Here is a 144,179-nt window from a genome sequence, read left to right on the forward strand (position 1 = left end):
GACGTGGAAGTGGGGGTCCGTACGTCCATCGTAGGGGGGAATGGACGGTAACTTGAAGTTCCCCACGCATGGTTGCGCGAGGATTTGCGCGGCGAAGGGAAAGTATGATTCCTCGATCCCTCCGTACGGCCTTTGCCTCCCTGACTCCCTCATTTCGATGATTTGATTCTGGAGGCTTTGAATCATCGTGACCATGTCGAGCCCGTTAGCGGGGCCGACCGTCGGGGCCACGGGAGTCACCGGTTGGCGTTCGTTGGACGCTTGGTCCACGACATTGGCCTGCGGCCGGCCGAGAGTTGCGGCGGGGAGCGCGTCCCTTCGAGAGTTTAGCCTTTGGCGGAGATCCTCCCCTCGGGAGTTTCTCTGCGCCGTCAAGCGCTCTCTAAGGTCCGCACTCGGCGCGGGGCGAGGTGAGGTCGCCCTTGGTCGGGCCGTCCGGCGGGCGCTTCGGCTGTCGGCCTCATTGTCTACCAGAGTCGCTCTCTCCTCGGCGAGGGGCCGTGTCCGGCCACCTCTTGAAACCGAGGGGGCGAGTCCCCGGGAATGTGACCGCGCTTGCTGCCGCGCTGGGTGCGACGGCCCGACCAAAGCGTCGTTGGGCCTCTCGGGCCGCGAAGGGGCGAGGCTAGGCGTTGCCTCGTTGGTCCTCGACTCCCCCACATATTCGGAGTCGGAGTAGTCTCTGGCGGACCTATCTTCAACGTCATAGCCGAGGAGGTCGACTATGAGCGAACCATCGACGCCGGGGCGGTCAAGGAGCTCCGCAAGCCGCCGGGCCGTGTCCTCTCGGAGCACGGCCTCGGGGTCAATCATCGGGTCTTGGGGCTGGCTCTCGCTATCGCGAGGTTGCCCTTCAAGACGATGTGCGAGGCGTCGAAGACCATACCTCGAGCTCGTCGCTCGGGTACCCGCGGAGGTAGTGGGAATGTGACTCATCTCTCGAGAGTCGTGAGAACAAAGGGAGAAAACTGGTAGAGGGAATGCGTCGTCAAGGTCGAGAGATCCCCTCCTTCTAGCGCCAAAATGTTGTCGCAGTTTTTCGGACAACGATTTAGGAGTCGTAGATGGTTAGACCCAAGGCCGGACCAAGTGGTCTCGTCTCGACTCGAGCGTGTCGGGCTTGGTATCCCAAGCCGTCCCTTAGCTGTAGATGATCTCTATCTCGTCCAAGCACCTGAAACGTGAACAGAAAGGTGTGAACTACAAAGGGGAAAGAGAGGGGTTGCCTCTGTTTACCTCTCCGACGCTCAACATTAGTAGGATTGAGGTGGTTTGTAGAGGGTTTAGTGTTTAGAGGTCGAGACTTGAGAGAAACGAGCGAGGTACGAGTTCGACAGCGTTTCAGTACTCAAATTCGGATTACCTGGGTCGAGGGAGAGACCCTCATATTTATAGGCGGCCAAGAGGTGTTTGAGGAACCCCTTGGCCGAGGGCCGGCCTTGGAGGGCCGGCCTTGGAGCGCCGGCCGTGGAGGGCCGGCCTTGGAGCGCCGGCCGAGGAGCGCCGGCCGAGGAGGGCCGGCCTTGGAGCGCCGGCCGTGGAGGGCCGGCCTTGGAGCGCCGGCCGTGGAGGGCCGGCCTTGGAGCGCCGGCCGTGGAGGGCCGGCCTTGGAGCGCCGGCCGAGGAGGGCCGGCCTTGGAGCGCCGGCCGAGGAGGGCCGGTCTTGGAGCGCCGGCCGAGGAGGGCCGGTCTTGGAGCGCTGGCCGAGGAGGGCCGGCCTTGGAGCGCCGGCCGTGGGGGGCCGGCCTTGGAGCGCCGGTCCTGGAGGGCCGGCCTTGGAGAGCCGGCCGTGGAGAGCCGGCCACGGCGAGTGCCGGCCCCGGACGAGTGCCGGGCTCAGGACGGCCGCCAGCGTGGCCGTCGTCGATCTACCGGACCGAGACGGACCGGTAACAGCAAGACCATGGAAGTATACGTGGACGACATGCTCGTTAAAAGCCTGTTGGCTACCAACCACGTAGACGACCTGAGGGAGATGTTCTTAATCCTCCGCCAGTACAAAATGAAGCTCAACCCCAACAAATGTGTGTTCGGGGTCGAGTCCGGGAAGTTCCTGGGCTACATAGTTAGCCGTCGAGGTATCGAAGCGAACCCCGAAAAAATCAAGGCACTCCTTGACATGAAGTCCCCGCGACGTGTCAAGGAAGTCCAAAGTCTGACCGGTCGGATTGCCGCCCTAGCGTGTTTTGTGGCCAGAGCAACCGACAAGTGTCAACCGTTCTTCAAAGCAATTAAGAAGACGGACGGCTTTGAATGGACGGACGAGTGCGAAAAGGCCTTCCAAGAAATGAAGGCCTACTTCAGGAAACCCCCGTTCCTCTCCAAGCCAAAAGAAGGCGAGACGCTTTACATCTACCTCGCCGTCTCCGAACGAGCTGTGAGCGCTGTGCTGATCCGTGAAGAAGATAGGGCTCAATGGCCCATCTTCTACATAAGCAAAGCCCTACTCGACGCCAAAATGCGTTATACAGAGATAGAGAAGATCTCTCTTGCTCTCCTCGTAGCCGCCAAAAAGCTACGCCCATACTTCCAGGCTCACCCAATCGTTGTCCGGACCGGACACCCAATCGGTAAGGCTCTTCAAAAGGGAACATCGACTCGCATGGCGATCTGGTCCCAAGAATTGAGCGAGTATGGGATTGAGTTTCATCCGCGGCCGGCAATAAACGCTCAAGCCTTAGCTGATTTCGTGGCAGAATTCTCCTACACTCCCGACATGGGAAGAGCAGAAGACGGCTCGACCGACGACTTGTCGGCTCGAAAGAGAAAGGTCGACCCTACGGGTCCCATCTGGGAACTACACGTAGACGGAGCATCTAATGCCCAAGGAGCAGGCGCCGGCGTGATTCTGACAAACCCCGACCGGGAAAAGTTACGCTACGCCCTCCACTACGGATTCCAGGCTTCCAACAATGAGGCCGAGTACGAAGCCCTCAGCGTAGGACTAGAGCTCGCTCAAAAGCTCAACGTACAAAATTTACGAATACACTGTGACTCGCAGTTAATCGTAAATCAGGTTAAAGGCGACTACGTTGCCAAAGAACCTAACATGATCGCCTACTTGGCAAAGGCAAGTGCCAAGCTAGAGGCCTTCTCCTGGTTCGAGATCGTCCAGATCCCACGAGAAGAGAACTCCGAGGCCGACGCCTTAGCTCGCCTCGGATCCGGTATCACCGAAGACGGGTTGGGAACCATCCTAATCGAGTCTCTCTCGCGACCATCCGTCTCACGTGACGAGGTAGGAACGATTGAGAGCGCCGCTCATCCAACTTGGATGACACCGCTTACGGACTTCTTGCGAAGATGGGTACTTCCCGAAGACCGCAAAGAAGCCGAAATACGTGTTGAGAGGCGAAGCCTTATACAGGCGCGGGTATTCAACCCCGCTGCTCCGATGTCTCAACAGCGTCGAGTCGACCAAGGTCCTCCACGAGATCCATGAAGGACTCTGCGGAAACCACGCCGCTGGAAGGTCCCTCGTGCTCAAAGCGCTTCGACAAGGCTATTTCTGGCCAACAATGAAAAAAGACGCCTACGACTGGGCGAGAAAGTGCGACAAGTGTCAACGTTTCTCCAACGTTCCACGACAGCCGCCATCTCCACTAAGTAGCGTTGTTGTTCCGCGCTCCTTCGCAAAATGGGGCGTAGATATTATCGGCAAGCTTCCTAAATCTCCGAGACAATACGAATACGCCATCGTCGCTATCGACTACTTCACCAAGTTGGTCGAAGCCGAGCCTCTGGCCAGGATCACCGAGGCCAACACTACGAACTTCATCTGGAAGTCCATAATATGCCGCCACGGCATCCCCGCATCAATCGTGACCGATAACGGCGCGCAGTTTGACAACGCGAGGGTTAGAGAGATCTGCGCCCAACTAGGGATAAGCAAGACATTCTCATCCCCGCGACATCCACAAGCTAATGGCCAAGTGGAAGCCGTCAACAAGACGATTAAGAGCAACCTCAAGAAAAAGCTCGAAGCCAAAAAAGGCGCCTGGGCTGAAGAACTGCCTTTCATCCTATGGGCCTATCGAACGACCGTTCGAAACGCCACCGGAGAGACCCCCTTCTCCCTAGCTTTTGGGGTTGAAGCGGTGGTCCCCGTGGAATTAGAAGTCCCCACCTATCGGGTTGACACTTTCGACGAAAAAGAAAATGAGGAAGCAATGCGCCTCGAACTGGATCTAATCGACGAGAAAAGAGCCGAAGCTCTCACCAGACTCGCTACACAAAAATGAAAGGTCGAGAGATACTACAACGCCAAAGTCAAAAGACGGATCTTCGCCGTCAGCAGCCTCGTACTTAGACGCGTGTTCCAGAACACCCAAGTGCAAGGCGCCGGAGTCCTAGGCCCAAATTCGGAAGGACCGTATAGAGTCCGACCAGTCATACAAGACGGGACCTACTACATCGAGCACACGGACGGAACTCCAATCCGGCACCCGTGGAACGCCGAACACTTGAGGCAGTACCACCAGTGATCAAGTCCCCCCCATTATTGCTCTGATTTCCCTTATTCAATAAAGGCCTATGAGCCATTGTTCAAGGATGTTCCCCGTTAGCATAAATCAATAAAAAATAAAGTTTGCAGTCTTTCTTACCCACTTTATTATAAAAAAAAAATAAAATTTAGTCATCACGGCACGCCCTGTAAACTAAAAACTTGGGGGGCTGATGGGTCTGCGACAAACACTCAAGAATTCACGTCCAAAAAAAAAAAGAAAAAAAAAAGAAAAGGTCCTTAAGTCGAGCGCGCTCCTTGAGTCCAGATTCGCTCCTCAAGTCGAGTTCGCTCCTTCGGTCGAGCTCAAGATCGCTCCTCAAGTCGAGTTCGCTCCTTGAGTCGAGCTCAAGTTCGCCCTTCGAGGCGAGCTCGCTCCTCTAGTCGAGCTCACCCCTCGAAGCTCCAGTTCGCTCCTTGAGTCGAGCTCGCTCCTCAAATCGAGCTCGTTCCTCAAGTCGAGCTCGCCCCTCAAGTCGAGATCGCTCCTTGAGTCGAGCTCAAGTTCGCCCTTCGAGACAAGCTCGCTCCTCCAGTCGAGCTCGCTCCTCGAGCTCAAGTCGAGCTCGCCCCTCAAGTCGAGTTCGCTCCTTGAGTCGAGCTCGCTCCTCAAGTCGAGTTCAGTCCTTGAGTCGAGCTCAAGTTCGCCCTTCGACACGAGCTCGCTCCTCCAGTCGAGCTCGCTCCTCGAGCTCAAGTCGAGCTCGCCCCTCAAGTCGAGTTCGCCCCTTGAGTCGAGCTCGCTCCTCAAGTCGAGTTCGCTCCTTGGTCGAGCTCAAGTTCGCCCTTCGAGACGAGCTCGCTCCTCCAGTCGAGCTCGCTCCTCTAGCTCAGATTCGCTCCTCAAGTCGAGTTCGCTCCTCGAGTCGAGCTCATGCTCGCCCTTCAAGACGAGCTCGCTCCTCCAGTCGAGCTCGCTCCTCGAGCTCAGATTCGCTCCACAAGTCGAGTTCGCTCCTTTAGTCGAGCTCAAATTCGCCCTTCGAGACGAGCTCGCTCCTCGAGCTCAAGTCGAGATCGCCCCTCAAGTCGAGTTCGCTCCTTGAGTCGAGCTCGCTCCTCTAGTCGAGTTCGCTCCTTGAGTCGAGCTCAAGTTCGCCCGTCGATACGAGCTCGCTCCTCCAGTCGAGCTCGCTCCTCGAGCTCAAGTCGAGCTCTCCCCTCAAGTCTAGTTCGTTCCTTGAGTCGAGCTCAAGTTCGTCCTTCGAGACGAGCTCGATCCTCCAGTCGAGCTCGCCCCTCGAAGCTCCAGTTCACTCCTTGGGTCGAGCTCGCTCCTCAAATCGAGCTCGCCCCTCAAGTCATGCTTGCCCCTCAAGTCGAGCTCGCCCCTCAAGACGAGTTCGCTCCTTGAGTTTAGATTCGCTCCTCAAGTCGAGTTCGCTCCTTGAGTCGAGCTCAAGTTCGCCCTTCGAGACGAGCTCGCTCCTCTAGTCGAGCTCGCTCCTCGAGCTCAGATTCGCTCCTCAGGTCGAGTTCGCTCCTTGAGTCGAGCGGAAGTTCGCCCTTCGAGATGAGCTCGCTCCTCCAGTCGAGCTCGCTCCTCGAGCTCAAGTTCGCTCCTCAAGTCGAGTTCGTTCCTTGAGTCGAGCTCAAGTTCGTCCTTCAGACGAGCTCGCTCCTCTAGTCGAGCTCGGCCCTCGAAGCTCCAGTTCGCTCCTTGGGTCGAGCTCGCTCCTCAAATCGAGCTTGCCCCTCAAGTCGGGCTCGCCCCTCAAGTCGAGCTCGCCCCTCAAGCCGAGTTCGCTCCTTGAGTTTAGATTCGCTCCTCAAGGCGAGTTCGCTCCTTGAGTCGAACTCAAGTTCATCCTTAGAGACGAGCTCGCTCCTCCAGTCGAGCTCGCCCCTCGAAGCTCCAGTTCGCTCCTTGGGTCGAGCTCGCTCCTCAAATCGAGCTCGCCCCTCAAGTCGGGCTCGTCCCTCAAGTCGAGCTCGCCCCTCAAGACGAGTTCGCTGCTTGAGTTTAGATTCGCTCCTCAAGTCGAGTTCGCTCCTTGAGTCGAGCTCAAGTTCGCCCTTCGAGACGAGATCGCTCCTCCAGTCGAGCTCGCCCCTCGAAACTCCGGCTCTCCCCTCGAATCGAGCTCACCCTTCGAGTCAAGCCCTGAGTCTACGAGTCGATTGATACTCCTCGTGCCGACTCTTAAAAAAAAAAGACGCCTGCCTAACCCGGCGCAACCGCGTTCGCTCCTCAAGTCGAGTTCGCTCCTCAAGTCGAGTTCGCTCGTTGAGTCGAGCTCAAGTTCGCCCTACGAGACGAGCTCGCTCCTCCAGTCGAGCTCGCCCCTCGAAGCTCCAGTTCGTCCTTCGAGACGAGCTCGCTCCTCCAGTCGAGCTCGCCCCTCGAAGCTCCAGTTCGCTCCTTGAGTCGAGCTCGCTCCTCGAATCGAGCTCGCCCCTCAAGTCGAGCTCGCCCCTCAAGTCGAGCTCGCCCCTCAAGACGAGTTCGCTCCTTGAGTCTAGATTCGCTCCTCAAGTCGAGTTCGCTCCTTGAGTCGAGCTCAAGTTCGCCCTTTGAGACGAGCTCGCTCCTCCAGTCGAGCTCGCCCCTCGAAACTCCGGCTCTCCCCTCGAATCGAGCTCGCCCTTCGAGTCAAGCCCTGAGTCTACGAGTCGATTGATTCTCCTCATGCCGACTCTTAATAAAAAAAGACGCCTGCCTAACCCGGCGCAACCGCGTTCGCTCACCCCAGGGTGAGCGGGCCCAAAAGACGTCGGCCTAACCCGACGCATAAGGCCTAAGTCCCCCACGGGGGCACAAACTTAGGAAGCTCGGACCCCGACGGCCCTTCGTGCATACGGGTTCGAGTAAAACGTCGGCCTTCCCGGCGTGCCGTAAGACGCGTAAAGGCGCAGGTGAAAGACGTCTTCCGAGACGCATGTAAGTCGCGTAAAGGCGCTGCCTCAAACCCGAAAAGGCCAAATTTGAGCCAAACTAAGGTTCGCTAGCCATAGGGCACGAACACCAAAAGACGCCGGCCTAACCCGGCGCATGTGGTTTGAGTAAAAGACGCCGGCCTAACCCGGCGCAACCGCGTTCGCTCGCTCCATGGTGAGCGAGCCCAAAAAGACGTCGGCCCTACCCGATGCAACCGCGTTCGCTCACTCCAGGGTGAGCGAGCCCAAAAAGACGTCGCCCCAACCCGATGCACCCGCGTTCGCTCACTCCAGGGTGAGCGGGCCCAAAAAAGACGCCGGCCTAATCCGGCGCACCTATGTTCCGACGCTCAAGGGCGCGAACACCTAAAAAGACGCCGGCCTAACCCGGCGCGCCTATGTTTCGACGCTCCAGGGCACGAACACTAAAAGACGTCGGCCTAAACCCGACGCAAAGCGCGTTCGCTTGCCTCAGGGTACGAACACCAAAAGACGCCGGCCTAACCCGACGCATGTGGTGTGAGTAAAAGACGCCGGCCTAACCCGGCGCACCTACGTTCCGACGCTCAAGGGCGCGGATGACAAAAAGACGCCGGCCTAACCCGGCGCACCTACGTTCCGACGCTCAAGGGCGCGAACGATAAAAAGACGCTGGCCTAACCCGGTGCACCTACGTTCCGACGCTCAAGGGCGCGAACGATAAAAAGACGCCGGCCTAACCCAGCGCACCTACGTTCCGACGCTCAAGGGCGCGATAAAAAGACGCCGTCCTAACCCGGCGCACCTACGTTCCGACGCTCAAGGGTGCGAACGCTAAAAATACGCCGGCCTAACCCGGTGCACCTACGTTCGCTTGCTTCAGGGCACGAACTCAAAGACGCCGGCCTATCCCGGCAAGCTCGGTCGCTCAACAGCACGAGCTCAAAGACGCCGGCCTAGCCCGGCGCAACACATGAAAGTTCGCTTGCTCCAGAGCGCGAACTCAAGAGACGCCGGTCCAGCCCGGCGTGACTTACACGTCCAGTCGCCAAAGGCACGGACGCAGAACCCCCGGGAACTACCCGGTATGACCTCTTCGACCGCCGGAAGGCACGAAGCGAAGTCACTGGGCCACGGCCACATTAGGCACGTTGAATTGTCGGCCTAACCCGACGGGCCGATACCACCGTTCAAACACGGGTCGGCCAACCGCCTAGCTGGGCACAAACGCCCCCTCACGTCGAACGTCTAAACGACGACGAGTCGTAACGACGAAATGAGTGGAGGACGAACCCTAGTTAAGGACGCAAAACCTGCCAAAACTATTGGTAAGGATACAAGCCCTTCGGGCCACGTTAGCCCACGAAGAAGGCGCATACGAGTGAAAAATTGAGATAAGCATTCAACACAAAAGCGACAAAAAAAAATATATCTCATAAATAAAAGAAGCGACACGGCTCAAACAGTACCCTCATTTAGAAGGGGAAACAAGGTGTCGAAGAAGTCAAAAGTGACCCCCCGGGCCTCGTTCTCGGCCGCGGTCGCATCTCGACATTCCACCGCTCCGGCACGACGGGCCTCCTCGGTCCCTATGTCGTAGTCATCCTGGAAGTCGGACGCTCTTCGCTTCGCTTCAGCGAGCTGGGACGAGAGGCGAGCCTTTTCTTCCACCAGAGAGTCGCGCTCGCGCTCCGCCCTAACGTGCGCCGCTTCGCTCGAAGTAAGCTGGCGGTGCGACGTCTCCAAAGACATCGGATCGAGCATCCAGTTGCCTCCGAAGGTCGGTAACCTCAGTGCGAAAAATCTCCGCTGATCGGGTCGCCACCTCGCGAGCTCGCCGTTCTTCGGTGAGCTCTCCCGCCATCTTGGCCGCCGACATCTGGGCTCCATCGCACTGATCTTGGGCGATCTGGAGTTCCACCTTTGTCTCGTGAAGTCGATCCCAAAGCGTCTCGAGTTCCGCCTCCGAGCGAGAACCGCGAGCGACTTGGGCAAGCCTAGACCTCAAACGCCCTTAAAAAATTAAAGTTCACAACTCGTGATTCACGAGCCATGAACTTGGGGGGCTAATGTTACCGGTCGTTTTCGGAACACCGGAAATTCAAAAACAATTGGATGACGGTCGGGCTTTGCAGGCCGGAAGCCCAACAGGCCCCGGCCCACCAGGCCCGAACGCCCCGATGCGCCCACGGCCCTACACAGCCGGTGCGCGCGCACCTGCGCCCCCGGCCCGGAGGCCCCCGGCCCAATGGGCCTCAGCGCGCCCTATCGCGCCTAGCTCGCGCGCACTCTGCGCCCCGGCCTCCCGGCCCGCACGCACGCTCCCGCGCACCTCGGCCTCCCGGCCTGCGCGCGCCTTGGCACCGCGGCCGAGCGCCCCTGATGCCTCAGACGGGTGTTCCCGCCACCTCGAGCGAACACCTTCGCCAGCTCGGCCACCACGAGCGAACACCTTCGCCAGCTCAGCCACCTCGGTCGAGCGCCTTCGCCAGCTCGGCCACCTCGGTCGAGCGCCTTCGCCAGCTCGGCCACCTCGGTCGAGCGCCTTCGCCAGCTCGGCCACCGCGGTCGAGCGCCTTTGCCACCTCGGCCGAGCGCTCTTGCCACCTCGGCCGGGCACACCCGCTGCCGGGCACGCCGCGCCCGGTCAAGTCCCGCACCTGGTACGCCCCGCGCCCGTCCAGGCGACATGTCCCACGCACCCTGCGCCCTCTTAGGTGTGTGGCCTCGCGCGCCTCGCTCCTGGCCACCCAGTGGGCCTCAAGGGGCCGGCCCAAGGCCTCCCCTCAAACACTATAAATACCCCCCCCCCCTTGGGGAAGGAAAAAGGACCCCGTTTCTTGAACACAACTAACATCCTGGTTGATGCCAAGAACACTTCTTTTCTCTCGAGAATTCTCTCTTGCCCTCTTGTGACATTTCCAAGAGCGCGCACTCCTCCTCCTCCCTCGGCTCAGAAAGTCAAGGACCCCCCTCCACGAGAGGGAGCGCGCTCCTCTTGTGCGACCCGAGCCTAGGCATACATACTGCCCTCCTGCTTCTTGGCCCTTGAGCTAGAACTCCGAGCTATGAGCACGCGACCCCTCTAAAGCCTTCTGTAGAAGCTACGAGCCGAGTCCTGCCCTAAAGCCTTGGATTCACAAAGCCTCCGAGCCCAAGATAGCCTCCCCACACAAATTGAACTACGTTCTGACCTGATCCCTACTAAAGGGTACGTAGGCAGCCAACCTTTGGCACGGTCAAACCCCCCAAAACACACCTCAGGGTTTGGAGGGTGCAGCTCGCTCTACGAGCTCCCGTTTTTGGCCCAAGCGCGATAACTTGGTCCGGCCTTGGATCGAACCGCCCGAGGTATTCAATCGTTGTTCATTTTCGTGCGACAACAGCGGTTCTCGGTTGGAACTCGACCCCGTACTCGCCCAACTCTTGGGACCATATCGCCATTCGAGAGGAGGTCCCTTTTTGAAGGGCCTTCTCGATGGGATGTCCCGTGCGGACCACAATGGGGTGCGCTTGGAAGTAGGGTCGGAGCTTTCTCGCGCTCATGATAAGGGCGAGGGACAATATCTCGATCTCCGGGTATCGGGTCTCGGCGTCGAGGAGCGCCTTGCTAACATAATAGATGTTATCGGCCCGACCCCAATCGTGGCAAATCAAAGGCAAAACAGCGATCAGACTTGCCCCAGCCATTGATCGGCCCATGGGCCGGCTCGACCAAGGGCCGGCCCAATAGCCTCGGCCCAAGACCGAGCTCGACCTCAGCCTCATGAGCTCGACCTCCGCCTCACGAGCTCGACCTCGGCCTCACGAGCTCGACCTTGGCCTCATGAGCTCGACCTCGGCCTCACCAGCTCGACCTCAGCCTCACGAGCTTGACCTCGGCCTCACGAGCTCGACCTCGGCCCTATGCTATCCTCGGCCGAGCCTATGCTATCCTCGGCCAAGGGCCGAGCCTATGTTATCCTCGGCCAAGGGGCCCACAAATGACGCCATACTATTCTATCCTCTGCCGAGCCTATGTTATCCTCTGCCGAGCCCATGTTATCCTCGGCCAAGGGGCCCACCAATGACGCCATCCTATGCTATCCTCGGCCGAGCCTATGCTATCCTCGTACAAGGGCCGAGCCCATGTTATCCTCGGCCAAGGGGCCCACCAACGGCCCCTTGGTCGCCTATAAATACAGGCACCTCTCACCTTCTCCAGGTAATCCATTCTTGAGTATTGAAACACTGCGAAACTCACCTCTCGCTCGTTTCTCTCAAGTCTCGGCCCTTAAACACCTAAACCCTCTATTCTCCACCTCAATCTCACTAATGTTGAGCGTCGGAGAGGTAAACAGAGGTACCCCCTCTGTTTTCCCTTCTTAGCTCACGGTTCTCTTATCCTTTCCAGGTGCCCCGGCGAGCTCAGACACTATCGACAGCCAAGGGAAGATCTGGGCTACCAGGTCCGACACGCTCGAGCCCAGGCGCGGCCACTTGGTCCGGCCTTAGGTCTAACCGCATGTGGCTCCTAAATCGTTGTCCGAAAAATGAGCGACAACATTTTGGCCTTAGGTCTAACCGCATGTGGCTCCACCGACCTTAGCACGCTCTCCCTTCCATCCCGCACTCTCACTACTCTTACGACTCTCGAGAGATGAGTCACATTCCAGCGACCTCCGCTGGCACTCGAGCGACAAGCTCAAGGTACGGTCTCCGGAGCCTCGCTCACCATCTTGAAGGGCAACCTCGTGATAACGAGAGCCAGCCCCAAGACCCGACGAATGACCCCGAGGCCACGCTCCGAGAGGACACGGCTCGGCGGCTCGCAAAGCTTCTAGACCGTCCCGGCGTCGACGGCTCGCTCATTGCCGATCTCCTCGGCTACGATGTCGAGGATCGATCCGCCGACTATGTGGGGGAGTCAAGGACCGACGAGGCGACTCCTACCCTCACCCATTCGCGGTCCGAGAGGCCTAGTGGTGCTTTGGACGGTCCGTCGCGTCCGGCGCGACGACAGGCACGGTCACATTCCCAGGGACTCACCCCTTCCGTTTCAAGAGGCGGCCGGACACGGCAACTCACCGAGGAGAGACCGACTCTAGGCAATGATGGGGCCAATAGCCGACCAAGGGCGAACTCGCCCCCCCACGCGCCGAGCGTGGACCTTAGAGAGCGCTTGACGGCACAGAGAAACTCCCGAGGGGAGGATCTCCGCCAAAGGCTCAACTCTCGGAGGGACGCGCTCCCCGCCGTAACTCTCGGCCAACCTCAGGCCAATATCGTGGACCAAGCGTCCAACGAGCGCCAGCCGGCGACTCCCGTGGCCCCGGCGGTCAGCCCTGCTAACGGGCTTGACATGGTCACGATGATTCAGAGCCTCCAAAACCAAATCATCGAGATGATGGAGTCGGGGAGGCAGAGGCCGTATGGAGGGATCGAGGAAACATACTCTCCCTTCGTCGCGCAAATCCTCGCGCAACCTTGCGTGGGGAACTTCAAATTTCCGTCCATCCCTCCCTATGATGGGCGGACTGACCTGAACTTCCACATCCAACACTACGAGACGTGGATGACAATGCAAGGGCAGCCGGACGCGACCCTGTGCCAAGCCTTCAGCCTAACCCTCACATGGTCGGGCTTTGAGTGGTTCCGGAGCTTGAGACCCGGGAGCATCCCGTCCTTCCGGGCTTTGCAAGAGGTTTTCCTTGCTCGCTTCGCCACGCTCGTGGCACAAAAAAAGCCGAAGACCCACCTCCTCTCCATTTGGCAAAGGAGACACGAGACGTTGAGGCAATACCTCGCTCGCTTCACCGAGGAGTCTCACAAAGTCGAGGGGTTCGACGATAAGGACGCCATCACGGCGATCACCGAGGGAGTTCGCACGAGCGACTTCCTCAAGTCCATTGTTGGGAAAGTCCCGCAGAGCATGGCGGAGCTGATGACGAGAGCCCGCACGTATATGGGAATAGAGGATTATCTCGATGGCCGGAAGTCAGGGGGGCAAGGTAGTCGACGCCGCGACGACCAAGATAGAGATTGTCCCGACCCTCGAAAGAGGAGGAACAGGGGAGGCCAGGCCCCTAACGGCCGCTCCCTCCCCGGGCCGAGACCGTCACACGTCGATAGCTTCCGAAAGTTCTCGACGTTCACCCCCTTGAACACCCCACCGGAGCGGATCCTAGCTCTGCACCGCGACAAGCTAGGGAGCCCCACTCCTCTCACAAAGGATCCTGCAAAGAGGGATCGAAACAAGTTCTGCGAATACCACCAAGATCACGGGCATCTGACGTCCGAATGCTATCAACGCAAGCGTCAGATCGAGGCCTTGATTCAAGACGGGAAACTGAAAGAGTACGTCCTTAGAACGATCGGGATGGCCGCGGCGCACGGTGAGCGCCCACGGCAGGAAAGGAAGGGTCCGGCAACAGTGACCGTCACAGACCGAGCAGCAATCGAAGAACCGGAGAGCTCACAACTGCACATCGTGGGCTCAATCATGGGCGGCCCAGAGTATGGGGACTCGTCCACGCAAAGGAAGAAGTACGCGCGTGAAGTTTCCCAAGGGAAAATAGCGCACTACATCAACCATACGTACGAGGCTCCTCCTCCGGCCCCGTTCGAGTCCATGTTCTTCACTGGCCAAGAGGCGGCGCGAGTCCTCCACCCACACAACGACGCGATAGTTGTCTCGGCCCCGGTCGCTAACAACCTCGTCCGGAGAATCCTAATCGACAATGGGAGCTCCGCCGATATAATCTTCAAGACGGCGCTGGACAGGATGAAGCTATCTGGGATGAGACCGACCCCGATCTCGACTCCGCTCTTCAGCTTCTCCGGGGAGAGGGTCATGACGGAGGGAACCATCGACCTGCCGGTGACCTTCGGGACACCGGGGGGGTCGAGGTCACCCACATCGTATCGTTCTTGGTCGTGGACCAACCCTCCATCTACAACATCATAATCGGCCGCCCGACTCTCAATCGATTGAAGGCCATTACGTCCACTTACCACTTGATGATGAAGTTCCCGACTGACAAGGGGATAGCCATGATGTTGGGAGACCAATCGATGGCAAGGATGTGCTACATCCAAGGCGTGGACGGGAGAGAAAAGGGGAAGATGGTGAGCACCGTCTTCCAGCTCGGGGACAAGTTCCCGTGCGAAATAGAGGAAGGAGGAATCTTCGGAGAACTGGACCAGAGGGACGATGTCGAGCGTCGAAAGGTGGAGACACCGGATGACCTTGTTCCCGTCGTGCTGGATGACGCCAAACCCGACCAGGTAGTCAAGGTAGGCGCCCACCTTCCGAAGTCCGAAACCAGCTCGCCACCTTCCTCCGCGAGCACAAGGACGTCTTCGCGTGGACACACGCCGACATGCCGGGGATCGACCCCGAGATAATGGTTCACCGTCTCAACGATGACAAGAGAGTAGCCGAACGCGTTCAACCGCGGCGGACGTTCAGCGGAGAGAGATACCAAGCCATCGGTGTAGAGGTCGACAAACTTCTCGCCGCCGACTTCATCAAGGAGGCGGAACACCCCAAGTGCGTGTCCAACGTGGTGATGGTCAAGAAGCCAAACGAGAAATGGCGGATCTGTATCGACTATAAAGATCTCAACAAGGCCTGCCCGAAAGATAGCTTCCCCATCCCGAGGATCGAGCAGCTTGTGGACGCTACGGCGGGCCACGAGTTGTTGAGCTTCAGGGACGCCTACTCAGGCTACAACCAGATCCGCATGCACGAGCCGGACCAGATCAAGACCACCTTTGTTACGAACCGCGGACTCTACTGTTACAAGGTCATGCCCTTTGGCCTAAAAAACGCGGGAGCGACGTATCAAAGGTTGGTAAACCGAATGTTCGCCAATTAAATTGGCAAAACCATGGAAGTCTACGTGGACAATATGCTCGTCAAAAGCCTCAAGACCCACGACCACGTTCGAGACCTGAGAGAGATATTTGCGATCCTGCGACGCTACAAGATGAAGCTCAACCCCAACAAGTGCGCTTTTGGGGTCGAGTCCGGAAAATTCCTGGGCTACATGGTTAGCCGCCTCGCGATCGAGGCTAACCCTGAGAAGATTAGGGTGATCTTAGAAATGAGGTCGCCGCAGAAAGTGAAAGAAATTCAGAGTCTGACAGGAAGGATCGCCGCCCTGACGCGATTCGTGTTCAAGGCCACCGACAAGTGCCAACCGTTTTTCAAGGCACTGAAGAAGACCGACGGGTTCGTGTGGACGGAGAAGTGCGAGGAAGCATTCCGCGAAATGAAAGCCTATTTCGCCTCCCCCCCGTTCCTTGCAAAGCCAAAGAATGGCGAAACCTTATACATCTACCTCGCGGTTTCCGACAAGGCCATGAGCACGGTTCTCATACGCGAAGAAGACAAGGTGCAATGGCCGGTCTATTATGTTAGCAAGGCGCTCCTCGACGCCGAGACCCGATACCCGGAAATCGAGAGATTGTCCCTCGCCCTTGTCATGAGCGCGAGAAAGCTCCGACCCTACTTCCAAGCGCACCCCATTGTGGTCCGCACGGGACATCCCATCGAGAAGGCCCTTCAAAAAGGGACCTCCTCTCGAATGGCGATATGGTCCCAAGAGTTGGGCGAGTACGGGGTCGAGTTCCAACCGAGAACCGCCATCAAGGGCCAGGCCCTCGCCGACTTCATCGCCGAATTCACAAGCGCGCCCCCGACCGACGAGGGCGACGAGAGTAGTAAGAACACGAAAGACAAGGAGGACGACCACAGCGAGTCGTCAAAGAAGAGGCTCAACAGCCCGATAGGGCCGGTCTGGGACTTACACGTAGATGACGCGTCAAACGCCCGGGGGGCTGGCGCCGGCGTTGTGCTCAGAAATCCCGATACGGAAAAGCTGAGATATGCCCTGCGGTTCGAGTTCAAGGCTTCCAACAACGAGGCGGAGTAAGAGGCTCTGATCGTTGGCTTGGAGCTGGCGAACAAGCTAGGCGTCCGAAACCTGCGCATCCACTGCGACTCGCAGTTGATCGTGAACCAGGTTAAGGGCGACTACGCCGCTAAAGAGCCGAACATGATCGCATACTTGTCCAAGACCCAAAAGAACCTAGAGGCCCTGTCATGGTTCTAGATCGTCCAAGACCCAAAAGAACATGCGCATCCACTCAAGTTCGCTCTTCGAGTCGAGCTCCCTCCTCCAGTCGAGCTCGCTCCTCGAGCGCAGTTCGCTCCTCAAGTCGAGTTCGCTCCTTGAGTGGAGCTCAAGTTCGCTCCTCAAGTCGAGTTCGCTCCTGGAGTCGAGCTCAAGTTCGCTCCTCAAGTCGAGTTCGCTCCTTGAATCGAGCTCAAGTTCGCTCTTCGAGTCGAGCTCGCTCCTCCAGTCGAGCTCGCTCCTCGAGCCCAGTTCGCTCCTCAAGTCGAGATCGCTCCTTGAGTCGAGCTCAAGTTGGCTCTTCGAGTCGAGCTCGATCCTCCAGCCGAGCTCGCTCCTCGAGCTCAAGTTCGCTCTTCGGGACAAGCTCGCTCCTCCAGTCGAGCTCGCTCCTCGAGCCCAGTTCGCTCCTTAAGTCGAGTTCGCTCCTTGAGTCGAGCTCAAGTTCGCTCTTCGAGTCGAGCTCGCTCCTCCAGTCGAGCTCGCTCCTCGAGCTCAAGTTCGCTCCTCAAGTCGAGTTCACTCCTTGAGTCGAGCTAAAGTTCACTCTTCGAGTTGAGCTCGCTCCTCCAGTCGATCTCGGTCCTCGAGCCCAGCTCACTCCTCAAGTCGAGTTCGCTCCTTGGGTCGAGCTCAAGTTCGCTCTTCGAGTCGAGCTCCCTCTTCCAGTCGAGCTCGCTCCTCGAGAGCAGTTCGCTCCTCAAGTCGAGCTCGCTCCTTGAGTCGAGCTCAAGTTCGCTCCTCAAGTCGAGTTCGCTCCTTGAGTCGAGCTCAAGTTCACTCTTCGAGTCGAGCTCGCTCCTCCAGTCGAGCTCGCTACTCGAGCGTAGTTCGCTCCTCAAGTCGAGTTCGCTCCTTGAGTCGAGCTCAAGTTGGCTCCTCAAGTCGAGTTCGCTCCTTGAATCGAGCTCAAGTTCGCTCTTCGAGTCAAGCTCGCTCCTCTAGTCGAGCTCAAGTTTGCTCTTCGAGTCGAGCTCGCTCCTCCAGTCGAGCTCGCTCCTCGAGCCCAGTTCGCTCCTCAAGTCGAGTTCGCTCCTTGAGTCGAGCTCAAGTTGGCTCTTCGAGTCTAGCTCGCTCTGCCAGTCGAGCTCGCTCCTCGAGCTCAAGTTCGCTCTTCGAGACGAGCTCGCTCCTCCAGTCGAGCTCGCTCCTCGAGCTCAAGTTCGCTCCTCAAGTCGAATTCGCTCCATGAGTCGAGCTCAAGTTCGCTCTTCGAGTCGAGCTCGCTCCTCCAGTCGAGCTCGCTCCTCGAGCCCAGTTCGCTCCTTAAGTCGAGTTCGCTCCTTGAGTCGAGCTCAAGTTCGCTCTTCGAGTCGAGCTCGCTCCTTGAGTCGAGCTCAAGTTCGCTCTTCGAGTCGAGCTCGCTCCTCGAGCCCAGTTCACTCCTCAAGTCGAGTTTGCTCCTTGAGTCGAGCTCAAGTTCGCTCTTCGAGTCGAGATCGCTCCTCCAGTCGAGCTCGCTCCTCGAGCTCAAGTTCGCTCCTCAAGTCATGCTCGCTCCTCAAGCTCGAGCTCAAGTTCGCTCCTTGAGTCGAGCTCAAATTCACTCTTCGAGTCGAGCTCGCTCCTCAAGTCGAGCTTGCCCCTCGACTCGAGCTAGCTCCTCAAGACGAGCTCGCTCCTTGAGCCCAGTTCGCCTATCGAGTCAAGCTCGCTCCTCGGGACGGGCTCCGAGTCCGCAAAGTCGGCTGGCACTCCTCGCGCCAAACCTACGCATCTCCAGGAGTCGAGCTCGCTCCTCGAATCGAGCTCGCTCCTCCATTCGAGCTCGCCCCTCAAATCGAGCTCGCTTCTTGAGTCTAGCTCTCTCCTCGAATCGAGCTCGCCCTTCGAGTCGAGCCCCGAGTCTACGAGTCGATTGATACTCCTCATGCCGACTCTTCAAAAAAACAAAAGACGCCGGCCTAACCCTGCGCAACCGCGTTCGCTCACCCCAGGGTGAGCGGGCCCAAAAGACGTCGACCTAACCCGACGCACCCGCGTTCGCTCACTCCAGGGTGAACGGGCCCAAAAGACGTCGGCCTAACCCGACGCACAAGGCCTAAGTCCCCCACGGGGGCACAAACTTAGGAAGCTCGGACCCCGACGGCCCTTCTGTTGGAATCGATCTAGGGTTTAAGAAAAAGTTTAACGCTTCGTTAAGCGGCGGAATTTTAAAAATTTTCTTTTTAAGTAAAACTAGTTTTTACTAACCTAGACAAGAGCATGTACATGTAAATAAAAACTAATATGAGCTATTAAAGTTACTAACCTTTCTTGAAGCTTGAACCTTGTAGAAGCTTTTGGAAAGTTGCAACGCTCGTCTCCCCTCGCAGCACGTCTCTCTTTCTTTCCTCGGCACCTCGAGCAACCACGAAAGTTTCTATCACTAAATCACTCGAAAAGAAGGAATCAGTGAGTGGGCACTTTTAAACACTACGACTTGGGAACGAGTCTCGAAGTCGCAGAGCTAAACACTAGGTCGAGTGAGGACCTAGGTGCCAAGACAAGAAATAATCGAAAATAAACTAGAGAGAGAGAGAGAGGATTTTCGGCCACCACAAGGTCTAGAGAGAGAAGCTCTCAATCTCTAACTTATGTGGAATGAATAAAATGAGGGGAATGAGGGTCCTATTTATAGGAGAAGGGTTGGCCTTGGAAAGAAGTAGTTTCCTCTTATTTTCCAAGCCTTTATGAGCAACCCTTTATTTCCCATTCCTATCCAAGTAACACGGCCACATAAGCCTTCATGACACCTTGGATTTGTTTCCTCTTTTATTTTTCTTCTCCCTTGACTTGTCTTGGTCGAAATTCCCATTGCCTTGAATAGGAAATTTGTTTCCTCTTTTTCTTTTGGCAAGTATCTTCATACATTAATGCACAAAAGGAACTCTCTTTCTCTTTGGGTAGTGGGCGCCTATTATGCTTTAGAAAGGCCTTCTAGAAGCTTTTCCATTTGTTCATGACAACATGAAAAAGGCCCATTAAGAATTTTCAATAAAATTCTTATAAAATGAAATTAATTCACAAGGCCCAATAATCAAGTTATGGCCGAGTGATATTAAGTCATCAAATGAACTTGTCAAAAAATTTATTGACATTCATTTCATCCTTTGTCTCAAAAGACAAAAATACCCTTTTAACTATTTTCGTTCTTGTTTTGACTTAGCTTCCAGTTTAACTATTCCTATCGATGTGATTCGTGACAGTGACCTCATGGACCCAAATGAACAAAGCTTGAGCTAAACACTTGGACTCAAAAGTTCACAAACCTTTTCCAAGTTTAGCTTAATGCCAACTGACTCCACTAAAGAGCTGACACTGAAAATCTCTCGGTTCAAATGAATTTATTTTCTACTCAAGAATTCGACCTAATTATGATGAGCGGATCCACTGAATATTATCTATGCTACCCTTCATGAATGTCATCAGCTAGTCGGGATTTACTAAATTATCATTTTACCCTTCTAGCTGTTATTTCCTCAACTCCTTTGTCGCTTGTGAATAAGTTAGAAACAATGTATTGACGAGGAGCTAACAAGTCACATTGTTTCATCCAAAAGAGTCAGGACTCAATTTGGACACTGGCCAGTTCATTTATTCACACTCCAAGGAACAAAGCATGAGGTGACATACATTGCATTTCAGCAATCTTGTACATGAATTCCATATCTATGAGAACTTCACAAAGTTACTCATGACATACTCACAACTTAGTATTTCACCAATAGGCCCTGTTCGGAATGACATAGTGAGTCCGAACTCTGACTTTTTCAAATGAGAATACTAAGGTGTGAAATGGCATGTCTCATTTCAGGATTAAGGTAAGCATGATGCAATTCATACATAGTGACTTCGAGACATAAGAGGTTAAATGGTTTGTTCTTATATTGTCTCTAGAAGTGCACTGGTCAATTCAGTACCTTCGGAAGATACCTAGAAGAACTATAGAGTCCCCAACTCTCAATGCCTCATAACCAGACATCATAGATTCTTCTAACAATCATACTGAGGTCAATAGTCCTTTGACCCTAAGATTGCGAATATATCGTTTTAAGCAAACTACGAAGAGTTTGTTCATGCAAATCTACATTTGTCTCTTCGTAAGTTGTTAGGTTTGTTTATGGACAAAAAGACCAGGGTTTTATCATAAAGCTTCAGACAAGGAAGATTGACTGAACGTTTCAACTTTTTATTAATGAATAAGCAATTACAAGCAAGAGTCTTCGTAAGACTATATGACATCAAATGTACATAAATAGACACTACTACTCTTCTTGTGGGCACCATTGACAACACCTTCGTGCATACGGGTTCGAGTAAAACGTCGGCCTTCCCGGCGTGCCGTAAGACGCGTAAAGGGGCAGGTGAAAGACGTCTTCCGAGACGCATGTAAGTCGCGTAAAGGCGCTACCTCAAACCCGAAAAAAGGCCAAATTTGAGCCAAACTAAGGTTCGCTAGCCTCAGGGCACGAACACCAAAAGACGCCGGCCTAACCCGGCGCATGTGGTTTGAGTAAAAGACGCCGGCCTAACCCGGCGCAACCGCGTTCGCTCACCAAAGGGTGAGTGAGCCCAAAAGACGTCGGCCTAACCCGGCGCAACCGCGTTCGCTCACCCCAGGGTGAGTGAGCCCAAAAGACGTCGGCCTAACCCGACGCACCCGCGTTCGCTCACTCCAGGGTGAGCGAGCCCAAAAGACGTCGGCCTAACCCGGCGCACCCGCGTTCGCTTACTCCAGGGTGAGCGGGCCCAAAAAAAAAAAACAAAGACGCCGGCCTAACCCAGCGCACCTATGTTCCAACGCTCAAGGGCGCGAACACCTAAAAAGACGCTGGCCTAACTCGGCGCACCTATGTTCCGACGCTCAAGGGCGCGAACACCTAAAAAGACGCAGGTCTAACCCGGCGCACCTATGTTCCGACGCTCCAGGGCGCGAACACTAAAAAGACGTCGGCCTAAACCCGACGTGAAGCGCGTTCGCTTGCTTCAGGGCACGAACCCAAAGACGCCGGCCTAACCCGGCGAGCTCGGTCGCTCAAACAGCGCGAGCTCAAAGACGCCGGCCTAACCCGGCGAGCTCGGTTGCTAAACAGCACGAGCTCAAAGACGCCGGCCTAACCCGGCGAGCTCGGTCGCTCAGCAGCGCGAGCTCAAAGACGCTGGCCTCAACCGGCGAGCTCGGTCGCTTAAAAGCACGGGCTCCAAAAGACGCCGGCCTAACCCGGCGCAACTTACACGTCCAGTCGCCAATGGTACGGCTGCAAAGTCCCCGGGGACTACTCGGTACGACCTCTTCGATCGCCGAAAGGCGCGAAGCGAAGTCACTGGGCCACGATAAGCCCATAAAGAAGGCACATGCGAGTAAAAAAGTGCTCGAAAAATGAGATATGCGTTCAACATGAAAGCAACAAAAATGTCTCATAAATAAAAAGAGCCACGACTCTGATAAACACGTGTTGAACAAAAAGTGCATGAAAAATAAATAAAATCCTAGAAATAGGAAGAAAAAGAAAAGCGCTAAGCATGCGCGCTGTAAAAGAAAGCCAGTAGGCTCAAGGAGCACCCTCGCACCCTCGTCCAACAAAGGGAACAAGGTGTCGAAGAAGTCAAAAGTGACCCCCCGAGCCTCGTTCTCGGCCGCGGTCGCGTCTCGACATTCCACTGCTCTGGCACGACGGGCTTCCTCGATCCCTATGTCGTAGTCATCCTGCAAGTCGGACGCTCTCCGCTCCGCTTCAGCAATCCGGGACGAGAGTCGAGCGTTTTCCTCCGCCAGAGAGTCGCGCTCGCGCTCCGCCCTAACTCGCGTCGCCTCGCTCGAAGTAAGCTGGCGGTGCGACGTCTCCAAGGCGTCGGATCGAGAGTCCAGCTGCCTCCGAAGGTCGGTAACCTCAGTGCGAAAAATCTCTGCTGATCGGGTCGCCACCTCGCAAGCTCGCCGCTCTTCGGTGAGCTCGCCCGCCATCTTGGCCACTGACAGTTGGGCTCCGTCGCGCTGGCCTTGTGCGATCTGGAGTTCCACCCTGGCCTCACGGAGCTGGTCTCGAAGCGTCTCGGTCTCCGCCCCCGGGTGCGAACCTCGCTCGACCTGAGCCAACCTAGCCTTCGTCCGGGCGAGCTCCTCCTGGGATGCCCCTAAGCGCCGGATGAAGTCATGGAAAATCCTGTCGCTTCGCACGGCCCCTGCATACGCCTGCGACGACAAAGAAGCAAAGGTTAAAACAAAAAACCTACGCTTACAATAAAAGCAGAAGTACTGACCCTCTGAGCGTCGGTAACACCCGGCTGGAAGAAGGCGATGTCGCCCTTCGACATCACGTCCTTCTCTTTTCTAAAGTTCACGACTTACGTCCCGTAAGCCGTAAACTTGGGGAGCTAATGTTACCGGTCGTTTTCGGGACACCGGAAATTCAAAAACAATTCAAGGCCGGCCAGGCTTTGCCGGCCGGAAGCCCAACGGGCCCCGGCCCACTAGGCCCGAGCGCCCCGACGCACACACGGCCCGGCACGGCCGGTGCGCGCGCACCTGCGCCCCTGGCCCAATGGGCCTCAGCGCGCCTTATCGCGCCTGGCTCGCGCGCACTCTGCGCCCCGGCCTCCCGGCCCGCGCACGCACTCCTGCTCCCCGACCTCCCAGCCCGCGCGCGCGCTCCCGCGCACCCCAGCCTCCCGGCCTGCGCGCACCTCGGCACCCCGGCCGAGCGCCCCTGCTGCCTCAGCCGGGTGTCCCTGCCACCTCGGCCCCCTCGGTCGAGCGCCTTCGCACGCTCGGCCACCTCGGTCGAGCGCCTTCGCCAGCTCGGCCACCTCGGCCGAGCGTCTTTGTCAGCTCGGCCACCTCGGTCGAGCGCCTTCTCCAGCTCGGCCACCTCGGCCGAGCATCTTCGTCAGCTCGGCCACCCCGGTCGAGCGTCTTTGCCACTTCGGCCACCTCGGCCGAGCGTCTTTGCCACCTCGGCCGAGAGTTCTTGCCACCTCGGACGAGCGTTCTTGCCACCACGGACGGGCACGCCTGCTGCCGGGCACGCCGCGCCCGGCCAAGTCCCACGCCTAGCACGCCCCGCGCCCGTCCAGGCGACATGTCCCACGCGCCCTGCGCGCTCTTAGGCGTGAGGCCTCGCGCGCCTCGCTCCCGGCCACCCGGTGGGCCTCAGTGGGCGGCCCAAGGCCTCCACTCAAACACTATAAATACCCCCCCTAGGGGAGAAAAAGGACGACGCTGATTCAGCCTAGGGAAATCGATACATTTCGAGAACAATACTTCCCTTCTCTGAAGAACTCTCTCGTGCTCTTGTAACATTCCAAGAATGCGCACTCCTCCTCCCTCGGCTCAGAAAGTCAAGGACCCCCCTCCACGAGAGGGAGCGCGCTCCTCTTCTGCGACCCGAGCCTCTGCAGTACATACTGCCCTCCTGCTTCTTGGCCCTTGAGCTAGAACTCCGAGCTACGAGCACGCGACCCCTCTAAAGCCTTCACTAGAAGCTACGAGCCGGGTCCTACTCTAAAGCCTTGGATTCACAAAGCCTCCGAGCCCAAGATAGCCTCCCCACACAAATTGAACTACGTTCTGACCTGATCCCTACTAAAGGGTACGTAGGCAGCCAACCTTTGGCACGGTCACACCCCCCAAAACACACCTCAGGGTTTGGAGGGTGCAGCTCGGTCTACGAGCTCCCGTTTTTGGCCCGGGCGCGATCACTTGGTCCGGCCTTGGATCGAACCGCCCGAGGTATTTAATCGTTGTTCATTTTCGTGCGACAACATTAAAAACTTTTAGAACTGATTCTAATGTGTTTTAAAAACATCCCAAACTCATAGAAAATCAACATGATTTTTAATTTAAAGGCAAGAGCAATAAATTAAAAAAATATCTAAGATAACAATTCTAACTTGTCACAAAATTAGTAAACTTTCGAAAACGATTTTCAAGCTCATAATTTTAAATACACGTACATGCTAATCTTTGACCATAGCTCTGATACCATTTGTTGGAATCGATCTAGGGTTTAAGAAAAAAATTAACGCTCCGGTAAGCGGCGGAATTTTAAAAATTTTCTTTTACAAGTAAAAACAGTTTTTACTAACCTAGACAAAGAGCAAGTACACGTAATTAAAAACTATTATGAGCTAAGAAGTTTACTAACCTTTCTTGAAGCTTGATCTTTGAGAAGCTCTTAGAAAGTTGCAACGCTCGTCTCCCCTCGCAGCACGTCTCTCTTTCTTTCCTCGGCACCTCGAGCAACCACGAAAGTTTCTATCACTAAATCACTCGAAATAAAATGAATCAGTGAGTGGACACTTTTAAACACTACGACTTAAGAATGAGTCTTGAAGTCGCAGAGCTAAACTCTAGGTCAAATGAGGACCTAGGTGCCAAAACAAAAATCGAAAATAAACTAGAGAGAGAGAGGGAGGGGCGGCAACCACAAGTTCTAGAGAGAGAGGCTCTTAATCTCTAACTTATGTGGAATGAGAAAAATGAGAGGAATGAGGCTCCTATTTATAGGAGAGGTCTTACCTTCAATAAGGTAGTTTCCTCTTCTATAGAATATCACATATTCATGAGCCAATTTCCTCTTTTCCTCTATGACATACTCGGCCAAGGTAGGCTTCATTAAGCCTTGGATTTGTTTCCTTTTTTGTTCCTTGCTTTGCTTCTTTCTCAACTTGGGCGCCTACCTCATTTCCCTTAGAGGAAATTTGTTTCCTCTTTTTCTTTTGGCAAGTATCTTCATACATTTATGCACAAAATATTCTCTCTATCTCTTGGGTATGTTGGGCGCCTATCTCATTCAAGGAAGGCCTTCTAGAAGCTTTTCCACTTGTTCATGACAACATGAAAAAGGCCCATTAAGAATTTTCAATAAAATTCTTATGAAATGAAATTAATCCACAAGGCCCAATGATCAAGTCATGGCCGAGTGACATTAAGTCATCAAATGAACTTGTCAAAAAATTATTGACATTCACTTCATCCTTTTTCTCAAAAGACAAAAATACCCTTTTGACTATTTTCGTTCTTGTTTTGACTTAGCTTCCAGTTTAACTATTCCTATTCGATGTGATTCGTGACAGTGACCTCATGGATCCAAATGAACAAAGCTTGAGCTAAATACTTGGACTCAAAAGTTCACAAACCTTTTCCAAGTTTAGCTTAATGTCAACTGACTCCACTAAAGAGTTGACACTGAAAATCTCTCGGTGCAAATGAATTTATTTTCTGCTCAAGAATTCAACCTAATTATGATGAGCGGATCCACTGAATATTATCTATGTTTACCCTTCATGAATGTCATCAGCTAGACGGGATTTACTAAATTACCATTTTACCCTTCTAGCTGTTATTTCCTCAACTCCTTTGTCGCTTGTGAATAAGTTAGAAACAATGTATTGACAAGGAGCTAACAAGTCACATTGTTTCATCCAAAAGAGTCAGGACTCAATTTGGACACGAGAACTTCACAAAGTTACTCATGACATTCTCACAACTTAGTACTTCACCAATAGGCCCTGTTCGGAATCACATAGTGAGTCCGAACTCTGACTTTCTCAAATGAGAATACTAAGGATTGAAATGACATGTCTCATTTCAGGATTAAGGTAAGCACGATGCAATTCATACGTAGTGACTTCGAGACATAAGAGGTTAAATGGTTTGTTCTTATCTTGTCTCTAGAAGTGCACTGGTCAATTCAGTACCTTCGGAAGATACCTAGAAGAACTATAGAGTCTCCAACTCTCAATGCCTCATAACTAGACATCATAGATTCTCCTAACAATCATACTGAGGTCAATAGTCCTTTGACCCTTAGATTGCGAATATATCGTTTTAAGCAAACTACGAAGAGTTTGTTCATGCAAATCTACATTTGTCTCTTCGTAAGTTGTTTAGTTTGTTTATGGACTAAAGACTAAGGTTTTATCATAAAGCTTCAAACAAGAAAGATTGAATGAACGTTTCAACTTTTTTATTAAATGAATAGGCAATTACAAGCAAGAGTCTTCATGAGACTTTATTACATCAAACGTACAAAATAAAGACTACAACTCTTCTTGTGGGAACCATTGACAACAGGTACGCGCACCGGAGACGTCGCCAGAGGGGACCCCGACGTCGTCGGGGACGCGCACGGCCGGGGGGAAGGTGCACCCGCCGAGGTTAGTCTGCGCGAAGGTGGGCCGACCCCCGTCGGCCTTGTCTGTGCTGGAGGCGTTGCCGTGAGAGGCCCAAGCCGCGCTGGTGGAGCGCCTGCCCTGGAAGGAGTCGCGTCGGCCGAGCCAGGCGCAGGGAGAGTCGCGCCGGTCCTGGGTGGCGATGTCGGGACTGTCTGGAAAACGGGCGGCGGCGAGGGAGGCCCGGGTACTCTGGGCCCGGCCTCCCCCGAGGAGGGATGCGCCGGTGGAGGTCGATCGGAGGCGGATGGCGTCGATGGAGGGCTGTCGGAGGCGAGCGGCGTCGTTAAAATGTTGTCGCCGTTTTTTGGACAACGATTTAGGAGCCACAGGCGGTTAGACCCAAGGCCGAACCAAGTGGCCTCGCCTGGACTCGAGCGTGTCGGACCTGGTAGCCCAGAACTTCCCTTGGCTGTCGATGGTGTCTGAGCTCGCTGGGGCACCTGGAAAGGATAAGAGAACCGTGAGCTAAGAAGGGAAAACAGAGGGGGTGCCTCTGTTTACCTCTCCGACGCTCAACATTAGTGGGATTGAGGTGGAGAATAGAGGGTTTAGGTGTTTAAGGGCCGAGACTTGAGAGAAACGAGCGAGATGTGAGTTTCGCAGCGTTTTAGTACTCAAGAATGGATTACCTGGAGAAGGTGAGAGGCCCCTGTATTTATAGGCGACCAAGGGGCCATTGGTGGGCCCCTTGGCCGAGGATAACATGGACTCGGCCCTTGGCCGAGGATAGCATAGGCTCGGCCGAGGATAGCATAGGATGGCATCATTGGTGGGCCCCTTTGCCGAGCATAACATAGGCTCGGTAGAGGATAGCATAGGATGGCGTCATTGGTGGGCCCCTTGGCCGAGGATAACATAGGCTCGGCAGAGGATAGCATAGGATGGCGTCATTGGTGGGCCCCTTGGCCGAGGATAACATAGGCTCGGCCCTTGGTCGAGGATAGCATAGGGCCGAGGATAGGCTCGTGAGGCCAAGGTCGAGCTCGGTCTTGGGCCGAGGGTATTGGGCCGGCCCTTGGCCGAGCCGGCCCACGGGCCGATCAATGGCTGGGGCAAGTAATATCGCTGTTTTGCCTTTGATTTGCCGCGATTGGGGTCGGGCCGATAACATTAGCCCCCCGAGTTTATCGTCGAGTGAAGCTCGTGCGGTAAACTCAAGATTCCCGTCATCGTCGGCCCACCGAAGCGCCCCATCGCGAAAAGGTTCGACTCGTGCCTCTTTTACTATTTATTTTTCCTTTCTCTGGTCTCTTTTCGTTTTTGCCTCGCTACACGTGCCAATGGTCCCCACCAACCACCTGTCGGGCGTGGGTCCATTGATGATGACCTCTTCCCTCTGCTCGGGAATCAAGATGTAAACCTAGACGACCTTTGGGCGCAATTCTCATCCCATGTGGATACCCAAAACACAGCGCCCCCATCACCGCCTTCGGGCAACAGGTCAATTGAGATGGCTGGAGGCGATCTTCGCTCGGTCGATGCGTGGCTGGCCAACGTGGAGGAGGGTATGCGCACCGGAGACGTTGCCAGAGGGGACCCCGACGTCGTCGGGGATGCGCGCTGCCTGGGGGAAGGTGCGCGTACCGAGGTGAGTCCGCGTGAAGGTGGGCCGACCCCCGTCAGCCTTGTCTGTGCTGGAGGCATTGCTGGGAGAGGCCCAAGCTACGCTGGTGGAGCGCCCGCCCTGGAAGGAGTCGCGTCGGCCGAGCCGGGCGCAGGGAGAGTCGCGCCGGTCCTGGGTGGCGATGTCGGGACTGTGTGGCAAGTGGGCGGCGGCGAGGTAGGCCCGGGTACTCTGGGCCCGGCCTCCCCCGAGGAGGGATGCGCCGGTGGAGGTCGATCGGAGGTGGAGGGCGTCGTTGGCTGCAGCGCCGGTGCCAGAGACGAGGAGCGCCGGCCGGACAGCGCCGGCCAGGGGCCGGCGGCCGAGGCGCTGGTTGCCCTAGCCCTAGGGGTCGGTGTCATCCCATCTGGCGAGCCGGGCCATGCCGCCGGGCCAGGCACAAGCGCCAATGGGCCGGGCGAGAGCCCAAGGAGCCTGGGTGATCTGGGCGCGCGAGGGGACTCTCTGGCCAGGCCGGGCGCCGAAGGTGGGCCCGCTGCCGGGCCGGACAAGGGGGAGACAGGGCCGGCTGGCTCGGGCGGTCGCCGTGAGGGGTCTGCAATCCGTGGTGACCTGGACTGCTCGGGCGTTGATGTCCCAAGCTCTCTCTCGATCGCCAGTTTCACCAGTTTCACCAGTTGCCTGACGATCGCCCGACTCGCCCTGCGAAGGGACATGCAGCCATTCACGAGGCGAGTCTTCACGGGGGGCTACGGTTACCCTTTCAACCGGTGATCCAAGAGCTATTGATTCGGTTGGGGGTGCATGCGTCACAGATGTCTCCATCCTTCTATCGGGCGGTCGCCGCGTGCCATATGATGCTCTACCGAGCAAAGAAACGGGCAGTTACCGCAGACGATATCCAGGATCTCGTGGTCGTTCGCGGGGTCCCGGGGAAACCGGGCTTCTACTGCCCGTGCCCTCAGAAAAGCATCTCCATCGTTACCAAGGTTACCTCGAAGCATCGGTACCCTTGGGTGTGGGTTTCCAAGTCGGCCTTCGGGTCCGCGCCCTTAACATTTGGGCCCGCGGTCGACTTTCCCTCCGTCGGGGACGTAGAAGATTCCGAACTTGCATCCGTGATCAAAGCGATCCCGGATTCGAGGCGGCAGGGGTCACTGTTCGAGTCCCCGGACCTAATGGCGAGGACCTGGTGGTTCGTGCCTTGTGACAACGTCCCTCCGTGTCTTGGTCTCGGCTTGGAGGTTACGGAGGACCCTATATTAGAGGCGGGGGGTTCGTCCGCTCATCCCCCCGACGCGGGGGGTACTATCCGTTCACACGCTCTCGCGCTATCGCGCTTCTCGTTGTATTACGCTTATCGTGTGTGTTCTAACTTACTATCGTCTCTCTCTCTTTCAGATATCATGCCTAGACGACATCGGCCGCGCACGCACGTGCCGAAAGTGGCACCTATCGCTGAAGCTGCGACCGCGGCTTGCCCTCGAGCTGAGGTTCGCCACCGAGGGTCGCCACTGCGGGCGGGGAACGAGGCGATCTCTTCTAACAAGCGATCGTCGTCGTCGACTTCCTTCGGGCCACCCTCTGGCCACAAGCGTGCCCACACATCGACGGTGCCGGATAGCATGGATTCGATGCTCCTGGCGGAGGCGGCGGAGCTGAGGGATCAGTGCTCCCGAGGGATTCTTGGGACCTCTCTGCGGGACTTCAAAGGTTTGCTGACGACAAGAGATTTGGATCATTTCCAAAACGGGATCGGCGATGCCCGAAAGGTACGATCCGCCTGCTTATATCATGCGTAACCATTATGCTTATTCCGATTATACGTATATCACTCGTCTCTGCAGATGCTCGCACGTCAGGAGCGAAGCAGTCGCATTCTCTGGGACCTGCTGCGGCGCATGCAGATTATGGAGAAGGACAAGGAGAGCACGGCGGCCGCCCACGCTGACGCTCTAGCAGGAGCCCGCACTGTTGGGAATATTGCCCACTTGAAGATAATGATTACTAAATTCGATAATAAGATTACTTTATTAGCATTATATGATTAGTGGGTTGAGTTCTAAACAATTAGAATCAATAACAACTATCTTCCATAGCCTCCGTATCTAACTGAGTCACGTGCTGGGCACCTGAGTTCGGGCGGTGTGCTAAAACATGGTCGATGACTGATATACGCCTGGAAAACTATATCTAAAGTCATACATGTGGAACACATGGGTGAAGGCTGATCACTATGTGGGAGCATTCTACACTTGTGGTAAGTGTACGACCTGGACATGTCTTGGTGTAGATGTGTCGTTTAAGGACCGTTACGACACACTAACCGAGGTCACTATGATGGTCACAGTGAGACTTGATCTAAATCCTGAAGTGATCATGGACACTGGGTTATGTTACTGAGCTCTTTGACTCATTCGCTAAAAGGCTATTCATGCTAATCACAGCTTATGTCTTGGGAGTTTTCTCAGAGCATAATTCGAGTGGGAAGTGATTTACAGATACGGAATCCAGCCTTCCTGAAGAAGGTTAATGTTCACTCACCTAAGGGTTGATTCCAGAACAGATAGATTGCTAGCACTTTCGAAGTAAGTAACGTTCGAAAGAATCTTTCGCTGGGGAAGCAACAATGCTTAGGGCTGATATGTATCAAGAGAAGTATAACGGATAAATTGACTTCTCTTGACACGGGTTGAACCTGGAGGATCTTGATAACAAACTGACTATATCATTGGACACTCGTCACGATTAGTAAATATAATTCTAGTATAAAGGAGAGTTCAGTCTTGGCTTACAAGGTGGAGTATTTGACCAAGATTAGACGAATCGATGGACAAAAGAGAAAGGACTATTTCGTCTTTTTCATCGGATTTGTTAAGCTCCTATTACTAGGTCCATAGTCCCCGATTCGGCTTTCATAAAGGCGGATAAGAACTTTCTTATAATAATGTTTATCATTATTAATCTCACTTGCTGTAATTGTGATTGACAGCATTAATTCTGGAAAACGGGTATTCGCAGAATTAAATAAATATTTATGGTAGAATTGTTTATTTATTGTTTGATCAAGTAAATAAACAATTATTAATTATTTGTTTATTGTTGGACCAAGTAAATAAATAATTAATTGGGTTTTAAGCAATTGGGCCTTGCACAAAAATATGAAAGTCGGATTTAGGGTTTTGGCACTAGGGTTTGCGCAAATCCCCTTGGCCGTGTGCCTAAAAACCGATTTTTATAATATTGGTATTTACCAATATTTTCTCTTTAGTTGTTTAAATAAAGGAGAGATAATAATATAAGATATTTTCCTATATTTTCTCCTTATTTAAAGGAGAGTATTTAGGAGAATATTTAGGAGAATATTTAGGAGAAAATTTAGGAGAATAATATATTCTCCTTTATTATCTCACTAAATAAATTATTCTCTATTTAAATATCCCATAGATATTGATCTGATGGATGAGAGAAAAAGTAGGATTCACTTGTTGAGATCCAAGGGCCTAGATTAAATCCATTAGTGTGAACACAATAAAAAGGAAATAAAATATTCTGGAAGATTCCATGAATATCTCCTTTTTACTACTATAAATAGGGGTTCATGAGAAGGCAAAAATTAAGGATTTTGACCTAGAAATTTCGTGGCCCTCCCCCTTGGCCGCGCGAAATTCTTTTCCTCTTCCCCTCGGAAATTCGTTTCCATTCTTAGTAAAATAAGAGAGAGATCTCGAAACACCTAGTTTCGTGATCTAGTGAGATAAAGACTGTGCCCACTCATCTTTCTTATTCGTCTCGGAGATTACGTTTCGGAAGACTAAGGTGTCATCCTCGAGTCCTTCATCAAGACGAAGACGGATTCTGAAAGCTTTCAGTTCGTGAGCCAAAAACTGTAAGTATTCGTTTTTCGCTCTATATCGGTTGCTTGACTTATATGCTCTCGTGAATTAAATTAATTAAACATAACTAGATCTTGTTAATTATAACCATAATTTAATTAGCTTATGATCAACGTAATTAATTATTTTTTCCGCATTTATATGGTTATATGGTGGAATCATCTCAAAAGAGGCGCATCGGAGCGATCGTTCGTGTCCGATGCGCGCTCGATCCACCAACAAGTGGTATCAGAACTAGTTGTTATGATTAATTAATCGATTCGTTCTTGTAATTAATTTAAATATGGTTTGAATGAAATTATATGTGGATGTGAATTTCATGCAATTCAATATATGATATGTGAATTGTGATTCGTGGTTTGATCGTAGAATATTTGATTCTCGCTTTTCTAGATTTTTTGTAAACCCGAAATTCAAAGGGTATAGGTTTTATGTAATTATTATTATTATTGTTGTAATCCGATGGTGCGACGTTCTTGATCATGACGATCGGCGAGAGATGGATACAAAACGAAGAAGCATGACGGACGAAGAAAGCCTCCACGACTACGCCACAAGAAAACTTGTCACAAAATTTTGTGACAAGTTTCGGCCGTCCTCTTCGTGCCGGGCCGCGCCCTCGTGGCGGCGGCGGTCCGGTGCAGCCTCAAGTCTATTCTTGACCTAGGTCAAGATTAGAGGATTCGTCCGGGCCTCAGCCCGGAAACCCTAGTGGGCCCACGGGCCCACTCATTAAAAAAAAAAAAATTTACCGAAAAAAAAAATTAAGTTTTTTAAATGTTTTATTTAAATAATTGTATGGCCTGAGCCCTAATGATTTTTTATTTAAAACATTACAAAATAAATTATTATGATATCGATTTATTTTAAATGGGACATTGGAATGTGCCCTTACTTAATTAATTTTTTCGATAAAAAATTAGAAAAATTAAATAATTTGATATTGATTTATTTTTCTAAGGGACATAAGAATGGGCCCAATTGAATCCATGGGCCAATATGATTGGGCTCATCTTGATTTACTTTATAGAATCAAATAGGAAACGATCAATCCGAATCAAACCATTCTTGCATGCTCTTGCTTGTTTATTTAATTACTATGCCATGCTTGTATGCTATAACTTAGATCATGTATCGTATGTTAATGGTTGTCATGGGCTTTCATTCATTAAAATTGTCTAATTGGATTAGGATAGTTAATTAATGAATGAGTTGAACGGATCGGAGAGCTCTGTCACCAAGCCGATAAGAGGCTAAGCTGAGAGGTACTTAAGAAGACCTAGTGTCTCACCTTCTCTACTGGGAGTTTTTCCGTGATGGAATACTTTTAGGATAATCAAGACTAGATGTCACGAATTCCTAATCACTAAGCTATATCGAAACATATGTTTTTAAGGGTAGCTTAGAAACACTCGAGTTTTTAATATGACTTAGTTAACTCGAGTGGATCACCTAGATTAAAGTTAATGCTAGGAAAATTAAAATACTGAAAGTATATTGAGTCGTAGGTCTCCAACATTGACACAACACCGTGAGGATGAAAGATCCCCTCGTGACCGGCGGTTTTCTAAACATGGTGGTCAGTTCCATTCGGAAGGGCTTTTCTGATTCCAATACCAAGGTTGTGTCTCTGACGATAGGTGGGAGGGTTGATCTCTGCGTGTACTAGTTACGCTAGTGCGTATGAGCTAGATTTCTTTCACTGAAATGTTGGGTTGACTCATGCATGAACCGACCGGTGGTTGCTCATGTGGCCAAAGATTCCTATAAAATTGGTAGTTAGTGAGCATAGTTATGAAGGTGCATGCACTATGATTGCTCACTAATCTGAGATGGTTCTCATTTTCACTAGGTGCACTCCGTTACGTCACCAGAGTGAAACGGACTGTGGCTATTAGTCGAATTACCTTGGAATATAAAAACTGGGTTCTTTTGTTTAGTATTTTATCCCGTGCATGTTTGCATTATAGTTTTTAGTTCCTAAATTATATTGATAGTTGTTTCTTTTCATATTGCCAATAAATGTGCTTTTTTGTTTTTAGTAATCATATCGAACCCTATTATGGCCCTGTTGTCGAAAGACGTCCTGACTGGAGGTAACTTCCCTAAGTGGAAGTCGAATCTCAACATTGTGCTTGTGAGTGAAAGCATTCGCTTTATCCTCACTGAAGACAGACCTCCTCTTCCTGCTCATGGTGCCTCCAAGAACTTGAGGGAGGACTATGACAAGTGGACTACTGCCAATAACAAGGCGGTGGCCTACATGCTCGCAAGCATATCTGATGCGTTGCAAACTAAGATGGAAGGGAAGGAGACCGCTGTGGAGATCCTTGACTCGTTGCAACAAATGTTTGGGATGCAAAGTGAGCAAGCCCGCATTGAGCTCACCCGTAAGTGCACTAGCACTAGGATGACTGCGGGAACTCCGGTGAGGGATCATGTCATGAAGATGACTAACTACTTCACCGAAGCTGAACTCCATGGGGCACAGATGGATGAGGTTACTCAGGTGGGAATAATCCTGAATTCCCTTTCGAGTGACTTTATACAGTTTACGTCCAACTACATCATGAACAAGTTGACGTATGGACTGTCTCAGCTGTTGAATGAACTACAGACTTTCGAGTCTATCACTCGACATGGGAAGAACAAAGGGTCAGCTCTCTATGCTGACAAGAGTTCTACGCCTAAAACCAAGAAGATGTTGACTTCTGGTGCTGAGTCATCTAAGGCACGTCCGAATACTTCAAAGGGGAGAGGTCCCGCTAAGAAGGAAAGGAAGAACTTCAAGAGAAGTGGAAAAGGAAAAGAAAAGAAGCGAGAAAGCATTGGTAAATGCAACCACTGCAACACTGAAGGCCATTGGAAGAGGCATTGTCCTTTGTACTTGGCTGAGCTTGAGAAAAACAAGAAGAATGCTGGTATTGTACCTTAAATTCATGATTAAAGATATCCTAAAAATGTTTTGAGGAGGAGGAGCTCGATCCACCAACACGCACCGCTCGAGAATTTCAAGCACTCGAGGAGGAGCTGAAGCGAGCTCGCGAGGAGTCGGCGACCGAGAAATTGCTTCGCACGGCCGGGCAGGCGTCTTGGGAGAAGGCGGAGCAGGCGGCCGACACCTTCTTTGGGGAGCCGAAGAAGCTCCAGGCGGCGCTCTCGAGCCGGGACAAGGAGCTGAACATCGTCCACGCTCGGCTGTCAGTGAGTGAGATCTCCCGGGTCAAGGCCGAGAGGGAGAGGGATACTTTGCGGGCGGAGGTGCAGATCCTTGCCGAGGAGAAAGACGACGCCGTGCAGTCCAAGATGGAGTTGGAGGATGACTGGGACCTCGCGCTGGAGGCGGCCCCGTTATGAGGCAGCCAAACGGGTCCGAGATGCGACCGTGAAGGAGAACGTGTCTCGTGGGACCACGTTTTCCTTCTTCGACGTCATGTTTCCTCCTCTGGACGACGAGCAGCCTGAGGATGACCTGTGCCCCCAAGCCCCCGCGGATGCCGCCCAGTCGATGAACCGTCAACTCGACGGAGAAGCCCTCGGCGGGTTTGGCGCCCCCTGCCCCGAGGAAGACAAAGAGCAGATCGACTTCGGCTCGGAGTAGCCGAGTTTTGTTCGGTTTTCCGCGCACTTGTTTAGTGCTTGCGTCATGCTTTCTTCCGGAATTTTGTTATGTCTTTCTTCCGTTAGAAGTTTGCCGTACTCTCATACTTTTCTTTTTGGATTGCTCGTACAACATTGTTTGCCTTAGTTAAAGCTTTTTCGTCTGTTATGCGTCTTATTTTCTCGACTTGCTATGCTTAGCGTAATCGATTCGCGCGTTGTGATTGGGGCGTGTCTCACGAGCACAGCTTGCCTTACCTAGCGTAACCGGTTTGCACGGCTTACTGCCGCACTTGGCGGCGAAGCTTCCCGCGGACGCTGGCTAGACCAGATTCGCCCGGCGGGTGCGACCTTCGGCCATCCATTCGTGACTCGTCGCCTGTCGGCGTGTGCGAGCTGGGTGGCCGTCGCGCTCGTCTTCCAGCGAGTACGCTTCCTATCGGCGTGCGTATCGGGACGAGCTTGCAGTTCCCAGTGAGCGTGGTACTTGTCGGTACACGCGTCACGTTTTGGGTTTTGACTGCCGAGATCGACGGTCCGGTGCGCGGACGCGATCTACCGACGCCCTGTTGCCTATCGGTGTGCGGGGCGTGGAATTGTGCGAGAGCGCCGCGCGGGGGTTGGAGGTCCGGTGCGCGGATCCGACTTGTTAATCTTTAGCTACCTTTCGGCGCGTAAAATGTGTCATTGTGCGAGCTCGACTAGACGAGGTGACGAGCACGACTAGACGACGTGACGAGTTCGACTAGGCGAAGTTACAAGTTCGACTAGACGAAGTGACCAGCTCGAAGTGACGAGCTCGACTAGACGAAGTGACGAGCTCGACTAGGCGAAGTGTCGAACTCGACTAGGCGAAGTGACGAGCTCGACTAGGCGAAGTGACGAGCTCGACTAGGCGAAGTGACGGGCTCGACTAGGCGAAGTGACGAGCTCGACTAGGCGAAGTGACGGGCTCGACTAGGCGAAGTGACGAGCTCGACTAGGCGAAGTGACGGGCTCGACTAGGCGAAGTGACGAGCTCGACTAGGCGAAGTGACTGGCTGGACTAGGCGAAGTGACGGGCTCGACTAGGCGAAGTGACGGGCTCGACTAGGCGAAGTGACGAGCTCGACTAGGCGAAGTGACGAGCTCGACTAGGCGAAGTGACGAGCTCGACTAGGCGAAGTGACGAGCTCGACTTAGGCGAAGTGACGAGCTCGACTGGACGAGGTCAAAGTCCCAACAATCCGTTAGCCCCCCGAGTTTCTCAGGTACTCGCAGAGAAGACGAGAAATTGTTACAATATAAGGTAAAGGTTTCGAAGCGAAATGTAATTCGATTACATTGTTTAAATAGTTAAAAAATTACATTCCCAGGCCGTTTGGCCATACTTGAGATTTTTAAAAATGTCATTGCAAAAATCGAAAATGCAATGACATAACAAAACATAGAGTCAGTGAGAACGGGTATCTATTGGTAGTACCGCCGAAGGTGTTCCGCGTTCCAAGGGTGCGTGAATATGAGTCCTTCCAGGTTCTCGAGCTCGTACGTGCCGTTGTGGATGGCTCGGCGCACGCGGTACGGACCTTCCCAAGTGGGGCCCAAGAATCCCGCCACTTGCACTTTGGTGTTTTGGAACACCCTCCTGAGGACGAGGCTTCCGTCGGCGAACTGTCGCAGCTTGACCTTGGAGTTGTAGTATTTTTCGACCTTCCTCTTTTGTGCAGCAAGGCGGCAGAGCGCGTCCGCCCTCCTCTCATCTATGAGGTCCAGCTCGAGCCTAATCGCGTTGTTGTTGGCGGCTTCCTCATATTCCTCGATGCGCAGGGTCGGCAGCTTGGTCTCGACGGGCACCACGGCCTCGACGCCGAACGCGAGAGCGAAAGGGGTTTCACCGGTCGCGTTTCGCGCTGTGGTTCGGTATGCCCATAGGACCATGGGGAGCTCGTCGGCCCAAGCCCCCTTTTTCTCCTCCAGCTTCTTTTTCAGATTCTCCTTGATCGTTTTGTTGACCGCCTCTACCTGACCGTTGGCTTGAGGATGGCGGGGGGAAGAGAAAGTCTTGCTAATGCCCAACTGCTTTCCATTATCGGTCACAATCGATGCGGGGATCCCGAAGCGGCAGACAATGTTCTTCCAGATGAAGTTCGTCGTGTTTGTCTCGGTGATCTTTGCCAGCGGTTCGGCCTCTACCCACTTCGTGAAATAGTCAATTACCACGATCGCATGCTTGTATTGCCTCGGAGCCATAGGTAGCTCGCCGATGAGATCGATTCCCCACTTTGCGAAGGGTCGCGGCACGATGATCGGGCATAGCGGGGCAGGCGCTTGGCGCGGGATGTGAGTGAACCTTTGGCATTTGTCGCATTTATTGGCCCACTCGTGGGAGTCCTTTTTCAAGGTTGGCCAAAAATATCCGAGTCTCAGTAGCTTTAATGCCAAAGATTGCCCGGCGGCATGGTTTCTGCACACCCCTTCGTGCACCTCGCGGAGCGCTTTCTTCGCTTCGACCTCGGTCAGGCAGCGGAGGAGGGGCATAGAGTAGCCTCTCTTGAACAAGTTGTCCTCCCTCATCGTGTACTTCGGCGCCAAGCTTCTCAGCTTCTTGGCCTCTTCTTTGTCTTCGGGGACGACTCCTCGCTTAAGGAATTCCACGAGCGGTGTCATATATGAGGCAGGCGGAGTCTCGTCAACTACCCCTATGTCGCCTCTCGAGATGTAGGGTCGGGTCAACACCTCGATCGGGACGCTGCCTTCGCCTTCCTCCTCTATCCCGGACGCGAGGCGAGCTAGGGCGTCAGCGTCGATGTTCGCTTCTCGGGGAACTTGGACGATCTCGAACCATGACAGGGCCTCTAGGTTCTTTTGGGTTTTGGATAAGTACGCGACCATGTTCGGCTCTTTAGCGGCGTAGTCGCCCTTAACCTGGTTCACGATCAATTGCGAGTCGCAGTGGATGCGCAGGTTTCGGACGCCTAGCTTGTTCGCTAGCTCCAAGCCAACGATCAGAGCCTCGTACTCCGCCTCGTTGTTGGAAGCCTTGAACTCGAACCGTAGGGCATATCTCAGCTTTTCCCTATCGGGATTTGTGAGCACAACGCCGGCGCCAGCCCCCCGGGCGTTTGACGCGCCATCTACGTGTAAGTCCCAGACCGGCCCTATCGGGCTGTTGGTCCTCTTCTTTGACGACTCGCTGTGGTCGTCCTCCTTGTCTTTCGTGCTCTTACTACTCTCGTTGTCCTCGTCGGTCGGGGGCGCGCTTGTGAATTCGGCGATGAAGTCGGCGAGGGCCTGGCCCTTGATGGCGGTTGTTATCGGTCGTTTTCGGAACACCGTAAATTCAAAAACAATTCGATGACGGCCGGGCTTTGCCGGCCGGAAGCCCAACAAGCCCCGGCCCACCAGGCCCAAACGCCCCGATGCGCCCACGGCCCTACACAGCCGGTGCGCGCGCACCTGCGCCCCCGGCCCAATGGGCCTCAGCGCGCCCTATCGCGCCTGGCTCGCGCGCACTCTGCGCCCTGGCCTCCCGGCCGCGCGCACGCTCCCGCGCACCTCGGCCTCTTGGCCTGCGCGCGCCTTGGCACCGCGGCCGAGCGCCCCTGATGCCTCAGATGGGTGTTCCCGCCACCTCGAGCGAACACCTTCGCCAGCTCGGCCACCTCGAGCGAACACCTTCGCCAGCTCGGTCACCTCAGTCGAGCGCCTTCGCCAACTCGGCCACCTCGGTCGAGCGCCTTCGCCAGCTCGGCCACCTCGGTCGAGCGCCTTCGCCAGCTCGGCCACCTCGGTCGAACGCCTTCGCCAGCTCGGCCACCTCGGTCGAGCGCCTTCGCCAGCTCGGCCACCGCGGTCGAGCGCCTTTGCGACCTCGGCCGAGCGCTCTTGCCACCTCGGCCTGGCACACCCGCTGCCGGGCACGCCGCGCCCGGTCAAGTCCCGCGCCTGGTACGCCCCGCGCCCTTCCAGGCGACATGTCCCACGCGCCCTGCGCCCTCTTAGGTGTGTGGCCTCGCGCGCCTCGCTCCCGGCCACCCAGTGGTCCTCAAGGGGCTGGCTCAAGGCCTCCCCTCAAACACTATAAATACCCCCCCTCTTGGGGAAGGAAAAAGGACCCCGTTTCTTGAACACAACTAACATCCTGGTTGATGCCAAGAACACTTCTCTTCTCTCGAGAATTCTCTCTTGCCTTCTTGTGACATTTCCAAGAGCGCGCACTCCTCCTCCTCCCTCGGCTCAGAAAGTCAAGGACCTCCCTCCACGAGAGGGAGCGCGCTCCTCTTCTGCGACCCGAGCCTCGGCATACATACTGCCCTCCTGCTTCTTGGCCCTTGAGCTAGAACTCCGAGCTACGAGCACGCGACCCCTCTAAAGCCTTCGCTAGAAGCTACGAGCAGGGTCCTGCCCTACAGCCTTGGATTCACAAAGCCTCCGAGCCCAAGATAGCCTCCCCACACAAATTGAACTACGTTCTGACCTGATCCCTACTAAAGGGTACGTAGGCAACCAACCTTTGGCACGGTCGAAACCCCCCAAAACACATCTCAGGGTTTGGAGGGTGCAGCTCGGTCTACGAGCTCCCGTTTTTGGCCCGGGCGCGATCACTTGGTCCGGCCTTGGATCGAACCGCCCGAGGTATTCAATCGTTGTTCATTTTCGTGCGACAACAGCGGTTCTCAGTTGGAACTCGACCCCGTACTCGACCCCATATCGCCCAACTCTTGGAAGTAGGGTCGGAGCTTTTCTCGCGCTCATGATAAGGGCGAGGGACAATCTCTCGATCTCCGGGTATCGGGTCTCGGCGTCAAGGAGCGCCTTGCTAACATAATAGATGTTATCGGCCCGACCCCAATCGTGGCAAATCAAAGGCAAAACAGCGATCAGACTTGCCCCAGCCATTGATCGGCCCATGGGCCGGCTCGAATAAGGGCCGACCCAATAGCCTCGGCCCAAGACCGAGCTCGACCTCAGCCTCATGAGCTCGGCCTCGGCCTCACGAGCTCGACCTCGGCCTCACGAGCTCGACCTCGGCCTCACAAGCCTATCCTCGGCCCTATGCTATCCTCGGGCGAGCCTATGCTATCCTCGGCCAAGGGCCGAGCCTATGTTATCCTCGGCCAAGGGGCCGACCAATGACGCCATCCTATGCTATCCTCTACCGAGCCTATGTTATCGTCCGCCGAGCCCATGTTATCCTCGGCTGGAGGAACGAGCTCGACTGGAGGAGCGAGCTCGACTCGAAGAGCGAACTTGAGCTCGACTCAAGGAGCGAACCCGACTTGAGGAGCGAACTCGACTTGAGGAGCGAACTTGAGCTCGACTCAAGGAGCGAACTCGCCTTGAGGAGCGAACTTGAGCTCGAGGAGCGAGCTCGGCTGGAGGAGCGAACTGTGCTCGAGGAATGAGCTCGACTGGAGGAGCGAGCTCGACTCGAAGAGCGAACTTGAGCTCGACTCAAGGAGCGAACTCGACTTGAGGAGCGAACTTGAGCTCGACTCAAGGAGCGAGCTCGACTAGGGGAGCGAGCTCGACTCGAAGAGCGGACTTGAACTCGACTCAAGGAGCGAACTTGAGATCGACTCAAGGAGCGAACTCGACTTGAGGAGCGAACTGCGCTCGAGGAGCGAGCTCGGCTGGAGGAGCGAGTTCGACTCGAAGAACGAACTTGAGCTCGACCCAAGGAGCGAACTCGACTTGAGGAGCGAACTTGAGCTCGAGGAGCGAGCTCGACTGGAGGAGCGAGCTCGACTGGAAGAGCGAACTTGAACTCGACTCAAGGAGCGAACTCGACTTAAGGAGCGAACTTGAGCTCAAGGAGCGAGCTCGACCGGAGGAGCGAGTTCGATTCGAAGAGCGAACTCGAGCTCGACTCAAGGAGCGAACTGGAGCTCGACTCAAGGAGCGAACTCGACTTGAGGAGCGAACTTGAGCTCGAGGAGCGAGCTCGACTGGAGGAGCGACCTCGACTCGAAGAGCGAACTCGACTTAAGGAGCGAACTTGGCTCGAGGAGCGAGCTCGACTCGATGCCGGCCTCGTTGAGCTTGCTCTGGTAAGCGACCAAACTCGCCGAGTTAGGTCGACCTAAGCCTCATCCCGGAAGTGGGGAGCTTAAGGTTTTTACCTTTTTTTTTTTTTTTTTTTGGCCGTGAATTCTTGTACGTCGCAGGACCCCTTAGCCCCCCAAGTTTTTAGTTTACAGGCCGTGCCATGATGACTAAAAACTTTTTTTTTTAAGTGGGTAAAAGAGACCGCAAACTTTATTTTTTATTGATTTTTGCTAACAGGTAACATCCTTGAACAGTGGCACATAGGCCTTTATTGAATAAGGGAAAACAGAGCAATAATGGGGGGGGGACTTGATCACTGGTGGTACTGCCTCAAGTGTTCGGCGTTCCACGGGTGCCGGATTGGAGTTCCGTCCGTGTGCTCGATGTAGTAGGTCCCGTCGTGTATGACTTGTCGGACTCTATACGGTCCTTCCCAATTTGGGCCTAGGACTCCGGCGCCTTGCACTTGGGTGTTCTGGAACACGCGTCTGAGTACAAGGCTGCCAACGGCAAAAATCCGCCTTTTGACTTTGGCGTTGTAGTATCTCTTGACCTTTCGTTTTTGTGCGGCGAGTCTGGTGAGATCCTCGGATCTTTTTTCTTCGATTAGATCCAGTTCGAGGCGCATGGCTTCCTCATTTTCTTTTTCGTCGAAAGTGTCAACCCGATAGGTGGGGACTTCTACTTCCACGGGGACCACCGCTTCGACCCCAAAAGCTAGGGAGAAGGGGGTCTCTCTGGTGGCGTTTCGAATGGTCGTTCGATAGGCCCATAGGATGAAAGGCAGTTCTTCAGCCCAGGCGCCTTTTTTGGCTTCGAGCTTTTTCTTGAGGTTGCTCTTAATCGTCTTGTTGACGGCTTCCACTTGACCATTAGCCTGTTGATGTCGTGGGGATGAGAATGTCTTGCTTATCCCTAGTTGGGCGCAGATCTCTCTAACCCTCGCGTTGTCGAACTGCGCGCCGTTATCGGTCACGATTGACGCGGGGATGTCGTGGCGACATATTATGGACTTCCAGATGAAGTTCGTAGTGTTGGCCTCGGTGATCCTGGCCAGAGGCTCGGCTTCGACCCACTTGGTGAAGTAGTCGATAGCGACGATGGCGTATTCGTATTGTCTCGGAGCTTTGGGAAGCTTACCGATAATATCTACGCCCCATTTTGCGAAGGGGCGTGGAACAACGATGCTACTTAGGGGAGATGGCGGCTGTCGTGGAACGTTGGAGAAACGTTGACACTTGTCGCACGTTCTCGCCCAGTCGTAGGCGTCTTTTTTCATCGTTGGCCAGAAATAGCCTTGTCGAAGCGCTTTGAGCGCGAGGGACCTTCTAGCGGCGTGGTTTCCGCAGAGGACTTCGTGTATCTCGCGGAGGACCTGGGTCGACTCGACGCTGTTGAGACATCGGAGCAGCGGGGTTGAATACCCGCGCTTGTATAAGGCTTCGCCTCTCAACACGTGCTTGGATGCGAGGGCTTTTAGCCTTTCGGCTTCTTTGCGGTCTTCGGGAAGTACCCCTCTTCGCAAGAAGTCTGTAAGCGGGGTCATCCAAGCGCCGCTTTCAATCGTTCCCACCTCGTCACGTGAGCTAAGGCGTCAGCTTCGGAGTTCTCTTCTCGTGGGATCTGGACGATCTCGAACCAGGAGAAGGCATCTAGCTTGGCATTTGCCTTTGCCAAGTAGGCGATCATGTTAGGTTCTTTGGCAACGTAGTCGCCTTTAACCTGATTTACGATTAACTGCGAGTCACAGTGTATTCGTAAATTCCGGACGTCGAGCTTCTGAGCGAGCTCTAGCCCTACGATGAGGGCTTCGTATTCGGCCTCATTGTTGGAGGCCTGGAATCCGTAGTGGAGGGAGTAGCGTAACTTTTCCCAGTCGGGGTTTGTCAGAATCATGCCGGCGCCTGCTCCTTGGGCATTAGATGCTCCGTCTACGTGTAGTTCCCAGATGGGACCCGTAGGGTCGACCTTTCTCATTCGAGCCGACAAGTTGTCGGTCGAGCTGCCTTCTGCTCTTCCCATGTCGGGAGTGTAGGAGAATTCTGCCACGAAATCAGCTAAGGCTTGAACCTTTATTGTCGGCCGTGGATGAAACTCAATCCCGTACTCACTAAATTCTTGGGACCAGATCGCCATGCGAGTCGATGTTCCCTTTTGAAGAGCGTTACCGATTGGGTGTCCGGTCCGGACAACGATTGGGTGAGCCTGGAAGTATGGGCGTAGCTTTTTGGCGGCTACGAGGAGAGCAAGAGAGAGCTTCTCTATCTCTGTGTAACGCGTTTCGGCGTCAAGTAGGGCTTTGCTTATGTAGAAGATGGGCCATTGAGCCCTACCTTCTTCACGGATCAGCACAGCGCTCATAGCTCGTTTGGAGACGGCAAGGTAGATGTAAAGCGTCTCGCCTTCTTTTGGCTTGAAGAGGAACAGAGGTTTCTCGAAGTAGGCCTTCATTTCTTGGAAGGCGTTTTCACACTCGTCCGTCCATTCAAAGCCGTCCGTCTTCTTAATCGCTTTGAAGAACGGTTGACACTTGTCGGTTGCTTTGGCCACAAAACGCGCTAGGGCGGCAATCCGACCGGTCAGACTTTGGACTTCCTTGACACGTCGCGGGGACTTCATGTCAAGGAGTGCCTTGATTTTCTCGGGGTTTGCTTCGATACCTCGACGGCTAACTATGTAGCCTAGGAACTTCCCGGACTCGACCCCGAACACACATTTGTTGGGGTTGAGCTTCCTTTTGTACCGGCAGAGGATTAAGAACATCTCCCTCAGGTTGTCTACGTGGTTGGTAGCCAACAGGCTTTTAACGAGCATGTCGTCCACGTATACTTCCATGGTCTTGCCGATTAGGTCGGCAAAGATCCGGTTTACCAATCGTTGGTAACTAGCTCCTGCATTCTTAAGGCCGAAACGCATGACCTTGTAGCAGTAGAGGCCGCGATCAGTGACAAAGGTTGTCTTGATCTGATCGGGCTCGTGCATTCGTATATGGTTATAGCCCGAGAAGGCGTCCATGAAACTTAGGAGTTCATGTCCTGCCGTGGCGTCGACCAGTTGTTCGATGCGTGGGAGTGGAAAGCAATCTTTCGGGCATGCTTTGTTAAGATCTTTGTAATATATGCAAATGCGCCACTTCCCGTTGGGCTTTTTGACCATGACACACTGGCCACCCACTTTGGGTACTTGGCTTCTCGGATGAAACCAGCGGAGAGAAGTTTTTCGACTTCCTCGTTTATTGCTAGGTAACGTTCGGGGTTGAACGCACGTCTAGCTTGTACCTTTTCAGCGATGGTTTTATCGTCATTCAATCGGTGCACAATCACATCGGGGTCTATGCCGGGCATGTCTGCATGTGTCCATGCAATGACATCCTTAAACTCCCGAAGGAAGGACGCGAGTTGAGTTTTGATGGCGAGAGGTAGTTGTGCACCGATCTTTACTACCTGGTCAGGTTTAGCTTCATCGAGAACGATCGAAGTGAGAACATCGGGGGTGTCAACTTTCAACCTCTCGGTATCGTCGCGGGGGTCTAATTCCAAGAGTTGTCGTGCATCTTTTTTATCACACGGGTAGTCGTCTCACAGTTGGTAGATCGTGTTAACCCTTTTTTCAGCGGGCTTGCCGTCCACGCCTTGGACGTAGCATATCCTCGCCTGGGTCTGATCACCGGCCATGACGCCAATTCCTTCTTCGGTGGGGAATTTCACTAGTAGGTGTTAAGTGGACGTGATAGCCCTTAGTCTGTTCAACGTGGGTCGCCCAATGATAACATTGTAGGGCGACTCCTGGTCGACCACGAGAAAGGGGACCATGTGAACGACTTCGATGCCTCCGGCAGTTCCGAAGGTGACTGGTAAATCGATGATTCCTTCAGTCATGAAATTTTCTCCTGTGAACCCAAACGGGGGTGTCTGAGTTGGGACAGGGCGGAGCCCCCCGAGCTTCATGCGCTCGAGGGTGGTCTTAAAGATTATATCGGCCGCGCTGCCGTTATCAATAAGAACTCTTTTTACCAAGTTGTTGGCTACCTGGGCCTTAAGGACTATAGCGTCATTGTGCGGGTGCACAACTCGCTTGGCCTCTTCATTGGTGAATTGTATCGTCTCGTAAGGTACGGACGGAGGCTCCTCGTAGGTGAGGTTAACCTGCCCGGCAAGGCCTTCATGGGAGGCAGCTCTGAGGAGCTTTTTCCGTTGCCGGGCCGAGTCCCCGTCTTGCAAGCCACCTAGTATGGTGGTGACGATGTGGAGTTGCGCATCAGCCGTAGCTGTGACCGCCGTGCGGTCGGTGTTTGGGTTGGTCCCTCCACCTTTTTCAGGCTGTGGCCTGTTGTCGGTGGGGGCTGCCGCTCCTACCAAGCGAAGGACAAACTCTTTGAGTTCTGCCTTCTGGATTAACGTCTCAATTTGTTTCCTAAGATGGAAGCACTGAGCGGTCATGTGACCGTAATCCCGGTGGAACTCGCAATAGCGGGACCGGTCGCGAGACGCGGGGTTGCCTCTTATTGGAGCCGGAGCGACGAACTTGTCACGTGCCACAGCGTAGATTTGCTCTACCGGGGCGTTCAAGGGAGTGTAACCCGAGTAGTCTCTAAAATTGCTCGCAAGACGCGGCTTTTGAGACGTAGGGGGTCGGCTATTGGAAGCTTGACCCCCTTTGTTTATCCTCTTACGGGGATTGCCAGGCTCGTTGCCGGACTCGTCTCGACGGCGGGAGCTTTGGTTGCTGCCCCTGCGGCCGTCGAGGTAATCTTCTACCCCCATAAAGGTTTTGGCTCGGTTCATTAGCTCGGCCATCGTAGAAGGGACTCTGCCGACGACGGACTTTAGGTAGTCTCCAGTGCGCAAGCCCTCGATGATGGCTGTAATCGCGTCACTGTCGTCAAAGCGGTCGACCTTGTTCGATTCTGTGGTGAATCGAGCGAGATACTGTCTCAAGGACTCGTTATTCTCTTACCTGATTGACCATAAGTACATCTTGGTCTTCTTTTGGACCATGGATGTAGCAAATCGTGCCAGGAACATGTCCTTCAGGTCTTTGAACGATTGGACGCTCCCTGGTCTTAGATTCTTAAACCACTCGAAATCGGGTCCGGTGAGGGTAAGACTAAAAACTTGGCATAGAGCCCCAGGTGAGACGCCCTGCATCGTCATCCAAGTCTCGTAATGTTGGATGTAATACGTGGGATCAGATTTCCCATTGTATGGAGGGAGATTCGGGAGTTTGAAGTTTCCCGTGCACACCTCAGTAAGGATTTGGGCGGTGAAGGGAGAGGAATGTTCTTCCACGACCCCGTATGCATCATCGGCCAAGCCGCCTTCACGCAGGTCACGCACCTCGTTACGGAGATTGTGAATCATGGTGACGACGTCGAGGCCAGTGTTGGGGGTCGCTCCTTGTTCAGGAGGAGTCACCTGTCGCCTTTCGTTCGACCCTTGAGCCGTGCGAGGGTCCCCATTGATTGGGGCCGTAGGGTTGTGACCCTTACGAGCGCTCAACCTCTCTCTGAGGTCTTCGCCACGGTTGTTCCGTTGAGCGGTAAGTCGATCTCTAAGATCCGGCCTGGCGGTATGGGGGTGTGAGCTTCGACCGAGTCGGTCATGGGCTGAACGTTGGGAGGTCTCTTCTTGAGAGGAGACCGGTATTGCTTTCGTTTTCGACGGACCGGCTTCGATCTCAACAGGGAGTTCCCCGTCATTGGTGAGAGAAGTCTCGACGTCCGCCGAAATTTCCAAGCCTTCATAGTCGGGGTCATAATCATGTCCCTCGTCCACGAGGTCCTCAGATTCCCCATTGGGGGAGCCGTGTGCAAGAGCCTTGTCCGCCAGTTGGCGGTGGTACCTTGCATTGGCTATCTTCAGCTGGCGGATTTTCTCCTCCATCTCAAGGATGCGGTCGTCCCGACTGTCCTGAAGAGGATGGGGAGAGGGAGTGGGGCTCTCGTTGTTGAGAGACTCCTCATCGCCCTGCGCTAGGGAGCGCAAGAGGTATTTCTTCACCGCGGTTGCGTTTTCGGGGTTCTTCACGCCCTCAGAACGAACGGGTGGTTGACCACTCATGTCTTTCTCGAGTCGAGAAGAAAGGGGTCGAACTGTAGAAGGGATTTCGGGCTGTGTAAGTCGGGAAGTCCCCTCCTTCTGGCGCCAAAATGTTGTCGCACGAAAATGAACAACGATTAAATACCTCGGGCGGTTCGATCCAAGGCCGGACCAAGTGATCGCGCCCGGGCCAAAAACGGGAGCTCGTAGACCGAGCTGCACCCTCCAAACCCTGAGGTGTGTTTTGGGGGGTGTGACCGTGCCAAAGGTTGGCTGCCTACGTACCCTTTAGTAGGGATCAGGTCAGAACGTAGTTCAATTTGTGTGGGGAGGCTATCTTGGTCTCGGAGGCTTTGTGAATCCAAGGCTTTAGAGTAGGACCCGGCTCGTAGCTTCTACTGAAGACTTTAGAGGGGTCGCGTGCTCGTAGCTCGGAGTTCTAGCTCAAGGGCCAAGAAGTAGGAAGGCAGTATGCACTGCAGAGGCTCGGGTCGCAGAAGAGGAGCGCGCTCCCTCTCGTGGATGGGGGTCCTTGACTTTCTGAGCCGAGGGAGGAGGAGTGCGCGCTCTTGGAATGTCACAAGAGCACGAGAGGATTCTTCAGAGAAGGGAAGTATTATTCTCGAAATGTATCGATTTCCCTAGGCTGAATCAGCGTGTTGTGGCGTGTTGTTGTGTGTTGTTTTTCTCCCCTAGGGGGGGGGGTATTTATAGTGTTTGAGAGGAGGCCTTGGGCCGGCCCCTTGAGGCCCACCGGGTGGCCGGGAGCGAGGCGCGCGCGGCCTCACGCCTAAGAGGGCGCAGGGCGCGTGGGACAAGTCGCCTGGACGGGCGCGGGGCGTGCCAGGCGCGGGACTTGGCCAGGCGCGGCGTACCCGGCAGCGGGCGTGCCCGACCGAGGTGGCAAGAACGCTCGGCCTAGGTGGCAAGAACGCTCTGTTGTCAATGGTGCCCACAAGAAGAGTTGTAGTCTTTATTTTGAACATTTGATGTAATAAACTCTCATGAAGACTCTTTCTTGTAATTGCCTATTCATTCATTAATAAAGTTGAAACGTTCATTCAAACTTCCTTGTCTGAAGCTTTATGATAAAACCATAGTCTTTTAGTCCATAACCAAACTAAACAACTTACGAAGAGACAAATGTAGATTTGCATGAACAAACTCTTCGTAGTTTGCTTAAAACGATATATTCGCAATCTTAGGGTCAAAGGACTATTGACCTCAGTATGATTGTTAGAAGAATCTATGATGTCTGGTTATGAGGCATTGAGAGTTAGGAACTCTATAGTTCTTCTAGGTATCTTCCGAAGGTACTGAATTGACCAGTGCACTTCTAGAGACAAGATAAGAACAAACCATTTAACCTCTTATGTCTCGAAGTCACTATGTATGAATTGCATCATGCTTACCTTAATCCTGAAATGAGACATGCCATTTCACACCTTAGTATTCTCATTTGAGAAAGTCAAAGTTCGGACTCACTATGTGATTCCGAACAAGGCCTATTGGTGAAGTACTAAGTTGTGAGTCTGTCATGAGTAACTTTGTGAAGTTCTCATAGAAATGGAATTCATGTACAAGATTGCTGAAATGCAATGTATGTCACCTCATGCTTTGTTCCTTGGAGTGTGAATAAATGAACTGGCCAGTGTCCAAATTGAGTCCTGACTCTTTTGGATGAAACAATGTGACTTGTTAGCTCCTCGTCAATACATTGTTTCTAACTTATTCACAAGCGACAAAGGAGTTGAGGAAATAACAGCTAGAAGGGTAAAATGGTAATTTAGTAAATCCCGACTAGCTGATGACATTCATGAAGCGTAAACATAGATAATATTCAGTGGATCCGCTCATCATAATTAGGTCGAATTCTTGAGTAGAAAATAAATTCATTTGAACCGAGAGATTTTCAGTGTCAGCTCTTTAGTGGAGTCAGTTGGCATTAAGCTAAACTTGGAAAAGGTTTGTGAACTTTTGAGTCCAAGTGTTTAGCTAAAGCTTTGTTCATTTGGGTCCATGAGGTCACTGTCACGAATCACATCGATAGGAATAGTTAAACTGGAAGCTAAGCCAAAACAAGAACGAAAATAGTTAAAAGGGTATTTTTGTCTTTTGAGACAAAGGATGAAATGAATGTCAATAAATTTTTTTGACAAGGTCATTTTGTGACATGTTTCACTCGGCCATGACTTGATCATTGGGCCTTGTGAATTAATTTCATTTCATAAGAATTTTATTGAAAATTCTTATTGGGCCTTTTTCATGTTGTCATGAACAAATGGAAAAGCTTCTAGAAGTCTTTTCTAGAAGGCCTTGGGCGCCCAACATACCCAACCAAGAGAGAATATTTTGTGCATAAATGTATCAAGATACTTGCCAAAAGAAAAAGAGGAAACAAATTTGCATGAGGATGCTTTAGGGTAATCGGCCAAGTGAGAGACAAGGCAAGGCCTTGAACAAAATTGGAAACAAATCAAGGCTTCTAGAAGCCTTGTTTGGCCGAGTTTCTCAAGTGGGAAAGAGGCAATATTTGCTCATGAATATGTGATATTCTATAGAAGAGGAAACTACCTTGTTGAAGGTAAAGCCTCTCCTATAAATAGGAGCCTCATTTCCTCACAATTCATTCATCCAAGTTTAAGAGATTTGAGAGACTCTCTCTCTAGAACTTTGGCCGAAAATCCTCTCTCTCTCTCTCTCTAGTCTATTTTCGATTTTTCTTGTCTTGGCACCTAGGTCCTCACTCGACCTAGTCTTTAGCTCTGCGACTTTGAGACTCGTTCTCAAGTCGTAGTGTTTAAAAGTGCCCACTCACTGATTCCTTCTTTTCGAGTGATTTAGTGATAGAAACTTTCGTGGTTGCTCGAGGTGCCGAGGAAAGAAAGAGAGACGTGCTGCGAGGGGAGACGAGCGTTGCAACTTTCCAAAAGCTTCTACAAGGTTCAAGCTTCAAGAAAGGTTAGTAACTTTAATAGCTCATATTAGTTTTTATTTACATGTACATGCTCTTGTCTAGGTTAGTAAAAACTAGTTTTACTTAAAAAGAAAATTTTTAAAATTCCGCCGCTTAACGAAGCGTTAAACTTTTTCTTAAACCCTAGATCGATTCCAACAAATGGTATCAGAGCTATGGTCAAAGGAATGCATGTGCATGTATTTAAATTATGAGCTTGAATATCGTTTTCGAAAGTTTACTAATTTTGTGACAAGTTAGAATTGTAATCTTAGATTTTTTTTTAATTTATTGCTCATGCCTTTAAATTAAAAACCATGTTGATTTTCTATGAGTTTGGGATGATGTTAAAACACATTAGAATCAGTTCTAAAAGTTTTTAATTTTTTATATTGAAAAACGTGTTTTAAAGGTTTGAGATTTTTCGAGTAAATTTTGTGACTAGTTTTATTTTCTTGCTAGTTTCGTTTATTTACTTGAATCGTTTTATGCATGTTGTTATTTCTTTTATTCTATGTTATTACCCTGCTAATAAAACACAAATAAAAGCTTTAAACAACTTCATAAAACGTTCCGTTACACTCGATTCTTTTTCGCATCTAAAAGGACAAAGCTTTAATTTATTTCTTTTTCTTCGAGCTGGAATGTAAACCCGCATTAAAAGCGGCATAACTCTCTGGTCAGAAATCGAAATTTAATGATTCGTGAATCAAATTAAAGCTCTGTCTGTCCTCTGTCCAATGCCACCGGTTTCGGCTCAAAAGGACATCGGAGCCGCCAGTTATGGCGATTTTACTCCGAGGTGCGCGGCTGTCTGAAACTCCAGTTTTTTAGAAATCCGGATTTTCAAACCCCACTACCATGAGTTATAGAACTCTAATGAGAAAACTTTCTTGAGCAAAAATGTTTTTCATATTATCATAAACATGATGTGTAAGATTAAAATGTTTTGATTTTTGAAAGTTTAATTGAAATTGAATTTTTACAAAACTAGTTTGAATTTTGAAAAACCGTTTTCACTTTCAAACTTGAAAATATTTTGTCATCCAACTCAAATAAGATTTCAAAATGTTTTCAAAACTATATCTATATCACATATGTTCAAAATCTATATGCTCTTGAAATTTTGAGTGGGAGGTCTCTTTGTAGACAAAACCGAAAAATAAAAAGATGTGTAATCTCAAACTTTCAAGTGTTCGAGTGAGTTGAAGTTCACACTTCCCTCACGCACTTTCTCGAAATAGAAAATAGGAAAAGATCGAGTATGTCCCTTGTGCCTTTATGCACTAATACTGCTCTGAACATGTCGATCTAGGATTCTCTTCTAGTTGTCCGCTCTGTCGCTCTCTAACTAGGAAATTTGTTTCCGAACTTATAAGAGTCGATGAACCAACTCCAAAAACTAAGTGGGAGGGTTATATTCGTTGTTTGTAACCCGCGATCCCCAACACTAGTGAAAGATGCAATAACGTGGGACTAAGAGCCGCTCTTGCGACCCTCACTTAAATGTGAGTACTCCAAGGCGTTATTGCTTCGATCATTGCTCAATGAGCTACGTCCGAGAGTGATGCAATGATGGCAAGGCCTCCCCTTGGGGGATTGTTTTTCAAAGCTGATCTTTTGGACCAAGTGGTTGGTTGCACACTTAGGCTCAATCCCTAGTATCCTTCCTTAAGGCTCTGCGAAAGGATGTGAGTGATCAAACCAATTTACAAGGTGGCTAGTCAAAATAGATGTATTGACATCTTGGCTTAGCATTAATGATGTGTCATTTACTTATAAATGGAGATTTTTTGCGGCCTTCTCTTGAGGGAGTAAATTATCGTTTGGTTTATAACACCTTTGGGTTTTACAAAAGTCTTAATGAAACTTAAATCCTAAACCAAAGACTAATCATAAACTTGTTTCAACTTTTATAGGCAATATGTCTCTCAACCCTCTCTCTACAATTCTTTCCTGGAATAAACTCGAAGGCGACAATTACGTCGACTGGAAACGTAACCTCGACATAGTCCTTACTGTCGACAAGCACAAATGGGTTCTCACCACCCCCTGTCCTCAAACGAATGAAGATTCGACGCAAGAGGAGAAAGACGTCTTGGCGGCCTGGCTTCGATCCGATGAGATTGCGAGGTGCTATATTTTGGCATCGATGAACAATGTGTTGCAACAACAACATCGTGATTATGAAACTGCCACCGATATGCTCTACAATCTCCATGAGATGTTTGGAGGGCAAGGACGTCAAGCTAGGCAACAAGCGGTCCGACAATTCATGAACTGTCGTATGAAGGCTGGAACTCCCGTTAGAGATCATATGATGCTGATCATTAGCTATCTAAACGAAATGGAGATTCTTGGATCTGAGATTGATGGGGAGACTAAAATAGATATGATCTTGGAAACTCTCCCCGAAACCTTTGATACCTTCAAGTTGAACTATTCCATGAACAAGCTGGAGTACACTGTTACCGAGCTCATGAAGGAACTTCAAACCGCTGAGGCACTCACTAAGAAAAAGAGGGCTCAAGGAGAAGTACATGCTACTGCCTCCACCTCTGGATCTAAGAAGAGACCTCGCAATGCCGAGAAGAAGAACCAACCTAAGGTTCAAACGAAGAAGAAGGCGCCAAAGGCTCCAAAGGTGGACAAGTCTAAAGACAAGTGCCACCACTGCAATGAGCCTGGTCACTGGCGTAGGAACTGTCCCGCCTACCTCAAAACCAAAGCTAAAGGTATTGTACTTGTTACTGAAGCCTGTTTAGTAGCTGATAATGTATCATCGTGGATTATTGACTCCGCTGCTACTAACCATATTTGCTGCTCCTTGACTGGTTTTAGGAAAAGCAAAAGCTTAGAGGATGGCGACTTCTGCTTCAAGTGGGGTGATGAGAGCGTGGTGTCTGCGAAGGCTGTGGGATCCGTGACGCTATCTTTTGAAGATTGAACTTTAAATTTGAATAATGTTTATTATGTTCCTTCCTTTGGGAAAAACCTAGTATCTGTTGCTCAACTTTTCGAGCAAGATTATTATTTAAAGTTTATAAAGAATGGAATTCGTATTTCTTTTTCTAATTCTTTCGTCACTGATGCATGTATGAAGAATGGTCTTTTTTACATCTATCCCACTCAACCTTCTCTTTTAGACACCGAAATAGATAACGATCTAATTAGGGAGCCAAAGAGGATCAAACTTTCTGAATCCTCCGATCTAACAAAATCAACATACCTCTGGCACTTAAGACTTGGTCATATCAGTCTAGATAGGATTAAGAGACTTGTGAGGGATGGTCCACTCCAAGCCTCTGCAATAGGTTCACTACCTACTTGTGAATCCTGCATAGAAGGAAAAATGACTAAGCGACCTTTCTCCGATAAGGGTCGAAGAGCCACTGAGTTGCTGGAACTAATACATTCTGATGTATGTGGTCCGCTCAACCAACAGGCATGTGGAGGATACGAATACTTCGTTACCTTCACTGATGACTACTCAAGATATGGGTTTGTCTATTTGCTTCAACACAAATCCGAGACCTTTAACGTATTTAAGGTCTTTAGGGCTTTAGTGGAAAAGCAAACTGGCAAAGTGATCAAAACCCTTCGATCTGATCGAGGTGGTGAGTATATGTCTGGAGAGTTCGATGACTTTCTTAAAGAAGAAGGTATCGCTTCTCAGCTTACCGCGCCTGGCACACCTCAACAAAACGGAGTGTTAGAGAGAAGAAACCGAACTCTTATGGAGATGGTTAGATCAATGATGAGTTACTCATCACTCCCGCTTTCCTTTTGGGGATATGCCCTCGAAACAGCCGCCTACATTCTGAACCAAGTTCCGTCCAAAACGGTTCCTGGTACTCCTTATGAACGATGGACTGGACATAAAGTGAATCTTGGCCGCATCCGAATTTGGGGTTGCCCTGCACACGTGCTGAGGCAAAAGACTAGCAAGTTGGCTAGTAGGTCAGAATTGTGCCTGTTTGTAGGATATCCGAAGGAAACCAAAGGTTTTACTTTCTATAGTCCCGAGGACGATAAGACTTTCGTTAGCACGAATGCTCGTTTCCTTGAGGAGGACTTTATGAAGGATGCGAAACCTAGAAGCAAAATTGTGCTTGAAGAAAAGTTGGGTGAGGAAGCTTCTACCTCATCTGTAAGAACTGTTTTTACCCCAACTAAAACACAACCTAACTCATCAGAATCTCGTCAAGTAGTACTTAGACGTAGTGGGAGGGCTACTCAAAAGCCTGACAGGTACATGTCTTATGGAGACTCTCTTGTAGCCGTCTCCGACATGGATGACCCTGTTTCCTATAGCCAAGCGATGGCTTGTTCTGAATCAAACCTTTGGCTTGACGCCATGAAAGTTGAAATGCACTCAATGTATGTCAACAAAGTCTGGAAACTTGTAGACCTTCCTGAAGGGATTAAACCCGTAGGGTGTAAGTGGATATACAAGAAGAAAAGGGGTCCTGATGGGAACGTCGAGACGTTCAAAGCACGACTTGTGGCAAAGGGTTATACCCAACAAGAAGGGATTGACTATGAAGAAACCTTCTCGCCAGTCGCGATGCTTAAATCCATCCGCATACTCCTATCCATAGCTTCAGCTCTCGACTATGACATCTGGCAAATGGATGTCAAGACAGCCTTTCTGAATGGCAATCTTGACGAGCGCATTTACATGGCTCAACCAGACGGTTTCGTGGACAAAGGTCAAGAGACCAAGGTTTGTGAGTTGCTTAAATCCATTTATGGACTAAAGCAAGCATCTAGGTCATGGAATATTAGATTCGATGAAACTGTAAAGAGCTTCGGCTTTGAACAGTCAATAGATGAGCCTTGTGTTTACAAGTTAATACACGAAGGCAAAGTTGTGTTTCTGGTACTATATGTCGATGATACACTACTCATTGGTAATGACGTGGGTAAGTTATCTGAGGTTAAGGTCTGGCTAGCAAAGCAATTCGATATGAAGGATCTAGGAGAAGCCGCGTACATTCTGGGGATCCAAATCTTTCGAGATAGGAAAAACCGGACCCTGTCGCTCTCTCAAGCATCTTATATTGATAAGGTGATGGATCGCTTCTCGATGCAAGACTGCAAGAGGGGTCAAACACCCTTTAGGCATGGAGTTTCACTCTCTAAGGACCAGTCTCCCAAGACTGCACAAGAGATTGAAGACATGAGGAAAATTCCTTACGCCTCTGCCGTAGGAAGCCTTATGTATGCTATGCTTTGCACTAGACCTGACATCTGTTTCGCCGTTGGCGTAGTTAGCCGTTTCCAATCCAACCCTGGACCCGAGCACTGGATTGCTGTTAAGCATGTTCTTAAGTATCTTCGAAGAACTAGGAACTTGATGCTTACATACTCAGGTACTGACCTGACTATGACGGGATATACCGACTCCGATTTTCAAGCGGATAAGGATTCCAGGAAATCCACTTCGGGATCTGTGTTCATCCTTAATGGTGGAGCTGTTGTGTGGAGAAGTATTAAGCAATCTTGCATTGCTGACTCCACAATGGAAGCAGAATATGTGGCTGCTTGTGAAGCATCCAAAGAGGCTGTATGGCTTAAAAAGTTCCTTAAGTATTTGGAAGTTGTTCCAAACGTCGACGAGCCCATGACCCTTTATTGTGATAATAGTGGGGCTGTCGCTAACTCAAAGGAACCTAGAAGCCATAAGCGCTCTAAGCATATTGAGAGGAAATACCATTTGATTCGAGAGATCGTGCAGCGCGGAGACGTGGAAGTGAAGAAGATCTCAACGGTGGACAACCTCGCAGATCCATTCACCAAGGCCCTAGCGAACAAGGTCTTCGACCAACATCGTGAGGGATTAGGCATGAAGGACTACACACACCTTCTTTGAGTCAAGTGGGAGTTTGTTGTCAATGGTGCCCACAAGAAGAGTTGTAGTCTTTATTTTGAACATTTGATGTAATAAAGTCTCATGAAGACTCTTGCTTGTAATTGCCTGTTCATTCATTAATAAAGTTGAAACGTTCATTCAAACTTCCTTGTCTGAAGCTTTATGACACAACCATAGTCTTTTAGTCCATAAACAAACTAAACAACTTACGAAGAGACAAATGTAGATTTGCATGAACAAACTCTTCGTAGTTTGCTTAAAACGATATATTCGCAATCTTAGGGTCAAAGGACTATTGACCTCAGTATGATTGTTAGACGAATCTATGATGTCTGGTTATGAGGCATTGAGAGTTAGGAACTCTATAGTTCTTCTAGGTATCTTCCGAAGGTACTGAATTGACCAGTGCACTTCTAGAGACAAGATAAGAACAAACCATTTAACCTCTTATGTCTCGAAGTCACTATGTATGAATTGCATCATGCTTACCTTAATCCTGAAAGGAGACATGCCATTTCACACCTTAGTATTCTCATTTGAGAAAGTCAAAGTTCGGACTCACTATGTGATTCCGAACAAGGCCTATTGGTGAAGTACTAAGTTGTGAGTCTGTCATGAGTAACTTTGTGAAGTTCTCATAGATATGGAATTCATGTACAAGATTGCTGAAATGCAATGTATGTCACCTCATGCTTTGTTCCTTGGAGTGTGAATAAATGAACTGGCCAGTGTCCAAATTGAGTCCTGACTCTTTTGGATGAAACAATGTGACTTGTTAGCTCCTCGTCAATACATTGTTTCTAACTTATTCACAAGCGACAAAGGAGTTGAGGAAATAACAGCTAGAAGTGTAAAATGGTAATTTAGTAAATCCCGACTAGCTGATGACATTCATGAAGGGTAAACATAGATAATATTCAGTGGATCCGCTCATCATAATTAGGTCGAATTCTTGAGTAGAAAATAAATTCATTTGAACCGAGAGATTTTCAGTGTCAGCTCTTTAGTGGAGTCAGTTGGCATTAAGCTAAACTTGGAAAAGGTTTGTGAACTTTTGAGTCCAAGTGTTTAGCTAAAGCTTTGTTCATTTGGGTCCATGAGGTCACTGTCACGAATCACATCGATAGGAATAGTTAAACTGGAAGCTAAGCCAAAACAAGAACGAAAATAGTTAAAAGGGTATTTTTGTCTTTTGAGACAAAGGATGAAATGAATGTCAATAAATTTTTTTGACAAGGTCATTTTGTGACATGTTTCACTCGGCCATGAGTTGATCATTGGGCCTTGTGAATTAATTTCATTTCATAAGAATTTTATTGAAAATTCTTATTGGGCCTTTTTCATGTTGTCATGAACAAATGGAAAAGCTTCTAGAAGTCTTTTCTAGAAGGCCTTGGGCGCCCAACATACCCAATTAAGAGAGAATATTTTGTGCATAAATGTATCAAGATTCTTGCCAAAAGAAAAAGAGGAAACAAATTTGCATGAGGATGCTTTAGGGTAATCGGCCAAGTGAGAGACAAGGCAAGGCCTTGAACAAAATTGGAAACAAATCAAGGCTTCTAGAAGCCTTGTTTGGCCGAGTTTCTCAAGTGGGAAAGAGGCAATATTTGCTCATGAATATGTGATATTCTATAGAAGAGGAAACTACCTTGTTGAAGGTAAAGCCTCTCCTATAAATAGGAGCCTCATTTCCTCACAATTCATTCATCCAAGTTTAAGAGATTTGAGAGACTCTCTCTCTAGAACTTTGGCCGAAAATCCTCTCTCTCTCTCTCTAGTCTATTTTCGATTTTTCTTGTCTTGGCACCTAGGTCCTCACTCGACCTAGTCTTTAGCTCTGCGACTTTGAGACTCGTTCTCAAGTCGTAGTGTTTAAAAGTGCCCACTCACTGATTCCTTCTTTTCGAGTGATTTAGTGATAGAAACTTTCGTGGTTGCTCGAGGTGCCGAGGAAAGAAAGAGAGACGTGCTGCGAGGGGAGACGAGCGTTGCAACTTTCCAAAAGCTTCTACAAGGTTCAAGCTTCAAGAAAGGTTAGTAACTTTAATAGCTCATATTAGTTTTTATTTACATGTACATGCTCTTGTCTAGGTTAGTAAAAACTAGTTTTACTTAAAAAGAAAATTTTTAAAATTCCGCCGCTTAACGAAGCGTTAAACTTTTTCTTAAACCCTAGATCGATTCCAACACGCTCGGCCGAGGTGGCAAAGACTCTCGGCCGAGGTGGCCGAAGTGGCAAAGATGCTCGGCCGTGGTGGCCGAGCTGGCGAAGATGGTCGGCCGAGGTGGCCGAGCTGACGAAGACGGTCGGCCAAAGTGGCCGAGCTGGCGAAGGCGCTCGACCGAGGTGGCCGAGGTGGCAGGGACACCCGGCTGAGGCAGTAGGGGCGCTCGGCCGGGGTGCCGAGGTGCGCGCAGGCCTGGAGGACGGGGTGCGCGGGAGCGCGCGCGCGGGCCGGGAGGCCGGGGCGCGGAGTGCGCGTGAGCCAGTCGCGATAGGGCGCGCTGAGGCCCATTGGGCCGGGGGCCTCAGGGCCGGGGGTGTAGGTGCGCGCGCACCGGCCGTGCCGAGCCGTGGGAGCGTCGGGGCGTTCGGGCCTGGTGGGCCGGGGCCCGTTGGGCTTTCAGCCGGCAAAGCCCGGCCGGCATTGAATTGTTTTTGAATTTCCGGTGTTCCGAAAACGACTGGTAACAGACGAAAAAGCTTTAACTAAGGCAAACAATGTTGTACGAGCAATCCAAAAAGAAAAGTATGAGAGTACGACAAACTTCTAACGGAAGAAAGACATAACAAAATGCCGGAAGAAAGCATGACGCATGCGCTAAACAAGTGCGCGGAAAACCGAAGAAAACTCAGCTACTCCGAGCCGAAGTCGATCTGCTCTTCGTCTTCCTCGGGGCAGAGGGCGCCAAACCCGCCGAGGGCTTCTCCGTCGAGTTGACGGTTCGTCGACTGGGCGGCTTCCGCGGGGGCTTGGGGGCGCAGGTCGTCCTCAGGCGGCTCGTCGTCCAGAGGAGGAAACATGACGTCGAAGAAGGAAAACGTGGTCCCACGAGCCACGTTCTCCTTCACGGTCGCACCTCGGACCCGTTTGGCTGCCTCATAACGGGCCGCCTCCAACGCGAGGTCCCAGTCATCCTCCAAGTCCGTCTTGGACTGCACAGCATCGTCTTTCTCCTCGGCAAGGATCTGCACCTCCGCCCGCAAAGTATCCCTCTCCCTCTCGGCCTTGACCCGGGAGATCTCACTCACTTACAGCCGAACGTGGACGATATTCAGCCCCTCGTCCCGACTCGAGAGCGCCGCCTGGAGCTTCTTCGTCTCCCCTAAGAAGGTGTCGGCCGCCTACTCCGCCTTCTCCTGAGACGCCTACCCGGCCGCGCGAAGCAATTTCTCGGTCGCCGACTCTTCGCGAGCTCGCTTCAGCTCCTCCTCGAGTGCTTGAAATTCTCGAGTGGTGCGGGCTCCCGCTAGAGCGTCAGCGTGGGCGGCCGCCGTGCTCTCCTTGTCCTTCTCCATAATCTGCATGCGCCGCAACAGGTCCCGGAGAATGTGACCGCTTCGCTCTTGACGTGCGAGCATCTGCAGAGACGAGTGATATACGTATAATCGAAATAAGCATAATGGTTACGCACGAGATAAGCAGGCAGATCGTACCTTTCGGGCATCGCCGATCCCGTTTTGGAAATGCTCTAGATCACTTGTCGTCAGCAAACCTTTGAAGTCCCGCAGAGAGGTCCCAAGAATCCCTCGGGAGCACTGATCCCTCAGCTCCGCCGCTTCCGCCAGGAGCATCGAATCCATGCTATCAGGCACCGTCGATGTGTGGGCGCGCTTGTGGCCAGAGGGTGGCCCGAAGGAAGTCGACGACGATGATCGCTTCTTAGAAGAGATCGCCTCGTTCCCCGCCCGCGGTGGCGACCCTCGGTGGCGAACCTCAGCTCGAGGGCAAGCCGCGGTCGTAGCTTCAGCGATAGGTGCCACTTTCGGCACGTGTGTGCGCGGCCGATGTCGTCTGGGCATGGTATCTGAAAGAGAGAGAGACAACAGTAAGTTAGAACACACACGATAAGCGTAATACAACGAAAAGCGTGATAACGCGAGAGCGTGTGAACGGCTCGTACCCCCCGCGTCGGGGGGAGGGTCGGACGAACGCCCCGCCTCTGATACAGGGTCCTCCGTAACCTCCACGCCAAGACCAAGGCACGGAGGGGCGTTGTCACAAGGCACGAACCACCCGGTCCTCGCCATTAGGTCCGGGGACTCGAACACTGACCCCTGCCGCCTCGAATCCGGGATCGCTTTGATCACGGATACAAGTTCGGAATCTTCTACGTCCCCGACGGAGGGAAAGTCGACCGCGGGCCCAAACGTTAAGGTTACGGACCCGAAGGCCGACTCGGAAACCCACATCCAAGGGTACCAATGCTTCGAGGTGACCTTGGTAACGATGGAGATGCGTTTCCGAGGGCGCACGCAGTAGAAGCCCGGTTTCCCCGGGACCCCGCGAACGACCAAGAGATCCTGGATATCGTCTGCGGTGACTGCCCGTTTCTTTGCTCGGTAGAGCATCATATGGCACGCGGCGACCGCCCGGTAGAAGGACGGAGACATCTGCAATGCATGCACCCCCAAACGAGTCAATAGCTCTTGGATCACCGGTAGAAAGGGTAACCGTAGCCCCCCGCGAAGACTCGCCTCGTGAATGGCCGCGTGTCCCTTTGGAGGGCGAGTCGGGCGATCGTCGGGCAACGGCCTCAGGATCGACACCGAATCTGGGATGCTGTAACGCTTCCTTAAACTCGTGAAACTAACGATCGAGAGCGAGCTTGGGACATCAACACCCGAGCAGTCCAGGTCACCACAGATTGCAGACCCCTCACTGCGGCCGCCCGAGCCAGCCGGCCCTGTCTTCCCCTTGTCCGGCCCGGCAGCGGGCCCACCGTCGGCGCCCGGCCTGGCCAGAGAGTCCCCTCGCGCACCCAGATCACCAAGGCTCTTTGGGCTCTCGCCCGGCCCATTGGCGCTTGCGGCTGGCCCGGCGGCATCACCCGGCTCACCAGATGGGACGCCACCGACCCCTAGGGCTAGGGCAACCAGCGCCTCGGCCGCCGCCCCCTGGCCGACGCTGTCCGGCCGGCGCTCCTCATCTCTGGCGCCGGCGCTGCCGCCAACGACGCCGCCCGCCTCCGGCGGCCCTTCATCGACGCCCCCCGCCTCCGATCGACCTCCACCGACGCATCCCTCCTCGCTGCCGCCCGCTTGCCGGACAGTCCCAACATCGCCACCCAGGACCGGTGCGACTCTCCCTGCGCCCGGCTCGGCCGACGCGACTCCTTCCAGGGCGGGCGCTCCACCAGCGCGGCTTGGGCCTCTCCCGGCAACGCCTCCACCACAGACAAGGCCGACGGGGGTCGGCCCACCTTGGCGCAGACTCACCTCGGCGGGCGCACCTTCCCCCAGGCCGTGCGCGTCCCCGACGACGTCGGGGTCGCCTCTGGCAATGTCTCCGGTGCGCATACCCTCCTCCAAGTCGGCCAGCCACGCATCGACTGAGCGAAGATCGCCTGCAGCCATCTCAACCGACCTGTTGCCTGAAGGCGGTGATGGGGGCGCTGCGTTTTGGGTATCCACATGCGATGAGAATTGCGCCCAAAGGTCGTCTAGGTTTACATCTTGATTCCCGAGCAGAGGGAAGAGGTCATCTTCAATGGACCCACGCCCCGACAGGTAGGTTGTGGGGACCATTGGCACGTGTAGCGAGGCAAAAACGAAAAGAAACTAGAGAAAGGAAAAATAAATAGTAAAAGAGGCTATAGTCGAACCTTTTCGCGATGGGTCGCTTCGGTGGCCGACGATGACGGGAATCTTGAGTTTACCGCACAAGCTTCACTCGACGATAAACTCGGGGGGCTAATGTTATCGGCCCGACCCCAATCGTGGCGAATCAAAGGCAAAACAACGATCAGACTTGCCCCAGCCATTGATCGGCCCATGGGCCGGCTCGGCCAAGGGCCGGCCCAATATCCTCGGCCCAAGACCGAGCTCGACCTCGGCCTCACGAGCTCGACCTCGGCCTCATGAGCTCGACCTCGGCTTCACGAGCTCGACCTCGGCGTCACGAGCTCGACCTCAGCCTCACGAGCTCGACCTCGGCCTCACAAGCCTATCCTCGGCTCTATGCTATCCTCGGCCGAGCCTATGCTATCCTCTGCCGAGCCTATGTTATCCTCTGCCGAGACCATGTTATCCTCGGCCAAGGGGCCCACCAATGACGCCATCCTATGCTATCCTGGGTCGAGCCTATGCTATCCTCGGCCAAGGGCCGAGCCCATGTTATCCTCGGCCAAGGGGCCCACCAACGCCCCCTTGGTCGCCTATAAATACAGGCGCCTCTCACCTTCTCCAGGTAATCCATTCTTGAGTATTGAAACGCTGCGAAACTCACCTCTCGCTCGTTTCTCCCAAGTCTCGGCCCTTAAACACCTAAACCCTCTATTGTCCACCTCAATCCCACTAATGTTGAGCGTCGGAGAGGTAAACAGAGGCACCCCATCTTTTTTCCCTTCTTAGCTCACGGTTCTCTTATCCTTTCCAGGTGCCCCGGCGAGCTCAGACACTATCGACAGCCAAGGGAAAATCTGGGCTACCAGGTCCGACACGCTCGAGCCCAGGCGAGGCCACTTGGTCCGGCCTTGGGTCTAACCGCATGTGGCTCCTAAATCGTTGTCCGAAAAACGAGCCACAACAATAGACCGGCCATTGCACCGTGTCTTCTTCGCGTATGAGAACCGCACTCACGGCTCTGTCGGAAACTGCGAGGTAGATGTACAAGGTTTCGCCATTCTTTGGCTTTGCAAGGAATGGGGGGGAGGCGAAATAGCCTTTAATTTCGCGGAAGGCTTCCTTGCACTTCTCCGTCCACACGAACCCGTCGGTCTTCTTCAGTGGCTTGAAAAACGGTTGGCACTTGTTAGTGGCCTTGGACACGAACCGCGTCAGGGCGGCGATCGTTCCTGTCAGACTCTGAACTTCTTTCACTTTCTGCGGCGACCTCATCTCTAAGATCGCCCTAATTTTCGGTTGATATCTGCGTGTACTAGTTACGCTAGTGCGTATGAGCTAGATTTCTTTCACTGAAATGTTGGGTTGACTCATGCATGAACCAACCGGTGGTTGCTCATGTGGCCAAAGATTCCTATAAAATTGATGCCTCGATCCCGCGGTGGCTAACCATGTAGCCCAAGAACTTTCCGGACTCGACCCCAAAAGCGCACTTGTTGGGGTTGAGCTTCATCTTGTAGCATCGCAGGATCGCAAACATCTCTCTCAGGTCTCGAACGTGGTCGTAGGTCTTGAGGCTTTTGACGAGCATATCGTCCACGTAGACTTCCATGGTTTTGCCAATTTGATTGGCGAACATTCGGTTTACCAACCTTTGATACGTCGCTCCCGCGTTTTTGAGGCCAAAGGGCATGACCTTGTAATAGTAGAGTCCGCGGTTCGTAACAAAGGTGGTCTTGATCTGGTCCGGCTCGTGCATGCGGATCTGGTTGTAGCCTGTTTACAAGTTAATACACGAAGGCAAAGTTGTGTTTCTGGTACTATATGTCGATGATATACTACTCATTCGTAATGACGTAGGTAAGTTATCTGAGGTTAAGGTCTGGCTAGCAAAGCAATTCGATATGAAGGATCTAGGAGAAGCCGCGTACATTCTGGGAATCCAAATCTTTCGAGATAGGAAAAACCTGACCCTGTCGCTCTCTCAAGCATCTTATATTGATAAGGTGATGGATCACTTCTCGATGCAAGACTCCAAGAAGGGTCAAACACCCTTTAGGCATGGAGTTTCACTCTCTAAGGACCAGTTTCATAAGACTGCACTAGAGATTGAAGACATGAGGAAGATTCCTTACGCCTCTGCCGTAGGAAGCCTCATGTATGCTATGCTTTGCACTAGACCTGATATATGTTTCGCCGTTGGCGTAATTAGCCGTTTCCAATCCAACCCTGGACCCGAGCACTGGATTGCTGTTAAGCATGTTCTTAAGTATCTTCGAAAAACTAGGAACTTGATGCTTACATACTCAGGTACTGACCTGACTATGACGGGATATACCGACTCTGATTTTCAAGCGGATAAGGATTCCAGGAAATCCACTTCGGGATCTGTGTTCATCCTTAATGGTGTAGCTGTTGTGTGGAGAAGTATTAAGCAATCTTGCATTGCTGACTCCACAATGGAAGCATAATATCTGGCTGCTTGTGAAGCATCCAAAGAGGCTGTATGGCTTAGAAAATTCCTTAAGTATTTGGAAGTTGTTCCAAACGTCGACGAGCCCATGACCCTTTATTGTGATAATAGTGGGGCTGTCGCTAACTCAAAGGAACCTAGAAGTCATAAGCGCTCTAAGCATATTGAGAGGAAATACCATTTGATTCGAGAGATCGTGCAGCGCGGCGACATGAAAGTGAAAAAGATCTCAATGGTGGACAACCTCGCAGATCCATTCACCAAGGCCCTAGCGAACAAGCTCTTCGACCAACATCGTGAGGGATTAGGCATGAAGGACTACACTCATCTTCTTTAAGTCAAGTGGGAGTTTGTTGTCAATGGTGCCCACAAGAAGAGTAGTAGTGCCTATTTATGTACATTTGATGTCATATAGTCTTACGAAGACTCTTGCTTGTAACTGCCTATTTATTAATAAAAGTTGAAGCGTTCATTCAATCTTCCTTGTCTGAAGCTTTATGATAAAACCTTAGTCTTTTAGTCCTTAAACAAACTAAACAACTTACGAAGAGACAAATGTAGATTTGCATGAACAAACTCTTCGTAGTTTGCTTAAAACGATATATTCGCAATCTTAGGGTCAAAGGACTATTGACCTCAGTATGATTGTTAGAAGAATCTATGATGTCTGGTTATGAGGCATTGAGAGTTCGAGACTCTATAGTTCTTCTAGGTATCTTCCGAAGGTACTGAATTGACCAGTGCACTTCTAGAGACAAGATAAGAACAAACCATTCAACCTCTTATGTCTCGAAGTCAATATGTATGAATTGCATCGTGCTTACCTTAATCCTAAAATGAGACATGTCATTTCACACCTTAGTATTCTCATTTGAGAAAGTCAGAGTTCGGATTCACTATGTGATTCCGAACAAAGCCTATTGGTGAAGTACTAAGTTGTGAGTATGTCATGAGTAACTTTGTGAAGTTCTCATAGATATGGAATTCATGTACAAGATTGCTGAAATGCAATGTATATCACCTCATGCTTTGTTCCTTGGAGTGTGAATAAATGAACTGGCCAGTGTCCAAATGGAGTCCTGACTCTTTTTGGATAAAACAATGTGACTTGTTAGGTCCTCGTCAATACATTGTTTCTAACTTATTCACAAGCGACAAAGGAGTTGAGGAAATAACAGCTAGAAGGGTAAAATGGTAATTTTGTAAATCCCGACTGGCTGATGATATTCATGAAGGGTAAACAATGATAACATTCTGTGGATCCGCTCATTATAATTAGTTGGAATTCTTGAGTAGAAAATAAATTCATTTGAACCGAGAGATTTTCAGTGTCAACTCTTTAGTGGAGTCAGTTGACATTAAGCTAAACTTGGAAAAGGTTTGTGAACTTTTGAGTCCAAGTGTTTAGCTCAAGCTTTGTTCATTTGGATCCATGAGGTCACTGTCACGAATCACATCGATTAGGAATAGTTAAACTGGAACCTAAGTCAAAACAAGAACGAAAATAGTCAAAAGGGTATTTTTGTCTTTTGAGTAAAAGGATGAAATGAATGTCAATAAATTTTTTGACGAGTTCATTTGATGACTTAATGTCACTCGGCCATGACTTGATTATTGGGCCTTGTGAACTAATTTCATTTCATAAGAATTTTATTGAAAATTCTTAATGGGCATTTCTCATGTTGTCATGAACAAATGAAGAAGCTTCTTCTAGAGACCATTTGGGCGCCCAACATACCCATAGGAAGAGAGAATATTTTGTGCATACATGTATCAAGATACTTGCCAAAAGAAAAAGAGGAAACAAATTTCCTATACTTGTATAGGGAATTTCGGCCAAGGCAACCAAGAGAGAACAAAAGAGGAAACTAATCCCTTGGGGATTTGCTTGAGGTGGGCGCCTATCTTGGATAGGAATGGGCAATAAAAGATTGCTCATTAAGGCTTGGAAAATAAGAGGAAACTACTTCTTTCCAAGGCCAACCCTTCTCCTATAAATAGGACCCTCATTCCTCTCATTCTATTATTCCACACAAGTTAGAGATTGAGAGACTCTTTCTCTAGACATTGTGGCCGCCCCTCTCCTCTCTCTCTCTAGTCAATTTCGTTTTATTGTTTTGGAACCTAGGTCCTCATTTGACCTAGAGTTTAGCTCTGCGACTTCAAGACTCGTTCTTAAGTCGTAGTGTTTAAAAGTGCCCACTCACTGATTTCTTTTATTTCGAGTGATTTAGTGATAGAAACTTTCGTGGTTGCTCGAGGTGCCGAGGAAAGAAAGAGAGACGTGCTGCGAGGGGAGACGAGCGTTGCAAACTTTCCAAAAGCTTCTCAAAGTTCAAGCTTCAAGAAAGGTTAGTAAACTTCTTAGCTCATAATAGTTTTTATTTATATGTACTTGCTCTTTGTCTAGGTTAGTAAAAAACTGTTTTTACTTGAAAAGAAAATTTTTAAAATTCCGCCGATTTGCGAAGCGTTAAACTTTTTCTTAAACCCTAGATCAATTCCAACAATACCATGCCCAGACGACATCGGCCGCACACGCACGTGCCGAAAGTGGCACCTATCGCTGAAGCTGCGACCGCGGCTTGCCCCCGAGCTGAGGTTCGCCACCGCGGGCGGGGAACGAGGCGATCTCTTCTAACAAGCGATCGTCGTCGTCGACTTCCTTCGGGCCACCCTCTGGCCACAAGCGTGCCCACACATTGACGGTGCCGGATAGCATGGATTCGATGCTCTTGGCGGAGGCGGCGGAGCTGAGGGATCAGTGCTCCCGAGGGATTCTTGGGACCTCTCTGCGGGACTTCAAAGGTTTGGTGACGACAAGCGATCTGGAGCATTTCCAAAACGGGATCGGCGATGCCCGAAAGGTACGATCCGCCTGCATATCTCATGCATAACCATTATGCTTATTCCGATTATACGTATGTCACTCGTCTCTGCAGATGCTCGCACGTCAAGAGTGAAGCGGTCCCATTCTCCGGGACCTGCTGCGGCGCATGCAGATTATGGAGAAGGACAAGGAGAGCACAGCGGCCACCCACGCTGACGCTCTAGTGGGAGCCCGTACCGCTCGAGAATTTCAAGCACTCGAGGAGGAGCTGAAGCGCGCTCGCGAAGAGTCGGCGACCGAGAAATTGCTTCGCACGGCCGGGCAGGCGTCTCGGGAGAAGGCGGAGCAGGCGGCCGACACCTTCTTAGGGGAGACGAAGAAGCTCCAGGCGGTGCTCTAGAGCCGGGACGAGGAGCTGAACATCGTCCATGCTCGGCTGTCAGTGAGTGAGATCTCCCGGGTCAAGGCCGAGAGGGAGAAGGATACTTTGCGGGCGGAGGTGCAGATCCTTGCCGAGGAGAAAGACGACGCCGTGCAGTCCAAGACGGACTTGGAGGATGACTAGGACCTCGCGCTGGAGGCGGCCCATTATGAGGCAGCCAAACGGGTCCGAGATGCGACCGTGAAGGAGCACGTGCCTCGTGGGACCACGTTTTCCCTCTTCGACGTCATGTTTCCTCCTCTGGACGACGAGCCGCCTGAGGACGACCTGCGCCCCCAAGCCCCCGCGGAAGCCGCCCAGTCGACGAACCGTCAACTCGACGGAGAAACCCTCGGCGGGTTTGGCGCCCCCTGCCCCGAGGAAGACGAAGAGCAGATCGACTTCGGCTCGGAGTAGCCGAGTTTTCTTCGGTTTTCCACGCACTTGTTTAGCGCTTGCGTCATGCTTTCTTCCGGAATTTTGTTATGTCTTTCTTCCGTTAGAAGTTTGCCGTACTCTCATACTTTTCTTTTTGGATTGCTCGTACAACATTGTTTGCCTTAGTTAAAGCTTTTTCGTCTGTTATGCGTCTTATTTTCTCGACTTGCTATGCTTAGCGTAATCGATTCGCGCGTTGTGATTAGGGCGTGTCTCACGAGCCCGACTTGCCTTACCTAGCGTAACCGGTTTGCACGGCTTACTGCCGCACTTGGCGGCGAAGCTTCCCGTGGACGCTGGCTAGACCAGATTCGCCCGGCGGGTGCGACCTTCGGCCATCCATTCGTGACTCGTCGCCTGTCGACGTGTGCGAGCTGGGTGGCCGTCGCGCTCGTCTTCAGGCGAGTACGCTACCTATCGGCGTGTGTATCGGGACGAGCTCTCAGTTCCCAGTGAGCGTGGTACTTGTCGGTACACGCGTCACGTTTTGGGTTTTGACTGCCAAGATCGACGGTCCGGTGCGCGGACGCGATCTACCGACGCCCCGTTGCCTATCGGTGTGCGGGGCGTGGAATTGTGCGAGAGCGCCGCGCGGGGGTTGGAGGTCCGGTGCGCGAATCCGACTTGTTAATCTTTAGCTACCTTTCGGCGCGTAAAATGTGTCATTGTGCGCGCTCGACCAGACGAGGTGACGAGCACGACTAGACGACGTGACGATTTCGACTAGGCGAAGTTACAAGTTTGACTAGACGAAGTGACCAGCTCGAAGTGACGAGCTCGACTAGGCGAAGTGACGAGTTCGACTAGGCGAAGTGACGAACTCGACTAGGCGAAGTGACGAGTTCGACTAGGCGAAGTGACGAACTCGACTAGGCGAAGTGACGAGCTCGACTAGGCGAAGTGACGGGCTCGACTAGGCGAAGTGACGAGCTCGACTAGGCGAAGTGACGGGCTCGTCTAGGCGAAGTGACGAGCTCGACTAGGCGAAGTGACGAGCTCGACTAGGCGAAGTGACGAGCTCGACTAGGCGAAGTGACGGGCTCCACTAGGCGAAGTGACGAGCTCGACTAGGCGAAGTGACGGGCTCGACTAGGCGAAGTGACGGGCTCGACTAGGCGAAGTGACGAGCTCGACTAGGCGAAGTGACGGGCTCGACTAGGCGAAGTGACGAGCTCGACTAGGCGAAGTGACGAGCTCGACTTAGGCGAAGTGACGAGCTCGACTAGATGAGGTCAAAGTCCCAACAATCCGTTAGCCCCCCGAGTTTCTCGGGTACTCGCAGAGAAGACGAGAAATTGTTACAAAATAAGGTAAAGGTTTCGAAGCGAAATGTAATTCGATTACATTGTTGAAATAGTTAAAAAGTTACATTCTTAGGCCGTTTCGCCATACTTGAGATTTTTAAAAATGTCATTGCAAAAATCGAAAATGCAATGACATAACAAAACATAGAGTCAGCGGGAACGGGCATCTATTGGTAGTACCGCCGAAGGTTTTCCGCGTTCCAAGGGTGCGTGAATATGAGTCCTTCCAGGTTCTCGAGCTCGTACGTGCCGTTGTGGATGGCTCGGCGCACGCGGTACGGACCTTCCCAAGTGGGGCCCAAGACTCCCGCCCCTTGCACTTTGGTGTTTTGGAACACCCTCCTGAGGACGAAGCTTCCGTCGGCGAACTGTCGCAGCTTGACCTTGGAGTTCTAGTATTTTTCGACCTTCCTCTTTTGTGCAGCAAGGCGGGTGAGCGCGTCCGCCCTCCTCTCATCTATGAGGTCCAGCTCGAGCCTGATCGCGTTGTTGTTGATGGCTTCCTCGTATTCCTCGATGCGCAGGGTCGGCAGCTTGGTCTCGACGGGCACCACGGCCTCGACGCCGAACGCGAGAGCGAAAGGGTTTTCGCCGGTCGCGTTTCGCGCGGTGGTTCGGTATGCCCATAGGACCATGGGGAGCTCGTCGGCCCAAGCCCCCTTTTTCTCCTCCAGCTTCTTTTTCAGATTCTCCTTGATCATTTTGTTGACCGCCTCTACCTGACCGTTGGCTTGAGGATGGTGGGGGGAAGAGAAAGTCTTGCTAATGCCCAACTGCTCGCATACTTCTCGGAGGCGCGCGTTGTCAAATTGCTTTCCGTTATCGGTCACAATCGACGCGGGGATCCCGAAGCGGCTGACAATGTTCTTCCAGATGAAGTTCGTCGTGTTTGTCTCTGTGATCTTTGCCAGCGGTTCGGCCTCTACCCACTTCGTTAAATAGTCGATTGCCATGATCGCATGCTTGTATTGCCTCGGAGCCATAGGTAGCTCGCCGATGAGATCGATTCCCCACTTTGCGAAGGGTCGCGGCACGATGACCGGGCATAGCGGGGCAGGCGCTTGGCGCGGGATGTGAGCGAACCTTTGGCATTTGTCACATTTCTTGGCCCACTCGTGGGAGTCCTTTTTCAAGGTTGGCCAAAAATATCCGAGTCTCAGTAGCTTTAATGCCAAAGATTGCCTGGCGGCGTGGTTTCCGCACACCCCTTCGTGCACCTCGCGGAGCGCTTTCTTCGCTTCGACCTCGGTCAGGCAGCGGAGGAGGGGCATAGAGTAGCCTCTCTTGAACAAGTTGTCCTCCCTCATCGTGTACTTCGGCGCCAAGCTTCTCAGCTTCTTGGCCTCTTCTTTGTCTTCGGGGACGACTCCTCGCTTAAGGAATTCCACGAGCGGTGTCATCCATGAGGGAGGCGGAGTCTCATCAACTACCCCTACGTCGCCTCTCGAGATGTAGGGTCGGGTCAACACCTCGATCGGGATGCTGCCTTCGCCCTCCTGGTCTATCCCGGACGCGAGACGAGCTAGGGCGTAAGCGTCGATGTTCGCTTCTCGGGGAACTTGGACGATCTCGAACCATGACAGGGCCTCTAGGTTCTTTTGGGTTTTGGATAAGTACGCGACCATGTTCGGCTCTTTAGCGGCGTAGTCGCCCTTAACTTGGTTCACGATCAATTGCGAGTCGCAGTGGATGCGCAGGTTTCGAACGCCTAGCCTGTTCGCCAGCTCCAAGCCAACGATCAGAGCCTCGTACTCCGCCTCGTTGTTGGAAGCCTTAAACTCGAACCGCAGGGCATATCTCAGCTTTTCCCTATCGGGATTTGTGAGCACAACGCCGACGCCAGCCCCCCGGGCGTTTGACGCGCCATCTACGTGTAAGTCCCAGACCGGCCCTATCGGGCTGTTGGTCCTCTTCTTTGACGACTCACTGTGGTCGTCCTCCTTGTCTTTCGTGCTCTTACTACTCTCGTCGTCCTCTTCGGTCGGGGGCGCGCTTGTGAATTCGGCGATGAAGTCGGCGAGGGCCTGGCCCTTGATGGTGGTTCTTGGTTGGAACTCGACCCCGTACTCGCCCAACTCTTCGGACCATATCGCCATTCGAGAGGAGGTCCCTTTTTGAAGGGCGTTCTCGATTTGATGTCCCGTGCGGACCACAATGGGGTGCGCTTGGAAGTAGGGTCGGAGCTTTCTCGCGCTCATGACAAGGGCGAGGGACAATCTCTCGATTTCCGGGTTTCGGGTCTCGGCGTCGAGGAGCGCCTTGCTAACATAATAGACCGGCCATTGCACCTTGTCTTCTTCACGTATGAGAACCGCGCTCACGGCTCTGTCGGAAACCGCGAGGTAGATGTACAAGGTTTCGCCATTCTTTGGCTTTGCAAGGAACGCGGGGGGAGGCGAAATAGGCTTTCATTTTGCGGAAGGCTTCCTCGCACTTCTCCGTCCACACAAACCCTTCGGTCTTCTTCAGTGCCTTGAAAAACGGTTGGCACTTATCGGTGGCCTTGGACACGAACCGCGTCAGGGCAGCGATCCTTCCTGTCAGACTCTGAACTTCTTTCACTTTCTGCGGTGACCTCATCTCTAAGATCGCTCTAATTTTCTCAGGGTTAGCCTCGATCCCGCGGCGGCTAACCATGTAGCCCAAGAACTGTCCGGCCTCGACCCCAAAAGCGCACTTGTAGCGTCGCAGGATCGCAAAAATCTCTCTCAGGTCTCGAACGTGGTCGTGGGTCTTGAGGGTTTTGACGAGCATATCGTCCACGTAGACTTCCATGGTTTTGCCAATTTGATTTGCGAACATTCGGTTTACCAACCTTTGGTACGTCGCTCCCGCATTTTTGAGGCCAAAGGGCATGACTTTGTAACAATAGAGTCCGCGGTTCGTAACAAAGGTGGTCTTGATCTGGTCCGGCTCGTGCATGCGGATCTGGTTGTAGCCTGAGTAGGCGTCCATGAAGCTCAACAACTCGTGGCCCGCCGTAGCATCCACAAGCTGCTCGATCCTCGGGAGGGGGAAGCTATCTTTCGGGCAGGCCTTGTTGAGATCTTTATAGTCGATACAGATCCGCCATTTCTCGTTTGGCTTCTTGACCATCACCACATTGGACACCCACTTGGGTGTTCCGCCTCCCTGATGAAGTCGGCGGCGAGAAGTTTTCCCTTTTCTTTCCCATCCACGCCTTGGATGTAGCACATCCTTGCCATCGATTGGTCTCCCAACATCATGGCTATCCCCTTGTCAGTCGGGAACTTCATCATCAGGTGGTAAGTGGACGTAATGGCCTTCAACCGATTGAGGGTCGGGCGGCCAATTATGACGTTGTAGGCGGAGGGTTGGTCCACGACCAAGAACGATACGATGTGGGTGACCTCGAGCCCCCCCGCTGTCCCGAAGGTCACCGGGAGGTCGATGGTCCCCTCCGTCATGACCCTCTCCCCGGAGAAGCCGAAGAGCGGAGTCGAGATCAAGGTCGGTCTCATCCCAGATAGTTTCATCCTGTCCAGCGTCGCCTTGAAGATTATATCGGCGGAGCTCCCATTGTCGATTAGGATTCTCCAGACGAGGTTGTTGGCGACCGGGGCTGAGACGACTATCGCGTCGTTGTGTGGGTGGAGGACTCGCGCCGCCTCTTGGCCAGTGAAGAACATGGACTCGAACGAGGCCGGAGGAGGAGCCTCGTACGTATGGTTGATGTAGTGCGCTATTTTCCCTTGGGAAACTTCACGCGCGTACTTCTTCCTTTGCGTGGACGAGTCCCCAAACTCCGGGCCGCCCATGATTGAGCCCACGATGTGCAGTTGTGAGCTCTCCGGTTCTTCGATTGCTGCCCTTGCATTATCATCCATGTCTCGTAGTGCTGGATGTGGAAGTTTGGGTCAGTCCGCCCATCATAGGGAGGGATGGATGGTAATTTGAAGATCCCCACGCAAGGTTGCGCGAGGATTTGCGCGACGAAGGAAGAGTATGATTCCTCGATCCCTCCATACGGCCTCTGCCTCCCTGACTCCCTCATCTCGATGATTTGGTTTTAGAGGCTCTGAATCATCGTGACCATGTCCAGCCCGTTAGCAGGGCTGACCGCCGGGGACACGGGAGTCGCCGGCTGGCGCTCGTTGGATGCTTGGTCCATGATATTGGCCTGAGGTTGGCCGAGGGTTGCAGCGGGGAGGGCGTCCCTCCGAGAGTTGAGCCTTTGGCGGAGATCCTCCCATCGGGAGTTTCTCTGCGCCGTCAAGCGCTCTCTAAGGTCCACGCTCGGCGCGTGGTGGGGCGAGTTCGCCCTCGGTCGGGCCACGCGGCGAGCGCTCCGGCTATCGGCCCCATCATTGCCTAGAGTCGCTCTCTCCTCGGTGAGGGGCCGTGTCCGGCCGCCTCTTGAAACTGAAGGGGCGAGTCCCTGGGAATGTGACCGTGCCTGTCGTCGCGCCAGACGCGACGGAACGGCCCAAGCACCACTGGGCCTCTCGGACCGCGAATGGGCGAGGCTAGGAGTCGCCTCGTCGGTCCTTGACTCCCCCACATAGTCGGGGTCGAAGTTGTTATGGGTGGATCGATCCTCGACATCGTAGCCGAGGAGATCGGCAATGAGCGAGCCGTCGACGCCGGGACGGTCTAGAAGCTCTACGAGCCGCAGAGTCGTGTCCTCTCGGAGCGCGGCCTCGGGGTCGTTCGTCGGGTCTTGGGGCTGGCTCTCGTTATCACTAGGTTCCCCTTCAAGACGGTGAGCGACGCTCCGGAGACCGTACCTTAAGCTTGTCGCTCGAGTGCCGGCGGAGGTCGCTGGAATGTGACTCATCTCTCGAGATTCGTAAGAGTAGTGAGAGTGTGGAATGGAAGGGAGAGCGTGCTAAGGTCGGTGGTCCCCTCCTTCTAGCGCCAAAATGTTGTCGCCGTTTTTCGGACAACGATTTAGGAGCCACAAGCGGTTAGACCCAAGGCCGAACCAAGTGGCCTCGCCTGGACTCGAGCGTGTCGGACCTGGTAGCCCAGAACTTCCCTTGGCTGTCGATGGTGTCTGAGCTCGCCAGGGCACCTTGAAAGGATAAGAGAACCGTGAGCTAAGAAGGGAAAACAAAGGGGGTGCCTCTGTTTACCTCTCCGATGCTCAACATTAGTGGGATTGAGGTGGAGAATAGAGGGTTTAGGTGTTTAAGGGCCGAGACTTGAGAGAAACGAGCGAGAGGTGAGTTTCGCAGCATTTTAGTACTCAAGAATGGATTACCTTGAGAAGGTGAGAGGCGCCTGTATTTATAGGCGACCAAGGGGCCATTGGTGGGCCTCTTGGCCGAGGATAACATGGGCTCGGCCCTTGGCCGAGGATAGCATAGGATGGCGTCATTGGTGGGCCCCTTGGCCGAGGATAACATAGGCTCGGCAGAGGATAGCATAGGATGGCGTCATTGGTGGGCCCCTTGGCCAAGGATAACATAGGCTCGGTAGAGGATAAAATAGGATGGCGTCATTGGTGGGCCCCTTGGCCAAGGATAACATAGGCTCGGCCCTTATCCAAGAATAGCATAGGCTCGGCCGAGGATAGCATAGGGCCGAGGATAGGCTCGTGAGGCCGAGGTCGAGCTCGTGAGGCCGAGGTCGAGCTCGTGAGGCCGTGGTCGAGCTCGCGAGGCTGAGGTCAAGTTCATGAGGCCGAGGTCGAGCTCATGACGCCGAGGTCGAGCTCGGTCTTGGGCCGAGGCTATTGGGCCGGCCCTTGGCCGAGCCGGCCCACGGGCCGATCAATGGCTGGGGCAAGTAAGATCGCTGTTTTGCCTTTGATTTTCCGCGATTGGGGTCGGGCCGATAACAACAAGTCTAAGAGTCAAAGAGCTAAAACACTAGGTCAAATGTGGACCTAGGTGCCAAAACAAAAACGAAAAGAACTTAGAGAGAGAGATGGAGAGGGGCTGCCAAGTTCTAGAGAGAGAGGCTCTCAATCTGTAAAACTTTGGAATGAATAAAATGAGAGGAATGATGCCTCTATTTATAGGAGAGGAATTACCTTCAACAAGGTAGTTTTCTCTTCTATAGAATATCACATATTCATGTGCAAAATATTCCCCATATTCCCTCTTAGTAACACGGCAAAGCTAAGTTTCTAGAAGCCTTGGATTTGTTTCCTCTTTTGTTTTGCTTCTCCCTTGGCTTGTGTATGCCGCCCACCTCACTTTTCTTCTAGACGAAATTTGATTCCTCTTTTTCTTTTGAAAAATATCTTCATACATCAATGCACGAAATTTGTCTCTCTTTTGCTATGTTGGACGTGCAGCCCTTCTAGAAGGTGTTTCTAGATTTTTCTTCATTTGTTCATGACAACATAAGAAAGGCCCATTAACAATTTTCAAGTAAAATTCCATGAAATGAAATTAATCCTCAAGGCCCAAAATCATATTATGGCCAAGTGTTTATATGTCATCATATGACAATGTCAAAAAAAATTTATTGACATCCATTTCATCCTATGTTCAAAAAGACAAAAATACCATTTAGACAATTTTTGTAAAACTTGTCTCGTTTTTGTTTTGACCTAGCTTCTAGTTTAACTAATCCTACTCGATATGATTTGTGACAGTGACCTCATGGATCCAAATGAACAAAGCTTGAGCTAGAATACTTGGACTAAAAAGTTCACAAACCTTTTCCAAGTTTAGCTTAATGTCAACTTACTCCACTAAAGAGTTGACACTGAGAAGCTCTCGGTTCAAATGAATTTATTTTCTACTCAAGAATTCAACTTAATTGTGATGAGTGGATCCACTAAATATTATCTATGTTTACCCTTCTTGAATATCATCAGCTAGTCGGGATTTACAAAATTACCATTTTACCCCTTTAGCCATTATTTCCTCAACTCATTTGTCGCTTGTGAATAAGTCACATTGTTGAATCCAAAAGAGTCATGACTCAATTTCGAAACTGGCCAATTCATTTATTGACATTCCAAGGAACAAAGCATGAGGTGATATACATTGCATTTTAGCAATCTTGTACATGAATTCCATATCTATGAGATCTTCACAAAGTTACTCATGACATCTTCATATAGCCTCCTTGGATGCTTTACAAGCAACCACATATTCTGCTTCCATTCAGGAGTCAGCAATGCAAGATTCCTTAATACTCCTCCACACAATAGCTCCACCATTAAGGATGAACACAGATCCCGAAGTAGATTTCCTAGAAACCTTATCCGCTTGAAAATCGGAGTAAGTATATGTAAGCATCAAGTTCCTAGTTCTTCGAAGATACTTAAGAATATGCTTAACAGCAATCCAGTGCTTGGGTCCAGGGTTGGATTTAAAACTGCTAACTACGCCAACTGCGAAGCAGATATCGGGTCTAGTGCAAAGCATAGCATACACGAGACTTCCTATGGCTGAGCCGTAAGGAATTTTTCTCATGTCTTCAATCTCTTGTGCAGTCTTGGGAGACTGGTCTTTAGAGAGTGAGACTCCATGCCTAAAGAGTGTTTAGCCCTTCTTGGAGTCTTGCATTGAGAAGCGATCCATCACCTTATCAATATAAGATACTTGAGAGAACGCAGAGTCTGGTTCTTCCGATCTTGAAAGATTTGGATCCTCAGAATGTATGCGGCTTCTCCTAGATCCTTCATATCGAATTTCTTTGCCAGCCAGACCTTAACCTCAGATAACTTACCCACATCATTACCTATGAGTAATATATCACCGACATATAGTACCAGAAACACAACTTTGCCTTCGTGTGTTAACTTGTAAACACATGGCTCATCTATTAACTGCTCAAAGCCGAAGCTCTACACAGTTTCATCGAATCTAAAATTCCATGACCTAGATGCTTGCTTTAATCCGTAAATGGACTTAAGCAACTCACAAAACTTGGTCTCTTGACATTTTTCCACGAAACCGTCTAGTTGAGCCATATAAATGCGCTCGTCAAGATTACCATTCAGGAAGGCAGTCTTGACATCCATTTGCCAGATCTCATAATCGAGAGCTGCAGCTTTGGATAGAAGTATGCGGATGGATTTAAGCATCGTGACATGGGAGAAGGTTCCTTCATAGTCAATCCTATCTTGTTGGATATATCCCTTAGCCAGAAGTCGTACTTTGAACGTCTCGACATTCCCATCCGGACCCCTTTTCTTCTTGTATATCCACTTACACACTACGGGTTTAATCCCTTCAGGAAGGTCTACAAGTTTCCAGATTTTGTTGATATACATAGCGTGCATTTCAACTTTCATGGCGTCAAGCCAAAGGTTTGATTCAGAACAAGGCATCGCTTCGCTATAGTAAACAGGATCATCCTTGTCAGAGACGGCTACGAGAGTGTCTCCATAAGACATGTAACTGTCAGGCTTTTGAGTAGCCCTCCCACTACGTCGAAGTACTACTTGACGAGATTCTGATGTGTTAGGTTGTGTTTCAATTGGGGTAAGAACAGTTCTTACGAATGAGGTAGAAACTTCCTCACCCAATTTTTCTTCAAGCACAATTTTGTTTCTAGGTTTTACATCTTTCGTAAAGTCCTCCTCAAGGAAACGAGCATTCGTGCTAACGAAAGTCTTTTCGTCCTCGGGACTATAGAATGTGAAACCTTTGGTTTCCTTTGGATATCCAATCAACAGACACAATTCTTACCTACTAGCCAACTTGTTAGTCTTTTGCATCAGCACATGTGCAGGGCAACCTTAAATTTTGATGCGGCCAAGATTTACTTTACGGCCAGTCCATCGTTCATAAGGAGTACTAGGAACTGTTTTAGATGAAACATGGTTAAGAATGTAAGCGGCTGTTTCGAGGGCATATCCCAAAAGGAAAGAGGGAGTGATGAGTAACTCATCATTGATCTAACCATCTCCATTAGAGTTCGGTTCCTTCTCTCTGACAATCCATTTTGTTGAGGTGTTCCAGGTGCGGTAAGTTGAGAAGCGATACCTTCTTCTTTAATAAAGTCATCGAACTCTCCAGATATATACTCACCACCTCGATCGGATCGAAAGGTTTTGATCTGTTTGCCAGTTTGCTTTTCCACTAAAGCCCTAAAACGTTAAAGGTCTTGGATTTTTGTTTGAGGAAATAGACAGAACCATATCTTGAGTAATCATCAGTGAAAGTAACGAAGTATTCGTATCTTCCCTGTGCCTGTGTACTGAGCGGACCACATACATCAGAATGTTCAAGCTCTAGCAACTCAGTGGCTCTTCGACCCTTATCGTAGAAAGGTAGCTTAGTTATTTTTCCTTCTATGCAAGATTCACAAGTAGGTAATGAACCTATTGCAGAGGCTTGGAGTGGACCGTCCCTCACAAGTCTCTTGATCCTGTCTAGAATGATATGACCAAGTTTTAAGTGCCAGAGATATGTTGAGTTTGTTAGATAGGAAGGATCAGAAAGTTTGATGCTTTTTGGCTCGCTAACTAGATCTATATCTAATTTAGTGTCTAAAAGAGAAGGTTGAGTGGGATAGAAGTAGAAAAGAGCATTCTTCATACATGCATCAGTGACAAAAGAATTATCAGGAAATGAAATACGAATTCCATTCTTAATGAACTTTAAACAATAATCTTGCTCAAGAAGAAGAGCAACAGATATTAAGTTCTTCCCAAAGGAAGGAACGAAATAAAAATTATTCAAGTTTAAAGTGCGATCTTCGAAAGACAGGATCACAGATCCCACAACCTTCGCAGACACCAAGCAACCATTACCCCATTTTAAAGAGAAGTCGCCATTCTCTAAGCTTCTGGTTTTCTTGAAACCAGTCAAGGAACAACAAATATGGTTAGTAGCAGCGTAGTCAAGAATCCACGTTGATACATTATCAGCTACTAAGCATGCCTCGGTAATTAGTACAATACTATGTTCCTTTGCTTTGAGATAGGCATGACAGTTCTTCTTCTCGGCCTTGTGAGGTCTCTGCTTAGATGCAGAGGTGGAGGCTTTGTGCTCAGCAGCATGTTCCTCTCCTTGATTCCTCTTTCTCTTAGTGATACATTTAGCAGTGTCAAACTCCCTCATAAGCTCGGTAACAGTGTACTCTAGCTTGTTCATGGAACAGTTCAGCTTGTAGGTATCGAAAGATTCGGGGAGAGTTTCCAAGATCATATCTATTTTGGTGTTATCGTTAATCTTAGATCCTACGATTTCCATCTCATTCAGGTAACTAATGATCAACATCATATGGTCCCTGATAGGAGTCCCAGCCTTCATGCGACAGTTCATAAACTTTCTGACTGCTAATTGTCTGGCCTGGCGCATTTGCCATCCAATGTCGGAGATTGTAGAGCATGTCGGCGGCCGTCTCTATCTCATCGGAACAGAGCCAGGCCGCCAAGGCATCTTTGTCCTCTTGAGTCGAATCATTATTCGTCTGAGGAGGACACGGGGTGGTGAGTACCCATTTTGCTTGTTAACGGCAAGGATGATATTGAGGTTACATAGTTTCCGGTTTCGAGTTTGTTTTGAGGAAAATATGGTTGATAGATGGTTGGGAGACATCGCTTGCTGAAGTTGAAACAAGTTTATGATTAGTCTTTTGGTTTAGGATTTAAGTTTGTTTATGTTTTTAGGATGAACTGGACAGGAAAAATCCAAAGGTGTTATAAACGAAATGACAATCTACTCCCTCAAGAGAAGGCCGCAAAAAGTCTCCTTTTATAAGTAAATGACACATCATTAGTGCTTAGCCAAGATGTCAATACACCAATTTTGACTAGCCACCTTTTAAATTGGTTTGATCACTCACATCCTTTCGCAGAGCCTCAAGAGAGGATTACTAGGGATTGAGTCTAAGTGTGCAACCAACCACTTAGTCCAAAAGGTCAACTTTGAGAAACAATCCCGCAAGAGGAGGCCTTGCCTTCATCGTCTCACTCTCAGACGTAGCTCATTGAGCAATGATCGAAGCAAAACGATATAGAGTACACTCATTGAAGAGAAGGCCACAAGAGTGACTCATATTCAAATGTTTAATTCCTCCTTTCATTAGTGTTGGGGATCTTGGATTACAAACAACAAGTATAACCCTCCCACTTAGTTTTTAGAGTTGACACATCGTCTCTTATAAGTTCGGAAAAAAATTTCCTAGTTATAGAGCGATAGAGTAGACTTCTAGAAAGGAATCCTAGATCTTCATGTTCAAGGAAGAGCAGTGTTAGTGCATAAAGGCACAAGGTACATACTCTGACATTTTCCTATTTTCTATTCGGGAAAGTGCATGAGGGAAGTGTGAACTTCAACTCACTCGAACAGTTGAAAGTTTGAGATTACATATCTTTTATTTTTCGGCTCGTCTACGAGGAGACCTTCCACTTAAATTTTCAAGAGCATATAGATTTTGAACATATATGATATAGATATAGTTTTGTAAACATTTTGAAAACTTCTTTGATTTGGATGACAAAATATTTTTAAGTTTGAAAGCGAAAACGGTTTTTCAAAATTCAAACTAGTTTTGTAAAAATTCAATTTCAATTAAACTTTCAAAAATCAAAAAATTTTAATCTTTCACATTATGTTTATTATCTTATAAAAAAAAATTTTGCTCAAAGATATTTTCTGATTAGAGTTCTATAACTCATGGAGTGGGGTCCTAAATTCGGAATTCAATAATTCTAAAAACTGGACAATTGGAACAGCTGTGCACCTTAGAGTAAAATCTCCATAATTGGCCGTTCAATGTCCTTTTGACCTAAAATAAATTACATTGGAAAGAGGACAAATAGACCTTTAATTTGATTCAAGAATCATTAAATTTTGAATTCGGAGCAGAGAGTTATGCTACTTTTACTGCGGATTATTCTCTAGCTCGATGAAAACTGAAATAATTAAAGTTTGGACTTTGAGTGCAAAAAAGAATCGAGTGTCACGAAACATTTTAGAGAGTTGTTAAAGCTTTTATATGTGTTTTATTAACATGGTAATAACATGGTATAAAAGTAAATAACAACAAACATAAAACAAAACAAGTAAATAAACAAAACTAGCAAGACAATATAACTAGTCTCAAAAAGCATGAGCAATAAATTAAAAAAAATCTAAGAAAACAATTCTAACTTGTCACGAAATTAGTAAACTTTCGAAAACGATTTTCAAGCTCATAGTTTTAATTACATGTACATGCATTTCTTTGACCATAGCTCTGATACTACTTATTGGAATTGATCTAGGGTTAACAAAGGATTTAACGCTTCGAGCAAGCGGCGAAATTTAAAAATTTTCTTTTAAATAAGTAAAACGATTTTACTAACCTAGAGAAAGAGCAAGTACATGTTCATTTAAAAATATTAAAAGCATTACGCATTTAGTAACCTTTGTGATGCTTGAACGTTGAGAAGCCTTAGGAACGTTGATGGATCTATTTATAGTAGAGGAATTACCTTGAAGAATGTACTTTCCTCTTCTATAGAATATCACATATTCATGAGCAAATATTGCCCTTTTTCCCTTAGAGTCACACAGCCAAGAGAGTCTTCATGACTCCTTGGATTTGTTTCGTCTTTTATTTTGCTCTCTCCTTGCTTGGTTGGCCGAATTCCCTTCTTTCCTCATAGAGGAAATCTGTTTCCTCTTTTTCTTTTGGCAAGTATCTTCATACATAAATGCAAAAAATAATCCCCTTTTCTTTGCTATGTTTGACGGCCATATAGGGCTTCTAGAAGGTGTTTCTAGATTTTTCTTCACTTGTTCATGACAACATAAGAAAAGCCCATTAAGAATTTTCAAGTAAAATTCCATGAAATGAAATTAATCCTCAATGCCAAAATTCCTTAGACTTGGCCGAGTGATATTTGTCATCAGATGACAATGTCAAAAAAATTTATTGACATCCATTTCATCCTACGTCCAAAAAGACAAAATTACCCTTTAGACAATTTTCGTAAAACTTTTCTCATTTTTGTTTTGACTTAGCTTCTAGTTTAACTAATCCTACTCGATATGATTTGTGACAGTGACCTCATGGATCCAAATGCACAAAGCTTTAGCTAACATACTTGGACCCAAAAGTTCACAAACCTTTTCCAAGTTTAGCTTAATATCAACTGACTCCACTAAAGAGTTGACACTGAGAATATCTCGGTTCAAATGAATTTATTTTCTACTCAAGAATTCAACTTAATTGTGATGAGTGGATCCACTGAATATTATCTATGTTTACCCTTCATTAATATCATCAGCTAGGCGGGATTTAAAAAATTACCATTTTACCCTTCTAGATGTTATTTCCTCAACTCCTTTGTCGCTTGTGAATAAGTTAGAAACAATGTATTGACGAGGAGCTAACACGTCACATTGATTCATCGAAAAGAGTCATGACTCAATTTAGACACTAGCCACTTCATTTATTTACATTCTAAGGAACAAAGCATGAGGTGATATACATTGCATTTCAACAATCTTGTACATGAATTCCATATCTATGAGATCTTCAGAAAGTTACTCATGAAATCTTCACAACTTAGTACTTCACCAATAGGTCATGTTCAGAATTACATAGTGAATCCGACCTCTGGCTTTCTCAAATGAGAATACGTAAGCTATTAAATGACATGTCTCATTTCAGGATTGAGGTAAGCATGATGCAATTCATACGTAGTGACCTCGAAACATAAGAGGTTAAATGGTTTGTTCTTATTCTGTCTCTATAAGTGCACTGGTCAATTCAGTAACTTCAGAAGATACCTAGAAGAGCAATAGAGTCTCCAGCTCTCAATGTCCCATAACAAGACATCATAAATTCTCATAACAATCGTACTGAGAGCAATAGTCCTTTGATCCTTAGAGTACGAATATATTGTTTTAAGCAAACCATGAAGAGTTTGTTCATGCGAATCTATATTTGTCTCTTCATATGTTATTGGGTTTTTTAAGGACTAAAGACTATAGATTATCATAAAGCTTCAAACAGACAAGGAATAATGAATGAACGTTTCAACTATATTAATGATTCATAAGTTACAAACAAGAGTCTTCGTGAGACTATATTACATCAAATGTACATAAGTAAAGACTACAACTCTTTTTGTGGACACCATTGACAACATTATCAATATAAGTACCTTGAGATAGAGCTAGTAGTTTGTTTTTCCTATTACGAATGATTTGGATTCCAAGAACAATAGCCGCATTTACAAAATCTTTCGTTTGGAATTGCTTTTCCAGCCATGCTTTTATGTCAGACATGATCTTAATATCACTTCCTATAAGGAGGATATCGTCTACATAAAGCACTTAGAAACCCACTACCTTTCTCTTCGAGTACTTGTAAACACAAGGCACATAAAGGTTTTGTTCGAAACCATAGGTCTTGATAACCTCATCAAACTTTTGGTTCGAGGATCTGACGATTACTTAAGTCCATAAATGGACTTCAATAACTTGCAAACCTTGTGCTTTTGAACCTTTTGTATGAATCCGTCTTGTTAAACCATATAGATTTCTTCCTCCAGATAGCCATTCAAGAATGCCGTGTTTATGTCCATTTGCCAGATCTAATAATCACAATGAGCGGCAATGGCCAGAAGAACTCTGATGGATTTAAACATGGCCACATGAGAGAAGGTTTCGTCGAAGTCGATTCCTTCTATTTGGGTGAAACCCTTAGCCACAAGTCTAGCCTTATAGGTTTCGACTTGTCCAACAACTCCTTTCTCTCTCTTATAGATCCACTTGCACCCAATCGGTCTAATTTGTTTGGGTGCATCTACAAGAGTCTAGACTGAGTTTGAGTGCATAGACTCTATCTCTTGATTAATGGCTTCTAGCCATTTATCTTTGGTCAATTCGACCATTGCATCATTAAATGACAAGAGGTCATCGTCGCTCGTATCCAATGCAACGATGTTTGCTTCAAAGCCAAGATATCGTTCAGGCTCTCTAGAGACCCTCCCACTACGACGAGGTAATGTAGCACTTGGACTAGAATTTGTGTTTTCTTCTTCGTCTCCCATTCTCACATCAGTTGTAGGTTGAGAAGGTTCCCTTTGGACGTTATTATTTGGGGTTGGTCTAATCGTTTTCTCGAGTACTATTGTACTACGAGGTTTATGTGATTCAACATAATTATCTTCAAGAAAAGTAGCATGAGTAGAAAAGAATGTTTTCTTATCTATGGGATCATAGAATATACCTCCTCTTGTCTCTTCTTGATATCCAATAAAGAAAAATAAGTTTGTTTTCGGTTCCAGTTTACTCGCCTTCTTTTTCAAGACGTGAGTGAGACAACTCCATATATGGAAGTGACACAAGCTAGGACTAGCTCCGTTCCATAATTCCAAATGGGTTTGGGATATCAATTTAGAAAGAACATGGTTCAAGGCTAATACAGCAGTTTTCGAAGCATAACCCTAGCTGATAATTGTGACACAATCCCATGTTCAAGCAAATAATCGGTGAACATAAAATCCAAGAACTCGTCTCCCCGATCAGATCGAAAAGGTCTTAATAGTTTTACCCAAATGGTTTTCAACACAAGCAAAAAGTTCTTTGAACTTGCTAAACGATTCAGATTTTCGGTGCATTAGGTAAATGAAACCATATATAGAATAATTGTTAGTGAAAGTGACGAAGTATTTATAACCACATCTCGCATCTTCACTCATTGGTCCACAGACGTCAGAGTGAACTAGTTGCAGAGGCTCGGTGACTCTTAGTCCTTTGCTAGAGAAAGATCTCTTGGTCATCTTTCCTTCGATACAGGATTCACAAATAGGTATCGCTCCCACTTTAAGATGTTTCAACGGCCTAAGCCTTGAAAGCCTCTCTAGCCTGTTTATATTAATGTGACCAAGTCTTAAGTGCCATAAATATATTTCATCATCATTGGATACCTTTAATTTTTTATTAGATGTGGGTTTAGCTACTTTAAACATCTCAACATTAAAAGCAAATTTATTTTCAGGGGATATCATACATAAACCATTGTATAAATGAGCATCACATATAATTATGCAATCATAAGAAATACTAAAAGCATTTTCATTCATTGATAAAGAATTTTTATGTTTTAGTAACTTTGAAACTGAAACGAGGTTTCTACAAAAACTAGGAATAAAATAAACTTAATCAAGTATCAAATATTTATTTCCAAATCGTTGTCGAACTACTCCTAAAGCTTTAACCGTGACAGACTCTTTGTTCCCCACTCGAAGTTGTAGTTCGTCTCTCCTTAGTTCCTCCCACGAGTTAAACAAGACTCAGGGTACAAGTCTACTACTTCGTCATCATCATCAGAGATGTAGATGACCGAAGCCTCTCCCACTGCGAGAGCAGTCTCCAATGGTAAGTCTTCTAGTGAAGGTTGATGGGGTGGTGATGCCACACTCGAGTGCACCTGATCGTAACCATACTCTAACAAACCATTAGGCCAAGCAAGAAGTTTGCTTTGAAACTTTGAAATCTTATAATTCGGGCCGTAGCCACAAAAGTAAGTGAAAAAGTCGGCGTATTCCTCGGCGAGCGAATTCTTAATGATTATGACCCTAGTTGCCTCATCAATCTTTGTGCCTTTATAGGCAGCTGCATTCATCCAATCAGCCATGTCTCTCATATAGAGAACGACACATTTTCCAGACTTCATTTTGTTATCCATTATAAATTTCAAGAGATCATAATTCAAAGCCATGCTGAAATTAATAAAATACAAGTACATAAATAATTATTCGAAAACAAAAACATTCATCAATATAGTTTAGGAAATAAAAACATGATGTAATAAGCAAGGGGAAAAATATTAATATCTAAAAAGACCCAGTTTTTATGTTCCCTGGTAATTCACCAATAGTCACAGTCCGTTTCACTAAGGTGACATAATGGAGTGCACCTAGTGAAAATGAGAACCATCTCGGATTAGTAAAGCAATCGTGGTTCATGTGCATTCATAACTATGCTTACTAACTACCAGTTTTATAGGAATCTTGGCCATATGAGACAACCTCCGATCATTTCATACTTGAATCGACGTAATATTTCAGCAGACAAAGCTTAGCATGTGCGTACTATGGAAGCCTAGGTCAGGCACAAGATCCACTTCTCCACCTATCGTCAGAAACACAACCTTGGTATTGGAATACGCTTACACCTTCCGAAGGGAATGGACCACCATGTCTAAAGACCGCCGGTCACGAGGCGAGCAAGACAACCCTCCTGGTGTTGTGTTAATATTGGAGGCCTTATAGACTCAATTTAATTTAGTATTTTAATTTTCCTAGCATTAACATTAATCTAGGCGATCCACTTGAGTTAACTAAATCGTATTAAAAAATCGAGTGTTACTAAGCTAACCTTAAAAACATAAGTTTCGATATAGCTTAGTTATTAGGAATTACGTGACATTCTAATCTTGATAATCCTAATAGTATTCCTTCACGGAAAAGCTTCCAGTTGGAAGAAAGACTTTGTCTTTTATAAACCCCCCAGCTTAGCCTCTTATCGGCTTGGTGACAAAGCTTTCCGATTCGTTCCACTCATTCATTAATTAACTATCATAATCCAATTAGATAAATTCAAATTAATAAATGAAAGCCCATGATAACCCACCACACAAGTTCCAAGTTATATCATGCATGACAAAGCAATTAAATAACCAAGCATAACAAGCAAGCATGGTATGATTCGGTTTGATCGTGTCTGTTGTCGCTGTTTTTCGGACAACGATTTAGGAGTCAAAGGCGGTTAGACCCAAGGCCGGACCAAGTGGTCTCGCCTTCACTCGAGCGTGTCGGACTTGGTATCCCAAGTCGTCCCTTAGCCGTTGCTGGTGTCAATCTCGTCCAAGCACCTGAAAAAGTAAGAAGATAGGTGTGAACTACAAAGGGGAAACAGAAGGGGTGCCTCTGTTTACCTCTCCGACACTCAACATTAGTAGGATTGAGGTGGAATATAGAGGGTTTGAGTGTTTAAAGGCCAAAGATGAGTGAAACGAGTGAGTTATGAATTCGTCAGCGTTTCGGGACTCAAAAAAGGATTACCTGGGTCAAGGGAGGGACCTTTGTATTTATAGGCGGCCAAGAGGTGGTTTGATGACCCCTTGGCCGAGTGAGCATGCTTGAGTCGGCCATTGACCCCCTCAATGGTTGGGTCGGCCAATGGCCGAGTGAACATGGTGGTGAGGTTCACTCGGCCATTGGCCGAGTGAAAAGCTTGGGCCGGATGAGGTTCACTCGTCCATTGGCCGAGTGAACTGCTGGAAGGTTCACTCGGCCAATGGCCGAGTGAACTGCATGGTCGGCTGAGAGGTTCACTCGGCCATTGGCCGAGCGAACTACTGGAAGGTTCACTCGGCCAATGGCCGAGTGAACTGCATGGCCGGCTGAAAGGTTCACTCGGCCATTGGCCGAGTGAACTGCTGGAAGGTTCACTCAGCCATTGGCCGAGTCAACTGCGGGAGGGTTCACTCGGCCACTGGCCGAGTGAACAGCCTGGCCGGCTGAGGATTTCACTCGGCCATTGGCCGAGTGAAGGAGTTGGACCTTCGGCCGGCCATTGGCCGGCTGACCCTTGGGTCGGCCATGGCTGGCTGAACCTGACCCTTGGGCCGGCCATTGGCCGGCTGAGCCTTGGGCCGGCCATGGGTTGGCTGGGCCATGGGCCGGCCATGGCCGGCCGAGCCTTGGGCCGGCCATGGGTTGGTTGGGCCGGTCAGTGGCCGAGGCAAGGTTTCGCCGTCCGAGGCCTCACGCCGGTCGTGCGGGTCAAAGTGGCACCTTTGTCCTCGTCGGTCCGAGACGGGCCGATAACATTAGCCCCCCGAGTTTTCGGTCGAGCGTAGGTCAAGTGGAAACTCAATGCTTACGCCGGCGTGCGGACGCGGGACGAACGCTCTCGGGTTTGCGAGCGTGCCGCAAAAAGGGCTTTCAATGCATCGCGAGGGAAACCTCTGCGCGTCGCGATGGACGGCCTCTGTGCGTCGCGAAGGACGGATTTTGTGCGGCACGAGGGACGGCCTTTGTGCTTCGCGAGGGACGGCTTTTGTGCGTCACGAGGGATGGCCTTTGTGCGTCGCGAGGGACGGCCTTCGTGCGTCGCGAGGGACGGCCTTTGTTCGTCGCGAGGGACGGCCTTTGTGCGTCGCGAGGGACGGCCTTTGTGCGTCGCGAGGGACGGCTTTTGTGCATCGCGAGGGACGGCCTTTGTGCGTCACGGGGGATGGCTTTTGTGCGTCGCGAGGGACGGCCTTTGTGCGTCGCGAGGGACGGCCTTTGTGCGTCGCGAGGGACGGCCTTTGTGCGTCGCGAGGGACGGCTTTTGTGCGTCGCGAGGGACGGCCTTTGTGCGTCAAGGGGGATGCCTTTTGTGCGTCACAAGGGACGGCCTTTGTGCGTCGCGAGGGGCGGCCTTTGTGCATCGCGAGGGACGGCCTTTGTGCGTCGCGAGGGACGGCCTTTGTGCGTTGCGAGGGACGGCTTTTGTGCGTCGCGAGGGATGGCCTTTGTGTGTCACGGGGGACGGCTTTTGTGCGTCGCGAGGGATGGCTTTCGTGCGTCGCGAGGGACGCCTTTTGTTCCGTATTGATCGTGCGTGGCTTATCTTCTCGACCTACCAATGAAGGCGTGATCGATTTGCACGGCTTTACTATGCGTGGCTTATTTTCTCGACCTACCTATGAAGGTGTGATCGATTAGCGCGACTTTATTGTGCGTGGCTCATTTTCTCGACCTACCAATGAAGGCGTGATCGATTAGCACGACTTTATTGTGCGTGGCTTATTTTCTCGACCTACCAACGAAGGCGTGATCGATTTGCACGGCTTTACTATGTGTGGCTTATTTTCTCGACCTACCAATGAAGGTGTGATCGATTAGCACGACTTTATTGTGCGTGGCTTATTTTCTCGACCTACCAACGAAGGCGTGATCGATCACGACTTTATTGTGCGTGGCTTATTTTCTCGACCTACCAACGAAGGCGTGATCGATTTGCACGGCTTGGGCCTCGGGGGGCCTCGGTGTCACGTTTGCATGACCGGGTTTTCCGTGGACGCTAGCTAGACAAGGTACGTCCGGCGGGCGCAAGCCTTTGAAACCCATTTGTGACTCGCTGCCTTTCGGCTCACGAGCTGGGCGGCGAGCGTGGTGCCACATTTGCGTTGCGAGGTTTCCCGTGGACGCTGGCTAGACCAGATACGTCCGGCGGACGCAAGCCTTTGAAACCCATTTGAAACTCACTGCCTTTCGGCTCACGAGCTGGGCGGCGAGCGCGGTGCCACATTTGCGTGGCGAGGTTTCCCGTGGACGCTGGCTAGACCAGATACGTCCGGCGGACGCAAGCCTTTGGAACCCATTTGAAACTCGCTGCCTTTCGGCTCACGAGCTGGGCGGCAAGCGCGGAGCCACATTTGCGTGGCGAGGTTTCCCGTGGACGCTGGCTAGACCAGATACGTCCGACGGACGCAAGCCTTTGAAACCCATTTGAAACTCGCTGCCTTTCGGCTCACGAGCTGGGCGGCGAGCGCGGACTCGGGACTCAACTCGAGGACTCATGTAGAGCCTGCACGACGAGTATCATTCGACTAGTGGACTCGGGACTCAACTCGAGGGCTCAACTCATCTCGAGGAGACATGTAGAGTCGGCACGAGGAGTATCAGTCGACTCGTGGACTCGGGACTCAACTCGAGGACTCATGTAGAGCCTACACGAGGAGTTACGTGAAGAGTCGGCACGAGGAGTATCAGTCGACCCGTGGACGGGAACTCGACTCGAGGAATGAACTCACCTCGAGGAGATATGTATAGTCGGCATGAGGAGTATCAGCCGACTCGTGGACTCGGGACTCAACTCGAGGACTCATGTAGAGCCTGCACGAGGAGTTACGTGAAGAGTCGGCACGAGGAGTATTAGTCGACTCGCGGACTCGAAAATCAACTCGAGGACTCATGTAGAGCTTGCACGAGGAGTTACGTGAAGAGTCGGCACGAGGAGTATCAGTCTCCTGGACTTGAACTCGACTCGAGGAATGAACTCATCTCGAGGAGACACGTAGAGTCGGCACGAGGAGTATCAGTCGACTCGTGGACTCGGGACTCAACTCGAGGACTCATGTATAGCCTGCACGAGGAGTTACGTGAAGAGTCGGCACGAGGAGTATTAGTCGACTGGCGGACTCGAAACTCAACTCGAGGACTCATGTAGAGCCTGCACGAGGAGTTACGTGAAGAGTCGGCACGAGGAGTATCAGTCGACTCGTGGACTCGAACTCGACTCGAGGAATGAACTCATCTCAAGGAGACACGTAGAGTCGGCACGAGGAGTATCAGTCGACTCGTGGACTCGGGACTCAACTCGAGGACTCATGTAGAGCATGCACGAGGAGTATCAGTCGACTCGTGGACTCGAACTCGACTCCAGGAATGAACTCATCTCGAGGAGACATGTAGAGTCGGCACGAGGAGTATCAGTCGACTTGTGGACTCGGGACTCAACTCGAGGACTCATGTAGAGCCTGCACGAGGAGTATCAGTCGACTCGTGGACTCGAACTCGACTCCAGGAATGAACTCATCTCGAGGAGACATGTAGAGTCGGCACGAGGAGTATCAGTCGACTTGTGGACTCGGGACTCAACTCGAGGACTCATGTAGAGCCTGCACGAGGAGTTACGTGAAGAGTCGACACGAGGAGTATCAGTCGACTCGTGGACTCGAACTCGACTCGAGGAATGAACTCTTCTCGACGAGACACGTAGAGTCGGCACGAGGAGTATCAGTCGACTCGTGGACTCGGGACTCAGCTCGAGGACTCATGTAGAGCCTGCACGAGGAGTTAGGTGAAGAGTCGGCACGAGGAGTATTAGTCGACTCGCGGACTCGAAACTCAACTCGAGGACTCATGTAGAACCTGCACGAGGAGTTACGTGAAGAGTCGGCACAAGGAGTATCAGTCGACTCGTGGACTCGAACTCGACTCGAGGAATAAACTCATCTCGAGGAGACACGTAGAGTCGGAACGAGGAGTATCAGTCGACTCGTGGACTCGGGACTCAACTCGAGGACTCATGTAGAGCATGCACGAGGAGTATCAGTCGACTCGTGGACTCGAACTCGACTCCAGGAATGAACTCATCTCGAGGAGACATGTAGAGTCGGCACGAGGAGTATCAGTCGACTTGTGGACTCGGGACTCAACTCGAGGACTCATGTATAGCCTGCACGAGGAGTTACGTGAAGAGTCGGCACGAGGAGTATTAGTCGACTGGCAGACTCGAAACTCAACTCGAGGACTCATGTAGAGCCTGCACGAGGAGTTACGTGAAGAGTCGGCACGAGGAGTATCAGTCGACTCGTGGACTCGAACTCGACTCGAGGAATGAACTCATCTCAAGGAGACACGTAGAGTCGGCACGAGGAGTATCAGTCGAATCGTGGACTCGGGACTCAACTCGAGGACTCATGTAGAGCATGCACGAGGAGTATCATTCGACTAGTGGACTCGGGACTCAACTCGAGGGCTCAACTCATCTCGAGGAGACATGTAGAGTCGGCACGAGGAGTATCAGTCGACTCGTGGACTCGGGACTCAACTCGAGGACTCATGTAGAGCCTGCACGAGGAGTTATGTGAAGAGTCGGCACGAGGAGTATCAGTCGACCCGTGGACTCGAACTCGACTCGAGGAATGAACTCATCTCAAGGAGACACGTAGAGTCGGCACGAGGAGTATCAGTCGACTCGTGGACTCGGGACTCAACTCGAGGACTCATGTAGAGCATGCACGAGGAGTATCAGTCGACTCGTGGACTCGAACTCGACTCCAGGAATGAACTCATCTCGAGGAGACATGTAGAGTCGGCACGAGGAGTATCAGTCGACTTGTGGACTCGGGACTCAACTCGAGGACTCATGTAGAGCCTGCACGAGGAGTATCAGTCGACTCGTGGACTCGAACTCGACTCCAGGAATGAACTCATCTCGAGGAGACATGTAGAGTCGGCACGAGGAGTATCAGTCGACTTGTGGACTCGGGACTCAACTCGAGGACTCATGTAGAGCCTGCACGAGGAGTTACGTGAAGAGTCGACACGAGGAGTATCAGTCGACTCGTGGACTCGAACTCGACTCGAGGAATGAACTCTTCTCGACGAGACACGTAGAGTCGGCACGAGGAGTATCAGTCGACTCGTGGACTCGGGACTCAGCTCGAGGACTCATGTAGAGCCTGCACGAGGAGTTAGGTGAAGAGTCGGCACGAGGAGTATTAGTCGACTCGCGGACTCGAAACTCAACTCGAGGACTCATGTAGAACCTGCACGAGGAGTTACGTGAAGAGTCGGCACAAGGAGTATCAGTCGACTCGTGGACTCGAACTCGACTCGAGGAATAAACTCATCTCGAGGAGACACGTAGAGTCGGAACGAGGAGTATCAGTCGACTCGTGGACTCGGGACTCAACTCGAGGACTCATGTAGAGCATGCACGAGGAGTATCAGTCGACTCGTGGACTCGAACTCGACTCCAGGAATGAACTCATCTCGAGGAGACATGTAGAGTCGGCACGAGGAGTATCAGTCGACTTGTGGACTCGGGACTCAACTCGAGGACTCATGTATAGCCTGCACGAGGAGTTACGTGAAGAGTCGGCACGAGGAGTATTAGTCGACTGGCAGACTCGAAACTCAACTCGAGGACTCATGTAGAGCCTGCACGAGGAGTTACGTGAAGAGTCGGCACGAGGAGTATCAGTCGACTCGTGGACTCGAACTCGACTCGAGGAATGAACTCATCTCAAGGAGACACGTAGAGTCGGCACGAGGAGTATCAGTCGAATCGTGGACTCGGGACTCAACTCGAGGACTCATGTAGAGCATGCACGAGGAGTATCATTCGACTAGTGGACTCGGGACTCAACTCGAGGGCTCAACTCATCTCGAGGAGACATGTAGAGTCGGCACGAGGAGTATCAGTCGACTCGTGGACTCGGGACTCAACTCGAGGACTCATGTAGAGCCTGCACGAGGAGTTATGTGAAGAGTCGGCACGAGGAGTATCAGTCGACCCGTGGACGGGAACTCGACTCGAGGAATGAACTCATCTCGAGGAGATATGTATAGTCGGCATGAGGAGTATCAGCCGACTCGTGGACTCGGGACTCAACTCGAGGACTCATGTAGAGCCTGCACGAGGAGTTACGTGAAGAGTCGGCACGAGGAGTATTAGTCGACTCGCGGACTCGAAAATCAACTCGAGGACTCATGTAGAGCTTGCACGAGGAGTTACGTGAAGAGTCGGCACGAGGAGTATCAGTCGACTCCTGGACTTGAACTCGACTCGAGGAATGAACTCATCTCGAGGAGACACGTAGAGTCGGCACGAGGAGTATCAGTCGACTCGTGGACTCGGGACTCAACTCGAGGACTCATGTATAGCCTGCACGAGGAGTTACGTGAAGAGTCGGCACGAGGAGTATTAGTCGACTGGCGGACTCGAAACTCAACTCGAGGACTCATGTAGAGCCTGCACGAGGAGTTACGTGAAGAGTCGGCACGAGGAGTATCAGTCGACTCGTGGACTCGAACTCGACTCGAGGAATGAATTCATCTCAAGGAGACACGTAGAGTCGGCCCGAGGAGTATCAGTCGACTCGTGGACTCGGGACTCAACTCGAGGACTCATGTAGAGCATGCACGAGGAGTATCAGTCGACTCGTGGACTCGAACTCGACTCCAGGAATGAACTCATCTCGAGGAGACATGTAGAGTCGGCACGAGGAGTATCAGTCGACTTGTGGACTCGGGACTCAACTCGAGGACTCATGTAGAGCCTGCACGAGGAGTATCAGTCGACTCGTGGACTCGAACTCGACTCCAGGAATGAACTCATCTCGAGGAGACATGTAGAGTCGGCACGAGGAGTATCAGTCGACTTGTGGACTCGGGACTCAACTCGAGGACTCATGTAGAGCCTGCACGAGGAGTTACGTGAAGAGTCGACACGAGGAGTATCAGTCGACTCGTGGACTCGAACTCGACTCGAGGAATGAACTCTTCTCGACGAGACACGTAGAGTCGGCACGAGGAGTATCAGTCGACTCGTGGACTCGGGACTCAGCTCGAGGACTCATGTAGAGCCTGCACGAGGAGTTAGGTGAAGAGTCGGCACGAGGAGTATTAGTCGACTCGCGGACTCGAAACTCAACTCGAGGACTCATGTAGAGCCTGCACGAGGAGTTACGTGAAGAGTCGACACAAGGAGTATCAGTCGACTCGTGGACTCGAACTCGACTCGAGGAATAAACTCATCTCGAGGAGACACGTAGAGTCGGAACGAGGAGTATCAGTCGACTCGTGGACTCGGGACTCAACTCGAGGACTCATGTAGAGCATGCACGAGGAGTATCAGTCGACTCGTGGACTCGAACTCGACTCCAGGAATGAACTCATCTCGAGGAGACATGTAGAGTCGGCACGAGGAGTATCAGTCGACTTGTGGACTCGGGACTCAACTCGAGGACTCATGTAGAGCCTGCACGAGGAGTTACGTGAAGAGTCGGCACGAGGAGTATCAGTCGACTCGTGGACTCGGGACTCAACTCGAGGACTCATGTAGAGCCTGCAGGAGGAGTTACGTGAAGAGTCGGCACGAGGAGTATCAGTCGACTCGTGGACTCGGGACTCAACTCGAGGACTCATGTAGAGCATGCACGAGGAGTATCATACGACTAGTGGACTCGGGACTCAACTCGAGGGCTCAACTCATCTCGAGGAGACATGAAGAGTCGGCACGAGGAGTATCAGTCGACTCGTGGACTCGGGACTCAACTCGAGGACTCATGTAGAGCCTGCACGAGGAGTTACGTGAAGAGTCGGCACGAGGAGTATCAGTCGACCCGTGGACGGGAACTCGACTCGAGGAATGAACTCATCTCGAGGAGATATGTATAGACGGCATGAGGAGTATCAGCCGACTCGTGGACTCGGGACTCAACTCGAGGACTCATGTAGAGCCTGCACGAGGAGTTACGTGAAGAGTCGGCACGAGGAGTATTAGTCGACTCGCGGACTCGAAAATCAACTCGAGGACTCATGTAGAGCTTGCACGAGGAGTTACGTGAAGAGTCGGCACGAGGAGTATCAGTCGACTCCTGGACTTGAACTCGACTCGAGGAATGAACTCATCTCGAGGAGACACGTAGAGTCGGCACGAGGAGTATCAGTCGACTCGTGGACTCGGGACTCAACTCGAGGACTCATGTATAGCCTGCACGAGGAGTTACGTGAAGAGTCGGCACGAGGAGTATTAGTCGATTGGCGGACTCGAAACTCAACTCGAGGACTCATGTAGAGCCTGCACGAGGAGTTACGTGAAGAGTCGGCACGAGGAGTATCAGTCGACTCGTGGACTCGAACTCGACTCGAGGAATGAACTCATCTCAAGGAGACACGTAGAGTCAGCACGAGGAGTATCAGTCGACTCGTGGACTCGGGACTCAACTCGAGGACTCATGTAGAGCATGCACGAGGAGTATCAGTCGACTCGTGGACTCGAACTCGACTCCAGGAATGAACTCATCTCGAGGAGACATGTAGAGTCGGCACGAGGAGTATCAGTCGACTTGTGGACTCGGGACTCAACTCGAGGACTCATGTAGAGCCTGCACGAGGAGTATCAGTCGATTCGTGGACTCGAACTCGACTCCAGGAATGAACTCATCTCGAGGAGACATGTAGAGTCGGCACGAGGAGTATCAGTCGACTTGTGGACTCGGGACTCAACTCGAGGACTCATGTAGAGCCTGCACGAGGAGTTACGTGAAGAGTCGACACGAGGAGTATCAGTCGACTCGTGGACTCGAACTCGACTCGAGGAATGAACTCTTCTCGACGAGACACGTAGAGTCGGCACGAGGAGTATCAGTCGACTCGTGGACTCGGGACACAGCTCGAGGACTCATGTATAGCCTGCACGAGGAGTTAGGTGAAGAGTCGGCACGAGGAGTATTAGTCGACTCGCGGACTCGAAACTCAACTCGAGGACTCATGTAGAGCCTGCACGAGGAGTTACGTGAAGAGTCGGCACAAGGAGTATCAGTCGACTCGTGGACTCGAACTCGACTCGAGGAATAAACTCATCTCGAGGAGACACGTAGAGTCGGAACGAGGAGTATCAGTCGACTCGTGGACTCGGGACTCAACTCGAGGACTCATGTAGAGCATGCACGAGGAGTATCAGTCGACTCGTGGACTCGAACTCGACTCCAGGAATGAACTCATCTCGAGGAGACATGTAGAGTCGGCAAGAGGAGTATCAGTCGACTTGTGGACTCGGGACTCAACTCGAGGACTCATGTAGAGCCTGCACGAGGAGTTACGTGAAGAGTCGGCACGAGGAGTATCAGTCGACTCGTGGACTCGGGACTCAACTCGAGGACTCATGTAGAGCCTGCAGGAGGAGTTACGTGAAGAGTCGGCACGAGGAGTATCAGTCGACTCGTGGAATCGGGACTCAACTCGAGGACTCATGTAGAGCCTGCACGAGGAGTTACGTGAAGATTGTCTCTCTTTGGGACCTCCAGCCTGACCATCGGCCCCTTGGGACTTCTTTTTTTTATATTTTTATTATTATATATATATTTTTTTATTTTTGAGTTGTTTTTGATTGAGCATTGATCCCCACTAGCCTTCCGAGTTTCTTGCGTTTGTGAGACGAAGGCCAAGAAACTCTCGTGTTGGAGGTATACAACAGTGTGTGTAGAATAATTCTTTATTATAATAAAGGGGGTCGTTACAGGTAGTCATGGCACTTGTCCTTTTTTGAAAAAAGAAAATTACATTTTTGAAATAAAAGCGATCACGAAGTCGATCGAGCTCGGGCGTGAGTTTGAGGGTGGAAGCTGCGACAATCATGGCTTGCTAGCAGATGCGACGAATTCCTTGAAGTCCCCATTTCGAATTAGGGAATCAATTCGTTTCCTAAGCTGGTAGCATTCTGTTGTCGCGTGCCCATGGTCATGGTGATATTTGCATTGTTTGCTCATGTCCCTCGTCGTGGGGTCCGTCTTTAACAGGGCCGGCGAGCCTTGCTTCTCCCTGTGTAAGCTCAGGATCCGGTCGGGCGTCGCGTTGAGTGGGACGAAGGATTGCTTCGGGGCCGGAGAAGGATGGTCATTAGGGACTCGACCGTTTCTAGGCCTCTTCCTTCGCGAGCCGAGACCGGTGGCCGGTGCCATGAGTGTGGCGGCGCGTTTCTTGTTGGATGCGCGGTCGGCAACGTTTGGTGGTTGATGTCCAAGACGACTTCTCTCTCGATCCCGCGTTGGGCGTTGAGTTTTTCTCTCAAGTCGCTCCCATGAGATTCCCCTCGGGAATTGAGGCAATCCCTCAAGTCTCTGGTGGTCGTCCCTATCACTTTAAGCGAGGGGACATCATTCAAGTGACATCCTTGACAGACGCCACGGCCATTGACGTCGTCACCTCCCCGGGGGTTTTGGACGCGGATGGTGAGCTTGGAGCGTCCCTTTCGAGACCTAGAGGTCGAGCGTTCCCGAGTATTACACGACACTTGACGCCTTGGCGTGGTCGCCCGAGGGTGTCCCCTCGAGGGCACGTGCGTGTGCGTCCCCTTTCGTGAAAAGAGTGATGGAGGTCGGTCTCGTTGGTTCCCGACTCCGCCACGTAATCGGAGGTTGCCCTTTCAGACGGTGCGCCGAGCTTTGGAGGTCGTGCCTCGAGCTAGGCGCTCGGGCGCCCACGGAGGTGGCGGGGACATGACTCATCTCTCGAGAGTCGTAGAAGTAGCGAAAATGTGGAATGGAAGGGAGAGCGCGCTAAGGTCGGAGGTTCGACCCCTCCTTCTAGCGCCAAAATGTTGTCGGTGTTTTTCGGACAACGATTTAGGAGTCAAAGGCGGTTAGACCCAAGGCCGGACCAAGTGGTCTCGCCTTGACTCGAGCGTGTCGGACTTGGTATCCCAAGTCGTCCCTTAGCCGTTGGTGGTGTCAATCTCGTCCAAGCACCTGAAAAAGTAAGAAGATAGGTGTGAACTACAAAGGGGAAACAGAGGGGGTTCCTCTGTTTACCTCTCCGACGATCAACATTAGTAGGATTGAGGTGGAATATAGAGGGTTTGAGTGTTTAGAGGCCAAAGATGAGTGAAACGAGTGAGTTATGAATTCGACAGCGTTTCGAGACTCAAAAATAGATTACCTGGGTCAAGGGAGGGACCCTTGTATTTATAGGCGGCCAAGAGGTGGTTTGAAGACCCCTTGGCCGAGTGAGCATGCTTGAGTCGGCCATTGACCCCCTCAATGGTTGGGTCGGCCAATGGCCGAGTGAACATGGTGGTGAGGTTCACTCGGCCATTGGCCGAGTGAAAAGCTTGGGCCGGCTGAGGTTCACTCGTCCATTGGCCGAGTGAACTGCTGGAAGGTTCACTCGGCCAATGGCCGAGTGAACTGCATGGTCGACTGAAAAGTTCACTCGGCCATTGGCCGAGCGAACTTCTGGAAGGTTCACTCGGCCAATGGCCGAGTGAATTGCATGGCCGGCTGAAAGGTTCACTCGGCCATTGGCCGAGTGAACTGCTGGAAGGTTCACTCCGCCATTGGCCGAGTGAACTGCTGGAGGGTTCACTCGGCCATTGGCCGAGTGAACAGCCTGGCCGGCTGAGGATTTCACTCGGCCATTGGCCGAGTGAAGGAGTTGGACCTTCGGCCGGCCATTGGCCGGCTGACCCTTGGGTTGGCCATGGCCGGCTGAACCTGACCCTTGGGCCGGCCATTGGCCGGCTGAGCCTTGGGCCGGCCATGGGTTGGCTGGGCCTCGGGCCGGCCATGGCCGGCCGAGCCTTGGGCCGGCCATGGGTTGGTTGGGCTGGCCAGTGGCCGAGGCAAGGTTTCGCCGTTTGAGAAATCACGCCGGTCGTGCGGGTCAAAGTGGCACCTTTGTCCTCGTCGGTCCGAGACGGGCCGATAACAGTGTCCTATTTGATTCTTAATAAATAAAACGAGATGAACCCAATCACATTGGCCCATGTATAGAATATGGGGCCATATCTATGTCCCATTGAAAAATAAATCAATATGAAATTATTTATTTTTAATGTTTTTAAATAAATAATAAAGCCCAACACATTTAATTAATTAGTTTTAAAATATTTTGTTTTCTTTTTTTTATTAATAAGTGGACCAGTGGGCACACTTGGCATCCGAGCCCAAGCCCGGACTATCCTCGAGCCCACCCGCCACGGTGGGACTTGACCCGAGTGTTGGAATCGATCTAGGGTTTAAGAAAATAATTAAGGCTTTGGTAAGCGGCGGAATTTTAAAAATTTTCTTTTACAAGTAAAAACGGTTTTTTACTTACCTAGACAAAAGAGCAAGTACATGTAATTAAAAACTAATATGAGCTAAGAAGTTTACTAACCTTTCTTGAAGCTTGATCTTTGAGAAGCTCTTAGAAAGTTGCAACGCTCGTCTCCCCTCGCAGCACGTCTCTCTTCCTTTCCTCGGCACCTCGAGCAACCACGAAAGTTTCTATCACTAAATCACTCGAAATAAAGGAATTAGTGAGTGGGCACTTTTAAACACTACGACTTAAGAACAAGTCTTGAAGTCGCAGAGCTAAACACTAGGTCGAATGAGGACCTAGGTGCCAAAACAAAAAATCAAAAATAAACTAGAGAGAGAGAGAGAGAGGAGTCGGCCACAAGTTCTAGAGAGAGAGGCTCTCAATCTCTAACTTATGTGGAATGAGAAAACAATGAGAATGAGGGCCCTATTTATAGGAGATGGGTTAGCCTTAGAAAATAGGAGTTTCCTCTTTTTCCAAGCATTCATGAGCAATCTCTTATTGCCCATTCTCTACATATGCGCCCAACACATTCATTCCCTTACGGGATTTGTTTCCTAATTTGTTTCCTCTTCTTTGCTTGTCCTTGCCGCCCATATCCTTTCCTCTTAGAGGAAATTTGTTTCCTCTTTTTCTTTTGGCAAGTATCCTGATACATTTATGCACAAAATATTCTCTCTTCCTATGGGTATAATGGGCGCCTACTTTTCATCTAGAAGGAGCTTCTAGAAGCTTCTTCATTTGTTCATGACAACATGAGAAAGGCACATTAAGAATTTTCAATAAAATTCTTATGAAATGAAATTAATCCACAAGGCCCAATGATCAAGTCATGGCCGAGTGATGCATGTCATCAAATGACCTTGTCAAAAAATTTATTGACATTCATTTCATCATATGTCTCAAAAGACAAAAATACCCTTTTGACAATTTTCGTTCTTGTTTTGACTTAGCTTCAGTTTAACTATTCCTATCGATGTGATTCGTGACAGTGACCTCATGGACCCAAATGAACAAAGCTTGAGCTAAACACTTGGACTCAAAAGTTCACAAACCTTTTCCAAGTTTAACTTAATGCCAACTGACTCCACTAAAGAGCTGACACTGAAAATCTCTCGGTTCAAATGAATTTATTTTCTACTCAAGAATTCGACCTAATTATGATGAGCGGATCCACTGAATATTATCTATGTTTACCCTTCATGAATGTCATCAGCTAGTCGGGATTTACTAAATTACCATTTTACCCTTCTATCTGTTATTTCCTCAACTCCTTTGTCGCTTGTGAATAAGTTAGAAACAATGTATTGACGAGGACCTAACAAGTCACATTGTTTCATCCAAAAGAGTCAGGACTCAATTTGGACACTGGCCAGTTCATTTATTCACACTCCAAGGAACAAAGCATGAGGTGACATGCATTGCATTTCAGCAATCTTGTACATGAATTCCATATCTATGAGAACTTCACAAAGTTACTCATGACATACTCACAGCTTAGTACTTCACCAATAGGCCCTGTTCGGAATCACATAGTGAGTCCGAACTCTGACTTTCTCAAATGAGAATACTAAGGTGTGAAATGACATGTCTCATTTCAGGATTAAGGTAAGCATGATGCAATTCATACATACTGACTTCGAGACATAAGAGGTTAAATGGTTCGTTCTTATCTTGTCTCTAGAAGTGCACTGGTCAATTCAGTACCTTCGGAAGATACCTAGAAGAACTATAGAGTCTCCAACTCTCAATGCCTCATAACCAGACATCATAGATTCTTCTAACAATCGTACTGAGGTCAATAGTCCTTTGACCCTAAGATTGCGAATATATCGTTTTAAGCAAACTACGAAGAGTTTGTTCATGCAAATCTACATTTGTCTCTTCGTAAGTTGTTAAGTTTGTTTATGGACTAAAAGACTAAGGTTTTATCATAAAGCTTCAAACAAAGAAAGAATGAATGAACGTTTCAACTTTATTAATGAATGAATAGGCAATTACAAGAAAGAGTCTTTATGAGACTTTATTACATCAAATGTACAAAATAAAGATTACAACTCTTCTTGTGGGCACCATTGACAACACCGAGTGGCATTGACCGTGTGTCAGGAGGGCAGCACGGTCCATGAGGCGCGGCAATAGGGGAGAGGCGGACATAAATTCCGCCTCTTTTGGTCATTGTCCCGGCCACCATGGTGGGGTGATTCTTTGGCCGTGGAGGCCTTCCTTCGAACATTCACTTATACTCGTTGTGGGTCCGTCTCTCGCCAATCATTTTGATCAAGAACGTCGCTCTTCGGATTACAACAACAATAATAAAATATTTACCAAAAAACCCATATCCTTTGAATTTCGGGTTTACAAAAATCTAGAAAAGAGAGAATCAAATATTCTACGATCAACCTCGAATCACAATTCATATAATCATATATTGAATTTCATAAAAAACATAATCAAAATATTGTTTCATTCAAACCATTTAAATTAATCATATGAACGAATCAATTAATAACGTCAATCAACTAGCTCTGATACCACTTGTTGGTGATTATAACACCTTGATAACCATATTAGTTGCGGAATTAATCAATTACACTAACAAAAGCAATTAATATTATGGTTATCTAACAAGATCTAGATTTACTTATTAATTATTCATGAATCCGATGTCAAGTAACCAATAAGAGGAAGGTTTAAAGATTCAGAGAGACTCACATGATTTCGATCAGCTACAAAATCTTAAAGCTTTCACTCCTCCGTCTTCACTCTTATAAAGACCATCTTCAAACTTTAGCTCATCGACAATCTAGACTCGACACTGATGATACCGTAGTCTTCCGAAACATAATCTCCGAGGCGAATTAGAAAGATGAGTGGGCAGAATCTTTATCTCATTACGATCTAGAACAAGGTGTGTAGATTGCACCGTGTTTATGGGATTGGAATCACGGAGTTCCAATAGGGGAGAGAGAGGTCAGCCAAGAGAGAGGGAGAGAGCTCTTGGTCGAATTTTTCTAATGCAAATCACTTGTTTTTTGCCTTCTTATGAACCCCTATTTATAGTAGTGGAAATGATATATTTTTGGTAGTTTCCAAAATATATTATTTCCTTTTATTGTGTTCACACTAGTGAATCAAAGCTTAGCCCTTGGATCATATCTCATGAATCATACTTTCTCTCTTAGCCATCAGATCAATATCTATGAGATTTTATATTCTGTTTAAATAGTGCGTAGTCGTAGTTTTTTGGACAACCATTTAGGAGCCCCAAACGGTTCAACCCAAGGCCGGATGAAGTGGTCGCGTTCGGGCGTCTTTGAACTCAATATCCCGAGTTCTACCTAGCTATGAATGGTGTTTGCCTCGTTCGTCATTGATCCTGCTGTTAACGCACGAAAATGAACAACGATTTAAGACTTCGGGTTGTTCAATCCAAGGCCAAACCAAGTGATCGTGCCCAACCCAAAGTGTGAATTTGAAGACCGACTTGTACCCTCAAAACCTGGAGGTTTGTTTTGGGGGGTGTGACTGTGCTAAATGTTGGCTGCCTACGTACCCGTAGTCCGAGATCAGGTCAGAACCGAGTACAATGTGGGGGTTGTAACTATCTTGGACTCGGAGGTTGAGAACTTAAGACTTTAGAGAAGGACCGGGCTCGTAGCTTCTATTGAAGAATTTAGAGTGGTCACTTGACTGGTAGCTCAGAGTTCTAACTCAAGGGTCAAGAAGCGAGGGCACAGCTTGTGCCTTGTGAATACACGGGTCTCAGAATTGGAACGCGCTCCCTGCTGTCAAGGAGGGTTCTCGGAATTCTGAGCCAAGCTTGGAGAGCGGGAGAGAACTCTTGGAATGTCACAAGACAGCGGTGAGGGTAGAGAAAATTGTCTCGAAAAAGAGATTTTTCCCTAGTCCCCATAGTATGAAGAGGGGGATGGTATTTATAGAGGTTGGAGGAAGCTATGGGTCGGCCTCTATGGGGGCCCTTTGGACGGCCAGGGCGTGGGGCGCACATGGGAATGAGGTGCGGACGGGCGTGGGGCGCGCACGGGCATGAGGCCCGGCCTGGCGCGGGGCGCGTGTACGGGCAGGGGGCCTGGCCGGGCGTAGGGCGGGCATTCGGGCCGGCACCTCGGCAGGCGTACGCCAGCAGACGTGGAGGGAGGCCCGGCCGGCGCTTGGCATGAGTGAGCAAGAGGCCGGGGGAGCAGGGCGCGCGGCCGAGGGAGCACGGCGCGGAGGCGAGGGAGAAGGGCGCGCGCGAGCGAGGGAGCAGAGCGCGTCCGACCGGGGGAGCAAGACGGACGCTGGCGAGGGAGCAGGACATGCGCGGGCCAGAGGGCCGGGGGCACAGGGGCGCGCACGGGCCGGAGGGCCAGGGGCGCGTGAGGGCAGAAGGCACAGGGGACGTAAGGGCGCGCGCGGGCCGAGGCCGGGGCCCGGTGGGCGATCCGGCCGGCGAAGCCTGGCCTACCCAAAATGTTTTTATTGTCGGTCATTTTCAGAAAATCCGGAATGCCGAGAAGACGCGCCGCTCAAAGGGCCCTTGGTCAGGCCGGACGTTCTGAAGAGTGGCAAGCCTTCCGTCACAAGTCGCCGGCAAGCCCTCGCGCCGAGACTCTCAATCCTTCGAGTTGAGCTTTGCTCCTCGAGTCGAGTCGTTCTCCTCAAGTTGAGCTTCGCTCCTTGAGTCGAGTCGTTCTCCTCGAGTCGAGCCTCGTTCCTCGAACTGAACCTCATTACATTATCTTCGAGTCGGGCTTTGAGTCACGCTCCTCGACTCAAATCTCGCTCGTCGAATAGATACTTTCGTATTTCGCGTGACAAGCGCAACATCCGAAGCCCAATGGGGCCCAACGGGCCCAATAGAACAAAGGCCGCGAAGGCCCACAAAAATTCAGCCAAGCGCGCCCTGCCCGCCGCGTGCAGTGTGGCGTATCCCGCATTTCGCGCGCCGCGCGTTGTGCGTCGCGCACACACTTCGCGCCTCCTCTTGACGGTGCGCGCGCCCTAGTCCCACATGGATGAGAAAGGAGCCTCCTAAGGCCCTCGACAACTACAAATACCCCCTCTCATTGAGGGGGAAGCAACCGAATTGATTCCAATCGATACGTTCGAATTCTCTCTCTTCTCTTCTTCTTTTTATGCTATCTCTGGCCTGAAGCGCTCTCTACAAGTCTCTCTCGTTCTCAGAGGTTCCGAAGCACTCTCAGGGACTCCCGGACGTCGCTCCCTCTGACTGAACGCCGAGATTAGTGCCAAGGCACGCTCCTAGGGTTTTCTACCGAGAATCCCCTATGCGTCTAACACACTAGACGCGCCCGTGATTTCTGAAGTCCTGAGATGCCGCCAAGGACTCCTCCCCGCTCCGTTTCCTACGTTTAGAACGCCATCTCCCCAGGCTCTGCGCCTCATCCTGCATTTCATACGCCGTGAACTAAGTTCTGACCTGATCCCACACACGGGTACATAGGCAGCCTATACACAAAAGGCACGGTCACTCCTCCTCCTTACCCCTTCTCTCCTCTGAGAGGTGGGTTGATAAGAGAAAACCTAGCTCGAGACTTTCGAGTTCACACTTTTGGCCAAGGTGCGATCACTTGGTCAAGCCTTAAATCGAACCACCCGAGGTAGTTAATCGTTGTTCATTTTCATGCGACAACATTTTGGCGCTAGAAGGAGGGGACTTCCGGACATGTTCAGCCCGAAATCCCTTATATCCATCTTCTTCTTTTTCTTCGAGACTAGACTTTCTCGGACTCGAGAAAAGATGAGTAGTCAGCCACCCGTACGTTCTGAGGGCATTAACATTCCCGATAACGTCACTGGGACCAAAAAATATTTCTTGCGTTACCAAGAAGAGTCGCTCCATGAAGAGAGATCAACCCGCTTGCCATCTCCATCTCCAGATAGCAAGGACGACCGTATCATGGAGTTGGAGGAGAATATCCACAAACTGAAGGTGAAGAATGCAAGGTAAAACAGCCGACTGGCTGCAAAGCGACCTATGCATAATGCGGTGATCCCCAATGGGGATCCCGAGAACCTCAACAAGGAAAGTCGCGACCACGACCCTCATTTCAAGGGAACTTGCAATTCAGAGGATATTAAGACTTCACTCACGAAGGACGGGGGACTCCCTGTCGTGTTTGAAGCCGGTCCTTCGAATTCCTTGCCCAAGACAGGGGACGTACTTGCGGGCCTCCCAAGAGGGGAACTCCCGACGTTTGGCCCTTGACCAACTTGGTCAAAGGGATTATGTTGCGGAAAGTCAGGGCACACGAAGAGCGCGCCATCGTAGACGAAGCATGCGCCTTCGTACGACAAGCCCTAATCTCATGGACCATCTCACTGCTCAACGCAACGGATGTGGCAATGATCTGAGAGACCGACTGAGCTCCCGACCCAACATCTCGCTAGCAGCCCCAACTAACGGGAACCACCGCACGAGTCAAGGGTCTAACGAAAGGCCGTAGGTGACTCCTCCCGAGCAGGGAGTTACTCTGACAACCGGTCTCGATGTGGTCACTACGATCCTCAATCTTCGAAATGAGGTACGAGATCTCCAGGAATACGGAATAGGCGGAAGCGCCTATGGAGTCGTTTAGGGAATTCCTCGCCTTTCACGGATCAGATATTGGCTGAGGTTTGTACGGGAAATTTCAAACTCCCGAACCTCGCTCCCTATGATGGAAAAGCAGATCCTTCTTACCACATCCAGCACTATGAAACTTGGATGACGATGCATGGTGTCTCTCCTGGCGCCATGTGCCAAGCTTTTAGTCTTACCCTCGCCGGACCCGGTTCTGAGTGGTTCAAGAACTTAAGCTCGTGAAGCATCCACTCGTTCAAAGACCTGAAGGACATGTTCCTAGCATGGTTCGCCACATCTATGGTCCAAAAGAAGACCAAGATGTACATGTGGTCAATCAGGCAAGAGAGTGGCGACTCTCTTAGGCGATACCTCGCCCGATTCACCGAAGAGTCAAACAAGGTCGACCGCTTTGACGACGGTGACGCAATTGCCACTAACATTGAAGGTGTTACCGGTCCGTCCCGGCCCGGTAAGGCAACAACGGCCACGATAGCGGTTTCCCCGAATCTCTCCCGGCGCACGACCACCCCAGAGCCGGCCCTCGTCGCCGTGGCCGTCTCAGAGCCGTCCATGGCCGAGTCAGAGCCGTCCATGGTCTCGAGGGCCGGGTCAGAGGCGTCCAAGGCCGAGTCAGAGCCGTCCATGGCCTCTATGGCCGGGTCAGAGGTATCCAATGCCGAGTCAGAGTCGTCCATGGCCTCCATGGCCGGGTCAGAGGCGTCCAAGGCCGAGTCAGAGCCGTCCATGGCCTCCATGGCCGGGTCAGAGGCATCCATGGCCGGGTCAGAGCCGTCCATGGCCGAGTCAGAGCCGTCCATGGCCTCCATGGCCGAGTCAGAGGCAGCCCTCGGCCAAGGGACCCTCAAAACGTCCCTTGGTCGCCTACAAATACCGGGGCCCTTCCCTTGGTCCAGGTAATCCATTCTTGAGTACTGAAATGCTGCTGAACTCATACCTCGCTCGTTTCTCTCAAGTCTCGACCCCTAAACACTTAAACCCTCTATACACCACCTCAATCCTACTAATGTTGAGCGTCGGAGAGGTAAACAGAGGCAACCCCTATGTCTCCCCTTTGTAGTTCACATATTCTCTACTGCATTTCAGGTACCGAGAAGAGGTGAACTTCTACCACGGCTAAGGGACGACTTGAGATATCAAGTCCGACACGCTCTAGTCAAGACGAGACCACTTGGTCCGGCCTTGGGTCTAACCGCCTTTGACTCCTAAATCGTTGTCCAAAAAACTGTGACAACATTTTGGCGCTAGAAGGAGGGCACCACCGACCTTAGCACGCTCTCCCTTCCATTTCCTCAACTTCACTACGTCTACGACTCTCGAGAGATGAGTCACATTCCCACGACCTCCGCTGGCACTCGAGCAACGAGCTCGAGGTACGGTCTCGAAGCCTTGCTCACCGTCTTGAAGGGCAAACTCGTGATAACGAGAGCCAGCCCCAAGACCCGGTGAACGACCCCGAGGCCGCGATCCAAGAGGATACGGCCCGGCGGCTCGCGGAGCTTCTTGACCGTCCGGGCGTCGACGGCTCGCTCATCGCCAATCTCCTCGGCTACGACGTCGAGGATCGATCCGCCCGAGACGACTCTGACCCCGACTACGTGGGGGAGTCAAGGACCAATGAGGCGACTCCTAGCCTCGCCCAAACATGGCCCGAGAGGTCCAATGGTGCATTGGCCGATCCTTCACACCCGGCGCGACGACAAGTATGGTCACAGTCTCGGGGACTCGCCCCCTCGGTTTCAAGAGGCGGCGGACACGGCCCCTCGCTGAGGAGAGAGCGACTCTGGTTGACGATGGGGCTGATAGCCGAAGCGCTCGCCGGACGATTCGACCAAGGGTGATCTCGCCTCGCCACGCACCGAGTGTGGACCTTAGAGAGCGCTTGACGGCGCAGAGAAACTCCCGAGGGGAGGATCTCCGCCAAACGCTCAACTCTCGGAGGGACGCGCTTCCCGCCGCAACTCTCGGCCGGCCTCAGGCAAATGTCGTGGACCAAGCGTCCAACAAACGCCGACCGGTGACTCCCGTGGCCCCGACGGTCGGTCCCACTAACGGGCTTGATATGGTCACGATGATTCAGAGCCTCCAAAACCAAATCATCGAGATGAGGGAGTCGGGGAGGCAACGGCCGTACGGAGGGATTGAGGAATCATACTGTCACTTCGCCGCTCAAATCCTCGCGCAGCCTTGCGTGGGGAACTTCAAACTACCGTCCATCCCTCCCTATGATGGACGGACGGACCCGAACTTCCACATCCAACACTACGAGACGTGGATGACAATGCAAGGACAGACGGACGCCACCCTCTGTCAGGCCTTCAGCCTGACCCTCACAGGGTCGGGATTTGAGTTGTTCTGAAGCCTAAGGTCGGGTGTTGGAATCGATCTAGGGTTTGAGAAAATAATTAACGCTTCGGTAAGCGGCGGAATTTTAAAAATTTTCTTTTACAAGTAAAACAGTTTTTACTAACCTAGACAAGTGTAAGTACATGTAATTAAAAACCAATATGAGCTAGAAGTTTACTAACCTTTCTAGAAGCTTGAACCTTGTAGAAGCTTTTGGAAAGTTGCAACGCTCGTCTCCCCTCGCAGCACGTCTCTCTTTCTTTCCTCGGCACCTCGAGCAACCACGAAAGTTTCTATCACTAAATCACTCGAAAAGAAGGAATCAGTGAGTGGGCACTTTTAAACACTACGACTTGAGAACGAGTCTCGAAGTCGCAGAGCTAAACACTAGGTCGAGTGAGGACCTAGGTGCCAAGACAAGAAATAATCGAAAATAAACTAGAGAGAGAGAGAGAGGATTTTCGGCCAAAGTTCTAGAGAGAGAGTCTCTCAAATCTCTTAAACTTGGATGAATGAATTGTGAGAAAAAGGGGCTCCTATTTATAGGAGAGGTCTTACCTTCAATAAGGTAGTTTTCTCTTCTATAGAATATCACATATTCATGAGCAATTTCCTCTTTTTTCCCTTTGAGACACTCGGCCAACTCAAGGCTTCTAGAAGCCTTGATTTGTTTCCAATTTTGTTCAAGGCCTTGCCTTGTCTCTCACTTGGCCGATTCCCACTTTCCTCTTGGAGGAAATTTGTTTCCTCTTTTTCTTTTGGCAAGTATCTAAATACATTTATGCACAAAATAAACTCTCCTATTTCTCTATTAGGGTAGGCGCCCAAGTCTCTCTAGAAGGAGCTTCTAGAAGCTTCTTCATTTGTTCATGACAACATGAGAAAGGACCATTAAGAATTTTCAATAAAATTCTCATGAAATGAAATTAATTCACAAGGCCCAGTTAATCATATTATGGCCGAGTGACATTAAGTCATCAAATGAACTTGTCAAAATTTATTGACATCCATTTCATCCTTATGTCTCAAAAGACAAAAATACCCTTTCGACAATTTTCGTTCTTGTTTTGACTTAGCTTCCAGTTTAACTATTCCTATCGATGTGATTCGTGATAGTGACCTCATGGACCCAAATGAACAAAGCTTTAGCTAAACACTTGGACTCAAAAGTTCACAAACCTTTTCCAAGTTTAGCTTAATGCCAACTGACTCCACTAAAGAGCTGACACTGAAAATCTCTCGGTTCAAATGAATTTATTTTCTACTCAAGAATTCGACCTAATTATGATGAGCGGATCCACTGAATATTATCTATGTTTACCCTTCATGAATGTCATCAGCTAGTCGGGGTTTACTAAATTACCATTTTACCCTTCTAGCTGTTATTTCCTCAACTCCTTTGTCGCTTGTGAATAAGTTAGAAACAATGTATTGACGAGGAGCTAACAAGTCACATTGTTTCATCCAAAAGAGTCAGGACTCAATTTGGACACTAGCCAGTTCATTTATTCACACTCCAAGGAACAAAGCATGAGGTGACATACATTGCATTTCAGCAATCTTGTACATGAATTCCATATCTATGAGAACTTCACAAAGTTACTCATGACAGACTCACAACTTAGTACTTCACCAATAGGCCTTGTTCGGAATCACATAGTGAGTCCGAACTTTGACTTTCTCAAATGAGAATACTAAGGTGTGAAATGGCATGTCTCATTTCAGGATTAAGGTAAGCATGATGCAATTCATACATAGTGACTTCGAGACATAAGAAGTTAAATGGTTTGTTCTTATATTGTCTCTAGAAGTGCACTGGTCAATTCAGTACCTTCGGAAGATACCTAGAAGAACTATAGAGTCTCCAACTCTCAATGCCTCATAACCAGACATCATAGATTCTTCTAACAATCATACTGAGGTCAATAGTCCTTTGACCCTAAGATTGCGAATATATCGTTTTAAGCAAACTACGAAGAGTTTGTTCATGCAAATCTACATTTGTCTCTTCGTAAGTTGTTAAGTTTGTTTATGGACTAAAAGACTAAGGTTTTATCATAAAGCTTCAGACAAGGAAGATTGAATGAACGTTTCAACTTTTTATTAATGAATAAGCAATTACAAGCAAGAGTCTTCGTAAGACTATATTACATCAAATGTACAAAAATAAAGACTACAACTCTTCTTGTGGGCACCATTGACAACATCGGGGAGCATCTCGTCTTTCCGGGCCTTGCGAGAGGCTTTCCTTGCTCGATTCGCAACCCTCGTGGCGCAAAACAAGTCGAAGACCCACCTCCTCTCCATCTGACAAGGGAGAGACGAGACACTGAGACAATACCTCGCCCGCTTCACCGAGGAGTCTCACAAAGTCGAAGGGTTCGACGATAAGGACGCCATCACGGAAATCACCGAGGGAGTGCGCACAAGCGATTTCCTCAAATCCATTTTTGGAAAAGTCCCGCGAGACATGGCGGAGCTAATGGCGAGAGCCCGCACGTATATGGGAATCGAGGACTATCTCGATGGCCATGATGGCCGAATGTCAGGGGGACAGGGTAGTCGCCGCCGCGACGACCAGGACGGAGATCGCCCCGACCCTCGAAAGAGGAGGAATAAGGAAGGCCAGGCCCCTAACGGCCGCTCCCTCCCCGGGCCGAGGCCGCCGCATGTCGATAGCTTCCAAAAGTTCTCGACCTTTACTCCTCTGAATACTCCGCCGGAGCGGATCCTGGCTCTGCACCGTGACAAGCTGGGAAGTCTGACTCCTCTCACGAAGGATCCCGCCAAGAGGGATCGAAGTAAGTTCTGTGAATACCACCAGGATCACGGGCATCTGACGTCCGAATGCTATCAACTCAAGCGTCAAATTGAGGCCCTGATTCAAGATGGGAAACTGAAGGAATACGTCCTTAGAACGATCGGGACGGCCGCGGCACACGGGGAGCGCCCACGGCAAGAAAAGAAAGGTCCGGCGACGGTGACCGTCACGGACCGAGCGGCGATCGAAGAACCGGATAGCTCGCAACTACACATCGTGGGCGCGATCTTCAGCAGCCCGGAGTTCGGAGACTCGGCCACGCAGAGGAAAAAGTACGTGCACGAAGTTTCCCAAGGGAAAATAGCACACTACCTCAATCACACGTACGAGGCCCCTCCTCCGGCCCCGTTCGAATCCATGTTCTTCACCGGCCAAGAGGCGGCACGAGTGCTCCATCCACACATCGACGCGATAGTCGTCTCTGCCCCTGTCGCCAACAACCTCGTCCGGAGAATCCTAATCGACAATGGGAGCTCCGCCGACATAATCTTCAAGTCGGCGTTGGACAGGATGAAGCTATCCGGGATGAGACCGACCCCGATCTCGACCCCGCTCTTCGTCTTCTCCGGGGAGAGGGTCATGACGGAGGGAACTATCGACCTCCCGGTTACCTTCGGTACGCCGGGGGGGCTCGAGGTTACCCACATCGTGTCGTTCCTCGTCGTGGATCAGCCCTCGGCATACAATATCATCGTCGGCCGCCCGACTCTCAATCGGTTGAAGGCCATAAAGTCCACGTACCATCTGATGATGAAGTTCCCGACCGAGAAGGGGATCGCCGTAATGCTGGGAGACCAGTCAATGGCAAGGATGTGCTACATCCAGGGCGTGGACGGAAAAGGGAAAGGAATGATGGTGAGCACCGTCTTCCAGCTCGGGGACAAATTCCCCTGCAAGATAGAGGAAGGAGGCACCTTCGGAGAACTCGACCAAAGGGACGATGTCGAACGTCGAAAGGTGGAGACGCCAGACGACCTCGTTCCCGTCGTGTTGGACGACCCCAAGCCTGACCAAGTAGTCAAGGTAGGCGCCCAACTCCCGTCCGGGATCCGAGTCGAGCTCGCCGCCTTCCTCCGCGAGCACAAAGATGTCTTTGCGTGGACACACGCCGACATGCCGGGGATCGACCCTGTTGTCACACGAAAATGAACAACGATTAAATACCTCGGGCGGTTCGATCCAAGGCCAGACCAAGTGATCGCGCCCGGGCCAAAAACGGGAGCTCGTAGACCGAGCTGCACCCTCCAAACCCTGAGGTGTGTTTTGGGGGGTGTGACCGTGCCAAAGGTTGGCTGCCTACGTACCCTTTAGTAGGGATCAGGTCAGAACGTAGTTCAATGTGTGTGGGGAGGCTATCTTGGGCTCGGAGGCTTTGTGAATCCAAGGCTTTAGAGTAGGACCCGGCTCGTAGCTTCTAGGGAAGGCTTTAGAGGGGTCGCGTGCTCGTAGCTCGGAGTTCTAGCTCAAGGGCCAAGAAGCAGGAGGGCAGTATGTACTGCAGAGGCTCGGGTCGCAGAAGAGGAGCGCGCTCCCTCTCATGGAGGGGGGTCCTTGACTTTCTGAGCCGAGGGAGGAGGAGTGCACGTTCTTGGAATGTCACAAGAGCACGAGAGAATTCTTCAGAGAAGGGAAGTATTGTTCTCGAAATGTATCGATTTCCCTAGGCTGAATCAGCCTGTTTCTTTTTCTCCCCTAGGGGGGGGGGTATTTATAGTGTTTGAGGGGAGGCCTTGGGCTGGCCCCTCGAGGCCCACAGGGTGGTCGGGAGCGAGGCGCGCGAGGCCTCACGCCTAAGAGGGCGCAGGGCGCGTGGGACATGTCGCCTGGACGGGCGCAGGGCGTGCCAGGCGCGGGACTTGGCCGGGCTCGGCGTGCCAGGCAGCGGGCGTGCCCGGCCGAGGTGGCAAAGTCGACCGGGGTGGCCGAGCTGACGAAGACGCTCGGCCGAGGTGGCCGAGCTGGCGAAGGCGCTCGACCGAGGTGGCCGAGCTGACGAAGACGCTCGGCCGAGGTGGCCGAGCTGGCGAAGGCGCTTGACCGAGGTGGCCGAGCTGGCGAAGGCGCTCGGCCGAGGTGGCCGAGCTGGCGAAGGTGCTCTACCGAGGTGGCCGAGCTGGCGAAGGCGCTCGACCGAGGTGGCCGAGGTGGCAGAGACACCCGGCTGAGGCAGCAGGGGCGCTCGGCCGGGGTACCGAGGTGCGCGCGGGCCGGGAGGCCGGGGTGCGCGAGAGCGCGTGCGCGGGCCAGGAGGTCGGGGCGTAGGAGTGCGCACGCAGGCCGGGAGGCTGGGGCACAGAGTGCGCGCGAGCCAGGAGCGATAGGGCGCGCTGAGGCCCATTGGGCCGGGGGCCTAAGGGCCGGGGGCGCAGGTGCGCGCGCACCGGCCGTGCCGGGCCGCGGGTGCGTCGGGGCGCTCGGGCCTGCTGGGCCGGGGCCCGTTGGGCTTCCGGCCGGCAAAGCCCGGTCGGCCTCGAATTGTTTTTGAATTTCTGGTGTCCCGAAAACGATCGGTAACATTAGCCCCCCAAGTTTACGGCTTACGGGACGTAAGTCGTGAACTTTAGAAAAGAGAAGGGCGTTGAGGTATTTTCACCTTCGATCACGTGTGATCGTCCGCACGCATATCTCTTGTGGCCGGACCCCTGGGGGCCGGACCGGGCCGGTCAGGCTGCCAGACCCGCGCGGCCTGGCGATGGGGGACTGGCGCGCGCATGAGGCCGGCCCGCGGGCCGGTCCTTCTGTCGCGCGCGCAGGGGGAAGGAGCAGGGTTTGCTCCTTCCTCTATATAAATAGGAGAGTTCCCGCTCCCTCTTGTTCACACTGGCGTCCTGCGGGTAATCGGAAGATTCTTTTGACTTTGAAATTTCCCCCGGACAGTTGACCTTTTTTCTTTTTGTTGATGGGGAATGAGCTTGTTTCCCAAGTTGATGATCCCGAGGTTGACCCTACCTGCCCTCTCCAAAATTTTGGGGGGGCGGCCAAGGGTCCCTTTGAGAAACTCGACGGGATTCCCATCTTCGTCGAGGAAGACTCTGGCGCGGCCGACCAATGGCTCACGGAGTTGGAGACCGATGCCGCGGCGATCGCCGAGCTGGCGGGGCCCGGGAGCGGCCCACTTACCAGGTACGGCCCCGAAGGGGAGGGCGAGGGGTCCGAGGGCCCGCGTTCGTCAAGGTTGGTGATCAACCTGGTGTCCCGTGAGACGTCCTTTGACGCCCCCCTGCTCAAGCAGCGGGGTGAAGCGGCGGTGAGTGCCGAGCTCCCCCGAGCGTCTAACTTGGATGCAGGCTCCTCCCGCGAGGGGGAAAGAGAAACATGATGGCTGTTGTCGCTGATTTTCGGACAACTATTTAGGAGTCGCAGACGGTCAGACCCAAGGCCGGACCAAGTGGTCTCGTCTCGACTCGAGCGTGTCGGACTTGGTATCCCAAGTCGTCCCTTAGCCGTGGGTGAAGCTCACCTCGTCTTGATACCTGAAAAGCAAACAAGAGATTGTGAACTACAAAGGGGAAACAGGGGGGGTGCCCCTGTTTACCTCTCCGACGCTCAACATTAGTGTGATTGAGGTGGAGTATAGAGGTTTTAGGGGTGTTTAGAGGTCGAGACTTGAGAGAAACGAGCGAGGTACGAGTTCGACAGCGTTTCAGTACTCAAGAATGGATTACCTAGACTAGGGGAGTGGCCCTTGTATTTATAGGCAGCCAAGGGGTGGTTTGAAGACCCCTTCGTCGAGTGAACAAGTTTGGGTCGGCCAATGGCCGAGGGAAGGCTCTAGAGCCGGCCATTGGCCGAGGCAAGACTCTAGAGCCGGCCAATGGCCGAGGGAAGGCTCTAGAGCCGGCCATTGGCCGAGGCAAGGCTCTAGAGCCGGCCAATGGCCGAGGCAAGGCTCTAGAGCCGGCCAATGGCCGAGGCAAGGCTCTAGAGCCGGCCATTGGCCAAGGCAATGCTCTATAGCCGGCCATTGGGCGAGGCAAGCCTTGGGCCGGCCAATGGCCGAGGCAAGCCTTGGGCCGGCCAATGGCCGAGGCAAGCCTTAGGGCCGGCCAATGGCCGAGGCAAGCCTTGGGCCCGCCATTGGCTGAGGCAAGCCTTAGGGCCGGCCAATGGCTGAGGCAAGCCTTGAGCCGGCTAATGGCCGAGGCAAGCCTTGGGCCGGCCATTGGCCGAGGCATGCCTTAGAGCCGGCCAATGGCCGAGGCAAGCCTTGGGCCGGCCAATGGCCGAGGCAAACCTTGGGCCGGCCAATGGACGAGGCAAGCCTTAGGGCCGGCCAATGGCCGAGGCAAGCCTTGGGCCGGCCAATGGCCGAGGTAAGCCTTAGGGCCGGCCAATGGCCGAGGCAAGCCTTGGGCCGGCCATTGGCCGATGCAAGCCTTAGGGCCGGCCAATGGCTGAGGCAAGCCTTGAGCCGGCCAATGGCCGAGGCAAGCCTTGGGCCGGCCATTGGCCGAGGCATGCCTTAGAGCCGGCCAATGGCCGAGGCAAGCCTTGGGCCGGCCATTGGCCGAGGCAAGCCTTGGGCCGGCCAATGGCCGAGGCAAACCTTGGGCCGGCTGCATGGGCATTTGACTTGGCCCTTAGTTTGGGCCGGCCCCTGGTTGGGTCAGGGCCTCGCCGTTCAAGACCTCGTACCGGCCACGAGGGTCGAGGAAATGCCTTTGTCCTCGTCGGCCCTAGACGGGCCGACAATATTAGCCCCCCGAGTTTCCGGTCGAGCGTAGGTCGAGTGGAAACTCAAAACCTACGCCTTTATGTGGATGCGGGGTGAACGCTCTTGGGATCACGTCACAAGGAACGGCCTTTGTGCGCCGCGAGTGACGGCTTTTGTGCATCGCGAGGGACGGTTCTTGTTGCGCGTGGCCTATTTTCTCGACTTACCAATGAAGGTGTGATTGATTAGCACGACTTTATTGCGCGTGTCTTATTTTCTCGACCCACCAATGAAGGCGTGATCGATTACCACGACTTTATTGAACGTGTCTTATTTTCTCGACCCACCAATGAAGGCATGATCGATTAGCACGACTTTATTGCGCGTGTCTTATTTTCTCGACCCACCAACGAAGGCGTGATCGATTAGCACGACTTTTTTGCGCGTGGCTCATTTTCTCGACTTACCAATGAAGGTGTGATCGATTAGCACGACTTTATTGCGCGCGTCTTATTTTCTCGACTTACCATTGAAGGTGTGATCGATTAGCATGACTTTATTGCGCGTGTCTTATTTTCTCGACCCACCAATGAAGGCGTGATCGATTAGGACGACTTTATTGCGCGTGTCTTATTTTCTCGACCCACCAATGAAGGCGTGATCGATTAGCACGACTTTATTGCACGTGTCTTATTTTCTCGACCCACCAATGAAGGCGTGATCGATTAGCACGACTTTTTTGCGCGTGGCTTATTTTCTCGACTTACCAATGAAGGTGTGATCGATTAGCACGACTTTATTGCGCGCGTCCTATTTTCTCGACTTACCATTGAAGGCGTGATCGATTAGCACGACTTTGTTATACTTTCGTTTTTGTTTTTGATTTTTTGTTTTTTTTTTTTTTTGAGCGAGCGAGCTCTAGTTTCGTTGAGCATTGTTTCCCATTAGCCCCCCGAGTTTCTTGTGTACTCGTAGAGGAGACTAGGAATTATAATGCAACAAGATAAAGACTTCGAGGTGAAATGTAATATAATTACCATGCATAAATAGTCAAAAATTACATCCCTGGGCCATTGGCCTTATTGAAATTCGAGATTGTCTTAAAACCGGAAATAAAATGACATAATGAGAAACGGGGACGGGCTTCCGCTGCAGTGCCAGCTTCTGTAGCTTGACCGAGCTAGAGGATGGCGCTCACCATCTTTTCCTTCCCTTTCCCGTCCACGCCTTGGATGTAGCACATCCTCGCCATCGACTGGTCTCCCAACATGATGGCAATCCCCTTTTCAGTCGGGAACTTCATCATCGGGTGATAGGTGGACGTTATAGCCTTCAATCGGTTGAGAGTCGGGCGGCCGATGATGATGTTGTACGCTGAGGGCTGGTTCACCACTAGGAAGGACACGATGCGGGTGACCTCGAGCCCTCCCGGCGTCCCGAAGGTGACCGGGAGGTCGATAGTGCCTTCCGTCATGACCCTCTCCCCGGAGAAGCCGAAGAGTGGGGTCGAGATTGGGGTCAGTTTCAGTCCGGTCAGCTTCATCCTATCCAGCGCTGATTTGAAGATGATGTCGGCCGAGCTGCCGTTATCAATCAGGATTCTTCGGACGAGATTGTTAGCGACCGGGGCCGAGACGACTATTGCGTCATTGTGCGGGTGGAGAACTCGTGTCGCCTCTTGGCCGGTGAAGAACATGGACTCGAACGGGGCCGGAGGGGGAGCCTCGTACGTATGGTTGATCTAGTGCGCAATTTTTCCTCGAGAAACCTCGCGCACGTACTTCTTCCTTTGCGTGGACGAGTCCCCAAACTCCGGGCCACCCATGATCGAACCCACGACATGCAGCTGTGAGCTCTCCGGTTCTTCAATCGCTGCCTGGTCCATGACAGTCACCGTCGCTGGACCCTTCCTTCCTTGCCGTGGACGGCCTTCGTGCACCGCGGCCGTCCCGACCGTTCGCAGGACATACTCTTTTAATTTCCCATCTTGAATCAGGGCCTCGATCTGACGCCTGAGATGATAGCACTCGGACGTCAGATGCCCGTGATCCTGGTGGTATTCACAGAACTTGTTTCGATCCCTCTTCGCGGGATCCTTCGCAAGAGGAGCCGGACTTCCTAGCTTGTCACGGTGCAGAGCTAGGATCCGCTCTTGCGGAGTGTTCAGAGGGGTGTACGTTGATAACGCTCGGAAGCTATCAACGTGCGACGATCTTGGACCGGAGAGGGGGCGACCGTTAGGGGCCCGCCCTCCCTTGCTCCTCTTCCTCTGATGGTCGGGACGATCTTCGTCCTGTTCGTCGCGGTGGCGACTACCTTGTCCTTCTGACTTTCGGCCATCTCGGCCATCGAGATAGTCCTCGATTCCCATATGTGTGCGGGCTCTCGTCATCAGCTCCGCCATGTCTCGCGGGACTTGCCCGACAATGGACTTGAGGAAGTCGCTCGTGTGAACTCCCTCGGTGATCGCTGTGATGGCGTCCTTGTCGTCGAAGCCCTTGACTTTGTGAGACTCCTCGGTGAAGCGAGCGAGGTATTGTCTCAATGTCTCATCTCTCCCTTGTCGAATGGAGAGGAGGTGGGTCTTTGACTTCTTTTGTGCCACAAGCGTGGCAAAGCGGGCAAGGAAAGCCTCTCGCAAGGCCCGGAAGGATGGGATGCTTCCAAGCCTCAAACTTCGGAACCACTCAAAGCCCGACCCTGTGAGGGTCAGGCTGAAGGCTTGACAAAGGGTCGCATCCGACTGTCCTTGCATTGTCATCCACGTCTCGTAGTGTTGGATGTGGAAGTTTGGGTCAGTCCGTCCATCATAGGGAGGGATGGACGGCAATTTGAAGTTCCCCACGCAAGGCTGCGCGAGGATTTGTGCGGCGAAGGGAGAATATGATTCCTCGATCCCTCCACATGATCTCTGCCTCCCCGATTCCCTCATCTCGATGATTTGGTCTTGGAGGCTCTGAATCATTGTGACCATATCAAGTTCGTTGGCAGGGCCGACTGTCGGGGCCACGGGGGTCACCGGTTGGCGTTCGTTGGACGCTTGGTCCACGACATTGGCCTGAGGTCGGCCGAGAGTTGCGGCGGGGAGCGCGTCCCTTCGAGAGTTTAGCCTTTGGGGGAGGTCCTCTCCTCGGGAGTTTCTCTGCGCCGTCAAGCGCTCTCTAAGGTCTACGCTTGGTGCGGGGCGAGGCGAGGTCGCCCTTGGTCGAACCGTCCGGCGGGCGCTTCGGCTATCGGCCCCATCATCTACCAGAGTCGCTCTCTCCTCGGCGAGGGGCCGTGTCCGGCCGCCTCTTGAAACCGAGGGGGCGAGTCCCCAGGACTGTGACCGTGCCTGCTGCCGTGCCAGGTGCGACGGCCCGGCCAAAGCATTGTTAGACCTCTCGGGCCGCGAAGGGGCAAGGCTGGGCGTTGCCTCATTGGTCCTCGACTCCCCCACATATTCGGGGTCGGAGTCGTCTTGGGCGGACCTATCTTCAACGTCATAGCCGAGGAGGTCGGCTATGAGCGTACCGTCGACGCCGGGGCGGTCAAGGAGCTCCGCAAGCCGCCGGGACGTGTCCTCTCGGAGCTCGGCCTCGGGGTCATTCATCGGGTCTTCGGGCTGGCTCTCGCTATCGCGAGGTTGCCCTTCAAGACGATGTGCGAGGCGTCGAAGGCCGTACCTCGAGCTCGTCGCTCGGGTACCTGCGGAGGTGGTGGGAATGTGACTCATCTCTCAAGAGTCGTGAGATCAAAGGGAGAAAACTGGTAGAGGGAATGCGTCGTCAAGGTCGAGAGATCCCCTCCTTCTAGCGCCAAAATGTTGTCGCTGATTTTCGGACAACTATTTAGGAGTCGCAGACGGTCAGACCCAAGGCCGGAGAAAGTGGTCTCGTCTCGACTCGAGCGTGTCAGACTTGGTATCCCAAGTCGTCCCTTAGCCGTGGGTGAAGCTCACCTCGTCTTGATACCTGAAAAGCAAACAAGAGATTGTGAACTACAAAGGGGAAACAGGGGGGGTGCCCCTGTTTACCTCTCCGACGCTCAACATTAGTGTGATTGAGGTGGAGTATAGAGGTTTTAGGGGTGTTTAGAGGTCGAGACTTGAGAGAAACGAGCGAGGTACGAGTTCGACAGCGTTTCAGTACTCAAGAATGGATTACCTGGACTAGGGGAGCGGCCCCTGTATTTATAGGCAGCCAAGGGGTGGTTTGAAGACCCCTTGGCCGAGTGAACAAGTTTGGGTCGGCCAATGGCCGAGGGAAGGCTCTAGAGCCGGCCATTGGCCGAGGCAAGACTCTAGAGCCGGCCAATGGCCGAGGGAAGGCTCTAGAGCCGGCCATTGGCCGAGGCAAGGCTCTAGAGCTGGCCAATGGCCGAGGCAAGGCTCTAGAGCCGGCCAATGGCCGAGGCAAGGCTCTAGAGCCGGCCATTGGCCGAGGCAATGCTCTAGAGCCGGCCATTGGCCGAGGCAAGCCTTGGGCCGGCCAATGGCCGAGGCAAGCCTTAGGGCCGGCCAATGGCCGAGGCAAGCCTTGGACCGGCCATTGGCCGAGGCAAGCCTTAGGGCCGGCCAATGGCCGAGGCAAGCCTTGAGCCGGCCAATGGCCGAGGCAAGCCTTGGGCCGGCCATTGGCCGAGGCATGCCTTAGAGTCGGCCAATGGCCGAGGCAAGCCTTGGGCCGGCCATTGGCCGAGGCAAGCCTTGGGCCGGCCAATGGCCGAGGCAAACCTTGGGCCGGCTGCATGGGCATTTGACTTGGCCCTTAGTTTGGGCCGGCCCCTGGTTGGGTCAGGACCTTTGTCCTCGTCGGCCCTAGACGGGCCGACAACAATGGCGAGTTGTTGGCGACGGCATGGCCGGCCCTCGAGTCCGCGGAGGCTTCGGGCTACACTTATGTCCGATCGCTAGAGAGGACTCGTATGTACGGAGTAGGCGACTCTGTTGACCCCATCGGCTTAGACTGCAAGGGAATTGATGCTGCGAGCACGCTCACTTCCCGAGTCTTCAGCACGCTTCGGGAGGCGTATAACATCCCTCCCTTGGTGGGGTTGCTTAGACCTGCTCCAGAGGACAGGCCCTCCCGCCCCAGGGACGGGTATGCGGCGGTGACGATCGGGAGTCTTGTCTGCGGGTTGCGTCTCCCGTTCCCTGCGATCGTCCAGCAGATCCTGACCCGGCTAGGGGTCCATGCATGTCAGATGAGCCCGGCGTTCTATCGCCTGTTGGCTACATGTTTCATGGAGTGGCACTTCCAGACGCGGCGTGCCATGACCGTGGACGACTTCCGTAACCTGGTCGCCGTCTTCAAGGCGCCGGGGCAGCCGGGATTTCATATGGCCCGTGCTCGGGGCAACGTGAGGCTGGTCGAAGATTGTGACCCACCTAGCCGCCGGGCGTGGGTGTGGGTCACCTCGGACGCTTTCGGCGAGGCGCCCCTTCACTTCGGTCGCATGGCCGATTTTCCAGCGGACGAGGAGGCAGCGGAGCTCCCCTTTGTGAGAGAAATATCGGGGATGTCGGAAGCCCGCAAGGCTGGCGAGCGGTTCTGTTCCCCCGAGCTGATGGCGCTCACCGGGTCGTTCCCGCCCTTTGCTCCGGGCACCGAGGAGGCGCTCCAGGCGAGCAGGCCCCCGAGTCCCGAGGCTCGATCAGTCGCTCCTGCTTCCCGAGGTATCTTTATGGTTTTGTAAAACTTGTTGTTTTGACAGGAACCTGACCTTTGTTGCTTTGTTTTGTGTAGTTGTAAGGAGGCGAGCTGGGAGGTAGGCCCTCGCTTCTCGGGACCCCGAGTCAATGGCGGAGATTCGCTCTAGGGTCGCTGACCACAAGGCGAAGGGAGAGCTCGTCGAGACCGCCGGTCTAGTCGAACCGGAGTCTCGGGCTTCTTTGAAGAGGGCTTCGACATCGGCACCTCCCGATGAGCGTTCCGAACCCAAGAGGGCGAACTCGGCGGTGGAGCTGGAGGCGATAGAGGCCCGAGGAGACTGTTTTCGCCACCTCGAGGGATCCCCACTAGCCTGGTGGAAGGGCGTGGTGTCGAAGGGCGAAATCGCCTTCTTCCAGGCGGGTGTTACCGACGCTCAGAGTGTCAGTACTTCGGCTTTTATTGTAAGCGTAGGTTTTTAGTTTTAACCTTTGCTTCTTTGTCGTCGCAGGCGTATGCATGGGCCGTGCGAAGCGACAGGATTTTGCATGACTTCATCCGGCGCTTAGGGGCATCCCAGGAGGAGCTCGCCCGGACGAAGGCTAGGTTGGCTCAGGTCGAGCGAGGTTCGCACCCGGGGGCGGAGACCGAGACGCTTCGAGACCAGCTCCGTGAGGCCAGGGTGGACGGAGCCCAACTATCAGTGGCCTAGATGGCGGGCGAGCTCACCGAAGAGCGGCGAGCTTGCGAGGTGGCGACCCGATCAGCGGAGATTTTTCGCACTGAGCTTACCGACCTTCGGAGGCAGCTTGACTCTCGATCCGACGCGTTGGAGACGTCGCACCACCAGCTTACTTCGAGCGAGGCGGCGCGAGTTAGGGCGGAGCGCGAGTGCGACTCTCTGGCGGAGGAAAACGCTAGACTCTCGTCCCAGATTGCTGAAGCGGAGCGGAGAGCGTCCAACTTGCAGGATGACTACGACATAGGGATCGAGGAAGCCCGTCGTGTCGGAGCAGTGGAATGTCGAGACGCGACCGCGGCCGAGAACGAGGCTTGGGGGGTCACTTGTGACTTTTTCGACACCTTGTTCCCTTCGTTGGACGAGGGTGCTCCTTGAGCCGAGTGGCTTTCTTTTACAGCGCGCATGTTTAGCGCTTTGCTTTTTCTTCCTATTTCTAGGATTTTATTTATTTTTCACGCACTTTTTGTTCAGCACGTGTTTATCAGAGCCGTGGCTCTTTTTATTTATGAGACATTTTGGTTGCTTTCATGTTGAATGCATATCTCATTTTCCGAGCCCTTTTTTACTCGCATGTGCCTTCTGTGTGGGCTTATCGTGGCCCAGTGACTTCGCTTCGCGCCTTTCGGCAATCGAAGAGGTCGTACCGAGTAGTCCCCGAGGGCTTTGCATCCGTGCCATTGGCGACTGGACGTGTAAGTTGCGCCGGGTTGGGCCGGCGTCTTTTGGAGCCCGTGCTTTTAAGCGACCGAGCTCGCCGGGTTAGGCCGGCATCTTTGAGCTCGTGCTGTTTAGCGTCCGAGCTAGCCGGGTTAGGCCGGCGTCTTTGAGCTCGCGCTGTTTGAGCGGCCGAGCTCGCCGGGTTAGGCCGGCGTCTTTGAGCTCGCGCTGTTTGAGCGACCGAGCTCGCCGGGTTAAGCCGGCGTCTTTGGGATCGTGCCCTGAAGCAAGCGAACGCGCTTCACGTCGGGTTTAGGCCGACGTCTTTTTAGTGTTCGCGCCCTTGAGCGTCGGAACATAGGTGCGCCGGGTTAGGCTGACGTCTTTTTAGGTGTTCGCGCCCTTGAGCGTCGGAACATAGGGGCGCCGGGTTAGGCCGGCGTCTTTTTAGGTGTTCGCGCCCTTGAGCGTCGGAACATAGGTGCGCCGGGTTAGGCCGGCGTCTTTTTAGGTGTTCGCGCCCTTGAGCGTCGGAACATAAGTGCGCCGGGTTAGGCCGGCGTCTTTTTTGGGCCCGCTCACCCTGGAGTGGGCGAACGCGGGTGCGTCGGGTTAGGCCGACGTCTTTTTGGGCTCGCTCACCCTGGAGTGAGCGAACGCGGGTGCGTCGGGTTAGGCCGACGTCTTTTGGGCTCGCTCACCCTGGGGTGAGCGAACGCGGTTGCGCCGGGTTAGGCCGGCGTCTTTTACTCAAACCACATGCGCCGGGTTAGGCCGGCGTCTTTTGGTGTTCGTTCCCTGAGGCTAGCGAACCCTAGTTTGGCTCAAATTTGGCCTTTTTTTTGGGTTTGAGGCAGCGCCTTTACGCGACTTACATGCGTCTCGGAAGACGTCTTTCACCTGCGCCTTTACGCGTCTTACGGCACGCCGGGAAGGCCGACGTTTTACTCGAACCCGTATGCACGAAGGGCCGTCGGGATCTGAGCTTCCTAAGTTTGTGCCCCCGTGGGGGACTTAGGCCTTGTGCGTCGGGTTAGGCCGACGTCGTTTGGGCCCGCTCACTCTGGAGTGAGCGAACACGGTTGCGCCGGGTTAGGCCGGCGTCTTTTGTTTTTTTTAAGAGTCGGTACGAGGAGTATGAATCGACTCGAAGGGCGAGCTCGATTCGAGGAGAGAGCTAGACTCAAGAAGCGAGCTCGATTTGACGGGCGAGCTTGACTCGAGGAGCGAGCTCGATTCGAGGAGCGAGCTCGACTCCTGGAGATGCGTAGGTTTGGCGCGAGGAGTGCCAGCCGACTTTGCGGACTCGGAGCCCGTCCCGAGGAGCGAGCTCGACTCGAGGGGCGAACTGGACTTAAGGAGCGAGCTCGTCTTGAGGAACGAGCTCGACTTGAGGGGCGAGCTCGACTTAAGGAGCGAGCTCGTCTCGAAGAGCGGATTTGAGCTCGAATCAAGGAGCGAACTCGACTTGAGGAGCGAACTCGAGCTCGAGGACCGAGCTCGACTGGAGGAGCGAGCTCGACTCGAAGAGCGAACTTGAGCTCGACTGGAGGAGCGAGCTCGACTCGAGGAGCGAACTTGAGCTCGACTTGAGGAGCGAACTTGAGCACGACGAGCGAGCTCGACTGGAGGAGCGAGCTCGACTCGAAGAGCGAACTTGAGCTCGACTCAAGGAGCAAACTCGACTTGAAGAGTAAACTTGAGCTCGAGGAGCGAGCTCGACTGGAGGAGCGAGCTCGACTCGAAGAGCGAACTTGAGCTCGACTAAAGGAGCAAACTCGACTTGAGGAGCGTACTTGAGCTCGAGGAGCGAGCTCGACTGGAGGAGCGAGCTCGTCTCGAAGAACGAACTTGAGCTCGAGGAGCGAGCTCGACTGGAGGAGCGAGCTCGACTCGAAGAGCGAACTTGAGCTCGACTCAAGGAGCGAACTCGACTTGAGGAGCGAACTGGGCTCGAGGAGCGAGCTCGACTGGAGGAGCGAGCTCGACTCGAATAGCGAACTAGAGCTCGACTCAAGGAGCGAACTCGACTTAAGGAGCGAACTTGAGCTCGAGGAGCGAGCTCGTCTCGAAGAGCGAACTTGAGCTCGAGGAGCGAGCTCCACTGGAGGAGCGAGCTCGACTCGAAGAGAGAACTTGAGCTCGACTCAAGGAGCGAACTCGACTTGAGGAGCGAACTGGGCTCGAGGAGCGAGCTCGACTGGAGGAGCGAGCTCGACTCGAAGAGCGAACTTGAGCTCGACTCAAGGAGCGAACTCGACTTGAGGAGCGAACTACGCTCGAGGAGCGAGCTCCACTGGAGGAGCGAGCTTGACTCGAAGAGCGAACTTGAGCTCGACTCAAGGAGCGAACTCGACTTGAGGAGCGAACTTGAGTTCGACTCAAGGAGCGAGCTCGACTTGAGGAGCGAACTATGCTGGAAGAGCGAGCTCGACCCAAGGAGCGAACTCGACTTGAGGAGCGAACTTGAGCTCGACCCAAGGAGCGAACTCGACTTGAGGAGCGAACAGGGCTCGAGGAGCGAGCCCGACTCGATGCCGGCCTCGTTGAGCTTGCTCTGGTGAGCGACCGAGCTCGCCGAGTTAGGTCGACCTAAGCCTCATCCCGGAAGTGGGGAGCTTAAGGTTTTTACCTCTTTTTTTTTTTTGGCCGTGTATGTCGCAGGACCCCTTAGCCCCCCAAGTTTTTAGTTTACAGTCCGTGCCATGATGACTAAAAACTTTTTATTTTTTTAAAGTGGGTAAAAGAGACCGCAAACTTTATTTTTTATTGATTTTTGCTAACAGGTAACATCCTTGAACAGTGGCACATAGGCCTTTATTGAATAAGGGAAATCAGAGCAATAATGGGGGGACTTGATCATTGGTGGTACTGCCTCAAGTGTTCGGCGTTCCACGGGTGCCGGATTGGAGTTCCGTTCGTGTGCTCGATGTAGTAGGTCCCGTCGTGTATGACCTGTCGGACTCTATACGGTCCTTCCCAATTTGGGCCTAGTACTCCGGCGCCTTGCACTTGGGTGTTCTGGAACACGCGTCGGAGTACAAGGCTGCTGACGGCGAAGATCCGCCTTTTGACTTTGGCGTTGTAGTATCTCTCGACCTTTCGTTTTTGTGCAGCGAGTCTGGTGAGAGCCTCGAATCTTTTCTCGTCGATTAGATCCAGTTCGAGGCGCATGGCTTCCTCATTTTCTTTTTCGTCGAAAGTGTCAACCCGATAGGTGGGGACTTCTACCTCCACGGGGACCACCGCTTCAACCCCAAAAGCTAGGGAGAAGGGGGTCTCTCCGGTGGCGTTTCGAACGGTCGTTCGATAGGCCCATAGGATGAAAGGCAGTTCTTCAGCCCAGGCGCCTTTTTTGGCTTCGACCTTTTTCTTGATGTTGCTCTTAATCGTCTTGTTGACGGCTTCCACTTGGCCATTAGCCTGTGGATGTCGCGGGGATGAGAATGTCTTGCTTATCCCTAGTTGGGCGCAAATCTCTCTAACCCTCGCGTTGTCGAAGTGCGCGCCGTTATCCGTCACGATTGACGCGGGGATGCCGTGGCGGCATATTATGGACTTCCAGATGAAGTTCGTAGTGTTGGCCTCGGTGATTCTGGCCAGAGGCTCAGCTTCGACCCACTTGGTGAAGTAGTCGATAGCGACGATGGCGTATTCGTATTGTCTTGGGGCTTTGGGAAGCTTGCCGATAATATCTACGCCCCATTTTGCGAAGGGGCGTGGAACAACGATGCTACTTAGGGGAGATGGCGGCTTTCGTGGAACGTTGGAGAAACGTTGACACTTGTCGCACTTTCTCGCCCAGTCGTAGGCGTCTTTTTTCATCGTTGGCCAGAAATAGCCTTGTCTAAGCGCTTTGAGCGCGAGGGACCTTCCAGCGGCGTGGTTTCCGCAGAGGCCTTCGTGGATCTCGCGGAGGACCTTGGTCGACTCGACGCTGTTGAGACATCGGAGCAGCGGGGTTGAATACCCGTGCTTGTACAAGGCTTCGCCTCTCAACACGTATTTGGATGCGAGGGCTTTTAGCCTTTCGGCTTCTTTGCGGTCTTCGGGAAGTACCCCTCTTCGCAAGAAGTCCGTAAGCGGGGTCATCCAAGTTGGATGAGCGGCGCTCTCAATCGTTCCCACCTCGTCACGTAAGATGGATGGTCGCGAGAGAGACTCGATTGGGATGGTTCCCAACCCGTCTTCGGCGATACCGGATCCGAGGCGAGCTAAGGCGTCAGCCTCGGAGTTCTCTTCTCGTGGGATCTGGACGATCTCGAACCAGGAGAAGGCGTCTAGCTTGGCATTTGCCTTTGCCAAGTAGGTGATCATGTTAGGTTCTTTGGCAACGTAGTCGCCTTTAACCTAATTTACGATTAACTGCGAGTCACAGTGTATTCGTAAATTCTGTACGTCGAGCTTCTGAGCGAGCTCTAGACCTACGATGAGGGCTTCGTACTCGGCCTCATTGTTGGAGGCCTGGAATCCGTAGTGGAGGGCGTAGCGTAACTTTTCCCGGTCGGGGTTTGTTAGAATCATGCCGGCTCCTGCTCCTTGGGCATTGGATGCTCCGTCTACGTGTAGTTCCCAGATGGGACCCGTAGGGTCGACCTTTCTCTTTCGAACCGACAAGTCGTCGGTCGAGCCGTCTTCTGCTCTTCCCATGTCGGGAGTGTAGGAGAATTCTGCCACGAAATCAGCTAAGGCTTGAGCCTTTATTGTCGGCCGCGGATGAAACTTAATCCCGTACTCGCTCAATTCTTAGGACCAGATCGCCATGCGAGTCGATGTTCCCCTTTGAAGAGCCTTACCGATTGGGTGTCCGGTCCGGACAACGATTGGGTGAGCCTGGAAGTATGGGCGTAGCTTTTTGGCGGCTATGAGGAGAGCAAGAGAGAGCTTCTCTATCTCTGTATAACGCGTTTAGGCGTCAAGTAGGGCTTTGCTTATGTAGAAGATGGGCCATTGAGCCCTATCTTCTTCACGGATCAGCACAACGCTCACAGCTCGTTCGGAGTCGGCGAGGTAGATGTAAAGCGTCTCGCCTTCTTTCGGCTTGGAGAGGAACAGAGGTTTCCCGAAGAAGGCCTTCATTTCTTGGAAGGACTTTTTGCACTCGTCCGTCCATTCAAAGCCGTCCGTCTTCTTAATTGCTTTGAAGAACGGTTGACACTTGTCGGTTGCTTTGGCCACAAAACACGCTAGGGCGGCAATCCGACCGGTCAGACTTTGGACTTCCCTGACACGTCGCGGGGACTTCATGTCAAGGAGTGCCTTGATTTTCTCGGGGTTCGCTTCGATACCTCGATGGCTAACTATGTAGCCTAGGAACTTCCCGGACTCGACCCCGAACACACATTTGTTGGGGTTGAGCTTTATTTTGTACCGGCGGAGGATTAAGAACATCTCGCTCAGGTAGTCTACGTGGTTGGTAGCCAACAGGCTTTTAACGAGCATGTCGTCCACGTATACTTCCATGGTCTTTCCGATTAGGTCGGCAAAGAACCGGTTTACCAAACGTTGGTAAGTAGCTCCTGCGTTCTTAAGGCCGAAAGGCATGACCTTGTAGCAGTAGAGGCCGCGATCAGTGACAAAGGTTGTCTTGATCTGATCGGGCTCGTGCATTCGTATCTGGTTATAGCCCGAGTAGGCGTCCATGAAACTTAGGAGTTCATGTCCTGCCGTGGCGTCGACCAGTTGTTCGATGCGTGGGAGTGGAAAGCAATCTTTCGGGCAGGCTTTGTTAAGATCTTTGTAATCTATGCGAATGCGCCACTTCCCGTTGGGCTTTTTGACCATGACCACATTGGCCACCCACTTTGGGTACTTGGCTTCTCGGATGAAACCAGCGGAGAGAAGTTTTTCGACTTCCTCGTTTATTGCCAGGTACCGTTCGGGGTTGAACGCACGTCTAGCTTGTACCTTTTCGGCGATGGTTTTATCGTCATTCAATCGGTGCACAATCACATCGGGGTCTATGCCGGGCATGTCTGCATGTGTCCATGCAAAGGCATCCTTAAACTCCCGAAGGAAGGACGCGAGTTGAGTTTTGATGGCGAGAGGGAGTTGTGCACCGATCTTTACTACCTGGTCAGGTTTAGCTTCGTCGAGAACGATCGAAGTGAGATCATCGGGGGTGTCAACCTTCAACCTCTCGATACCGTCGTGGGGGTCTAATTCCCCGAGCTGCCGTGCGTCTTTTTTATCACACGGGTAGTCGTCTTCCAGTTGGTAGATCTTGTTAACCCTTTTTTCAGCGTGCTTGCCGTCCACGCCTTGGACGTAGCATATCCTCGCCTGGGTTTGACCACCGGCCATGACTCCAACGTGGGCCCTTAGTCTGTTCAACGTGGGTCGCCCAATGATAACATTGTAGGGCGACTCCTGGTCGACCACAAGAAAGGGGACCATGTGAACGACTTCGATGCCTCCGGCAGTTCCGAAGGTGACCGGTAAATCAATGATTCCTTCAGTCATGACTTTTTCTCCCGTGAACCCAAACAGAGGGGTTTGAGTCGGGACAGGGCGGAACCCCCCGAGCTTCATGCGCTCGAGTGTGGTCTTAAAGATTATATCGGCTGCGCTGCCGTTATCAATAAGAACTCTGTTTACCAAGTTGTTTGCCACCTGGGCCTTAAGAACTATAGCGTCATTGTGCAGGTGCACAACTCGCTTGGCCTCTTCATTGGTGAATTGTATCGTCTCGTAAGGTACGGACGGAGGTTCCTCGTAGGTGAGGTTAACCTGCCCGGCAAGGCCTTCATGGGAGACAACTCTGAGGAGCTTTTTCCTTTGCCGGGCCGAGTCCCCGTCTTGCAAGCCACCTAGTATGGTGGTGACGACGTGGAGTTGGGCATCAGTCGTAGCTGTGACCGCCGTGCGGTCGGTGTTTGGGTTGGTCCCTCCACCTTTTTCAGGCTGTGGCCTATTGTCGGTGGGGGCTGCCGCTCCTACCAAGCGAAGAACAAACTCTTTGAGTTCTCCCTTCTGGATTAACGTCTCAATTTGTTTCCTAAGATGGAAGCACTGAGCGGTCGTGTGACCGTAATCCCGGTGAAACTCGCAATAGCGGGACCGGTCGCGAGACGCAGGGTTGCCTCTTATTGGAGCCGGAGCGACGAACTTGTCACGCGCCACAGCGTAGATTTGCTCTACCGGGGCGTTCAAGGGAGTGTAACCCGAGTAGTCTCTAAAATTGCTCGCAAGACGCGGCTTTTGAGACGTAGGGGGTCGGCTATCGGAAGCTTGACCTCCTTTGCTTATCCTCTTACGGGGATTGCCAGGCTCGTTGCCGGACTCGTCCTGACGGCGGGAGCTTTGGCTGCTGCTCCTTCGGCCGTCTAGGTAATCTTCTACCCCCATAAGGGTTTTGGCTCGGTTCATTAACTCGGCCATCGTTGAAGGGACTCTGCCGACGACGGACTTTAGGAAGTCTCAAGTGCGCAAGCCCTCGATGATGGCTGTAATTGCGTCACTGTCGTCAAAGCGGTCGACCTTGTTCGATTCTGTGGAGATGAGCGTTGCAAACTTTCCAAAAGCTTCTTCAAAGTGGAAACCTCCGATGATCTTGTCTCGGTCGTGCTAGACGAATCTAAGCCTCACCAGGTTGTAAAGATCGGTACTCCACTTCCACTCGCCATCAGGACTCAGCTCGTTCCTTCCTCTGGGAATTCAAGGATGTGTTCGCATGGATTCATGCGGACATGCTCGGAATTGATCCCGAGATAATAGTGCACCGATTAAACGATGACCCAAGGGTTGCCAAGAAAGTGCAGGCTAGACGTACGTTCAATCCCGAGCGATACCTGGCTATAAATGAAGAGGTCGAGAAACTTCTCACCGCAAACTTCATCCGAGAGGGTAAGTACCCCAAGTGGGTCGGCAACGTGGTAATGGTGAAAAAACCTAATGGGAAGTGACGTATTTGCATAGATTACAAAGATCTTAACAAAGCCTGCCCTAAGGATTGCTTCCCACTCCCGCGGATCGAACAGCTGGTCGACGCCATGGCTGCCCATGAACTCCTCAGCTTCGTGGACGCATATTCGGGTTATAACCAGATTTGAATGCATGAGCCCGATCAAAGTAAGACAACCTTTGTCACCAACCGAGGTCTCTACTGTTATAAGTGTTGGAATCGATCTAGGCTTTAAGAAAATAACTAACGCTTCGGTAAGCGGCGGAATTTTAAAAATTTTCTTTTACAAGTAAAAACAGTTTTTACTAACCTAGACAAAAGAGCAAGTACACGTAATTAAAAACTATTATGAGCTAAGAAGTTTACTAACCTTTCTTGAAGCTTGATCTTTGAGAAGCTCTTAAAAAGTTGCAACGCTCGTCTCCCCTCGCAGCACGTCCCTCTTTCTTTCCTTGGCACCTCAAGCAACCACGAAAGTTTCTATCACTAAATCACTCGAGAGAAAAGGAATTAGTGAGTGGGCACTTTTAAACACTACGACTTAAGAACGAGTCTTGAAGTCGCAGAGCTAAACTCTAGGTCAAATGAGGACCTAGGTGCCAAAACAAAATCGAAAGTAAACTAGAGAGAGAGAGAGGAGTTCGGCCAAAGTTCTAGAGAGAGAGTCTCTCAAATCTCTTAAACTTGGATGATTGAAATGTGAGGAATGAGGCTCCTATTTATAGGAGGAGGATTACCTTCAAAAGGTAGTTTCCTCTTTTCCTATTGCCTTGCATGTCCAGCATGCCTCATGAAGGCTTAGGATTTGTTTCCTCATTTGATTTCCTCTTAGTTGGCCGAAAATGCACTTTCATTCTTAATGAAATTTGTTTCCTCTTTTTCTTTTGGCAAGTATCTTCATACATCAATGCACAAAATAAACTCTCTTTCCCACTATGGCATGAACGAAATTCAGCCTTATTTTCCTTGGGTTGGACGAAATTTGAGCTTCTAGAAGGAGCTTCTAGATGTTTCTTCATTTGTTCATGACAACATAAGAAAAGCCCATTAAGAATTTTCAAGTAAAATTCTATGAAATGAAATTAATCCTCAACGCCCAATAAACTATTAATGGCTGAGTGTTTTAAGTTTCATTTGTCATCAAATGACCTTGTCAAAAAAAAATTTATTGACATTCATTTCGTCCGATGTCCAAAAGGACAAAAATACACTTTCGACAATTTTCGCTATTGTTTTGACTTAGCTTCCAGTTTAACTATTCCTACTCGATGTGATTCGTGACAGTGACCTCATGGACCCAAATGAACAAAGCTTGAGCTAAACACTTGGACTCAAAAGTTCACAATCCTTTTCCAAGTTTAGCTTAATGCCAACTGACTCCACTAAAGAGTTGACACTGAAAATCTCTCGGTTCAAATAAATTTATTTTCTACTCAAGAATTCAACCTAATTATGATGAGCGGATCCACTGAATATTATCTATGTTTACCCTTCATGAATGTCATCAGCTAGTCGGGATTTACTAAATTACCATTTTACCCTTCTAGCTGTTATTTCCTCAACTCCTTTGTCGCTTGTAAATAAGTTAGAAACAATGTATTGACGAGGAGCTAACAAGTCACATTGTTTCATCCAAAAGAGTCAGGACTCAATTTGGACACTGGCCAGTTCATTTATTCACACTCCAAGGAACAAAGCATGAGGTGACATACATTGCATTTAAGCAATCTTGTACATGAATTCCATATCTATGAGAACTTCACAAAGTTACTCATGACAGACTCACAACTTAGTACTTCACCAATAAGCCTTGTTCGGAATCACATAGTGAGTCCGAACTTTGACTTTCTCAAATGAGAATACTAAGGTGTGAAATGGCATGTCTCATTTCAGGATTAAGGTAAGCATGATGCAATTCATACATAGTGACTTCGAGACATAAGAGGTTAAATGGTTTGTTCTTATATTGTCTCTAGAAGTGCACTGGTCAATTCAGTACCTTCGGAAGATACCTAGAAGAACTTTAGAGTCTCCAACTCTGAATGCCTCATAACCAGACATCATAGATTCTTCTAACAATCATACTGAGGTCAATAGTCCTTTGACCCTAAGATTGCGAATATATCGTTTTAAGCAAACTACGAAGAGTTTGTTCATGCAAATCTACATTTGTCTCTTCGTAAGTTGTTAAGTTTGTTTATGGACTAAAAGACTAAGGTTTTATCATAAAGCTTCAAACAAAGAAGATTGAATGAACGTTTCTACTTTTTATTAATGAATAAGCAATTACAAGCAAGAGTATTCGTAAGACTATATGACATCAAATGTACATAAATAGACACTACTACTCTTCTTGTCGGCACCATTGACAACAAACTCCCACTTGACTCAAAGAAGATGTGTGTAGTCCTACATGCCTAATCCCTCTCGAAGTTGGTCGAAGACCAGGTTCGCTAGGGCCTTGGTGAATAGATCTTCGAGAGATCTACTTCACCTCCACGTCTCCGCGTTGCGCAATCTCTCGAATCAAATGGTATTTCCTCTCAATATGCTTAAAGCGCTTATGGCTTCTAGGTTCCTTTGAGTTAGCGACAGCCCCACTATTATCACAATAAAGGGTCATGGGCTCGTCGACGTTTGGAACAACTTCCAAATACTTAAGGAATTTTCTAAGCCATACAGCCTCTTTGGATGCTTCACAAGCAGCCACATATTCTGCTTCCATTGTGGAGTCAGCAATGCAAGATTGCTTAATACTTCTCCACACAACAGCTCCACCATTAAGGATGAACACAGATCCCGAAGTGGATTTCATGGAATCCTTATCGGCTTGAAAATCGGAGTCGGTATATCCCGTCATAGTCAGGTCAGTACCTGAGTATGTAAGCATCAAGTTCCTAGTTCTTCGAAGATACTTAAGAACATGCTTAACAGCAATCTAGTGCTCGGGTCCAGGGTGGGATTGGAAACGACTAATTACGCCAACGGCGAAACAGATGTCAGGTCTAGTGCAAAGCATAGCATACATGAGGCTTCCTACGGCAGAGGCGTAAGGAATCTTCCTCATGTCTTCAATCTCTTGTGCATTCTTGGGAGACTGGTCCTTAGAGAGTGAAACTCCATGCCTAAAGGGTGTTTGACCCCTCTTGCAGTCTTGCATCGAGAAGCGATCCATCACCTTATCAATATAAGATGCTTGAGAGAGCGACAGGGTCCTGTTTTTCCTATCTCGAAAGATTTGGATCCCCAGAATGTACGCGGCTTCTCCTAGATCCTTCATATCGAATTGCTTTGCTAGCCAGACCTTAACCTCAGATAACTTACCCACGTCATTACCAATGAGTAGTATATCATCGACATATAGTACCAGAAACACAACTTTACCTTCGTGTATTAACTTGTAAACACAAGGCTCATCTATTGACTGTTCAAAGCCAAAGCTCTTTACAGTTTCATCGAATCTAATATTCCATGACCTAGATGCTTGCTTTAGTCCATAAATGGATTTAAGCAACTCACAAACCTTGGTCTCTTGACCTTTATCCATGAAACCGTCTGGTTGAGCCATGTAAATGCGCTCGTCAAGATTTCCATTCAGAAAGGCTGTCTTGACATCCATTTGCCAGATCTCATGGTCGAGAGCTGCAGCTATGGATAGGAGTATGCGGATGGATTTAAGCATCGCGACTGGGGAGAAGGTTTCTTCATAGTCAATCCCTTCTTGTTGGGTATAACCCTTCGCCACAAGTCGTGCTTTGAACGTCTCGACGTTCCCATCAGGACCCCTTTTCTTCTTGTATATCCACTTACACCCTACGGGTTTAATCCCTTCAGGAAGGTCTACAAGTTTCCAGACTTTGTTGACATACATCGAGTGCATTTCAACTTTCATGGCGTCAAGCCAAAGGTTTGATTCAGAACAATCCATCGCTTGGCTATAGGAAACAGGGTCATCCATGTCGGAGACGGCTACAAGAGAGTCTCCATAAGACATGTACCTGTCAGGCTTTTGAGTAGCCCTCCCACTACGTCGAAGTACTACTTGATGAGATTCTGATAAGTTAGGTTGTGTTTCAGTTGGGGTAAGAACAATTCTTACAGATGAGGTAGAAGCTTCCTCACCCAACTTTTCTTCAAGCACAATTTTGCTTCTAGGTTTCGCATCCTTCATAAAGTCCTCCTCGAGGAAACGAGCATTCGTGCTAACGAAAGTCTTATCGTCCTTGGGACTATAGAAAATGAAACCTTTAGTTTCCTTTGGATATCCCACAAACAGGCACAATTCTGACCTACTAGCCAACTTGCTAGTCTTTTGCCTTAGCACATGTGCAGGGCAACCCCAAATTCGGATGTGGCCCAAACTTACTTTACGGCCAGTCCATCTTTCATAAGGAGTACCAGGAACCGTTTTAGACAGAACTTGGTTCAGAATGTAAGCGGCTGTTTCGAGGGCATATCCCCAAAAGGAAAGCGGGAGTGATGAGTAACTCATCATCGATCTAACCATCTCCATAAGAGTTCGGTTTCTTCTCTCTGACACTCCGTTTTGTTGAGGTGTGCCAGGTGCGGTAAGCTGAGAAGCGATACCTTCTTCTTTAAGAAAGTCATCGAACTCTCCAGACATATACTCACCACCTCGATCAGATCGAAGGGTTTTGATCACTTTGCTAGTTTGCTTTTCCACTAAAGCCATAAAGACCTTTAATACGTTAAAGGTCTCGGATTTGTGTTTGAGCAAATAGACAAACCCATATCGTGAGTAATCATCAGTGAAGGTAACGAAGTATTCGTATCGTCCACGTGCCTGTTGGCTGAGCGGACCACATACATCAGAATGTATTAGTTCCAGCAACTCAGTGGCTCTTCGACCTTTATCAGAGAAAGGTCGCTTAGTCATTTTTCCTTCTATGCAGGATTCACAAGTAGGTAGTGAACCTATTGCAGAGGCTTGGAGTGGACCATCCCTCACAAGTCTCTTAATCCTTTCTAGACTGATATGACCAAGTCTTAAGTTCCATAGGTGTGTTGATTTTGTTAGATCGGAGGATTCAGAAAGTTTGATCCTCTTTGGCTCCCTAATTAGATCATTATCTATTTCGGTGTCTAAAAGAGAAGGTTGAGTGGGATAGATGTAGAAAAGAGCATTCTTCATACATGCATCAGTGACAAAAGAATTATCAGGAAACGAAATACGAATTCCATTCTTAATGAACTTTAAACAATAATCTTGCTCACGAAGACGAGCAACGGATATTAAGTTCTTCCCAAAGGTAGAAACAAAATAAACATTATTCAAGTTTAAAGTGCGGTCTTCAAAAGACAGCGTCACGGATCCCACAGCCTTTGCAGACACCAGGCTCCCATCACCCCATTTGAAACAGAACTCGCCTTCCTCTAAGCTTTTGGTTTTCTTGAAACCATTCAAGGAACAACAAATATGGTTAGTAGCAGCGGAGTCAAGAATCCACGTTGATACATTATCAGCTACTAAGCATGCTTCGGTAACTAGTACAATACTATGTTCCTTTGCTTTGAGATTGGCAGGACAGTTCTTTTTATCGGCCTTGTAAGGTCTCTTCACAGTTCCAGAGGCGGAGGCTTTTTGCTCAGTAGCATGTGCCTGTCCTTGATTCCTCTTTCTCTTAGTGAAACCTACAGCAGTGTGAAGTTCCTCCATAAGCTTGGTAACAGTGTACTCTAGCTTGTTAATGGAGTAGTTTATCTTGAAGGTATCAAGAGATGCGGGGAGAGTTTCTAAGATCACATCTATGACATTCTTCCCATCAATCTCAGATCCTAGGATTTCCATTTTACTCAGATGACTAATGATCAATATCATAAAGTCTCCAATAGGAGTCCTAGCCTGCATATGACAGTTCATAAACTGTCGGACTGCTTGTAGCCTTGTTTGACGCCTTTGCCCTCCAAACATCTCAAGGAGATTGTAGAGCATGTCAGCGGCAGTCTCGAAGTCATGATGTTGCTCTTTCAGCATATTGTTCATAGATGCCAAGATATAGCACCTCACAATCTCATCGGATCGAAGCCAGGCCGCTAAGGCGTCATTGTCCTCTTGAGTTGAATCATTATTCGTCAGAGGAGGACATGGGGTGGTGAGTACCCATTTGTGCTTGTTAACGGTAGGTATTATGTCAAGGTTACGTTTCGAGTCTATGTAGTTTTCGTTTTCGAGTTTGTTCGAGGAAAGAATGAAAGAGAGAGAGTTGGGAGACATATTGCCTATAAAAGTTGAAACAAGTTTATGATTAGTCTTTGGTTTAGGATTTAAGTTTGTTTAAGAGTTTAGAAAATCCAAAGGTGTTATAAACCAAACGATAATTTACTCCTTCGAGGGAAGGCCGCAAAAAATCTCCATTTATAAGTAAATGACACATCATTAATGCTTAGCCAAGATGTCAATACATCAACATTGACTAGCCACCTTGTAAATTGGTTTGATCACTCACATCCTTTTGCTGGGCCTCGAGGGAGGATTACTAGGGATTGAGTCTAAGTGTGTAACCAACCACTTAGTCCAAGAGATCGACTTTGAAAAACAATCCACCGAGGGGAGGCCTTGCCATCATCGTCTCACTCTCGGACGTAGTTCATTGAGCAATGATCAGAGCAAAGCGCCCTTGAGTACTCTCATTTAAGAGAGGGCCACGAGGGTGACTCTTAGTCCGGCGACACTTGCACTTTTCATTAGTGTTGGGGATCGTGGGCTACAAACAACGAATATAACCCTCCCTCTTAGTTTTTGGAGTTGGTTCATCGACTCTTATAAGTTCGGAAACAAATTTCCTAGTTAGAGAGCGACAGAGCGGACAACTAGAAGAGAATCCTAGATCGACATGTTCAGAGCAGTATTAGTGCATAAAGGCACAAGGTACATACTCGATCTTTTCCTATTTTCTATTTCGGGAAAGTGCGTGAGGGAAGTGTGAACTTCAACTCACTCGAACACTTGAAAGTTTGAGATTACACATCTTTTTATTTTTCGGCTTGTCTACAAGGAGACCTCCCACTCAAATTTTCAAGAGCATATAGATTTTGAACATATGTGATATAGATATAGTTTTGAAAACATTTTGAAAATTTATTTGATTTGGATGACAAAATATTTTCAAGTTTGAAAGTGAAAACGGATTTTCAAAATTCAAACTAGTTTTGTAAAAATTTAATTTCAATTAATCTTTCAAAAATCAAAACTTTTAATCTTACACATCATGTTTATAATCATATGAAAGACATTTTTTCTCAAGAAAGTTTTCTCATTAGAGTTCTATAACTCATGGTAGTGGGGTTTGAAAATCCGGATTTCTAAAATACTGGAGTTCAGACAGCCGCGCACCTCGGAGTAAAATCGCCATATCTGGCGGCTCCGATGTCCTTTTGAGCCGAAACCGGTGGCATTGGACAGAGGACAGACAGAGCTTTAATTTAATTTGAGAATCATTAAATTTAGATTTCGGAGCAGAGAGTTATGCCACTTTTAATGCGGGTTTACTCTAGCTCGAAGAAAAAGAAATAAATTAAAGCTTGGTCCTATTTAGGTGCGAAAAAGAATCAAGTGTAACGGAACGTTTTAAGAAGGTTATTAAAGCTTTTATTTGTGTTTTATTAGCAAGGTAATAACAAGGCATAAAAGAAATAACAACAAGCATAAAACGATTCAAGTAAAAATAAGAAACTAGCAAGATAACAAAACTAGTCACAAAATTTTACTAGAAATTTCTCAAACCTTTAAAACACGTTTTTCAATATAAAAAATTAAAAACTTTTAGAACTGATTCTAATGTGTTTTAAAAACATCCCAAAATCATAGAAAAACAACATGGTTTTTAATTTAAAGGCATGAGCAATAAATTAAAAAAAAATCTAAGATTACAATTCTAACTTGTCACAAAATTAGTAAACTTTCGAAAACGATTTTCAAGCTCATAATTTTAAAAACATGTACATGCATCTCTTTGACCATAGCTCTGATACCATTTGTTGGAATCGATCTAGGGTTTAAGAAAATAACTAACGCTTCGGTAAGCGGCGGAATTTTAAAAATTTTCTTTTACAAGTAAAAACAGTTTTTACTAACCTAGACAAAAGAGCAAGTACACGTAATTAAAAACTATTATGAGCTAAGAAGTTTACTAACCTTTCTTGAAGTTTGATCTTTGAGAAGCTCTTAAAAAGTTGCAACGCTCGTCTCCCCTCGCAGCACGTCCCTCTTTCTTTCCTTGGCACCTCGAGCAACCACGAAAGTTTCTATCACTAAATCACTCGAGAGAAAAGGAATTAGTGAGTGGGCACTTTTAAACACTACGACTTAAGAACGAGTCTTGAAGTTGCAGAGCTAAACTCTAGGTCAAATGAGGACCTAGGTGCCAAAACAAAATCGAAAGTCAACTAGAGAGAGAGAGAGGAGTTCGGCCAAAGTTCTAGAGAGAGAGTCTCTCAAATCTCTTAAACTTGGATGATTCAAATGTGAGGAATGAGGCTCCTATTTATTGGAGGAGGATTACCTTCAAAAGGTAGTTTCCTCTTTTCCTATTGCCTTGCATGTCCAACATGCCTCATGAAGGCTTAGGATTTGTTTCCTCATTTGATTTCCTCTTAGTTGGCCGAAAATGCACTTTCATTCTTAATGAAATTTGTTTCCTCTTTTTCTTTTGGCAAGTATCTTCATACATCAATGCACAAAATAAACTCTCTTTCCCACTATGGCATGAACGAAATTCAGCCTTATTTTCCTTGGGTTGGACGAAATTTGAGCTTCTAGAAGGAGCTTCTAGATGTTTCTTCATTTGTTCATGACAACATAAGAAAAGCCCATTAAGAATTTTCAAGTAAAATTCTATGAAATGAAATTAATCCTCAACGCCCAATAAACTATTAATGGCTGAGTGTTTTAAGTTTCATTTGTCATCAAATGACCTTGTCAAAACAAAATTTATTGACATTCATTTCGTCCGATGCCAAAAGGACAAAAATACCCTTTCGACAATTTTCGCTATTGTTTTGACTTAGCTTCCAGTTTAACTATTCCTACTCGATGTGATTCGTGACAGTGACCTCATGGACCCAAATGAACAAAGCTTGAGCTAAACACTTGGACTCAAAAGTTCACAAACCTTTTCCAAGTTTAGCTTAATGCCAACTGACTCCACTAAAGAGTTGACACTGAAAATCTCTCGGTTCAAATGAATTTATTTTCTACTCAAGAATTCAACCTAATTATGATGAGCGGATCCACTGAATATTATCTATGTTTACACTTCATGAATGTCATCAGCTAGTCGGGATTTACTAAATTACCATTTTACCCTTCTAGCTGTTATTTCCTCAACTCCTTTGTCGCTTGTGAATAAGTTAGAAACAATGTATTGACGAGGAGCTAACAAGTCACATTGTTTCATCCAAAAGAGTCAGGACTCAATTTGGACACTGGCCAGTTCATTTATTCACACTCCAAGGAACAAAGCATGAGGTGACATACATTGCATTTCAGCAATCTTGTACATGAATTCCATATCTATGAGAACTTCACAAAGTTACTCATGACAGACTCACAACTTAGTACTTCACCAATAGGCCTTGTTCGGAATCACATAGTGAGTCCGAACTTTGACTTTCTCAAATGAGAATACTAAGGTGTGAAATGGCATGTCTCATTTCAGGATTAAGGTAAGCATGATGCAATTCATACATAGTGACTTCGAGACATAAGAGGTTAAATGGTTTGTTCTTATATTGTCTCTAGAAGTGCACTGGTCAATTCAGTACCTTCGGAAGATACCTAGAAGAACTTTAGAGTCTCCAACTCTGAATGCCTCATAACCAGACATCATAGATTCTTCTAACAATCATACTGAGGTCAATAGTCCTTTGACCCTAAGATTGCGAATATATCGTTTTAAGCAAACTATGAAGAGTTTGTTCATGCAAATCTACATTTGTCTCTTCGTAAGTTGTTAAGTTTGTTTATGGACTAAAAGACTAAGGTTTTATCATAAAGCTTCAAACAAAGAAGATTGAATGAACGTTTCTACTTTTTATTAATGAATAAGCAATTACAAGCAAGAGTATTCGTAAGACTATATGACATCAAATGTACATAAATAGACACTACTACTCTTCTTGTGGGCACCATTGACAACAATAAGGTCATGCCTTTTGGCCTTAAAAACGCGTGAGCAACTTACCATCGTTTGGTTAATCGGATCTTTGCCAATCAAATTGGCAAGACCATGGAAGTGTACGTGGATGACATGCTCATCAAAAGCCTACTTGCAACTAATCACGTACGTGACCTAAGGGAGATGTTCACGATCCTCCGCCGGTATAAAATGAAACTCAACCCTAACAAGTGCGTGTTCGGGGTTGAATCCGGAAAATTCCTTGGATACATCGTCAGCCGACGAGGGATAGAGGCGAATCTCGAAAAAATCAAGGCAGTCCTTGAGATGAAGTCTCCAAGACGAGTAAAAGAGGTGAAGAGCCTGAACGGTCGGATTGCTGCTCTGACACGCTTCGTATCAAAAGCCACCGACAAGTGTCAACCGTTCTTCAAAGCTCTAAAGAAGACAGACGGCTTTGAATGGACCATCGAATGCGAAGAAGTCTTTCAAGAAATGAAGGCTTACTTCGGGTCCCCTCCATTCCCCTCCAAACCAAAAGAGGGCGAGATGCTATACGTATATCTTGCTGTCTCTGAAAGAGCCGTAAGCGCTGTTCTTGTCTTCGAAGAAGATAAGGTCCAATGGCCGGTCTACTACGTGAGCAAAGCCTTACTTGACGCGGAAACGAGCTACACCAAGATAGAGAAACTTTCTCTGGCTCTCGTAACGGCAGCAAAAAAGCTGCACCCATATTTCCAAGCTCACGCAATCGTGGTGCGAACTAAGCATCCGATCGGTAAAGCTCTTCAAAAGGGAACATCGACTCTCATGGCGATCTGGTCCCAAGAATTGAGCGAGTACGGGATTGAGTTCCACCCAAGAGCGGCTATAAAGGGTCAGGCCTTAGCAGACTTTATGGCAGAATTCTCTTATACTCCCGATATGGGAAGAGAGGAAAATGACTTAACCGATAACGCAATGACTCGGAAAAGAAAGGTTGACCCAACGGGTCCCATCTGGGAGTTATACGTAGACAGAGCATCTAATGCCCAGGGGGCTAGCGCCGGAATAATTTTGACTAACCCCGACGGGAAAAGTTGCGATACGCCCTTCACTACGGCTTCCAAGACTCCAATAATGAGGCCGAATATGAAGCTCTTATTATAGGGATAGAGCTAGCGCAAAAGCTCGGCTCAAAAAACCTGCGAATACACTGCGACTCGCAGTTGATCGTGAACCAGGTTAAAGGAGATTATACAGCCAAGGAACCTAATATGGTTGCATATCTGGCTACGACAAACTCCAAACTCGATGCCTTCTCTTGGTTCGAGATTCACCAAATCTCGAGAGAACAAAATTAGAGGCTGACGCACTTGCTCGCCTCGGATCTGGCATCGACGAAGACGGATTCGGAACCGTAACCATCGAATTTCTCCCACGGCCATCTGTCTCCCGAGACGAAGTAGGGACTATAGATGTTGTATCTTAGCCTAATTGGATCGACCCGATTATCGAGTTTCTGCGAAAAGGGTAACTTCCCAAAGACCGCAAGGAAGCAGATAAGTTGAGAATCTTAGCATCCAAATACTCGCTTCGAGACGGCATACTATATAAGCGTGGTTACTCAACACCGCTGCTCTGAGACAATCAACATAGAAAACAACGAAAAGGCTATACGCTTGTAGTTGGACTTAATCGACGAAAACAGGTCAGAAGCGCTCATCCGCCTCACTGCACAGAAATGCAAGGTCGAAAAATACTACAACTCCAAGATCAAAAGGCGAACTTTTGCCGTCGGAAGCCTCGTACTCAGACGGGTGTTTCAGAATACACAAGTGCAAGGCGCCGGCGTCCTAGGCCCAAACTGGGAAGGCCCCTATAGAGTCTGCAAAGTCATTCACGACAGGACATACTACATCAAACACACGGACGGAAAGCCAATCCGCCACCCGTGTAATGCGGAACACTTGAGGCAGTACTACCCGTAGCTAGTGTTTCCCACATTTTATCGCTTTAATTTCCCATTTTCAATAAGGCCTATGAGCCAACGTTTTAGGATTTTAAACTTTTCGCAATCGTAGTAAAATTCGAGATTTCCCTTTTAAAATTCGTTTTATGCAAGTTTTTCGGTTATAAAAAATGAAACTTATAACCCCAAAACTTGGTGGGCTAGCAACGGTAAGAAAACCCTCAAGAGAAGACGCTCCACGAAAAATTGGAACGAGGACACTAAGACGCCTACATGGCGCACGTAAGACGCCTACATGGCGCAAAAAAGCCGTCCTTAGGGACGCACCAAAGACGCCTACATGGCGCAACTAAGACGCCTACATGGCGCAACTAAGCCGTCCCTCGAGACGCACACTAAGACACCTACATGGCGCACGTAAGACGCCTACATGGCGCAACTAAGACGCCTACGTGGCGAACGTAAGATGCCTACATGGTGCAACCAAGCTATCCCTCGAGACGCAAGAAACAAAGACGCCTACATGGCGCACTTAAGACGCCTACATGGCGCAACTAAGCCATCCCTCGAGACGCACACTAAGATGCCTACATGGCGCAAGAAAGCCGTTATTAGGGACGCACCTAAGACGC

Source organism: Urtica dioica, chromosome 6 (genome assembly GCF_054948205.1).
Source record: "Urtica dioica subsp. dioica isolate 48M chromosome 6, U.dioica_male_clone48M_v1_H2, whole genome shotgun sequence".
NCBI classification, from domain to species: Eukaryota; Viridiplantae; Streptophyta; class Magnoliopsida; order Rosales; family Urticaceae; genus Urtica; species Urtica dioica.